Genomic DNA, 132,407 nt, shown 5'->3' on the forward strand with positions numbered 1-132,407 from the left:
ATATGCTTCGCAGTTAAACCCTATATATTCATCAGGTAGAGGATCCCCTCAGGTGTAGCATCTGTCAGCTACCCAAAGATAATAAACAGCGCATGGTCATGTTTTAGCTAATAAAATAACAAATAGCTAATTCAGATTTGAAGCCATGTGTAGGTATGAGCTATACTTACACTCATCCCCCCAAGAGCTTCGACAGCCTCCAAGGACTTTTCATGTAGCTCAATGGTCCATGTGATCCGATTCCACTTCTTTGGCTCTTCATATCCATTGCTTTCAGGATTGGATAAATCGTTTCTCTCTAGGATAAGCACTTCCTTGGGCTTTTCAGCAGATGATGAAACCATTCAATTTTTGTAACTATTAGGAGTTGGTCCTTGAGGTGCTGCCTTTTTAGACTTGTGTTCTAGTGCTTGGTGCCACAGAATGCTGAAGCTTCTTCTGTCTAGTGGCTTCAGCACATGGAAGCATGCTCCCATGTTCATACATTTGTAAAGTGCCTCTTCATCGTCACTAGAACACATAGCTGTCAACAAAAAGGAATAACCCTGGAACAGAGAGTATATGGGATAGATGAGAAATTCTTAAAATAATAGAGCTCTGAATATAAACTCTTATCAGTAAGAGGGACTTGAAGTTGATTCAGTATGCAATAATGGAGCAGATCAGAGTTTGCTGAAGTGCCTGGTGCCATATTGTTAAGATTAACCTCCACCAATACCAAATCAAGCTCCGCTTCTTTAGCAGCCCCACGTTTTACGAAATCCAGGGCCACTCCTACTGTTTGGAAGGGGAAAACTATGCAGCGATAAAGGTAATAAAATTAAAATATTTGGGAAATTCATACCACAGTGTATGTAGCACTGTTCTACAATTAATGGACACTACACTTGACAAATAGGCCCAACACATAATTTTGAATTAGACTCCTAAGCATATGATACATTCAGAAATTGAACTTAAACTGTCATACTATACAATCAAGCATATGATACATGACAAAATGTTATATTCAGAGATTGAAATCTAAAGCACCATACCATAAACCCAAACTTATGATATACGACAAACTGGAATACTCAGAAATTGGAATCAAAGTGTCATACTCTACGCCCAAACTTATGATTTATGACAAAATAGAATCCTCAGAAATTGGAATCCAATGCATCCTACTATACATTCAAACTTATTATATACAAGATAATGGAATATTCAGAAATCAGAATCTAAAGCGTTACATAGTACAACCAAACTTACAATACACGACAGAATGGAATATTCAGAGATTGGAATCTAAAGCGTCATATCATATACCTAAATTTATGATATGGAACAAATGGAATATTCAGATAACTGTAGATCGGAATCAAAGCAAGCACTCACAAATAGGAAAAGACACCAAACATCCTTGAAACATAATATGCTACAAAGGACCCTTGAATATCATATAGTAGGTGTAGATTAATTTTTAGGTCTGAGGATCTGAGTTCCTCTACTTCTTTGTCAAGAGAAGGAATCATTTAAATATTGTCAAAATAGATCTAGGTCAACATGTTTCTCCCCCATCAGCTTCAGGAATCATACAGACTGCAAATATGATACCACAGCTAACATATATAGGAATTCTTTTTTCAGGGAAAATAAAAAGAGTTAGTTCGATATACAGGTTCCTCAGTTTTATAAAAGATTTCAGATATCTTGAAATGAATATTGTGCCTATTGACTTCCTTTTTCCCTCTAGAACACACTCCATTTTTTAGAACAAAAATGCAGAAAAGGAAAAGGGGTTCCAAAATGGAATGCTTTAAGATCGACATTCACCTTTGAAGTTAAATTTTGCGAGCGTCTCAGAGATGGTCGACAAGGATGTTGGGTCACTATCCAGAACCAGCGCTGAAAGCCTTTCCATCATTCTGTCACGAAGGTATTTTGAAGGCGAACTTTTGACTATTAAGGAGTGCAATCTGCTTTCTGGTGTGAGATCTTCATGGGGCAGAGGTAGGCACTCTTTATATAATAATAAATTTAGAAAAAGACAGAATTAAAATCTGTGAAATCTCTTTATTTCAATGGTAAGTTGACCCGTATTTGGACTGGTGCACAAGAAAATCACATTAAATGAAGCCTCGGCCCTCAACCTCCATGCACAGGTGAGCAATCAGCTCACCAGCACCACACCACACTCACTCATGCCAAGAGGTACAAGAAAGGGTGAGAACACAGTGCGCACACACACACAACCCAAGCAGCAGCTATGCAGCTCTGAATATGCAGCAAACTGAACTGTTTTTTTCCATTACTAAACAAGCTGATATATACACAACTCTTAATCAACTACAGCTACACCTGCTACTGCTACAGAGTGAACTGTACACTTTAAAAGTTGCTGCTGCACAGAGTCAGTGGACTGTACACTTTAAAAGTTGCTACGCAGAAGGCCCCTTTTAAAGTGTATAGTGGAGTGTGCAGCTGCTGCAAAAGGCTGGAGAGTGCAGCAGATTATCTCACAAACACACTTCATTTTTTTAGAAAAAAATGCAGAGAAGGAAAAGGGGTTCCAAAATGGAATGCTTCAAGATCTGCATGCACCTCAGAAGCTCAACTTTGCAAGCGTCTCCGAGATGGTCGACAAGGATGCTGGGTCACCATCCAGAACCAGCGCGGAAAGCCTTTCCATCACTGTGCCAACATGGGATTTCAAAGCAAACTTGGAGTATTTGACTATTTGTTAAGGATGTACAGTCTGCTTTCTGGTGTGAGACCTTCGTAGTTGGTCAGAGGTAAGCACTCTATATAAAAAAAGAAAAAGACGAGGCATCAAAATGTGTGAAATCGCTTTATTTCAATGGTAAGTTGACCTGTATCTGGACTGGTGCACAATAAAAGTTAGTAGACAGATACAAGAGATATGGTGACTTAAGCAATACATGAGAACCCAAAGTCAAGACTGGTAGGCACTCTATGCAAAAGCTTGTATTTGAAAAGTAGTTCGTGTGTGTGTGTGGGGGGGGGGGGGGGGGGTGCGTGTGCGCGCATGTGTGTGCTCATCTCCTACCTCTAGCTGAGTGAGTGTGTGGGTGTGGAGGTGTGCTTGCTGCTCACCTGTACTGGGAGATCAACGACCAACATGCTTGGTGCCACAGAATGCTGAAACTTCTTCTGTCCAGTGGCTTCAGCACATGGAAGCATGCACCCAGGTTCATATATTTGGAAAGTGGCTCTTCATCGTCACAAGAACACATTGCTGTCAACAAGGAAGAATAACCATGGAACGGTGAGTTTGGGATAGGTGACAAAATTCTTTTTTTCCCTCAGAAACGCAGGAGAGCTGTGCTTCATTACATTAAGACCAACCGTTGGATTACAATCGCACCGGTGACACTCTAGACACTGTAACTACCGCGGAGAGGTGAGAAATTCTTAAAATAATAGAGCTCTGAATATAAACTCTTACCGGTAAGATCGACATATAAACTCTTACCGGTAAGATTGACTTGAAGTTCATTCAGTATGTAATAACTGGAACCAGCGCGAGATGCGCCTCCACCTTCTCCTTGGGGTTCCCACAGCGCCGGCAAGCGTTGGGGTCGAGCTCCTTCTGTGGGACCTTGCCGTGGTGCTTGCCATTGCCGCTGCGACTGGAGGAGCCTCACCCGGACTGCTTCTCCTTCATCCGCACCACCCACTCATCGGTCGGCAGCAACTTGCCGCTATCCGCTGTCGCAGTAGCCCCCGAGCGTTCTTCGTCCACCGCCCGCAAGCACCCAGTCAAGTCCTCAATGGTGAGGGTCGACATGTCCAGCATCGTCTCGATGGAGAGATTTAGGTGTACTTGGGCGGCACGACGCGCATGAACTTGGAACCTCCTCCTCCTCCTTGTCGATGGTGACGCTATGCGCCGCCAGCTAATTGACGATTGACTACAGCCAGAGTGAGAAATCCTCCACCACCTCCTCGCGGAACGCCGGGTTGTTGTACTCCCGCCGCAGCTGCTGCGCCTTCGCCTTCTTCGCGCAATCGGACCTCAATCTCCCTGCACAGGTGAGCAATCACTCACCAGCACCACACCACACTCACTCACGGCAAGAGTACAAGAAAGGGTGAGAACACAGTGCGCACACACACACACACAACCCGAGCAGCAGCTATGCATCTCTGAATATGCAGCAAACTGAACTGCTTTTTTCCATTACTAAACAAGCTGATGTATACACAACTCTTAATCAACTACAGCTACACCTGCTACTGCTACAGAGTGAACTCACTTTAAAAGTTGCTGCTGCACAGAGTCAGTGGACTGTACACTTCAAAAGTTGCTATGCAGTAGACCCCTTTTTAAGTGTATAGTGGAGTGTGCAGCTACTGCAAAAGGCTGGAAAGTGCACCAGGTTATCTCACAAACACACCTCATTTTTTTAGAAAAAAATGCAGAAAATGGAATGCTTCAAGATCTGCATACACCTCTAAACTCAACTAAGCAAGCGTCTCAGAGATGGTCAACAAGGATGCTGGGTAAACATCCACAACCAGCGCGGAAAGCCTTTCCATCACTGTGCCACCATGGGATTTTGAAGGCAAACTTTGAGTATTTGTTAAGGATGTACAGTCTGCTTTCTGGAGTGAGACCTTAGTTGGTCAGAGGCAGGCACTCTATATAAAAAAAAGGTTGGGGCTTCAAAATGTGTGAAATCGCTTTATTTCAATGTTAGGTTGACCTGTATTTGGACTGGTTGACAATAAGAATTAGTAGATATTCCCTCCATCCTAAATTATAAGGCTAGTCTCAATGGACAGTGTCACTGCACGGTTTCACATACCAACACGTCATCAAGATTAAAATGAAACCATATATGAAATAACCCCAGCAATGAAGCATTTCACTTTGTTGTTTCCAAGGCTAAGCAAAGCATTTAATTACTGCAAAATGATTGGATCACATGCAAGATGGTGAAACGATTTAGCCCTCAGTGGGGGATTTCATCTCGTTTCACCGCGTGGGAAACAACGCCCGCGGGGTTTCACCATGGTTAAACTACTTCCGTCTCTCTCCTCTTCGTTTCATGCAAAAAGTGCAATTTTACTGACATGGCGCTCTAATAAATGTGCATGACATCCTGGTGAAACCCCCACTGAGACTGGCCTAAGTCATTCCAAGATTCTTGGAAAGTCAAGGCATCTCAAGTTTGACTAAATTTATACGATAAGAAAATACTCCCTCCATTCCGATTTATCTGGCGTACGAGGCCATATACCAGATACCAAGGAGGCTATAGAGGCTGGAGGCACGCACACTTATTTACTGTCGTGCTTCGCTGCGCCTCGAATACCATCACACCGCCGGCAGCTAAATCGTTCTTTATTCAGGTGGAGCAATCAACAAGTGTATAGAAGGGCACGGACGTGAGAGTATACACTACCTAGCGCAGCGGTTCAGCTGCATGCATGCAGCATGCGTCGCCGGAGTAATGATCATATAACCTTGGTACTACCGCCCGCCAGGTATTGTGGCCGATTTCAAAAACGCTCGTACGCCAGATAAATCGGATCGGAGGGAGTAACATTTACGGTACCAACTATAGTATATCTATTTGATGTCATAAATCTTTGTAATTCTTTCTATAATTTTGATCAAATTTGAGATGTTTTGACTTTCCAAGACTCTTAGAATGACCTATAATTTGGTATGGAGGGAGTAGATACAAGAGATATGGTGACTTAAGCAATACATGAGAACCCAAAGTCAAGACTGGTAGGCACTCTACGCAAAAGCTTATTTGAAAAGTGGTTCGTGGAGCAGCAGAGCTGCTGTTCGTTTTTTTTTTAATAAGAGCTGTTGTTTCTTCTACCTCTAGCCGAGTGTGTGGGTATGGAGGTGTGCTTCCTGCTCACCTGTACAGGGAGATCAACAGCCAACATGCTTGGTGCCACAGAATGCTGAAGCTTCTTCTGTCCAGTGGCTTCAGCACATGGAAGCGTGCACGGTTCATATATTTGGAAAGTGACTCTTCATCGTCACAAGAACACATTGCTGTCAACAAGGAGGAATAACCCTAGAACGGTAAGTTTGGGATAGGTGAGAAATTCTTTTTTCCCCTCAAAAGCGCAAGAGAGCTAGGCTTCATTACATTAATATGAGAATAAAGGGCAAAGCCCGAAGAACACCTCACAACCACACGCGCGCACACGCGCCCCCCAACCGTTTCAAGGATTACAATCGCGCCGGTGATAGAACCACACAAGGTGACCCTACTGAGCTAGACACTCTAACTACCGAGGAGAGGTGAGAAATTCTTAAAATAACAGAGCTCTGAATATAAACTCTTACTGGTAAGATCGACTTGAAGTTCAATCAGTATATGTAATAATTTGAATCCAATGCATCCTACTGTACGTCTAATATGCTACAGAAGCCCCTTGAATATCATATAGTAAGTGTAGATTGATTTTTAGGGTAGAGGATTTGAGTTCCTCTACTTCTTTGTCAAGAGAAGGAATCCTTTAAATATTGCCAAAAATAGATCTAGGGCAACATGTTTCTCCCCCATTACCTTCAGGAATCATACAGACGGCAAATATGATACCACAACTAACATATATAGGAATTCTTTTTTCAGGGAAAATAATAAGAGTTAGTTCGATATACAGATTCCTCAGTTTTATAAAAGAATTCAGATTTCTTGAATTGAATACTGTGCCTATTGACTTCCTTTTTCTTCTAGAACACACTTCATTTTTTAGAACAAAAATGCAGAAAAGGAAAAGGGGTTCCAAAATGGAATGGTTCAAAATCTACATGCACCTTTGAAGTTAAACTTTGCAAGTGTCTCAGAGATGGTCGACAAGGACGCTGGGTATGCTGGGTCACCATCCAGAACCAGCGCTGAAAGCCTTTCCATCACTGTGCCACCATGGGATTTTGAATGCAAACTTTGAGTATTCAAGTACACTCTGCTTTCTGGTGTGAGACCTTTGTAGTTGGTCAGAGGTAGCCACTCTTTATATATATAAAAATTTAGAAAAAGACGAGACTTCAAAATGTGTGTCACACACCTGATTATGGGCTCGCGCACCGGGACAGAAGGCCAAGCGAGGCCCAGCGGAGGGTCATGGCTAGCCACGGCCTGGTCCAACACGCCACAAGGAGGGCATCTGCGTGCCAGGAGGGCCGACCTTGGCGCCATCTCTGTCTCCTTCACCCAGAAGGTTCGGAATAATTGGTAGAATTAAGAATAAATAGAAAATTAAATTAGGATCTTGGATTCAGGAATAAGATTAGATTTGTTAAGATAGGAGATTGGTTTGTTAAGGAATGGGGAGTTCACTCGATAAGGACTTCTCCCATAGCTTGCTTGGAACACAAGTCCTATAGGACTATAAATATAGGGGAGATGTAATCATTCTAGTCTTAAGCAAGAACAGAGCTATTGCTCCTTCCCCTATCTCCCTCTCTCCTCGCCATCGACCTCCCCTGTCCTGTGTTGTTGCCCAACGTTGCCCTAGCCCCCACCCCCTACCCCGGGTTGGACTAAAAGTGTGAAATCGCTTTATTTCAATGGTAAGTTGATCTGGATTTGTATTATGAAATGACTCATTAGGAATGCTGGTATTAGGAAAGGATCCAACAGGATTATGTATATTAGGATAGTGATTAATCATAGCCTAGTTGCCTTGTATTGTACCGTGACTCTGGCTATATATATCCAGCACCCCCCCCCACACACACACACACATTGGGTGTGGTGTGATTCCTATACTTCTCTACATGGTATCACGAGTCCGGGCCTAGGTCCACTCGCTCGCCCACTCTTCCCGTCGTTGCGCCACCTCCCTGGTCGCGCCCTCCCCTCCCACCCCTCGACACTAGTCCTCCTTGCCACACTGCCACCATGACAACTCCTCTTACTACCGACTTCTCCTCCTTGGCCTCAGCATCGGCCGTCTTCACCATTCCCCCCTACGCCACCATCTCAGTCAAATCCCATGTGCAAATCACCTCGAGATGAAGCGTTCACTTGCTGGTCATCCTTCCTCCTCTCCCACTGTGGCAAATTCGACCTTCTCCTGCACATCGATGGCACACAGGAGGCGCACCCTACCAACACGGCCTGGGCTGCCACCGACACCTGTGTCCGCAACTGGCTCCTCAGCACCGTCGGGGACGACGTCCTCAATCTCGCTAAGGCCCCGGATCAAACCGCTCGACAGACGTGGACGGTGATCTCCGGCATCTAACAGGCGAACAAGGCCTCTCGCGCCGTCTTCCTGAGTCACGAATTCCACTCAATGACTGAGGGTGACCTCTCTATCAACGCCTACTGCTAGAAGATGAAGACGACGGTCGATGCTTTGCGTGATGTCGGCCACACCGTCATTGAATTGCAGCTCGTCCTCAACCTGTTGCGTGGCCTCAACTCCCACTTTTCCAGCACCGACGAGGCGACGACAACACCACGGATTCCAATCCGCTGCCAGACATTGCCACTGCCCGTGAAAAGCTTGTCCTCAAGGAGCTTTGCCTTGCCAACGAGCAACGAGGGCCAGGACGCCAGGTCACCTCCCAGACCACCCTCCTCGCCGGCACTCCTCCTGCGGCTCCACCTGCCATGCGTCCAAGGGCAGTCCCTGCCTCTAGGCGACCAGTCGGGCAACACTGGCAGCAGCCAAGGCACTTGCCCCGACAATGGCGACAGCTATCGCAATCAGCAGAAGGGTCATGGTGGTGGTGGCGGCTCATCCCAGAGTGGCAGCCGCAGCCCTTCCCAGCCAGCTGGCCCCTAGATCTTCTCCCCTCAGGGTGGCCAACAGCAGCAATGGGACGGCTACCAGCAATAGTGGTGCCCCCATAGTGGCCCTAGAGTCCTAGGCATCCCCCCTCCTGGCAGGCCCACACTACATTCGCCCCAGTGCAGTACTTCAATGGCGCCGCTCGTCTGGTCCCTGGAATCAAGCTAGGCTTGCTAACGCCCTAAACCAGTTGTTACTCTAGGGTTCAAACTCCTAGGTCCTCAACATAGGCGTGTGTACACACATTTCTCCCTCGGATAGTATACTACACTCCCGCCTCCCTCACTCCCACTCTTTCATTACTGTTGGTAATGGTTGTAACATTCCTATTTCCTGCCGTGGCACTTCTACCTTGTCGGCAGCCAACACTACCTTCCACCTTAACAATGTCCTTGTTGCTCCTGCTCTAGTGCGCAATCTTCTTTTTGTCCGTCAATTCGCTCACGACAATTCATGTTCCATTGAATTTGATGCTCGCGTGATTCATCACTGCAATAGTGGCGAGGATCTCTAAACCATCACCCCCACGTCACCGCCCACCTGCAGCCTTGCCACCTCGGCCACGCTCTGGCATCATCGTCTTGGACATCCGGGTCCTTCCGCCCTCGCCATCCTATAGAACGTATGTCATCTCATGTAATAAGCAGTCGCGGTCTCTGTGCCATGCATGTCAACTTGGCAGACACTCCAGGCTCCCATTCGGTAGTTCTACGTCTGTCACTACATCTACCTTCGAGTTACTTCATAGTGATGTATGGACATCCCCTGTTTTGAGCACTTCAGGGTTCAAATATTATCTTGTATTGCTTGATGATTTTTCTCTTTTTTATATGACTTTTATGTTATGCCACAAATCTAAGGTTCATCGCCATCTTGTTGAGTTCATCGCTTTTGCTCATACACAGTTCAGCATCACCCCAAAAGCGTTTTAGGCTGATAATGGCACCGAGTTCCTCAACCAAGCCACTACAAATTTCCTCTCCAGCCGCGTCATCAGCATGCGCCTCTCCTGTCCCTATACTTCCCAACAAAATGGAAAAGCCGAACACATACTTCATACCATCAACAACACCATCGGCACTTTGCTGCTCCACACCTCCATGCCACCACCATACTAGGCTGAAGCCCTGGCCGCTGCCACATATCTGCTCAAACGGCGCCCCTCCGCCTCTGTACACCATGCCATCCCCTACCACATACCAGACTCATTAGGAATGCTTGTATTAGGAAAGGATCCATCAGGATCATGTACATTATGATAGTGATTAACCATAGCCTAATTGCCTTGTATTGTATTGTGACTCTAGCTATATATATCCAACACCCCCCCCCCCACACACACACACAACACACACACTCACATTGGGTGTGTGGTGTGATTCCTATACTTCTCTACAATTTAGACCGGTGCACGATAAAAATTAGTAGATAGATACAAGAGGTATGGTGCCTTAAGCAATACATGAGAACCCAAAGTCAAGACTATATTTTTCTATGCAAAAGCTTGTGACCATGTTGCTTTCAGGGCGTCACACTCTTTGAGGTATGAGAAATTAGTTTTAAAGAAAAACCTAGTATGAAACTGGGTAAAACATACTAACAGCTATATGCAAACCTCTACTGTTCTATTTCTCCCTCTTTGTTTCAGATTTGTAGCGTCAAATTTGACATGCTAGGTATGGATGCAATTTCAGGAACCACTGAGTATCAAACTGTGATGGCAGTAATTGCCGCAGCACCTGGTTTTGGAATGTCCTTGGGCATTTGTTGACAAAAGGACATGCAGAAAATGAAGGCAAAGGACAATAAATTCACATTAAATAAAGCCTCGGCGGATTCCGTGCAATTAGTTAGTATCATAATAATAATATAGTAGTCCCCTGGGACACAAATATATGGCATACCATATCTGTGGGCAGTCCAAAATGGCACACCATATTAACTTCAATCTTCTTTTTCCTCCCAAACCTCCATGTTTACATCTCTACGAAACCATGAGGGAAAGTAAAATGTCAGTCGTTGAGAGAAATATTTTACTAGTCCTAGAAAGATATACGCCCGAAACACCACAACCAATCTGCAATTCCTAGTTCCACTTTGATAAGAGTTTCGCGATGACATTATATAAAAAGTAACTCTGAAAAATTTTTGTTCTATTTCGTGCATTTGAGCAAATCTTGCCACAGTAATATTTTGCAGCCGGTCCCCTATGGGCTATGGTGTATAATGCAATATCCAAGCCGGCTCTCTGATTGCATATATAATACCATATATACTAGGGACCAAACCTGCATTCATCAATCCTCGCAACAGGCAAGCCTAGGGCGCCAGTAAAAGATCCCAATGCTATGTGTACTCAGTATTCCACGACCAAATTTAACGACTGGCATACAAACTCGAAATGCAAACAGTAGAAAGTACCACAAGAATCGCTAATCGAATACTGCGGCGCCGCGTAATTACAAACTAATTTGTCCACCGCAGACACTCACTGCTTGGAATGAAACTCCAATCAAAAAGAAAACGAGCAGGCCGGCGGCGCACAAACCGACAGACGGACAACGGCGGCACCGGTGACGCGACCCTGAGACCGCGACGCCTGCCTGCGGCCGGGGCGGAGGCACCCCGCGGAAGGCGCGTCGGCTTCCGCATCCGCAGCCGCGGCGTCTCTCGCCACGCCGCCCCTGCCAACCATGTGTCCGCCAGGCTGACGGAGAGAGCTTGGGATGGGCCGAAACGTGTCGGATGGCGCCGTGGGCCTTGGGAAGGAAGAAGGCCACGGGAGTGGGAGTGGGAGTGGGAGTGGGCCTGGACCGTGGGCTCAGAGTGCCGCCAGATGTCGGCACGGTGGTGGGTCGGGCGGCGCGTGGCGCTGTGGTCACCACACCACAGCACGCCCCGCCAGGGAGGAGATGCGGCGGTGGACGTTACGCGGAGACCGGGGGGACACGCCTCCGGCTTTTCGTCAGACGATGATCATTTGCATGCAGATGCAGCAAGCGGCGGCTGCTGCTGATGGATGAGGACTGGCGAGGGCTCTTCCGGTCGGCTACATGTGACGCCACGCAAAAGCGCCCATGGATTTTTTGGCTGCTCCCGCGCCGCATCCATGGTGCCTTTTGCTACACATCTTTAAAGACTTAAACCGCGTCGCGGTAAACAAAAGTTATTGAGCCACGTCATCATGACATCATCTGACAATACTGAACCGTTAGCTAGGACTCTAGAAAGTTACCGTAGGATATAGATAAATAAAAAATTACATGTACACTGTGACAGCACTTCATATCTTCTTAAAGTAATGTTAAGAGGACTCTAGAAAACTATAGTAAATTATATGTATTCCCTTTTCATCTCCAATCAAGTGTGAATTTGAAAGCTAATGTCTCCAACAAATTGTTGTAACCAACATAAACACCAGTTCAGTACAAAAATTGTTTGTGTAAACTTACAATATAATGTTTCTTCCATACCGTGCCACTTGTAAACCATACAGCAAAATAAAAAAATAAAAAATAGTGTAATTACTAACCTTTTGATATGTCTGTTTATGGATAATATATTTGTTTATATAAAGACATGACTAATAACAAAATAAAAAGCGTATTATTTCTGCAAGTGACGATTCTGAAAGGTGTAGAAAGAAAATAAAGTTGGACATGAAAGAAACACATAGTTCTATAAATTTAAATTCCACATCAAATATAAATGAACATTCTAAGAAAATAAATTTGGAAAGTACATGTTCAATTCAAAAACAAGATATAAATATACCTTCCATAAATACAAAAGAAAACAGACTGAAGCGAAAAAACAATAACATACAGAAAAAATAGTGCATCTGTCTATTCCATGTGGTATGATTTATTTATCTCCGAAGAACATACAATACCTAAAAGAATCTTATCCTAACCGTTCATATATTATGGTGAAGCTTCAAATATTTGCAAATAATGTGGAGCTATATTTTGGTTTGACGAAAAAATTAGACATAAAAGAAATAGAGACAAAAATATTATTTTTAAACACAATGTTGCAGAGAAGGAAAAACTAAAACATCCCCTTTTAAAGAGTGACCTGAACTTTTATCCACATTATTACAATATAATGAATGATGACAGTAGATCAAAATATTTTCTAGACAAAATAAGGCAATACAATAGTCTATTTTGTTTCACATCTATGGGAGGTAATGTTGACAAAAGTATCAATCAAGGTGATGGTCCTTATGTATTTCGTGTTAATGGACAAATACAACATCGTATAGGATTTTTATTACCAAAGCCAAATAACATACCAAAATTTATTGAATTATATATTTTTGATACACAAAATGAAACCTTAATTGTTTGGATCTCGGCGTGAGTGATGCTAGCTAACAGTCGGTGTCTTTAGAACTTCTAACTCTGGAAAGTTATCATTCATGCTTTTTAAGCTACGGTATTTTTATTCTTAAAAAAAATATGTTGAGAGGCCTGAAATTCTCGCTAGCCCAAAATTAATGTGCGGGCACATTCCGCGCGGCAACGCCGCGCACTGTTCTAGTCTGTCTGAGTAAATAGGGCCTGTTTAGATTGTAGATGAAAATTTTTTTATATCACATCGGATATGTTGGAAGCATGTTGGGAGAGGTTTTTAGAAACTAATAAAAAAACAAATTACATAGCTCGTCAGGAAACTGCAAGACAAATCTATTAAGTATAATTAATCTGTCATTAGCACATGTGGGTTACTGTAGCACTTAAGGCTAATTATGGAGTAACTAGGCTTAAAAGATTCGTCTCGCGATTTTTATCTAAACTGTGTAATTAGTTTATTTTTTTATCTACATTTAATGTTTCATGCATGTGTCTAAAGATTCGATGTGATGGATGAAAAATTTTTGGGCGAGAAACTAAACAGGGCCTAAATGGTTTCAATGAACCAACTTAAGCAGTGGCGGAAACTTGGGTATTCCCATTTCCACAGAGTTGAATTTATAGGCTTAAAATATAGCTAATTACACTACAAGTCAACAACTTTAAACCAAAATTTGCTTTCTAGAATATAGATTTCTAATTGAAATGTCAGTTTTTTACATGTTTTTAGCTCAAAAGTGCGAAATACTATATATTATAGCATTATATATTTATATATATATAAGTGTACCAAAATAGTTGGGTATTTCCGGAAATACAAGGGAATACCCCTAAATCCGCCCATGAACTTAAGGCCTTAAGCCAAACTATTTTATTTTTAGTTAATTTTATAGTAAAATAATAACAATATCCATAACATTAAATTGGTATTTATAAACAAATTTATAATGCATTTTATAGTACTAATTTTATGTCTTACATACTAGAGCTCTTTTCCATATGTTTAATCAAAATTTTAATATAATTTGAATTAACACGATTCTAAAAGGTTAATTTAATTGAGATGGCGAGAGTACCCCGAAATCAGTGTCTCAGTGAGCACCTACTGATATATAAATATATTTTGAGAAATTATACATATCATCTCTTATCAAATAAAGAATTTTTTGTTGCATATGGTACATATCACCTCCGATGAAATAAGATTTTTTTTTTGTTACATATAGGGCTGGATGTCAAGCCAGCTCGGTTCGTTATAGCTCGGCTAGTTATGGCTCGGCTTGTTATAGCTCGTTATACAAACGAGCTATAAAGTTGGCTCGGCTCGGCTCGTTAGTGAGCTCGAGCAGCTCGTTTGGCTCGCGAGCCAAATCATAAAAACATAGTACAAATAGACTATAAATTTATAAAAGCAATTGAGCAACAAATACATCACATGCATACTTAAAATAAACTAAACAAAGTACTTATAGCTTTAACAATTCAACAAACAAACTAGAGTTTTGTCCAACCAGCCTACTAAGATCACGAGTCACGACAGTGGCTATATGATAGTCATACTCATACAGTTTAAGCATCATCCATTGACGGATAAAGATAGGGATTTACGAATGGGCTAGGTCGAGCTACTGAGAAATATTTAGGCATGTAGCCGAGACAATTTTAGTTGCTAGCATGATAATTGACTGGCTTGGCTCGCGAGCAGCTCACGAGCTGGCTCGAGCTGACTTGTTATAAAACGAGCTAGCTCATTATAAAACGAGTCGAGCTCGAGCCGAACTATTAACGAGCGAGCTAGCGAGTTACGAGTTTTTCTTACAGCCTTAGTTACATATGGTTCATTCTTCCTTTTGAGTTACACACCCCACAAACACATATACATGCTTACCTCATGACTGTGCACATGCACACTTTATCCTTATAGTCCATTTTCCGTGCGTATTTAAGAAAAAAAGTTAGCTATGAGAGATCAAACCAGCAGATCTTAGGATCACCACAAAACGTCTCGATGCAGATAGACACATCATCTATCATTTTAAATAACCATGTTGTTAGATTCTATAATAAATTTATAAAATACAGTATGAGCACACCATGCCATCGATGCCAAGTCAAGATCCTAGGTAGCCAATTTCTACTAACTATATAATCAGCTGAGTTATGCCAACAATTCACACATGTGATTTTTATTTTCGTTGGCTGTGATATGATGTGACTTTTTTTTAGTCAACAGGGGCAGTGGTTGGATTCCAGGGCACCATATTCTTATTAGTTTTGATGAGTTTGATGAATGAAAGGTCTTAGTAGTAATCACGTAATCAATTCTTTATGAAAATAGAAAAACTTGGGTGATTGGTAGAAAAAAATTATATATATATATATATTATATTTTTATGAAAGTATTTTCAAGACAAATCTATTCATATAATTTTCACATTTGCAAACTCAACAATTTAAAAGTTATTGATGATTTATTTCTAATGTTTGACACAAATTAAACCTTGTCCAAAACAACTTCTAAATTCTATATGAAGGGAGTACCTCTTATTAGATTATATTTCTCGATTCATTCAGAAACAGTATGTGCATGCATGCCTCCGCCGTCCTGATCCATACGCTTGACGCACACATGTTGGTGAATGGTGATGATGACCTTATTGTTAAACCATAGCATGGCTTTCTCCCGAGACTAGCTAGCTATCAGTCTATCACGTAGAGTACGTCCATACTCTTCGTAGTACGCCATACTTGACCGGCCTTTGACGTGTAAAAAGTGCGACCACGAAACATGTCAATTGTCACTGAAGGCAAAAGCACTGGTGCATCAATTCATCTGCAATGTTTTTCCACAATGTTTTTTTTTATATTTAATTTCCATATGCTAGCCGGTAGGAAGAAGAACGTACCCAACAAAGTCCATCGGTCAGCTAGTAACCTTTATATAACCCTTTTATAGAAAAACTTTACATAGCAGCAAAATATACTAGTATCTCTGAAAGGTTGACGTTTCAGACAGTAATTTTAATTTGCATATTAGGATTATTTTTGTTGACAGGGACGTCACCTTTTGCTGATCTGGCCTTTTTTTTGTTTCTTCTTCCAAAAACATATGGAACACTATTACACTGTACGAAAAGGTGCAGACAAATCATAAATAATAACGTAACACAAAACTATACTATTCATCCATTGTTCATGCCTTGATGGAGCCGATGAAGCCAAGATCCTAAAGAACTGGTTTCACAGGCTCTCCCCCTATCCTGTATTTTTTTTGCTAGAGTGGAACAACACAACGAGGCAACCAATGTTTCTCCCTACACCGTGTACGAAGTGCATGCTTGACGTGCAACCATGAGACACCGTCATGGACGCCGCGCCAGCCTAATCATGCTGCCTTGTCTGATTAGTATTTAGTACTAATAACAAGGGCTCGTTTAGTTCACAAAAATTTTCAAGATTTTCCGTCACATCGAATCTTTGATCGCATGCATGAAGCATTAAATATAGATGAAAATAAAAACTAATTGCATAGTTTACCTATAATTTGTGAGATGAATCTTTTGAGTCTAGTTACTCTATGATTGGACAATGTTTGTCAAATAAAAACGAAAGTGTTACAGTAGCCAAAAACCTAAATTTTTGCGAACTAAACAAGGCACAACTCGCCGTTCTGGGCCGTCGCATGACATTTGACTGCCATGTCAGATCCATCACCCATCTGGAACCAGATACTACAATCAATCAGTCATGCGCTGCTAATCACGGTGGCCGTTGACCGAGCCGGGTGATTAGCACAGCAGCAGCTTCGTCTCTCGCTGTCACGCACGCATGCTCCCAAAGCCGATGACCCCGCGCGGTCATGCTGCTCCGGTACGGTTTCTTCCTTCGTTGCCCATTTCTACGACAGGCACCCTTCGCCTGCCTTTTTTCAGAGCAGTCGTCGACCGAATCCACCGCCCACTTTTCATTTCTTTTTTCTTAAAAAAAAAGAAATTCCACCGCTCGCCAACCTACCTACTACTGCCTCTTCCTTCCCATCATCAAATTGGATGCCTCACCCTTTGCATGCAACGCAATTTTTTTTTTGAATGGTTCATGCAAATATGCAGTTTTCAGGAACGAACTGACAGTTGAGGTCAAAGACCTCGACGGCACAAGTGGGTGAGACGAATGTTTCCTGCACATGCTGGATGTCCGAGTCATTCATCATCCGTGCAAGTTGAAAGATCCCAATGAGACGACGCGGTTCCGCAGCAGGTGCAGCCTGCAGGACCCAACGTGAGCACATGCACAGCTGGGCTACGCGATGATGCAGCTTGCCTCTTGCAGTCTTGCGTGCCCAGCACATGTACCTGCAGAAGATCTGGTCTAGCATCAGTCGAGTGGTGCAGGTGTATTGCCACTGTGTAGGGATATAAACCCTATATCCTCATGGGTCTATATGGGCCGCACTGTCAGAGGGCTCGGCCCATAGGATGAAGACGTGCGGCGCACGACTAGTCAGCGTGCACCGCAAGGCTACAAGATATTGTACCAAATAGGATACTTTGCTTGTAACTCTGTCCCTTCACGATATATAAGGAGGGGCAGAGGTCCCCTAGAGGACAGATCATACACATTGTGCTCTCAACACAAATCAATACAACCAGACGCAGGACGTAGGTATTACGCCCATACGGCGGCCGAACCTGGATAAAAACCTTGTCTGTGTCTTACGTCACCATCGAGTTCGTAGCTTGCGCATCGTCTACCGATAAACTACTACCGTGCGTATACCCCAAGGTAGACTGCCGACCAGCTTTCGTCGACAGTGGCGCGCCAGGTAGGGGGTGTGCGTACAGCTTCCCAGACGAACAAGATGGCCATCATCTCCAACTTCGCGGCCATGGCGGACGGCTTCACGTTCATCGTCGGCTTCAACAGCTTCATCGCCACGAACACGGAGGAGGCGTAGATCCGATCTGCACCAATCACTTCTTCATCGACGTCGGCCGCGGCTCCAACCACGCTGGCTACGGCTACGACTCCGACTACTCCAGCAACGTCTCCGACCACGCCGACAACGCGTCACCCGCTTCTCTGCTACAAAGGAAGGCAGATCGACGACACCGACCTGCTCGGGCTATTGACCAAGTTTTTTGGCCTACTTGCTCTGACCGTCAATCGCAATAATAATCGCCGCGAAGAACGGCGCTACGACAACCGCGACCACCGTCATGACAACAAGTCAAAAAGCTCGAGGGCCAGACAATTTTGTCGTCACCGACCAGACTTTCGTCCAAAGATAAGTACACTTCTAATATTTTATTTATTTTTGGCATTATATTTTTTATTATCCTTCAAAACAACTTTTTGTTTAGCCACACTAGTTTTTTCTCCTACACGAGTTTTCCAGAGCCGGTACTGTCTCCGACTCCTCACTACACGTGCATGAAATCCGTCCTCTGCGTTCCGGGTGGTCGACAGTAGCTCTCTGGTGAGGCTGGCAATCCCACGCGTATCTAGGTTCCGCACCTCATGCTGATTGTTGGCTAGACCAGAGCTAGTACAAGCTCTAGGATGAATTAACTACTTGTGCTAATTTTATAACAAAAAATCTAAAACTTATCTCAGTACTGATTTTTTATCTAGAGTTCATTTATACATCATGTACTACCTATTCTCTATATTTATTTTTCAAGAGTTTGGTCCAGTCGACAAGCTACGCTCGGGGACTCGTCGACTATTCTCTACGCTGTGCCCGGAGACTGCTCCGACCACCGAGCACGTTTACGTTCCCAACCACGTTCGGGGACTTGTCGACTACTCTTTACGCTGTGCTTGAAGACTGTGCCGACCACCGAGCATGTTTACGTTCCCAACCACGCTTGGGGACTTGTCTACCAGTCTCTACGCCGTGTTCGGGGACTGTGCCGACCACCGAGCACGTTTACGTTCCCAACCACGTTCGGGGACTGGCCGATCAGTCTCTATGTCGTGCTCGGGGACTGTGCTGACTACCGATCGTGCTCAGAGACTCAGGCCTTGTTTAGTTCGCAAAAATTTTCAAGATTCCATGTCACATCGAATCTTTGGTCGCATGCATGGAGCATTAAATATATACGAAAATAAAAACTAATTGCACAGTTTAACTGTAATTTGTGAGATGTATCTTTTAAGCCTAGTTACTATATGATTGGACAATGTTTGTCAAATAAAAACGAAAGTGCTACAGTGCCAAAAACGAAAAATTTTGCCAACTAAACAAGGCCTCATCAATCACTCCCTGCGCTGTGCTCCGGACTTGCTTCGATCACTCTCCGACCGCAGCTTGGGGACTGCTTTTCTCAGTTACATATGAATTGAACTAGATAATTTTAATTTTTTAGACCTTGCTACAAGGCTCATACTTCGCCTTCCAGCAAGCTCGGGGACTACATCGGTACGATGCATCTAGTGATGCATGTTAGTATCCGAAATTTTAAGATGATTTTCTTTTTACACCCTGGCACCACGTGCCTACGTCACCTACTACCAGGCTCGGGGACTAAGTGGGCACACTTCACCTTGCGGTGAATATGCTTGCTTTTTTGAGGTCTATACTTTTCAGAAAAGTAAAGTGGGCACACTTCACCAAAAAAGAAATCTTTTTTGATTTAGAGCACCATGCATTTTTCGAACAACCTGCTTCTTCGATGTCAATGTTGATCAACTGTCTTTTGAGTTGGTCAAAATACCGTTGCAACTGTTTGGGCGACATTCTTGTTTATTGAAGACGTCAAGTCTCACTGATCGAAGAAGCTCAAGACGGCGTGTTACATCACAATACATGGTGCTCGGGGACTAGCTGTAGGGGTATAAACCCCTATACCCTCATGGGCCTATATGGGCCGCACTGTCAGAGGTGGCTCGGCCCATAGGATGAAGACGTGCGGCGCACGACTAGTCAGCGTGCACCGCAAGGCTACAAGATATTATACCAAATAGGATACTTTGTTTGTAACTCTGTCCCTTCACGATATATAAGGAGGGGCAGGGGTCCTCTAGAGGACAGATCATACACATTATGCTCTCAACACAAATCAATACAATCAGACGCAGGACGTAGGTATTACGCCCACACGGCGGCCGAACCTGGATAAAAACCTTGTCTGTGTCTTGCGTCACCATCGAATCGAGTTCGTTGCTTGCGCACCGTCTACCGATAAACTACTACCGTAGATATATCCTAAGGTAGACTGCCGACCAGCTTTCGTCGACACATTGCTAGAATTTTTTTTCTTTTTCTAGCAGCTAGTAATTTCGGTAATAGCAAGCAATTCAGGCACAGCCTGCCTTTTCCAGGTTTCAGCTCCTCCAGATTTGCAGTCCACCACTGTATGCTGCGTGTGCTCCATCATCGTCATCAGTCTGAACACAGCGCATTATCAGGAGACGCTAGAAAAAGAGGGGAGGAAAAGAAAATCGTCTATCCAATCCCAACTGGTAAAATAAGATCCCGTTCCTTCCCATCACGCCCATCGTTTTCCGCTCTCCATTCCGTTCTGCATCCGTCAATCCACTCCCCCACGGCGCCGACGACTCGGGCTCCCGGCTCCCCCCCTTGGACTCGGACGGGAACAGCACGTCGGGGAAAGGAAGCAAGCGTCCGCGAGTAGGAACAGTGACGAGTGACGGCAGCAGGGGGAGGGACGGGACACGGGAGGAGGGGAGGGGACAGAGGAGGAGCTTGGGCGGTGGAGCTGGTGGACTGGTGGTATATAGCTAGGCGGGCGGGCCGTGGGCGGGCAGCCAATGCCGTCGGGCGCGCAGGGCTAGGAGGATGGGCGGAGGGGGCGCGATCGTCCACGGCTTCCGCCGCTGGTTCCACCGCCGGAACGGCTCCACCTCCGGCTCCAACCAGTCGTCCGTCGCCGGCGAGGGGGACGACGGCTCGTCCGATCTCGAGGTCATCGAGGACCCGGATCTCGTCGCACTCCGCGCCATCCGCGTGCCCAAGCGCAAGATGCCGCTGCCCGTCGAGAGCCACAGGAAGGTGAGCGACCGACTGAGTGGACCCGCTTCCGTTGCCTTTGCCTTGCCTTGCTTGCTTGCTTTGCTTCTGTGGGTGGGGCTGGGTGGGGGCGGCCGGACGTCTCTCTGCCTTCCTCGTCGCGCTCCTTGATCCGCGGACACGGGGAATTTCTTGCCAAGATCGGGTTTTTATGGGATTTTGTTGCTTCCGTGCTGTGCAATTTCTTGCCGTGTAGGAGTGAGCGCCTCGTTTCCTTCCGCGTATGCATTGGGGAGCTGTGCGGATAATGCTTTTGTATTTTCGATCTGATCCGTGCATATCGTTTTGATCGGGGCTGCTTTTATCCCGATTTCTCAACTTATATGATTATATGAAATGTTCAATTGAAGCACTGAATTATTTTGGTCCCTATATATATGCTCCTACTGTCCTAGTAGTGCGGTGCTCTCCGTCTTGCGTCGTCAAACTTCAGTTAGCTATATATATCTCGGCAATTGCTGGCCTCGTCCGCGTTATTCTGATCCGGAGGAACTCGTTTCCAAGTTGCCCACTTGTGTTTTTCATGATCTGACCAGCCGACCAGGGCACCGGGTTTCTGATAAGGTAGACTTGATCTGCACCTCTAGGCTCTAGCTCCAGTTTCCCTTTGCCTGTTGCTGTTGTGTGTTGAGGACTCCACTGGCTCAGTGAGAAAAGGTCTTTCCCTTGCATGCGTTCCTACTGAATTTACCTGACCGTGTCTTTAGTGAAAAGGTCAATTTTTAGTAGGTTGGTCATGACCCGGGTAAAAGATCCCAGCTTTATAAACTTGTAGATGCATGCCATCTGCTTTGCTCACGAATAGCTTTCAACGATACACTACTGTTCAGTTAACCATAGGTTGTTCCACTACAGGTATTTTGTAACCAGTCATTCTTTGGATGCCCAATATTCTGTATCTCTCTGGTTAACTCCAATCTGTACCTGAATTTGTGATCTTACAGAACTCGGTGGAAATGGAGTTCTTCACAGAGTACGGAGAGGCAAGCCAGTACCAGATCCAAGAAGTCATTGGTAAAGGGAGCTACGGAGTAGTTGCTGCAGCTGTAGATACCCGCACCGGTGAGCGGGTTGCTATCAAGAAGATCAATGATGTGTTTGAGCACGTCTCGGATGCCACACGCATACTGCGGGAGATCAAGCTCCTTCGGTTGCTTCGCCACCCAGACATAGTTGAGATTAAGCACATTATGCTCCCTCCTTCTCGGAGGGAGTTCCAAGACATCTATGTTGTTTTTGAGCTCATGGAGTCGGATCTCCATCAAGTGATCAAGGCAAATGATGACCTCACCCCTGAACATCACCAGTTTTTCTTGTACCAACTTCTTCGTGCTCTAAAGTACATACATGCTGGTAAGTATATTAGCTTGTACCAACTACACGGTACCTATCCCATCTCTGCCAAGACAGTTTTTTGTATTTGTCAAACTGTTGTGGGCTCATCTGCTCATGGTTATCCAGTTTATTGTTATGATAATGTGCTCTTTATGGTCTATATTGGTGCAGCTAATGTATTTCATCGCGACCTAAAGCCCAAGAATATACTGGCTAACTCGGACTGCAAACTGAAAATATGTGACTTCGGACTTGCCCGTGCATCATTTAATGATGCCCCTTCAGCTATATTTTGGACAGTAAGACTCTTGACGTTTTATGGTAGCATTCATGTTCCACTTTCCTATTTTTAATGTGCTTCTGCTTTTCTATTTGAAGGATTATGTGGCAACAAGGTGGTACCGGGCACCTGAACTTTGTGGTTCCTTTTTCTCCAAAGTAATGTCTTGAGCTCTTGAATGCAATCGTAGTTAATATTGTTAGAGCACTATGTATGCATGTTCATCTTGAAGTTTCTAATGCATGAAGTGGTCAACTGTGTAGAGCATCATATTTCCCTTTTAGTAAATCTTCTTGTAGTATACTCCTGCAATTATGTATTCTTTATATTCTTGTAGTAAACTGTGCTGGAAACTGAGGTGTAAAGTTTGTTTAGACAAGATTATGTTGCAAAATCCTTATGTTACAGCTATCGAATTCTGACATGTTTTAATTTATATGCAGTACACTCCTGCAATTGATATTTGGAGCATTGGGTGCATATTTGCTGAACTTCTCACTGGAAGGCCATTATTTCCTGGGAAGAATGTTGTGCACCAATTAGATCTTATAACGGATCTTCTTGGAACTCCATCATCTGAGACCTTATCTCGGGTACTACATCTCAATTCTTTTTGTGTCATTTTGCCCAAACCTCCTATTATATCATTAAATAGCTAGGATGTTGTCTAACAATACAGGGCCTGTTTAGATACAAGAGCTAATTACTAGCTAGCTAAAAATTACCTCTAGTGCATCCAAACAAAAGAGCTAATAGATGGGCTAATTTTTTAGCCAAGTCTTCAACTAGCTATCCAACCATAGCCAATTTGAGCTAATTTTTAGCCCCAACTAGTAACTAGCCATGTGTATCCAAACAGACTAAACAAAGGATCTATGCGAATATAATATTAAAGCTCCATTTTATCAACAAAGTCCATTGCAAGCCACTGAAATATTTCCTTCAGGCTCCATTTCTTTGTTTATTTTGTGATGTCTGCTCCTTCTAGAGATTTCACATGTGGAGAAAACATCCATAATGTTGTCTATGACACTTTGCAGATTCGAAATGAGAAGGCCAGGAGATACTTGAGCTGCATGCGGAAAAAATATCCTGTGCCCTTTACTCATAAATTTCGAAATGCTGATCCTTTGGCTCTTCGTCTTCTAGAGCGTTTACTTGCATTTGATCCTAAAGATCGGCCTACTGCAGAAGAGGTAAACTCAATAAGAACACACTTTCTTTTCCTTTGTTACATTTTCTTTAACAGTCTCCATAAAAAGATGCCATACATATATTTTGATTTTTGATACAATATATTGTTTTATCTTAATTTCAGGCTCTAGCAGATCCATACTTTGCATCCCTTGCTAATGTGGAACGTGAGCCATCAAGACATCCAATTTCTAAACTTGAGTTTGAATTTGAAAGAAGGAAGCTGGCCAAAGATGATGTTAGAGAATTGATCTATCGAGAGGTAGGGAGCACCGGAGAAATAACTTTTAATATATTTTCCTCTTCGTGTAAACAAGTATAGTCACCATGCTTGAGATTTTTTTTTAATACGCAAGCAGATTTTGGAGTATCATCCACAGATGCTGGAGGAGTACATGAAAGGTGGAGAACAGATTAGCTTCCTCTATCCAAGGTGCAGTACTACATTAGTTTTTCCTTCTAAGGTTTTACTACCATACAATGGGAATAGTTAACTTCAACATCAAACGAAGTTTACTATATACTTTGTGTTTTACTTGCATCCTAGATCCTACTCATTCTTTGTCAAGTTGCTTGTCTTTCATTATGGTCATTCGCTCAAATCTTACCTACTTTACACTTCCTCACTTTTTGCCAGGAACCTATTTCCCCACACACCAAAAAAAAAGTACAAGGATTGTTTATAGGAAACAACATCCATTTTTGTTATAATAAAAAAATCATCCATTTTATACTATTATAAGGGTGAAATGCTGTTTTTATTTCTATTGCAAGGAGTCGCTGGATTTGTTTATAGGAGTATCTAGCATTATTCTTTTATCTAGTAGGATTGGTATGGTTGTTAATACTAGTATCTTGTTGCAGTGGAGTTGATCGGTTCAAACGGCAGTTTGCACATCTTGAGGAGCATTATAGCAAAGGAGAAAGAGGTTCTCCACTGCAAAGAAAGCATGCTTCCTTACCAAGGTACATGATTCAGGAGAAAGAGGTTCTCCACTGCACTTCTCAGTCATGCTAAATCCTGCATGTCTTTGTGTATGACAGGGAAAGAGTGGTTGTATCGAAGGATGGCAATACTGAACAACATATTAATGATCAGGAGAGGAGTGCAGATTCTGTTGCCCGCACTACTGTGAGCCCTCCAAGGTCAGAAGATGCCGACATGAATGATGTGAAATCCACAAGTTTAAGCTCTCGGAGCTACCTGAAGAGCGCAAGCATAAGTGCTTCCAAGTGTGTCGTTGTCAAAAATAAACACCCAGAGGTAATGCTGAACTGCCTGAATTCAACTGGTGGCAAGTAGGCAGGGTGACACACTTGTGCACTATCAATGTCTTTTTTTGATGGTGTGCACACTGTCAATATCAATAAAGGATGTGCAAAAGGACACATTTGATTGATTTGTTGCATGCAAGCTGTACCTTTTCCTTTGTTCACTTCAGAGATTAGGTAGTGCCTCCACCACTCATGTTTGGTTTCTCTGTTAGGATGATGAAATCCCAGAGGAAATGGAAGGCGTCGTCGATGGATTGTCTGAACAGGTCTCCAGGATGCACTCCTAGGCAGGTCTGTCCACGGCGACAGCAATCTTGGTGCAAGGTTTCTATCTGGTACACTGTATGTCGACGATGATACAGAGGACAGCCTGGGAAAGCGAAACACTCTATGGTACACTGCCCACAGCTAGTACTTGGGTAGAAGAGGAATATGCCACCGTCTGATGGTTCTTTCTTCATCATCTGTATTTCCACCGTGTCATGCCAGCATGTTGTGGCGTCTCTGGAAGCCCTGCATGGATTCATGAAGAATTCCTGAGATGTAGCACTAGTTAGTCCATGGAGGGAACAGAATGAACAATGAAGTATGATCAGCCTGTCGACCATGAAGATGTTTTCTTGCAATGGAGTCTGGACCTATGTTTGAGTTTTATTACAACGGCTTCTGCCGTACGAAGTGTCAGCACTCAGCAGTGTATCATCCTTTTTTCCATTTTGAGGGGATATCACTACAGTGCACATTTTGCCTGTCAAGAAACTCATGAGTAATTTCTCCAGTCATATAACTCATAAGTACACTGAACTTCCTTGGGTAACACCTTACTTACGGATTAACTATCGAAACAGACCCTTTTTGAACAGAGGATAAACCTATGCTTATAAGAAATCAAGGTAACAGTTTACATACTGCAAAAGCAGTTTAAACCCTGGCAGAAAAGCAAGCTAGTCGAAGCAACAGACCAAGGAAATCAGATTTCAACTACATCTGATAGCATCACTGAAGTAGGCATAAAGAGCTTCATCCATTGCGAGATTGCCTCCTTCACGTTCCCGAGACGTTCTCTGTCTTACTCTTGTTGTTTAGTTTATCCAAAAATAAAAAAAAATTTTAATATTTCCTGTCACATCGAATCTTACGGCACATGCATGGAGCATTAAATATAGATGAAAACAAAAACTAATTACACAGTTTGCCTGTAAATCACGAGACGAATTTTTAAAGCCTAGTTACTTCATGATTAGACAATATTTATTAAATAAAAACGAAAGTGTTATAATGTCAAAATCCAAAAAAAAATTAGATCTAAACAAGGCATAAGAATAGACTATTTTTGCAGCAATGATAAGACAATATGCATCACGTCAGTTGGGGCTTTAGGAAGCTTTTTTTTTTCCGATGGCCATCTTGTTGTCCAAAGCGCCCAAGTAAAACCTGCAAACAAGAACATAAGAAGTCTAGCCGGTAGTGGCCCCTTACCTTGTAGTCACTCTTCAGAAAACCATTCAATGAGTTTGATATATTCGATAAGTGAAAGACTATTTTGATGATATCCCAAAGGAGTTTAGCCAAAGCACAGCAAAAGAAGACGTGATCGATGATTTATAATTCTCCACAAAGACAACATTATCTGTTCTTTTCCATCCTCTCTTTTACAAGACTCATAGGTGCCTATAATTTGTTATTGAACATTTGCCATAAGAAAATTTTGATTGTTTAGAGGAATCCTACAGTTCCAAATATACCTGGTCACCCTATTGGTGATAAATCTATACAAAGACTTAGTAGAGAACATTCTACTCTCGAGGGCAAGTTACCACTCAAGCCGATGGTGATGGCAGAGCAAAGTTGAAGTCATCGTTGAAGATGGTTGTGGGACCTAGGGAGAAGGTTTGGTTGAGCGAAGATGATGATGACAAGCCCCTAGGCTGAAGGTAGCTGGGTAAAGTTGAAGTTGACGCCGAAGTAGACAAGCAAGGATGGTGATGATGTCGATGAATTCTTGAGCAAAAAGTGATATTGAGGAATTGACAGTAACCACCAAAGGTGAGCCCCTTGTACCGAGCAAGATGGCAAGGCAGTGCGTTGATGGTGCCAAAGGTGACGATGAATCCTTGATCCGAACATGATGTCGAGGTGATGGCGAAATCATCGACAAAGTAGACTAGGGAGCCCCTTGCGTCAAGAGAGATGGTGATGTGGTGTTGTCAATGATACTAGAGGCGAGGTCGAGGAGTTGACGAAGTCATCGATGAAGTAGACTGGCAAGCCCCTTGAGTCAAGTGAGATTGTGACACGATGTTGTCGCAAAGATGCTCGAGGCGACTATGGACCCTCGATCCGAATGTGAGGTCGAGGCGTTAATGAAGTCATGGATGAAGTAGGTTGGTGAGCCCCCTGCATCAAGTGAGATGGTGATGCGATGTTGTCAATGATACCAAAGGTGCCAATGAATCCTCAACCAAGCGTGATGTCATGGTTTTGATGTAGTCATCACCGCAGCTAGCGAGCCCCTTGCACCGAGCAAGATGGCAAGGTAGTGATGTTGATGTCACCAATGTCGATGGTGGAGGCCCTTGCCAAAGTGTTGGTGAAGGTGGAGTCGGTGTCAGAGCCCTCGCTGAAGTGTTGGTGAAGTTGAAGTCAATATCGCCGAGGTCGGTGGAATAGCCCCTCGTACGAAGTCTTGGCTAAGGTGAAGTCGATGTCACCGAGGTCGATGGAGGATCCTCTCGCCAAAGTGTTGGTGAAGATGAGGTCAATGTCGCCAAGGTTAGTGGTGAAGCCCCTTGTCAAAGTGTTGATGAAGGTGAAATCAATGTGGCCAAGGTCAATGGCATAGCCCCTTGGCAAAGTGTTGGCAAAAGTGAAGTCAATGTCACCGAGGTCGATGGTGAAGCCCCTCGCCGAAGTGTTGGCGAAGGTGAAGTCGATGTCATCAACGTCGATGGCGAAGCCCCTCACCGAAGTGTTGCCGAAAATGAAGTCAATGTCACGCGAGGTAGATGGTGGAGCCCCTTGCTAAAGTGTTGGTGAAGGTGAAGTTGACACATCTGGCAAGCCCCTTGAGCCGAAAGTGATGGTGTTATTACTCATGTAGTTGAAGCTCGTGTTTTTCTTTTATTTTCCGCTGGGCAAGGAATTTCCCTTGTAGTCACAAAAATGACCTGCAAGGGAATCTTATATTGTGGTGGTGAACCATTTTAAAGTGGCTAAGATTCTCGAGAGAAGCATTCGACTTGCTTTACATTGCAAAAAGTTGCATACAAATGAGCAGCCTTGCAAAACAAAGTTGTTTGCATATTCAATTTCATCGAGGGATCTTATGTTGTAGTGAGCCCCTCACGTGGTTGTTTGTGAGAGGCTTAGTTTTTCAGAGGGCAAAGTGAGGTTTGGTGGTGGCGAACCTCGCGTGGTTGATACTGAGGGTGCTCAGTTTGTGACCTCCCTCTTTGTGCTCCTTTATTTTTGGAGGACGATGTAAGGTTTGGTTGTGCTGAACTCTTCTGTGTGGTTTGTTAGCGAGGGTGCTCAATTTGCAACCTCCCTCTTCATTCTCCTTTGTCTTTTATAGGGCGAAGTGAGGTTTGGTTGTGGTGAACGACCCGCATGGTTGTTAGTGAGAGTGTTCAATTTATGACCTCCCTCTTTGTCATTCTTTGTTTTTCGGAGAGCGAAGTGAGGTTTGGTATGCAACATGCTCATGCAATGTGATAGTATGATGAATGAATATGTTTGATGTATTTATGGGAAATACTTGCACAAAAATAAAGTGCAAAGGTGAGCCAAGCATAGTGAAAATATGATATATTTTAAGGCACAGATAAATGAGTGAGAGGCAAGACGGATGATTTGATCCCTACAAAATCAATCGAAATTGAAAAGAGGTTCATTTATTATGGATTAGCCTATATAAATATTTTAATAATTTGTAACCACATAAAAGTTATGGGGTGTTATCGAAGGTACAATAATCGTGTAAGCCAGCTTATATTGCAAAGCTTCGACACATAGGACATAAAGAAGTCCAAAGCATGAGATACGCGAAGGTATGGTCGGTTCGACGAACATGATATGATGTTGAGTTAGTATAGTAAGTTTTGTGTAGTAAACAATTCATTACCTTGAATGAATGATGTATGGAGACCTACATCGATATTGCCCTTCCAGGCATAGGTTAGCGTAGCTACTGTATGAGTAAATTGCACTGCAAGTCCTTAAACTATTGGGCGATTCCCAGATGGGTCCTTCAACTAAAAAACGTACCATCTACGTCCTGGATCTATATTTTGCAGTCACCAACAGTCCAAGACTTGCCACGATAGCCCCAACAGCCTATGTGGACAAGCCAGCCTGGCTAATGGGCATGCCCATTTTGCTAAGACCCCCTTATCAATCCTGGCTCCTATCCTCTCTCTCCTCTCCCGTCGCCTCTCTCCCTATCTCTGTCTCTGCTCTAGGACGGAGCCGCCGGCCTCCTCCCCCAAGCTTGCCGCCACCTCGGAGCTCTGCTGTGTTCCCGCACCGACGCATTGAGGGGAGTGAGGTCTGCTGGGGGTTTTGCCCCGCCGCATCCAGTGGAGTGTGGTGCGGCGCGGCACCATGGCTGGTCGGCGGCGACTGCAAGGGGAACCACCACCTGATTATGGTAAGTCCCGAGAAGACCTGCTATGTTCAATGTAGTTTGCGATAGTTGATTCTGGTGTCGTAGTACATGGATTTGATGTATAGATTGGGTTGTTAGGGAAAAGGACTAAACTTTAGGTTATTGGTGAATGTTTAGGGCTCGATGACAACGAGTTCTCTGTGGAAGTACATCATGGGGGATTTTTCTGTGGATCTGGAAAAAATCGGGTTTATCTAGATGGCAAGGTGGATTGGTTTGACCATATCAAAGTGCAGTACTGGCGTTTTTCTGGAATTGATGAGATCAAGTTGATGCTAGATTATGGATTTGAGAATGTCAATGTTCACTGGTTGTTGCCTGAGATGGATTTGGCTACTGGTTTGTGAATCGTAGACTCAGATACAGAAACACTCATCATGAAGCAAGTTGCGTATAAGGTTAAAAACTTTGTGTTGTACTTTGATCAGTACAATTCGCTTGATGACAATGCCTGGGAAGACATTGTGTTGAATCCAGTTGGTGCACTACCCAAAGTGTTAAGTCCTAGGAAGGTGGCACCTCAAAGAGATGATGATGTGGGCAGTGAAGGCAGTGACAGCGCTGGTAGTACAGATGGGGAATTTGTAGACAGTGACTATGAAGTTGATGATGGCGATGATGACCTATTTTATGACAATGTTGATGATGGGGTGCTTGATGAGGGTGCAGCCAAGGGCATTGTACTTAGCAAAGGGAAGAAGAGAAATGCACCATTTGGCAAAGAGAACATGCCAACAGATAAGGAATGGGATGAGTTGTCATCTGATGAGGATGAGTTGGAGTTACCAGATTCTGATGAAGAGGGTCAGGTTGGGAGGAATATGAAGACCTTCAGGCCAGAGGACATGCAGAACCCTATTTTCAAAATTGGAATGAAGTTTGCATCAGTAGAATTGCTCAGAAAGGCTATTACAGAGTATAGTATCAAACAAAGGGTGGAGATAAAGATGCCAAAGAATGACAGGACCAGAGTGAAAGCCCATTGTGATGCAGGTTGTCCTTGGTACTTATTTGCTTCTTTTGACTCAAGGATGAAGTGTTTCTTGATCAAGTCTTATGTTGGGGATCACCATTGTCAGAAGAAATGGGTGCTCAAGAAGTGTACTGCAGCATGGCTAGCTAACAAGTATGTGGACAAGTTTAGGGCTGATGAGAAGATGAGCCTGACAAATTTTGGTAGGACTGTTCAGTTGGAGCTAAACTTGACCCCATCTAGGATGAAGCTATGTAGGGCACGGAGGTTGGCGTGGAACATCATTTATGGAGATGAAGTGGAACAGTTCAACCAACTATGGAATTATGGTCATGAACTCAGGAAGACAAATCCAGGCAGTACCTTCTATCTGAACTTGCTTAGTGGGTACTTCAGTATGTGTCTTTGGATGCATGCAAAAGGGGTTTCCTCACTGGTTGTAGGCCTGTGATATGTCTAGATGGCTGCCACATCAAGACTAAGTTTGGGGGACAACTACTAACTGTTGTTGGCATAGACCCAAATGATTGTATCTTTCCTATAGCCATGGCAGTGGTAGAGGTAGAGTCCCTAGCATCATGGAAGTGGTTCCTAGAGACTCTAAAACAAGACCTTGGCATAGAAAATACCACTCCTTGGACCATAATGACAGATAAACAGAAAGGACTTATCCCTGCTGTTCAACAAATTTTCCCTGACTCAGAACACAGGTTCTGTGTTAGGCATTTGTACTCAAATTTCCAAGGCCACTTCAAAGGGGAGAACTTGAAGAATCAATTGTGGACTTGTGCTAGAGCAAGTACAGTAACAAGGTGGAACCAAGAGATGGAGAAAATGAAAGTGCTCAACAAGGATGCTTATGCCTGGTTAGAGAAGATGCCACCAAACACATGGGTAAGGGCTTTTTTCAGTGAATACCCCAAGTGTGATATTTTGTTGAACAACACTTGTGAAGTATTCAACAAGTACATCTTGGAAGCTAGAGAACTACCTATCTTGAGCATGCTACAGAAGATCAAGTCCCAACTAATGAGCAGACATTATAGTAAACAGAAAGAGTTGGCTGACAAATGGGGAGAAATGGTTATATGCCCAAAGATCAGGAAAAAGTTAGCTAGGCATGCAGAGATGTCCAACACATGCTATGTATTACCTAGTGGGAATGGAATTTTTGAAGTTCAGGACCGAGAATGGCAGTACATTGTTGATCTTAAGGGCAGGCATTGTGAATGCAGAAGGTGGGACTTGACTGGTATACCATGCAGCCATGCAATTTCATGTCTTAGGCATGAAAGAATCCCTGAAGACTCGGTGCTACCAGCCTGTTACTCCATTGAAGCATTCAAAAATGCATATAGCTGCAACATTTTTCCTTGTTCTGATAAGTCTTCTTGGGAAAAAGTTGGAGGTCCAGAAGTGCAGCCACCTAAATATGAGAAGAAGGTAGGAAGACCAAGAAAGGCAAGAAGGAGGGCAGCACATGAAGTTCAAGGTGCAAATGGTCCAAGGCTATCCAAACATGGAGTCACCATACACTGCAGACATTGTGGAGAACCTGGTCATAACTCAGCTACATGTGCAGCAAAGAAGGCAGGACTACCAGCTGTTAAGAAAACAAAAGGAGCAACTACAACTACAACTACAGCTGAGCCAGAGCAGCAACCAATTTATGAAGAAGAATATTCTCAGGAGGTGAGTCACCCTGAATCACATACCCTGCTGTCCCAAATGGAGAACCCCATGGTGTCACAACTACTAGATGAGGTACCCAACACAAGAACACTATATTCATTTCATTTCATTTCATTTCATTTGTGGTATACTACATAACTGATGAAACCAATTTTACTTAGGCTTCACAGAATCTGAGGCAAACTCCAAGCAGTCAACCCTTGCTAGACTCTCACTACATCATCTCCAATCTCCCACCAGCAAGGCATGCTCCACTTACAACAGCAACAAAGGCTGGAAGGACCAAGAAAGTGAAGAAGAACACTACTGGCTCTAGTAAGAAGACAGTGAAGGCCAAGAAAGGAAAGGGTCAATCTGGAGGGTAGGAAAGGCCAAGGAATGTGTTGCTGTTATTTTGTATAGGTCAAGCTTTTGTGCAGGAACTATAGTTTCCTTTTGCCCAGCAACTAGAGTTGCCTTTTGTCCAGCAAATATGAGTTGCCTTTTGTGCAGTGATCATATAGGGATAGATCATATGCAGCAACTTGCTGTTTTCTGACCAAAACTAGGTTGCAGTGACCACAAGTATGGTACTGCAATGACCAAAACTTGGATGTAGACACATACCTAGTTGGATGACCAACAAACTTGGATGTAATGACCACAACTGTGGTAATGGATGCTACTTCAGCTATGATATGTCACTAATATTGTCTCAGATATTCTTATCCATTTTCTATTGACTGAACCACATTGCAATTCACTGAAACCCATTGTCATGAAACACATTCTGCGTTAACAGAAACAGAGACAGAGAGAGACTACGGGAGAGGAGAAAGAGGATAGGGGCCAGGATTGATAGGGGGGTTTCAGAAAAATAGCCATGCCCATTAGCCAGGCTGGCTTGTCCACGTAGACTACTGGGGCACGTCTTGGACCGTTGGTGACTGCAAAACATAGATCCAGGACGTAGATGGTACATTTTTTAGTTGAAGGACCCATGTGGGAATCGCCCAATAGTTTAAGGACTTGCAGTGCAATTTACTCCTACTGTATTGTTTTTTACTTCCACATGAATGTATAGAATAGTAGTTGCTCGATTATGTGACAAAGGCAGGTGCATAGGTTTTGAGATGAAGTATGTATCCAGGAGAAATGTTGCCTTGTAAAGGATGGAAGACTGCCATCAAACATAGAGGTAGTTCGAACAAAGGGTTACTTTGAGTGGACAGGAATATACTCAACCTACATGTTAGCACGATGTAAATTTTATTTTTTCTGACAATTGAAAAATGCCCTAGGGCTTAAGATATGAGAGTTACATAGATCATGCATGGTGAATGCCTCGACATAAAATTAATAGTAGTATGCAAAAGGGGTTAGAACCCTGCATGTGTAGGCTAAATACAACAGAGTGATATTTTAGATATTAAGACTCTACTATGGTCCACGTGCGCAGGCTCCCATGACTCCGTCCGCACACCTTCTTCCTCCCACGCTCCCTGGCAGCCTCCTCACCCCGCTCGGCTCCCACGCTCCTCGACCACGGCCAACCCTAACCTAAGCTTCTCTCTAGATCCTCTCATACTCCGGTGGTGCATCGCCGCCTCCTCCACCTCTCGGGCTCTGGTGGCGTGCCGCCGCCTCTGCCACCACCACACTAACACAAGCTTCTCCCCTTCTTCTCCAATGTATGGCCCTATCGCTGGCACCGGCCAACTGACCTCTCCTGCCGTTGGCACCGCCCAGGTGGCGCTCCCACAGCCCCACCCTCTGCCTCTGTCTTCACCACCACCGCCGCTGGTCTAACGTCCTCTCTAGAAGCTTCCTTCTAAGTCTAGAGAGCATGGAAAGCCCCCAAAACCCTGAACGCTACAAGCTTCTTCTCTGGTGGTAGCGATAGCAGGTGAGTTCGTCTGAATTTTTTTTTTTGGCTTCAGTGTGTGCACGCCAAAGCGTCTCCACACGGGCGTGCGGAAAGAAGCATTTGGGTAGATATTATTCAATGGACGAGGGGTTATAAAATTGTGAGTGGATGAGAAAAAAGTTAATAAACCTGCAAATAGCATGGTTATTATATACTCGCAATCAAAGGTGTTAGTGCACAGACGTCACAAACTATATTATTTTGGACGACGGTTTTTTAAAGCAGTGACATGTGAGTAAACAAGGGTCACAAAGGTGTTTAAAACCTGTAGACAAGTGGACAACCTGAGTAATCAGGGAGCGACACACTTTCCTGACCCTCTTCTCAGAAGAAAGAATATTCCCGATCGCAGGATCCATTTCGCGTCAGATTGCATTCCCCTAATGTACATAATTTTACAGTTCCATCTGGTTACTATCGCAATCAAACTAGCAGCTTCAGAAAGGGCTTACTTTTCCAGCAAGCTTCAGCATAAACTCAGGAACAAGACGCCTTGCAACAGGCACGACAAGGTGCTGAGCAGAATTGTCTGGATCTTCACTGTGTATCACACTGGCGATCTCTTCGAGCATTTTATCTCTGCCACCCCGAAGAGGATCCTGTGCACAACATTAATTAATAACTGAAAAACAATTTTATGTTTGATGAATTGATTTACAATCACTTGGGACAAGAAAAAGGAGGGGTCTTCCACAAGACAGCTTTGTTCAAAATTATTATTGAATCAGAAAATGAAGAAAACCCAAATAGCACTTCTGGTACAATGACTACCTGAAGGAACAAATCAGTATGCGTCTTCCCTTCATACAGAAATAAATCTGCTTTTGCACCTTGCTGTTGTAAAGCGTCAATGAACGCTTGGCTGCATTTTTGGGTTAGTCATCAAATAAGCTTAGTGTTTCTACAACCTTGTGAAGAAGGTTTACATATTAAAGAAACAAGAGGTAACCAGTAAATTGTCCTCTGTCTCTACACAAATAATGTCTTTTTTATTTTCTTTAGTATCCTAACAGTACCGGGAATCATATAAAACAGCAAGAATATGGAATTACCATGCACCCTATGTTAAATATAAAATTTGTGACGCACCTTTCAACTGAAGGTATTGAATAATCACTTGTCCCATGGAAAAGGATGATACGAGGCAATAAAGGAACTGCAGACCTAGCAGATGATTGCATAATCATAACTTGTGGAGAGAATTTCTGGAGTGATTCTTCACCTTCCATAATACTGGAAAATATGATCAAAATAAAGTCACAATACACTCACAGGATCACGATTTTATATAGAAGACATGAATAAATACTAACAGTGAACCTGAGAAAGATGGACCGGTAAAGGCCACGTCTATGGAAATGATCAACCAAGTTAAGGAGGTTGTACCTGTAGAAATCATACACAAAAGTTCAAGCCCATTGCAATTGATCTATTTCCCCCCACAAATAAATGCTAAAGTACAGTGCTACTCCCTTCGTCCCTATTTCCCGAGAAGTCAAATATACTCATCATTAGATAGATCGCTGAATATATTTTCATAATAAACTTATTTAGAGATACAAATGTTGCTAAAATTTTCTACAAACCAAGTCAAACTTAAGAAAGTTTGATTAGCATGAATACCATAGTGACACATAAAAAGGGACAGAGGGTGTAAAAGGGTCCATAATTTATGCTGTTTTTCGAAACTTGATTGATACCTAAACATAGTATAGAAAGTTCTTATAAGTTCCCATCCCACTCACTACTGCAAAGGCTAAATTCATCAACTGAATCTAGAGTAGTCATATAATCTCTCCAGTCAGCAACGACATATATATTGCAGCCAGAAATTCTATCTAATTGGCAGAGCTACGAATATTAGAGATAAAAAAGTAGTGACACTATGCATAAATTCAAATGGAACAACCATATAGCTTTTTTTTCTGTAATCTATATACTATTCAAAGAGACATGAATGTTTTACCCGCCAGAAATACCAAAATAAGCTTTTAGCTGTGATACACTCCAAGAGGAAGTATCTTCTTCACCACATTCTCTAATGGCCTGATTTAAGAGAGCACAAGCAGCAATATGTGCACCAGCTGATTGGCCAACAAGATATATCCTGAATATGCAAGAGCAGAAGTACTTTAAATATGTCATCTCAGGACAGAGATCTATACTTTTTCATTTAGTTTTTTTTTATACACAGCACATTCCTTTAAGGAAGATAAATATTTTGGAAAAAACAAGTAAGAACTATTTCAGTTTTGTGATAGTAAGCAAATATGTACACAAGGGTAGGTTATAAACCTGCTAGGATCACCTCCATAACTTGCTATATTCTTGCAGACAAAAGCTATTCCTTGAGAAGCATCTTCTACCATGTCACCAATAGTCCCCTGAGGAAAGTTTCTGAAAACAAGGCATTTACATCCTCAGTGACTATGGCCTGAATGATTATGCTGCTTTGCATAGGAAATACATTCAGAGTACCTGTAATCAATGCATGCAACTATGATGCCTCTTTCTGCTAAGCGTCTGCCTAAAAGGGCTCCCCACCCTTTGTACCTGAGAAATATATAATTTGATACGCAGGGTCACTAAATCAAGGCAGAATCAAACTTTGCAATAGCAAGAATATCAAAAAATGGTTTGGGGGTGGGTGGGTTGGGGGGTGAAGATAGTACATACTTCCACTCACCCTATGATCCACGCTCCACCAGTCACAAATGCCACAACTGGCTTTAACCCTGTCGTACTAGTGGGAATATACAGGTCCAGTCTGCAATAAAACTTACCAAATGATTTATCAAGCAGAAATATTAGTTACGTGGTAGTAGAATCAAATGAAGTACCTGTTTCTTGGCTGATCTCCATATACAACACTTCTATGAACTTGGCTAGAGAAGAAATAATAATATACAACTGGAGTAGAGCAAAATCCATTAAGATAGTAGCACAGTTAGTTGCATTGTATGAGTTCAATTGAACAAGCTATATCACCCATGCTTTTTTCAAGAACAAAAATGAACCAAATACACAGATAATAAAACAATGACAAATCTCGAGCAATACCAACCTTGAATAAAACCTGGCATCAGCAAGAGGGTATAACAGCAGAGGGCTAGGAACTGCCGGATCCATCTGTAGCCTATCCTGCATAAATATATTTTACATGTTATTAACCGAACAAAAGCATGTAGTCACTCTCATAAAAGGCCGTCTGAACACACTTCCAATCAAATTATCTAGAAAATATCACTTAGATTGATGCTAAATATGGAATGTCACACAAATTGTCCATTTTTTCCATTTCCGCAGACAAATTTGCAATGTCATCGAGCACGTAGGTGTACCAGGAGAGAGCAAAGCACAAGTGAAACTGTGAAAGTCCAAGTAGAGGTCGCAGTAAACAAGCAAATAGCACATCGCACAACAAAGCAAGGTGCAATTAGCAGCCAGAGAAGCGGAGTTTATGCGTACCCGAGGTAGCGGAGGAGGATCAAAGTGAGCCTTGTGAGGAGGAAGGTCTCGGCGGCGGCCCGGCTGACTTCGCGGCGGAAGGAGCCGCTGCGCTGCGAGAACCGCCCGCACGCTGGCCGGCGCCGCACGCCCGCATCGGGGAGGAGCGGCGCATCCTCCGCCGGGGGCGACGCAGCAGAGGCTGATGGGGACGGCGGCGGGGTCTCCTCCCCCGCCTTGCTCGTCTGGGAGGTCCGCGCGGTGAGCTCCACCTTCATCGCGGCTAAGAGAGACTCCTGAGGCGGGGGCTCCTCCGTGGTGCGGATACTCTGATCGGAACCGGTACAAAGCTGGGAGAGCGACAGCTTCTTGTGGCCAGGCAGCAGCTCTGCCGGCCACCGAGTCAGAACCACGCTGCGGCCTGCGCCGAGGCCTCCGCCAGCGAGGGCACGGAGGCGTACGACGGTTCCGGTGCGGCGGTGCTCCGGCGGACGGCGGACAGGAAGAGGCGATTCTGCGACCAGAACGCTGACACGTGGGCCCTGCATGTCCTACGCCCACATGTCAGGGAGATAAATTTTTTTCCGAAAGATACCTCCCAGTCGACCTTGGTCGGTGCTTTTTGATTAACGGACCCGGCCCATATGACGTCTGGTCACCTTGCGCATCCTTGCACTAGTTGGACCTGCTATGGCATCTATGTAATTTTGTTTTCAAATTCCTGTGTTTTTCTTGTGAAATTCTATACGGCTCCTGTAAAATTACTGTTGGGCCTGCTATTCCATATCTTAATTTGAAAGCTGATTGGATAAATTTGCATCCACTGGTACAATTTGCAAGTTCGTTTTATCAGATAGACTTTGAAGTCTTGCCACCCGCCTTCATTTCAGTATGATGACTGCACCACTATTTCACGGCAAATAAGAATACACAACCCAACATCAGTTTGGAACAAATTTAATTACTTTAATATGTAAACCTTCTTCACAAGGTTGTAGAAACACAAAAGAAAAGGACACCTCCAATCCCCTTCAATCCCTTTTTGCTAGTGCTAACAACATGCAAGATCTTGTTTCACACAAAAGAAAAGAAATCTATACATAGCTTTGTTCAGTTTGGTGTTTGAACACCCCCAATCCCCTTCAATCCCTTTGAGAAGGGGATTAAGCGAACAAACACCAGATATCCAAGAGAGGGATTGTGGCTGAACGCTGACAACTCAACCCAACTGGTACTTCACCTCCCCGCCCTCCCGTGTCGATTTAGTTGTGTCCGTAAGGCTGACCAAAGATTTCACAGTGTCAGCACCGAATCTGCCTGCTAGGGCGCCTTTCTCGGCAATCACAAGTGATTTCTCCTTGACAAAGCTTTGCAGTTTCTTGGTATCCAAATCCAGGCGTTCTTGGTCTACACAAATCACAAAATGAAATAAGCAATTGTTAGCCAGTCATCTGTATTATCTCTAGGAACCGCCTGAATATAAATAGTTGGGGGAAATTGCTACACAAGTTTCCTTTTGCACAGAAAAATTTGAGGTTTCAACAGAATTTTCTTGGAATCTAACAAAAATGAAAGAAAACAGAAAAGAACCAAGTGTCAGCACAGACTTCTTTACATCTAAGCCTGTCAAACATATTCACTTTAACAGTTTTCATGCAAAAAAGCTACTGTACAAAGGAAATGCAAGAGTTACAACCGAAACATGATCTAACTGAATTTAATTTCAATATCGAAAGAAGAGGCTTTCTCGATGTATCTATTGGACCAACTCTACATCAGTAATAATTTCGAATGAACTGATTATCATGAACAAGGTTCTGGAGCATACCTTTCTCCACAACAGTGTGTGCCACATGAAATGGAACACGGGCAAAAATATCGGATCCAGGAAACATTAGCCAAGTATGTTCCTTGGGATCATGATCTCCACAAGTTGGGCATATCTCCTTTATCAGCTGCTTGCCAGAGCTTCCTTCCACCTCTTTCATTATGACCTCAAAGGGAGATGGCACACTAGTCTTGGTCGTCCTAGCTTGTTTCCGGAGGGCCGTCAGCGCCTCCCTGTTACCATTTCTTATCTTATCATTTTCCACCAACTGATAGCAACAGAGATTAACAAATCAGAAGAGTAATACTGAGACAGTCATCTGGTATGAACAAGGCAAGCCAATAACAAATTAGCACATATGAACCTGATGCCTAGCCAGAAGAACTTTTTCTGCATCAGTCTCAATATCAACCAGAGCCTCTTGAAGCTGCTTCATGTTGGGATCCATTATAGAGCTGAAAAAATAATGTTAATCTTCTTTTTTATTATGACAGTAAATTACAGTAAAAGAACACGACTATCCTCATATTGTACACTAGCAGTATGTTTATATATCTTAAAGTGTCATACAAAATCTTCAGTCTCAAGTGCAGCTATTCGTCTGCTATGATCAAAGGTAGAGAGAGGTACACAGTTCTGAAACCTGACACAGTAAGTAAAGAAATTTGCTTGCACAAAAGTAGCACACCAGGTGAGGTAGCATCAGAATTCTCCTTGTTACAATACATTGACTACATTGTTCCTGCCTCCTGGAGGGACACGTACCAGTTGTTCACCAGCTCGTCTTCCTCTTGCCAGTCCAATCCACCTGGCTCTGGCTCACCAGGAAACGAACGCCGGCACCCCAAGAAGGATGCGCGGCGGCCCGACCGCGTGGAGCGCCTCCGGCAGGCTCCGGCAGAGCGGCACGGCCGCACCCCGTCCACTGGGAGCCAATCTAGGGTTTCAGGTCTCCAAGACTAGCAGAGGGAGGGGAAATTTGCATTGGGCTGCACATGCAGCTCTCTTGGATTGGAGCAGCAGATCCCTCGACCTGCCGAGCTCGCCAGCGCCAAATGGACTGGGCCGACCTTCCCTGTATTGGGCTTTACCATCGGCCTATCTACCGCAATTCGTTCAGACGTTCACGGCCCATCCCGATTGTCCGTCCCCTCGGTCGGGCAGAGCGGCGAGGTTGGGGCGCGCCGAGACGACGGTTGGACGGCGGCAGGATTCCGGCGACCGGCTCAACGACCCGCTGCTTCCTGTTCGGAATCTGCTCCGCCAGCCGAAGCACCCGGGGTTCTCCCTCAACCTCACCATGGCGTCCACCTCCTCTCCCCACCGGAAGTTGCTCCACTCCGTAAACCTCTCTCTCCCCCGCTAACCCCCTCCCATTTCCGATCCCAATTCCAGACTACACCTCCTAACAAAATTTTCCGCGCCTCTATTTCAGCTGGTGTACTGGGCGGTGCAGCGCTGCCGGATGTCGGAGTCGCCGTGCCGGCTCACGGTCTCCCTCAAGCGCCCCGCCGAACTCGCTAGCTCCTCGCCGCTGCGCGTCTCCGGTAATGTAGCCTGCGGCGACGTTCCATCCTTAATTCCGATTATTATGTCCGGACGAGCGTCGCGCCCTCAAGTTTTAGTTTATTTACCGCTTAAACATTTGGTGAACTGTTGCAGTTTCGGACACTGGGGTGGGGAGCAAACTGGAGGAGTTCCTGGAGCTAGACGCCCTGGCGCGTGAGACTCCCGTGGAGAAATGGGGTATGATCAATGTGGTGCTCACCTGCTCTTGCAGATTGCGCTCTGATGTTTGGAAAACTATCTCTAGTTACTAGTAGGAAGTTGAGTTTGTTGGTGTGGTTGTGTGTTCAAACCACCTAGGTTAAGTCCTTCAAGCAAATTTGATCGTCTGTTTTATTCTTAATATTAATATATAATAAAGCCACCTAATTACTCCTAGATTGGTCTATTTGTTTTAATGAATAAGTAATGTCACCATTAAGTTTTCTCCACAATCAACATCTCTGTTACAATATGCTAGAGAATGGAGACCGCCTAAGAGACGTGGATGTGATTAGTGATTATGTCATTGGCATTTGTTTATAATAACGTTACATCCGGAATTAAAGATTGTCCGATGGTAAGGTGGTCAAATGTTCTTCACTGACACTTGCCTTCACGGTCATAGTTTTAAGTGAGTCTTCGATGGAGTACCAACTTTGGTGTGACAATGACTTGGGCAACAGAAATGGAATATTTCTTGTTTTTGTTCATCTTCCTCTGTCTTATGTGGTTTCTATCTGCTTGCAGATGGCACACTCTTAATCACAACTACTGGTATGTTTTCTGTTTCACTGCAATCTGCATGATATCATTTAGTGTTCTGTTTGTGTTATGAATATCAGCTGATGTGAAGGAGTGAAGGACTGTACTAGGAGTTCATTAATTTTAGCTATTCTAAATTGTTTGGTTGGTTGTGCTGGTTCTCTTCTTCTCAACAGAACAGGTTGGTATCTTGAGAATTCACCTGACCAAAAAAAAAAAAAACTGTGGAACTTGATCGCAATTGTAACAAACAGATATATGGAATCCTATAAAGATGGGAGCATTCTATGATCAGACTCTCACCATGATTCTCTGAAATTTGCTCTTACCTTGATTTCCTCACTGCTTTCATTTGTTATCCATGCTTCCTTTTTTTTTTCTCTTAATCTGTTCTCTTCCTTTGTGATGTAGTTTCCTTTACAGTTTCTCTTAATTTGCAAGTGCTAAACCCCCAAACACAAAGAATTATACAGTAGAAGAGTACATCAAAGTTTTCTGCTACCTACTTATATCTATTTAGATGACTGAATTATTAGCAGTTTAGCACGCTTTTCTTGGGTGTACAAGTTGGTACCACAATCTCTATCAATTGCATATACAATGCACGTAAAAGGCAAAAATATATCTGAGAAGGTTGTTTTTTTTTTCATTTGTGATATTATGAATACAATCATTGATAATTTCTTGCCTATATACCATTCTGTAGGAATCAATGATGAAGCCATTTATCGTTATCAAATTAATCTTCAAGAAGAGATATCAAGTGCAAGATTCAGCAAGCTGGCTACCACATACAAAAATAATGCACGATTCAGGTAGGCTGTATGTTGTTAGTTTGATGTCACCAAATGAATACCTTGATTGATTAAATCATGGATATGTTTGTCAACACAGTGGAACTGAAGTCTGCCTTTGTCTCTCAAATGATGCTGACGTTGATGATTTTATATTATGGTTGGTTGGCTTCTTCAGAAAGGTTTCCGTTTGCCATATCTATTTACCTGCTTAACCTTAGCGAAAGGCCAAAAGCATGGTCAGAATTTCCATTGTTAACTATTGAAACCAGCTTTTCTATGACTTGTATCATCTTCCATCAGGATTGGTTTGCCAAACATCTGGAAGTATCACATTGTTTCATCTTTTTGATGTGCTAATACTTAGACTAGAAATTGCATGTCTAGAGGCTTAGTAAAGATTGTTCGTTACAAATTCATATGTTAACATTGACTGAAAGAGGGAAATTAGTTTGATGCCTGTTTTCAAATTATGAGATATTATATTAGTTTTCCACTGCAAAATAATCTGTTTCCATCACCTTTCACCTAGAAGAGAAGTTACTTATTGTGTCTAAATTAGGCACTACAAAAATAAATGATGAATCTATTGAAGTTTAAGTTTATTAAAAATGATTTATGATACCATCAAGATCAACTGACACCATGAGTGGTCTCTCCCTTCTTTGAAATAGATATTACATGCAACAGTTTTTTAAACCCATGTTAAATCCTAGTTAATAACTCTTTGTACATATCCTTATCCTTCATTCCATCTACCCAGGAACAATGCTTTATATGAACTAATTTAGTTTTTAACCTTTAATCAATGAGCAGCTGTCTGAAACTGTTTTTTTTTCTTAACGTATGCAGATACAAGTCATAAGAGCAGCAGTAAGTATATCTGAACTGTTATCTTTCCTCAAGATGGAAGTGTAGTATTTTGCACTCTTTCATTTTCAATGTTCCTTTGCAGCTTAAATGGCTCATTGTCTACTCTAATGTGATCACAGATTTTACTTATTCTTAACCCCTTCAGTCTTTAGTTGTTGCATCTTTGACTCACATACTTTTCTGCTAAAAAAAGGACTAATACAGTAGCATTAACAGTGCTGTCTTATGTGTATTATCTTATGTTTTTATTTCTTATTCAAAGGGCTAAGTTAGTTTAGTTGCCTTCTAGCATATTTATCTTACTTTTTTGTATTGGTTGATCAAACAATAGTAAATTTAATGCCATCCAGACCTTAAAAGTATCAAACACACAGATTCTTTTTTTTTTTTTTTTGAAAATCAAGATTCATTATACCTATTCAGTGTTCACTTTGTGAGGCTTAGTTTTATTACAGTTCTTTATGTATTTGTACTTTTAGGTATGGTTCATTAATTTTTGGTAGTAAGTAGGATATAAAGCATAAACTTTATTGTTTTTGTACGGGTATGTCTCATTGTCTACGCTAATGTGATCTCAGATTTTACTTATTATTTTTTTGGTAGTCAGTGTTTATGATGCAATGGCAAAACAACATGATCCTAGAAGTTGAAACCTCCTAGATATGAAAGAACATGAATACATTTAGACTACAACATAGATAGTTGATCAGAAGTGCATTGGCCATGGATATATTAGTTTTAACAAGTGTCCTGGTAAACAGTAATAGACTAGTAGGTGTATATATGTCCTTGGGCTGATTAACTGAAACGAAAAAAAAAATAACAGGTCTAAAAGTGATTGTCATTTTTCAGCAGTCGGTCACATTACATTTGATGTGAGTGTGACATTTAACTTGAATTGGTTGTGGCATATTTTCAGTTTTGCTTGTTGAGTATCAAGGACGCATGTAACTTGATAATCTCTGTTTTGCCTCCTTTTTTTCTTAGGCTGACAAGTTAAGTTCCTGTTTGGCTGTTTATTTTGTCCTTAGAATTTAGCATGTGAGCTCTTTGTTGAGCAAACAGGCAATGCTGATTCCAGAAATGCCTGTCTAACACAAGATTCTGATGATGTGCATCATTCTGTTACGGCATCAAGTATTGACCAGCTAGTTTCTGGTCTTAAAGACTACACACTCTTCCATGGAAACCCTTGCGACAAGTGTGGTGCGTGCTTATTGAATAGGTAAAATAACCTTTCCATCATGACTGTCTTACATTTTTCTCGTACTACTACGCTGCTAAGATAATTTTATTCTTTCCTGGAGGCATCTAGGTAGGGGTTGTGCTAATTTTGATTAGCTTGTGTCCCTGTGCTGAGCTTACCAGTGTTCTGTTTATAATTACTTCTAGTCTTTACTCCAAAAGAAATGTTTTTAAACCACATTTGTCATTTCTGCTATCTGTCTTTATTTGACTATTTCGTCAATAGTTTATCATTATTCATTAGTATTCATTTTTTAGCTTTTTTTTCTTGAACTCACAATTTACAAAGCTAAATGATATTCCTGGAGTCTCTTCTCCATGTTCGTTGGAATTTGTTGTTGATAAATCTTGTTATTAAGCAGATCACCTTTTTTCATTTATTCTTAAATGAATTCAGTTCTTATGTTTCTTTTTCTTTCTTCAGGTCCATTGACATCGTGAGTTGTGTCTTAGGTAGAGCCCTATGAGAGAAAGCTAACGAAGAATCACTGCTAAAATATGTTAGCATTTGTTGATTGTAGCATGATTTGTGTTTAAGACATAAATGTTCACACTTGATATTACAAAACTTTTGCATCTTCATTTCCTATATTTGCTGATATGAGCCTATGAGGTTCCTTTAGTCAAACAAACAACTAAAAACCATGAGAAAAATTTTTATGGCCCCCCACATGCAACTGCATCCCATGCCTTGCTGCGTATTTGCCCATTTCCTAATTGCCCAACCCCATTCTCTCTCGGCCTTTCTAGCATGCGTGTGCTAAGCTCCTATGTCCAAACCTTTATGTAGTCTGGTCTGTTATCACTATATTCGCCCATTGTCATGCTAATAAACACTTGTGTATCATCTAATTATGGTCTTATGCATCCTCACGGCAGGTTGTTGTGCTGCCATAATATGATTAGTAAGTTTTACTTTTTCTTCCTTCTTACTTCAGAGATCTTCTAAAGATTGGAACTGGAGCAGCAAACCATGTAGACAGAAGAAAATCTAAAGGACTGCATGTTGAAGTAGTCATAGTGATTGCACACACTGCATCTGATTTGACTTGTTGTATGGTAAATTGCCCGGCCACACAGGTTTGAACCACAAAGTTTTCAGCTATACATTTTCATTTCCTGAATAGTTGTTTCTTCTAGGCCCTAGCGCTTGGCTGGGTACCAAATTCAGGTTGAAGGCGGCACATTCCCCATGCCAAGACAATCTTATTATGCTTTGACAATGGAAAATGACTTGTTCATTTGATTTATAACTTGCTTACTAACAATATAATAACTCATGAGACACATTCTTTCTTGTGTCCAGTGATATTAGAGGAGTTAAGCACAATTCAACTGAGAGCTGATAGTTTATGCCATTGTTGGTTGCAACAATTGCAGGTTTTGTACTATGAAGATTTTGTACCTTGTCAGATATCGCAGTCCTCTTTTGATATGTTGATGAGCACAGATTGGCAAAGGTATGGTTTCAAGTTAAAAGGAGGTTTGATGGGTGATGAAGGAAATGCTGTTCTTGAGTGGGATAACATGACATTTGCTCGTATTGATATTGCCATTCACACTTACCATGAATGATATCCAGTTTTCACACTGTGCACTGCATACACTTTTTGTTTTTGGACATTCACAAGTCTTTTCTTGTTTCAATGAAAGCCTCAATTTATATGTAAAAGGTGGATTTTCTGTCTATCCTTGACTTTCTCTAGTCACTGCTATGCAAGAACAGCAGGGATCTCAACAAGACAGATACCTTGTGAGGAAGGCACTCAAATCTGCTCTCTCTCACTTGAAAGCAGATCATGCAGGAGATTTTCTTAGTTGCCACGGCCAGAGGGTATGTGCCTTCTACATATTTTTTAGTTTTTCACTACTATTAACTAACTTATTTCAGTATGTTTTTTTTGGACTGAAGAAATTGTGTTGCTATTTGGGTAGAAGCTAAGGCTAAAATGCAGCATGACATGATAATAAACACCATATGTTCAATCATGAAAAGAATATCATAAGGTGTAGTACATGTTCAGATGTACGACTTCAGCAGTTTGCCTACACCTCTCCACGTTTGCATATCATAGTCTTTAATAAGGGTTTAAGCTTTGAAATTTCTCAGCAGACCCTTGCACCCCAATTCGTAACTTCGTTGTGAATTCTGTCACTTTCATTCAAACTGTCGTACTGGTTTTATCCACAGAACAAAGCATGAATTCCAGTTCTGTGCATTTTTGGACTGCCTGAGCCCTGTATTATAGAGCTGCAGCTTCCTAGGCTCAAACTACACTCTTGGAGTGTTCTCTATCGCTAGCTCAATGTTTGTATTGTTAGGTGGATTTTTTTTCTTGTTGATCCTATTCTTATGATGGCAACTAATACATCTTGCTCACTATGTCATTTCAGGTTCGTGAATACGTTCCTGACCTTGCAGAATCAATTGCTGGGCTGATCTTGTCATCCACCGATGAGGAGTTCCAAGACGAATGCATTGCACTTCTTGGGCTAGTTGGGCTAGGCTCGGAACGGGACATCTCGGAAAGAGCAGTTCAATCGTCAATCTCTGAAAAGATGATCCGTATCATAGAGATGAATGACACCAAGGAGAATGCAGAGGACAACGTGCCTTATCTGTTCGAATGCGAGAAGCTGGAAGAAGATAGCGAGCTGGACGAAGAAGATGGAGATGAAGACATGGCTTTCGGTTTCTAGTATTGTTTCAGTATAGCCCACACTCCAGTAAATCCGCTCGCTGAACTAGAGGTTGTTTAAGTAGGAGTTAACGCGGCTGCTACGTCAATATTTAGAAAATGTAAATGCAGAAATTGGATGATTAAACGGAATATAATTGCAGCCTTTGCAGAATTTTTGTATTTTAATTAAACTAATAATGTTGGTGCTTTTTTTAAGAAATTAGAGATCACGCCTGAGTAAGGTCACGGAAGTCTCTCTAAGGCCCGTTCGGTTAGGACTTTTTCCGGCAAGAATAGTTTCTGGTGAAGATCTAGCTATACAAATTGCACAGCTATCTTTGGTGGGATTGGTTCCGGGGCTTGAATCCCTAGGAACCGAACGGAGCCTAGGGAACGGAGCCTACGTTAGAAGTGAAGCTTCTTCTTTATGTTAGCTTCTTCTTTATGTTTTGATGAAGAAACCATATTATTTCATCTGTAATATTTTTTCACAATCCATTTTTTTTCCCTTCAGACTAGTGTGGTTTTCTTTTTTTTATTTGTTTGTGAAAAGCAAAAGCGTGGTTTTCGTGAAATGGAGGAAAATAAATCTGTAAACTATATAAATAATACTCCTATAAAAGATGTTTGCTGTTGAGGAGTAACAAAAAAAAATGTTATAGACTGCTGTATCTGACGTTTTTTTTTTTGAAAGTATCACAGTTTTTTTAAGAAAAAAAACGTTTTTGTGATATTTTCGCTTTTATAGCACGTGAGCTCCGGATCCGTCGGCACGTGAAAATCCTCTTCCTCTGCAGTCTGCTCGCTCGCGATTGCGATTCCCACCAGTGCCCCAGCCCCACCATTCCACCAGGCACGAAACCTAACCCACCCGGCCGAGGATCCCAAGCGGCGGCCATGGAGCCCTCCACCGTCGGCGACGGCGGCTCGGCGGAGCGGTGGCGCGCGGAGGCGGCGCGGGCGTTCCAGCACTACCTGGACCGCGCGGCTCCGCACACGGCGGGGCGGTGGGCGGGCACGCTCGTGGCCGCGGCGGTGTACGCGCTGCGGGTCTACTACGTGCGGGGCTTCTACATCGTCACCTACGGGCTGGGCATCTACCTGCTCAACCTCCTCATCGGCTTCCTCTCCCCCATGGTCGACCCGGAGCTCGAGGCGCTCGAGGCCGGGCCCGGGCTCCCCACCCGCGGCTCCGACGAGTTCAAGCCCTTCATCCGCCGCCTCCCCGAGTTCAAGTTCTGGTATGCCACTGCGGTTTCTGTCCTGACCTCATTTTGGACTATGCTTAGTTCAGAGGCACCACACTGGCCGAGCTGATTGCTAGTAACTACGTACTATTGTACTAACTAGGGATCCAATTCTATAAGGCAACCGTAGCAATTTGCTGCTTTTGCGCTAGATTCAGCTGTGCTTGCTAGCTAATCTTTGCCATCCAGGCATTCCCCAACCAACCAGATAGCCAACGTTTCTCACAGATTGTACAGTCGACCTGAAATTATCAATCGGCTCATATGATAGTTTTCCATTAGTAGTGCTCGATACTATCCAACTTAGGTTCGATTTGTAGAAGGGAATCTAGCAGCCGGAAACGTGGAGTCGTGGAACATGGCCATGTTCCTTGTTTCCGGGAACGTGGACATTCCCGATTCGGGGAACATTTATGTGGGAGGTTCCCACGTTATAAAATGCCACCCCAAGTTCCCGTTCCTGTTCCATGTTCCCATTCCCTCGTGGGAACATGGCTGCTAGATCATAAGATATGCCGAGTTTGCGTCAGTTTTCAATTGAACCAACTATACGTGGCTTGGACCATTGGTGCTTAATTAGCTCACCCTTCACTAACCAACCAGCTAAATTTGTCTCATGGTCTGTGCATCGCATCTGAAATCATTTTTTTCCTGTTATCTATTTGTTTATCAGTAATTATTCAGCTGCTGGAGAACAATTACGGGCATCCCTCATCTTCAGTTGTAGCACTTAGTATTGTTGTAGGCTTAGAGCTTTTCGTTAATTGATGTTATGTGTGTCCTACTGAGAAATATATCCTAGTGAATGCGTATGCACAGTTTATTCCTACGAAAACAACATAGTACATTATTTTTATCACTTCTTCAGAATTCTTAGTAGTTACTACTGTACATTGTAATGCACTTTCTGAGAAATATAGGCTGCATTTCCTTTTCCAACTGATGTACTTTTGTGCAAGTTTCATTATGTAAATTGTTTTTACTTTCATATTGAATATTAATTTACCTTTTGCTGTTATAGTTTTATAGTGCAATACATTTTCACCCCTTTGAAGTTATATTGTGATGTTCTTTCTTTTTGCCAGAAGTCATCTACTTTCTGTATTCACATGGAGTGATGGAATTGAACAATCTATCACCATGTTGCTTCCAGTTTGCAGATAATATAAAAGGTTTTGCGCCAATGAATGCCTGTGTGGCACTGCTTTGCCCTGGGATCTGGCAAGCTCATTTTAGAAAGACATTTGCTGTTTCATGTGAACAATTTGTTATCTTTACTATTATACTATATTAGGAAAATCATGTTACTAGCCTACTCAATGTCTCAATCAAGCTTTGGTGTTTCAGTGGCTTGTAGTTTTCTGTCCTTTTTTTTCCAGTGGAAGTGTACAGCTGAAAGTATATGTTGACCAACTGCTTCTTGTTTCAGGTATGCCATCACAAAAGCCTTTTGCATTGCTTTTGTCATGACCTTCTTCTCTGTATTCGATGTTCCTGTCTTCTGGCCAATACTTCTTTGCTATTGGATTGTGCTCTTTGTCCTGACAATGAAGCGACAGATTGTACATATGATCAAGTACAAGTATGTCCCGTTCAGCATTGGAAAGCAGGTGAAACCTCTATGTTTCTGAGCTGTCGTGTTTCCTTTTACTGCTGGAAAGTTACACTTTGTAGCAGAGTTTCTCAAAAGTTAATAACAAATGTTTCATGTCATGTGGTTTCTACTGCCAATTGTGTATACTGTCTAGGTCTAGTCAATAATAACTGGTTCAAGATCCTGCATTGCTGATTGGTAGCATGATTCCTAGGAAGCAATCTGGATTCAAAGCTGAGTTAGAGCCTTTGCATTTCATCCTTAGTTTGTTCTCGGAGCTATTGGTGTCGAAATATAGGAACTTGTATAGGAGCTTGGAAAATATTGTATTTGACCACCACCATGTGTTGGCAAGTCTTTTTCTATTTTGAGGTTAATGGTTTTGCATCATGTCCATTGACAATACATTCTCCCTAGAATTGACTGAAATTTTTTAAGTGTTGACCTGTATCGGCAATTTGGTCATCATGCATTCATGCGACAATTACTGAACTCTGCTTGCAATTCCAATGCAGAGGTATGGTGGAAAGAAGGGCCCTGGAGCCAGTGCATCAAAAGAGTAAAGACCTGAGGGTCTGGGACCTCAGGAGCAAATGCCTGTGTTATCTGTGAGGCATCCTGCTGGCATGGTGGTATTTTGAGTACCAGCTACTGATAGTGAATGCACACCATATTCACTAGTGGAGAGTGGAGACTCCAGAGAAGCTAACCAGACTTTTGCATTGGTTGATGATTCCTGTTTCACATATGTAGTTTATGTACAATGACATGGAACATAGCTTACTGATCAAATTTCCAGTTCCTCTGTTGTACTGTACTGTGACAAGTTGTGAACCTGTTGAATCTTTGCAAACGCAATACAAGCAGAGACCGAGAGGACAAAATGGAATTGTGGTGCCCGGCCGCATGGTGGTGAAACATAGCTGTTATTTTTTTATGATCTTTCTCTTTCCAACATTGTTACTTGCAAGCGATTTACCGTGCATGGATCAACCACTCGGTCTGCTGCGTGTAGCTACGGCCATTGCCTGCATACCAGTACCAGCGATTATTTGTAGCTGCTGCTGCTCTTCTCATGGCAAATCCCCAGCTACTGATCTTAACCGCATGACCAGCTCAAACGTTTCAGCCATTGTCTATTTGTAGCTAACAGGCAGTTTGCACGAGCCCAGCGTGCGGTCCAGGACGATCAGCTCTCACAGACCTCAGTTTTGACAGTGGCTCACTGGCCAGCCCTCCTTGTAAGGACCGTGGACGCTGCAGAATTTGGACCAAGAAAAGCTAAGTCTCATCGGCACCCAGCGCAGTGATCTACGAGGAAGAACCAGAGGCCAGAGGCATCCGGCAATGGCGACGAGGAGCACGGTGGCAAGGGCTGTCCCGCTGTGCCTGTGGCTCGCGCTCGGCGTGGCCACCCTGACGCTGCCCCAGGTGCGTCTCCATCTATCATCTCCATCTGTTTTGCATATGCCTCCCATTGCCACTGCTCATCACTGGCATAGTTGCATTGTTGTCCTGACATCCCTTCGTCTATGCTGTGCATCCTATTGCTGTTGCCACCACCACCCGTCATTAGCATTGCTCTTCGTTTATGCATTGGCTGTTCACAGGCACATGCAGCAGAGGCAGACGCGGACCTCACCAAGATCACGAGCAAGGTCTTCTTCGACATCCAGATCGACGGCAAGCCTGAAGGTTTGTTTGCGCATGCAAAATTGCAAATACGTGGCGGCCCTTCTGAGGCTGAGATTTGCCAGCCCTAGTTGTATCATTAGTCGTGCGTGTTGATTCCTGAAACTTCTGATGCTCCAACCTGACTAACATTGGAGTGATCATGGATTTCATAGGCCGGATTGTCATTGGACTTTTTGGGAAGACTGTTCCCAAGACAGCAGGTATCATCAACTAAATTGCTGTTTAGTGTATGTGGGTCTCAAAAATGTTAACTGTATTTGTGCATCTTTTTTTCAGAGAACTTCAGAGCACTTAGCACAGGTATGTTTCCTAACTACCACTACCATGTCCCAACCCCTTACTTACCATGCAGTACTGAAATATATTCCTACCCAGTCTAGAAATGGCAGGCTACTTTATGATGTCAAAATGGGAATGGTAAACATTTGGTTCCAGTCATTTCTTTTACTGGAGAGAGACATCCCTCCATAATAATGGTTTGACAGTACACCGCTCTCTCTGATTCCTGTCATGTATTGTAAGCACCCTCAACTTCCATGTTACACAGGGGAGAAAGGAATGGGTGCGTATGGCGAACCTCTGTGGTACAAGGGATCCACATTCCACAGGATCATCCCAGGCTTCATGATTCAAGGAGGTGATTTCGTAAACCACAACGGAACAGGCTGCGATACCATTTATGGCAAAGACGTCTTCCCTGACGAGAACTTCAAGCTCAACCACGCCGAACCTGGTGACTAACTGTGCTACATGAAATTAACCTGCTTGAAGCACTGGTCAGTGCTCAGGTCTGATCAGCTGCATTGCAGGTACCATATCCATGGCCAATTATGGGAAAGACACAAACGGATGCCAGTTTGCCATCACCACCGTAGAAGGAAGCAAGTAATCATCTTCCTCTGGTTCTTTGAGCATCATCACTAGTCTAATCACCGTAGCGCCATTTTAATTTCTACAACAAAAGATTTTCTTTGCTCCCTCTTGAGAATTAATGCTTGTCATTGACCGTTCCTTTTCTTCTTCATGCTAAGATTACCGAAGAAATTGGATGGGGTACATGTTGTGTTCGGCAAGGTGGTGAGTGGAATGGACGTGGTCCACAAGATTGAAGCTCAAGGCCAGCCGAGTGGTGTTCCCAAGGCCAAAGTCCTCATAGCTGACAGCGGAGAGCTGCCCGGATCTGATGAGCTGTGACCATCCATTTTGATGGAAACTAACATCTGTTAGCAAAGCAAGTGCGGTTGTTTTTCAGCGTGGAATTGTGACCACCGTAGTCTTGTTTGATTTGGTTGGGGGCAGTTTATGTTGACTACAATGTCTAGTTCATATATGTACTTATTATTGGGGAATTATTAGATGAACAAACAAAATCGTAGTGATCTCTTCTTTAATTTATATATTAAGAACTCCCTTGTTTAAGAGAAGATGCAGGTTAAACTGCTGGTTTATATGTTTTAAGTTTTAACAGTGAAGGAGTTGACATGAAACTAAAAAGAATACTATCCACGTGATTATGAACCAGTACCACAAACGTCACCAGAGAGAGAGAGAACCGACTAATTATCCTATACAAGAGGGAGAGGGGTCCTCCTTAGGGTCATTTGGTTCTTCAGGATTGTACCAGGAATCTTTTCAGCTGATTAAAAGGTTATATAAATTAGGCTAACAATCCGACAGTAATCGTTCCAAGGGATGGATCTCTAGCAACCGAACAAGCCCTTTAATGAAAAACATGCGGAGGATAAAAAACAATACGACTCGAACAAATACATTATACTTGTTTGGTGAAAAATATCAATATATTATTCAGAGTTCAGGGACACTGTACAAATCCGTTTCTTGTTATTATATATTATAGCCCTGTTCGTTTGGCCGATAAGTTATAGCAGAAAATATTATTCGTTGATCTGCTTAATGACTGGCAGAAGCAGAAAATATTGTTCGCTGAATGACTGACAGACATATATACATGGGAGAAAGGAACGGCCAAGTCCGGCTAGCCTCTGTGGTACAAGGGATCCACGTTCCATAGGATCTTACCGCATGACCTGCTCATCCTTGCTGTGATAACTGGCAAACGTCTTAGCCATTGTCTATTTGTAGCTAACAGGCAGTTGCAGGAGGCCATGAGCCCAATGTGCGGTCCACGACGATCAGCTCTCACAGACCCTCAGTTTTGACAGTGCGGTCCAGGACGATCAGCTCTCACAAACCCTCAGTTTTGACAGTGGCTCACCAGCAGCCAGCACTCCTCCTTGTAAGGACAGTATAGACACTGCAGAAATTGGACCAAGAAAAGCTCAGGCTCATCGGCACCCAGTGACCGACGACGAGGAGGAACCAGCGGCCGGCGAGAGGCAAACCGCAATGGCGATGAGGAGCACGACGGCGAGGGCTATCCCGCTGTGCCTATGGCTCGCGCTCGGCGTGGCCACCCTGACGCTGCCCCAGGTGCGCCTCCATCTCTGCCTCCCATTGCATTGCCACTGCTCATCACTGGCATTGTTATCCTGAGATCCCTTCGTTTATGCTATGCTATGCATCCTATAAATTGCTGCCACCACCACTTGTCATCGTTTATGCATTGGTTGTTCATAGGCACATGCAGCAGAGGCAGACGCGGACCTCACCAAGATCACCAGCAAGGTCTTCTTCGACATCCAGATCGACGGCAAGCCCGAAGGTTTGTTTCTGCGTGCAAATATGTGGCGGCCCTTCTGAGGCTGAGATTTGCCAGCCCTAGCTAGTTGTACCATTAGCCATGCGTGCTGATTCCTGAATCTTTTGACGCTCCAACCTGACTAACATTGGAGTGATCATGGATTTAAATAGGCCGGATTGTCATTGGACTCTTTGGGAAGACTGTTCCCAAGACAGCAGGTATCATCAACTTATTGCTGTTCGATCGGTTCAGCAAATGTGAACAAATGTTGGGTCTCAAATGTTAACTGTATTTGTGTATTTTTCTTTTCAGAGAACTTCAGAGCACTTAGCACAGGTATGCTTCCTAACTACCACTATCATGTCCCAACCCCTTACTTATATACCATGCAGTACTGAAACATATTCCTACCCAGTCTAGAAATGGCAGGCAACTTATGATGTCAAAATGGGAATGGTAAACATTATTAGGTGCCCTCCAGTCATTTCTTTTACAAAATTTTTTACTGGAGAGAGATCCCTCCATAATAACGGTTTAGCAGTATACCGCTCTCTCTCTCTCTCTCTCTCTCTCTCTCTCTCTCTCTCTCTCTCTCTCTCTCTGATTCCTGTCATTTATTGTAAAGCACCCTCAACTTCCATGTTACACAGGGGAGAAAGGAATAGGTGCTTATGGCGAACCTCTGTGGTACAAGGGATCCACATTCCACAGGATCATCCCAGGCTTCATGATTCAAGGAGGCGATTTCGTAAACCACAACGGAACAGGCGTTGATTCCATCTATGGCAAAGACGTCTGGCCTGACGAGAACTTCAAGCTCAACCACGCCGAAGCTGGTGACGAACTGTGCTAACGTGAAATTAATTAACCTGCTTGAAACACTGGTCGTCAGTGCTTATGTGTGATCTGCATTGCAGGTACCGTATCCATGGCCAATTACGGGAAAGATACAAACGCAGGCCAGTTTGCCATCACCACCGTAGAAGGAAGCAAGTAATCTTCTTCCTCAATGCATGGTTCTTGAGCATCATCGCTAGTCTTGAATTTGTAATCGCCGCAGCGCCATTTTAACTTCTACCTCTTGAGAATTAATGCTTGTCACTGATCGTGCTTTACTTCTTCGTGCAAAGGTTACCGAAGAAATTAGATGGGCTGCATGTTGTGTTCGGCAAGGTGGTGAGTGGAATGGATGTGGTCCACAAGATTGAAGCTCAAGGCCAGCCGAGTGGTGTGCCCAAGGCCAAAGTCCTCATAGCTGACAGCGGAGAGCTGCCCGGATCTGATGAGCTGTGACCATCCATTTTGATGGAAACTAACATCTGTTAGCAAAGCAAGTGCGGTTGTTTTTCAGCGTAGAATTGTGACCACCGTGGTCTTTTTTTTATTTGGTTGGAGCCCCAGTGTTTATGTTGAATACAAGAGCGTAGTGATCTCTTCTTTAATTTATATACGTTGAGGATTCCCTTGTTTAAGAGAAAAGATGATGCAGGTTAAACTGCTGGTTTATACTGTTTTAACAGTGAAGGAGTTGGCAGGGAAATTACTAAACAAACACTATCCACATGATTATGAACCAACACCACAACCGTCGCAAAAAAAAAAAAAAGAGAAACAACCAACTTATCATCCTATACAACATGGTAGCCAAGAGCCATCTTGCATTTGCATGCATGCTGCAGGAATTTCCACAAGAGGGAGAGGGAGAGTGCCGCCACTCGTCACTGCTTGATGGTTTTACTATCACCTGTGGATCTATTGGAAAGCTTATCGTCAAACTGTTGTAAATGAGATGGCATGGATGACATAGGGTTGAGGTTTACACAAACATGAAATTTGGTTTATTATTAGTTATATGAAACCTTGTTGTTTGTAGTAGATTATTATATATGTGCTACCATTGGAAAATTGTATAAATAGACTACCCTTAAAAAAATTTGTCTATAAACTGGAAAACAATGGCATCAAATATGAGGCTATCAAAAGTGAGGGCGCGGGCGCTCAACCGCTCATGTTGGTGAACACCACTAGTTATTTTTCACCTCAACTTGGACAAATTTTCTTCAATTTCACCATCGGTCCTTGAACTTGATCGATAGTGTCATCTTGGTCTCCGAACTTTTAAAGTAATATATGTAGGTCTCTAAAGTTGTGATCCCACTCCATGAACTTCAAGGTGATCACTGCCGGTTCCTAAGCTTGACCGATAGTGTCATGCATTCTGGTTCTTGAACTTGATTTTGAGTCTCATCTAGGTCTAAATGAGGCCTAAGCCACTCTATATGCTAACATAGTAAGTTGATGTTTAACATAGGCCCGACATGTGGAATATATCTATGTTTTAACTTAGAGGTTTAAAATTCATCATCGGTCCCTAAACTTGGCAAGCATATTGTCATCAAGGTCCACGAGGTCACAGTTGTCAAAGATGAGGAATATAGAGGAGAGGTGGACATCACATATTGGGTCGTAACATTACCGAATATAGTGTGTGGCCCCGTTTGGATTAGAGTTTATATTAGGGTCTAGAATGACACTATTGGTCAAGTGTAGAGACTGACCGTGATCACTGGAAGTTTATGGACTGTGATAACAACATTAGCCGAGTTTAGAGACCTACGAAAATCACTTTGTAAGTTCGGACACTAGGACAATGTTATTGCGTTCAAAAAAAAAAACCATTCAAATATTTCCCTGTCACTGCGGCTGCCTACTATGTGCCAGCGAATTTTGCAGTTGCTGATGCCCTTGCTTCTATTACCGGCAATCCGTGGCAGCGTCTATTTGTAGCCAACGTACAGAGTGCAACAGCCAACAGACGGGCAGTTGCATGAATCCAACGTGCCGTCTATAATTTGTAGGGCCATCGCCATTTCTGCCTGGCCCACCTGTCAGCCAGCGCCAGCCCTCCTCCTTATAAGGAATGATCGAGGACGACGCGACGCAGCAGGGAGAGCCGCAGGTTCGCCGGCGACGAGGAGGAAGGAATCAGAGGCGCCCAGGAGACCCGGCCGCGATGGCTCCGCGCAGCTCGTCGGCGACGTGCTTGTGGCTCGCTCTCGCCGCGGCCATCCTGGCGCTTGCTCAGGTACGGTGCTCGATCGCTGATCAAATGCCTCCGGCAAGCTCCTTTGCTGCGACTGTTTGTGAACTGATCACCTGGCGTTCGATTCTGACGTATATATGTCATGCCATTGTCGCTGTTCAGGCACAGGGAGGGTCATCAGCGGCGGACCTGGAGAAGGTTACGGCCAAGACCTTCTTCGATATCGAGATCGACGGCAAGCCTGCAGGTTCGTGCATGCATGGTGATGCATGCTGTCAGTTGTCAGAATTCGCGGCTGCGATTAGCCCTCCCTCTCTCCCTGCATGTTTTGCATGGTCATACTGAATTACTGATGGCCTGATGCTCTCGACGCTGTTCCTAATCGCAACTTGTATTAATTTCACATGCACACAGGCCGGATCGTGCTAGGACTTTTTGGGGACACTGTTCCTAAAACAACAGGTACTATAATTTGCTAATAATACTAGCTAGCTCACAGATCAACAAATGTTGTGTGTTAATTTCCTTATGAGTTCGTTGTTGATAGGAAGAACAATGCTAACTACTGTCCATGTGTACCTTTTCGTTTTCTTATTAATTACAGAGAATTTCCGAGCACTTTGCACAGGGGAGAAAGGAACGGCCAAGTCTGGCAAGCCTCTGTCGTACAAGGGGTCGACATTCCACAGGATCATCCCGGGATTCATGATCCAAGGAGGCGATTTCACAAACGGCAACGGGACGGGGGCTGAATCCATCTATGACAGCACGATCTTCCCTGACGAGAACTTCAAGCTCAACCACACTGAAGCCGGTACTACTTACTGACGACTAGCAAATTAAACGCTGTGCTCTGAAACCTGAAACCTCTGATGAACTCATGGACAGAACTGAATTGTGTGCGATCTTATCGATCTGCAGGTACGCTGTCCATGGCCAACTACGGGCCAGACTCCAACGGCTCCCAGTTCTTCATCACCACTGTAGAAGAAAACAAGTAATAAATCAATCCCTTTTGAATGTTCTGTGATCAGTTTTCATGCATTTCAGTTTTGACTTTTGAGATTGTTTATATTGTTGCTGATATATGGTGCCTGCTACTGAATTTGGTTAAATTTGTGCGTGCAAATTGAAGGTTGCCGAAGAAGCTGGACGGGAAACATGTTGTGTTTGGCAAGGTGGTGGAAGGGATGGACGTCGTCAAGAAGATTGAAGCTGAAGGCCAAGCGACCGGCGTGCCCAAGGCCAAGGTCGTCATAGTCAACAGCGGGCAGCTCCCATCATAGAGAACTGATGATCCATCTATCTCCATCCCATCCATCTTGTTAAGAAACCAAACATTTGCTGTGTTTTTCAGTGTGCCATTGCATGTTGTTGTTGTCACGGTGCGGAGGCTATAGACGCCGTTGTATCGCAGCTCTCACTTCTCTTTTAATGAAATACATGTAAAAAAATGTTATTTGTCACAGTGATGCTTCATTTATTTAAATTTGTTTGGTTGGAGCTGGTTAGTACTCTCCTCGTTCCAAATTAAAAAAGCAAAAACGACCACTCATAGCTTGGCATTTTTGCCAAGTTTGCTCCTTCATTTGTCAAGTTGTCCAAATTGTAAACTCCAAATACAAAACCGTTGGATACCTTTTTTTTTTTGAGCTTTTTGGTAAATTACTCAAATGCAAAACCCTTGGAGATGCTCTTATATACTACTCTCTTCATTCCAAATAAAGTTGTTTTGCTTTTTTAATACATAGTAAAGCTTTTTTTTGTGAGAATAGTAAAGCTTATGAATATATAGACAAGCCAAAAAAAACTTATGTCTCGTTTGATCCTTGGAATTGTTGAATTCATTTTAATAATCATAATTTAGACACTGATTAATTAAGTTAATATGGTTGTATATAACATATTTTTGTATATTATTGTTGGTTCTGCGAGAGAGAGATACTTATGTGTTGAAATTGTACCATAGGGTAGTAAGTTGAAGAACGTGTTATAAATTACAAAATAGAAATATAGCACTACACTAAAAAAAATAAATATAGCACGACAATAGCTTATAGAATCCTTTTTTTTTCAGAAATCGTATATAAATTTCACACGCACTTTAATAACCTAGCGAACGATATCCAGCGAACGATACATGTCGGTCGCCCACCCTCCTTCCCCCTCCTCCCACTTCTCTTTCTGCTTGACGTCATCATAAAAAAAAGCAAAATATTTATTTTAAATTACTATAACTTTTAAATGATGTATCTATTTTTAATTCCGTCTACACCGGTGTGTTCAACGTGACGAGGCCAACAAAACTAGACCTCACTTATGTATGTTTCAAAGATTTTTATTTCTAGTAGCAATTTATTTATATTAACTTATAACATGTAAGTTATATTGCTAATTTATTCTGCTAAGTTATGCTGCTAACATATTATGCTAAGTTGTATTGTATAACTTCTGTTTTGTGTATAATAACTGTGTAACTTTCTATATACACTAGCGTATTAGTTGTGTAACTTATATACATATAAGTTGTATTGTGTAAATTATGTCTCCCTCTATTTCAAATTATAAAATGTTTTGATATTTCTACATATATTGATTTTGTTATGTATATACATATATAGTTGTGTCTAGATACATAGTAAATTCAATTTAGAAAAGTCAATATGCCTTATAATTTGAAATAGTGGGAGTAAACTTTTGTACATAAATAAGTTATATAGTATAACTTTTTTTTAGAACGACTAAGTTAGCAATGTTGAGTTATTCCTCGAACTTATGTTGTCTAGAAGCACTGCTAAGTTAGTACTGTTAAGTTTATCGTGAATGTTATGCTTTTTAATTCTGTTTTATAAATTATGAGCACATGCTTCTTAAAAAGATAAAAAAAAATTAAAGAACAAATGATCTAGCAAAAGAAAGTGAAAAAAGAATCGAATGTCTTAAAAGAGAAAGAAAAACCATTATTGTTCTATCTAATCTAAAAATAAAAAGTAACATATATAATTTAAAAAAAAAGAAAATAACTGGCAGAAATTGACCGCCGCTTTCGTTTCCAACCTTCGTGAAATAGTGGTGCCATCGAGTGTCTCTGCTGTACGGGCGGGGCAGGCAAACGGAGTCGTCACACTGACATGTGGGACCCACTGATCGCATCTGTCCCACATGTCAGCTAGCAAGGGGCTTCCTCTGCTGCTCTCCTTATTTGGTGGTCTCTCTCGTGGACAGAGGCGAAGACTGCACAAGTGCAGCAAAACGATCAGATCTAGCAGAATTCTCTCGATCTCATCGGCGGCGGCGGCGGAGCAGCGTGCGGATCGGAGATGGCGCCGAGCGGGTGGAGGAGGAGCGCGGGCGCGCGGTCCCTGTGGCGCCCCGCCACGGTGTGCCTGTGGCTCGCGCTCGCCGCCGCAGCTCTGACGCTCGCCCAGGTGCTCGTCAGCCTCGTCCGTCCCTTGCCCACAAGCCCATGATTTGCTCCTCCGACCTCTCTCTAAGTGGTTTTTCCCCGATCTGATTAGAGACTGCGCAGGATTGCTCGTCGATTTGACTGTTTCTGACGTTTGCGCTAGTATCTGAGTGACTGAATCTGTCGGATCGGGATCCAAGCAACTAACCGTTGTGTTTGGTTGCTGATTTATTTAGGCTAAGAAGGACCTGACGGAGGTTACCCACAAGGTCTACTTCGATATCGAGATTGACGGCAAGCCCGCAGGTTTGTGGCGGCCCTCTCTCATTTTTTCAATTCAGATACTCAGATCATCACTATTTGGTTCCACTAGTTATGCTGCACTCTCACTCACATGGGATTGCTGTCTCTGCTCAACCACCAGTGCTTACAGACTTACAGTTCAAAGTCATTTGCTTCTGTTGCATGTCATGCCCAGTGATTACTGCTGCTAGGTTTATCGGATTTGATTTATGCCTAAATGTTGTATTCTTTGGCTGTAGTTATTAGTATCAAGGAGAAATTCCAACATGGTGTTCGTGTATGAATGTGGTTCCTCCACTTGCTAACTGATTGACTCATTGGTGCTTACTTGTTTCTGATTTGTTATAGGTCGGATTGTCATGGGGCTTTTTGGGAAGACTGTTCCTAAGACAGCAGGTATTATCAACTTAGTATTTACAATTCAATACTATTTTCTCATGATATAAGAGAAAACTAATGGCACCTACTTGTTTTCCTACAGAGAACTTCCGAGCTCTTTGCACAGGTATGTTATACGTTAAGAATGTTATTATTACCCTTCTTATAGTTTCCTAATGATTATACAGAATGTTATTATTACCCTTCTTATAGTTTCCTAATGGTTATACTCATGGTAGGTTTGGCAGTCTTAAATTGAAATGGTTTTGTCATGCAGCATAGTATAGCCTGGTTACATCTTCAGGTAGTATCCAATAAAAATTGGGAAGCTTCTCCAAACAAACAAACTAACAGATGTGCACATTCTTGATCTTATTTTGTGGGAAAAGTGAATTTGAACATCATCAATTACAATAGTGTTATTGCATTCTTCATATATAAGTACAATATTATTTTAGCCTGCCATATAATGTAAGAGGTCCCATTCCAAATAGTGAAATAGTTATATTATACATCTGTGAAATATCTTTCTAAGTGATGTCTTACTAAGGCCCTGTTTGGTTCCCCTTGCTAAATTTTAGCTAGCTAAACTTTAGTCACTTTAGTAGCTAAAGTTCCAAACACATTGACTAAAAGGAACTAAAATAGTTTAGTTCCATTAGTCACCCAAGAGTAGCTAAAATAATTTTAGCTAGCTAAAATTTAGCAAGGGGAACCAAACAGGCCCTAAATAGGCTCAAGTCACTTGTTTGGTTTTGGTTTCATGTGGCCCTCAACTTTCTTGTTATACAGGAGAGAAAGGAGTTGGCAAGAGTGGCAAAGCCCTCCACTACAAGGGAAGTGCATTCCACAGAATTATCCCCAGCTTCATGCTCCAAGGAGGTGACTTCACTCTTGGGGATGGGAGGGGTGGTGAATCTATCTATGGCTTGAAGTTTGCTGATGAGAACTTCAAGATCAAGCACACTGGACCAGGTGATCAATTATGCCATAGTTTTTTTATGTGGCCCTGAAAAGGGATCATATTTGTTACATAGAAATGATTTATTCGAGTGGTTTGTTAGGATCTTTTTACTACTTAGGCTTGTTAAATTCATAACATGTTGGTGACTTATTGTTGGGACTTGGGTCAGGCCTTCTGTCCATGGCCAATGCCGGGAGAGATACAAATGGATCTCAGTTTTTCATCACCACTGTGACAACAAGCTGGTAAGTAATATTCACAGGTCTTCGTAACAGTGACCTTATTTTCTCCAATCTTGACTGAAGGTTTTTCTTAATCTGTTGAAGATTTATGCTGACTACCTCCTGCTTCTATTTTGTGTGTGTGTTAGGTTGGACGGGAAGCATGTTGTGTTTGGCAAGGTGTTGTCTGGAATGGATGTTGTGTACAAGGTCGAAGCTGAAGGCCGGCAGAGTGGGCAACCAAAGAGCAAGGTTGTCATAACAGATAGTGGCGAGCTGCCTATGTGATGAGCTAAACTGATGTGTTCCATCTTGAAGCATAATAAGAAGTTGCTAGTGGTCGTTTGTCGTTATAGAACTGTTATTAGTGGCTGAAACTGGCCTGAGCCAGTTTGTTCTGTTTACTACAGTGACTTCCTTATTTACTTAGTTGGAAAGTTTTAAAAGGTTGAACTAATCAGTGGTCTCACGCATCATCATCTTCATCGTTATCAGTTTCATCTGCCAGAATAATCTTGTGGTTGTTGATCTACGCCATCTTCAGAAGTAAAATGTTTTATTGAATATCAAATTGAATAAACTTGGTTGAAATGCGTCTGGTGAACAATGAGCGTCTCTGCAAGCATTGATAGTACATGAGCATTTGCCATCATTACTCTGTTCGCTTGAGCTTGTGAGGGTGCACCACACACTCCATCTCGAATGCCACTTTAAAAAATCACATTTTTTTTTCAAAAGGGGATCGTAAGATACCAGCCAGACCTTAAACCTAATGATCAGCTCGCTATTCAAATCAAAAGAATTAGAACCTAGCGGAACAGCTAAATGTCATTCTGAAATCCCAGTACTCTTTTCTAGTTTACAAACGAGCTTGTGGCTCGGAGGTTGCTGAAACCAAACTGGTTGGGAGTTCGACTCCCTGAGTGTCTCACATGCATAAAATTGTGTGTAATAATTAAAAAAAGCTCCTCGTTGACAATGCCAATCCTACCTTGATCATACCTCAGCTGGTCGAATCTAAAGTTGAAGCGTTTTTGTCTATTTTCTCGTGGAAATGTTTTTCAACTGCCATGCTCATCCTATCCAATAACGAAAATAGTTCTCTCACCCAAACATGCCTTAACATGATTACATGAGAGAAGAAAAACTGAAAGCAGCCACAACGCAGCTATTACAATCATATGCCTTGGGAAAAAAGTCACATGCCACATATTTCAAGGAGAAATGAGCTAATAATCTCTCAACGCAGGCCTCTTTTCCTATCACAAATGTCACTTTCACTTTTTTCTCTTTACTTCTAATAGACAAGAATAAATATAGAGTATGGTTTCATCCACCCCCAACACGTGTTTATATGAGAGCTTCTGCCAACACTAACATATGATCTATACATGGCGTGTATACGTGGATGTTGGGGCTACAAGATAGTGTGTTGGGATGGGAAGGCCCTAAGTGTTCGAGGTAGCCTCGACACAGGCCCGGCTCCGAGGGGGGCGAGAGGCATATATGACACACACGAAATGAAATATTTTATTTAAACGCCTCTTCATATCGTATAATGAACAAACACCTAAAGAGTCATTTCTCTGATATAAAAGTCTTTTGTCTTATTCTTATGGAAATTTTCCAAACATGTCGCATTGGACATAGATTTTATCCAAAAACGGAAAGGCTTCTGTCGTCCAAATGTCCCGAAGTATATAAAAAACATACGACACATGCGAAATGAAATAATTTGTACGAACACGTCTTTTCACCTTGTATACATATAATAAATAAACATCTAAAATGTCTTTTCTCTCTTCTAACTCAAAAAAGGCTAAAATGTTTATCACAACAGTAGAGATAACGACACACACTTTCTTCTTCCTCGGCTCTCTTCTTCCTCACCAACCAACCTCGCCGCCGCTCGCCTCGACCGCTGCCCAGGTTGCTGATGACCTCACCCCACCCACTTACCACCTCGCCAGACGTACTCGTCCTTCCATAATCCCAACCTAGGAGCTCGTCGGCGACTGCTCGCCCTTACCGTCCATTGTCCATCGGGTTATCTCCTCCACTCGTTTAGCCTCATCGCCGCTGCCTTGCTCACGGTCCTCTTCAACCCGCCACCACCGCTTGGGTAGCCATCGTCCAGGCCCCTTCTTTCTAAGGTTGTCGGCCATAGATGGTCACAAAACTAGAAACCCTAACCGTCATTGCCACCTCATCCAACCCCCCCACTCACGACGACCTCGTCGATAGCCATTCCTCCCACCACTTGCCCCTGCCCCCTTCTTCTCCAATTGCGACAATGTGTGCGCCGCTTCAATTAGCAACGCGGGCGAGCATGATAAGATTTTAGGATTTTACCAATTCTAATAAGCTGTCAATGTCCAAAAGTCCTGAAATATCATTTTGGACATGGAAAAGATCAAGGGTGGCGAGCAGGTATGGCCCGCACACAAATGAAATATTTTGTGTCTCGTGCAGCGGACAATATCCAAATACCTCCGTGGAATCTGAGCCCACGTAATCGGGACCGCGCGTTCCGGATCCGACGGTCGAAGCGAGACGACTACCGCCGCGGGGAGAAAAGCCGTGTGCGGCCGCAGCCCGCAGGAGGCTAATAATTGGCGGCCCCGGTTTCGCCCTCTCCCACCCATCACCGCGAAGAACACAAACACAAGTAGGGTTAGGAAGGCGACGCGGCGGCGGCGGCGGGCTGCGAGCGGCGAGAGCGCGAGAGTAGTAGGAGGGATCGGCCATGACGGGGAAGGCGAAGCCGAAGAAGCACACGGCGAAGGAGATCGCCGCGAAGATCGACGCGGCGACGACGAACCGTGGCGGCGGCAAGGCCGGGCAGGCGGACCGGCTGGGGCAGGACAAGGGCGGGCACGCGAAGCTGGCGTGCCCGCTCTGCCGCACCCCGGCGCCCGACATCAAGTCCATGCAGATCCACCACGAGGCGCGCCACCCCAAGCTCCCCTTCGAGCCGGAGAAGCTCCTCAACCTGCACTCCTCCGCCCCAGCCGCCGCCGCCGCCGCCGCCGCCGCCGAGGCCACCACCTCCAAGCCCAAGCCCGGCGTCCGCGGCAGCCTCAAGAAGTAGCTTGCTGTCTTGCCTGCCTGCTTGGGGTAATTCCCTTCGATTTCAGTCCCATCCATCGACCCGATCTATAATCAATCAAACTACCGACCTCTGGACTCTGGTCCGGTGGCCGCTGCCGCAGTCGGCCTGCGGTGTACTATTAGTCTACTGCTGCTTTTCGTTGTTATACTGCTGGTACATGTGTTATGTGATATATGTGTCAACTATATAGCAATCTCGTCGCTGGCAACTAGGCATGTTTAACTGTGTTGCTGCTCTGGGATGCCGGCGATGGCTGCTAGTACTGTTAATGTCGATCGGGTCTCCTTGAACAATGGCGGAAATCTGTTGCTTGTTACTTTCTTCTGATGGCAAGTGAAAGTTCATGAATTGGGAGTTCTTTTGTTCGTTGTTTAATACTGTCAGCTGAGGGTTAAGGGTCATTTTCATGAGGCAGATCTTATCTTGTTATAGGTATTTGTATTGTTGGATATGCTCGGCTAGCCCAAATATTCGCCTGATTTGCTTATGCCTTGGAGTTGTGAGGAGAATTGCCTTTGTTTACGATGGGACAATTGTCAGGCCTAGTTGTTATATTGGTTTGTGTATTGTGACTAGAAATGAAAGGCAGTTGTCTAGTTTGAGTAGTGATTTCAGTTCCTCCTCATATGGTTAATTTTAATTAAGTTAATTATATGTCTTGAGTCTGTCGCTAGACTAAGTTTACTATTTTGCATGGGTGCTAGTTTCCTAGATCCCAACTTCCAAAGTCCTGGAAGGAATTCATGAGAGATGAGTAACGTAACGGATAACCAATCAACCATGCACTCCCTCCCTCCTTTTATATTTTGAGCTAACGGACATAAAAGGCGGGAGGGAGTATCTTTTGTTTAAAATGCTGGAGTAACGCCAAATTAATGACTATGCTCATTATTTGTTGTCGTCTTCCTGAGAGAGTTGGCTGCCTGGCTCGCTCGCTCGCCTGCTTGGGGTGATTCCCTTCGATTTCAATCCCATCCACTGACCCAATCTATAATCAATCAAACTCCTGGCCTCTGGTCTGGTGGTGGCAGCCACATGCGGCCTGTGGTGTACTGTTAGTCTGCTGCTGCTTTTCGTTGTTATACTGCTGGTACATGTGTCGTGTGATAGATGTGTCAACTATATATCAATAACTCTGGCATGTCTAAGTATGTGTTGCTGCTCCGTGATGCCGGCAACGGCTGCTAGTACTGTTAATGTCGATCAGGTCTCCTTGAACAATGGCAGAAATCTGTTTCTTGTTTACTTTCTTCTAATGGCAAGTAAAGTTCCTGAATTGTTTCGTCTGCTGTTGGATGTTTAATACTGTCAGGGTTAAGGGTTTCATGAGGCCCAAATCTCACCTGCTTTGCTTATGCTCTTGGACTAGTGAGAGAATTGCCTTTGTTTACCATGTGACAGTTGTTAGGCTTAATTGTTCTTGGTTCATGTATTGTGACTAGAAGAAGACTTGTCTAGTTCGAGTCATATGCGAATGCTGGAGTTCATTAGTGATTTTCAGTTCCTCTTCACATGGTTAAGTTTGTCACTAGATTAAGTTTTACTGTTTTTGCATGGGTACTGGTTTCCTAGATCCCAACTTCCAAAGTGCTGAAAGGCATTCATGAGAGATGAGTAACGTAACAGATAACAAATTAACCATGTACTCCCTCCGTCCTCCTATATTTTGAGCTAACCGACAAAAGGCGGGAGGGAGTATCTTTTGTTTAAGATGCTAGAGTAATGCCATATTAATGATTATGCTAATTATTTGTTGTCTTCCTGAGAGAATTATTTGCTCACAAGTATGACAGCACTCTTCACAATATTGCGTCACCAGACTGTCATTTGAAGTTGGTTATGCTGTTTCAGCGATGTACAGATTTTAAGGGTTTCCAAGCCTCAAGCTTACAATTACCCCCTCATTGTAGCTGAGCATTTATTCATTTCCTTGGTAACTTTAGTGCTTCCATTATCAGGATTACTTGTATTACACTACTACATGCCAGCAAGCATAACCTTCTGTAAAGTGCACCATTCAGTTTTAGGCAATAATGCAATAGTATGGTTAGTGGTGTTTGAGGCATTGGGGTATTGACAGCACTTGCCATCTTTTTCCCTTTTTTGGATGGTGTTTGCTGCTGCCTGCTAGGCATGTCTGTGTAACACATGGGTAGAGCAATTTAACTTCACCTTTTAAAGTTATGCACAGATTTAAGGTCTCCCTAGTCCCAAGCTTACAGTACCCCCTCAATGTATCATATATTCATTTGTTTGGTAACTTGACTGCTTACCGTGGTCAGGATTACTTGTACTGTTACATTACTTCATACCAGCAAACATCTTGTAAAGCGGATCATTCAAAACTAGGCAATAGTACTGTATTTTATGAGTAGTGATGTTTGATGCATTTTTGTTGTGTGCGGGTGTTTTTTTGTTTGGGGGGGGGGGGGGGCACTTGCAATCTTTTGATTTGTTGGATGTCATGAATTTGTCACTAAACACTATTTGTTGACTCGTGGTTGAAGCAATTTAAGTTATCCAGTTTTATTTGCTTTGAACACTATATTTAAACTACGTTCTTTGCTGAAAATCTGATACATGACCTTTGGATCCAGCAACCAATCGGTCTAAAATCTGATACATGGTCTTTGGAGTATCATTTTTCGTTCTTTTTTAGTGGTTCAAATTCTGTCTGCGCACTGATTTGGTGTAGTTTGCACTTCGCTTCGGTTAATTGTTTGCTCAGGAGTAAAGATTACTGCATTGATATTACTACATCACCAGAGTGGAAAGTGTGAACATTTTATCCATGTTTAGTATCCTGACTCTGACCGGGGTGACCTGTCCTACACTCGGTCCAAGTGTGCTGAAGCTCAGGTGAATTTTCCCCATCTTGGCAGGACCCAAATTGAAACAACATTGAGACGGCAAAAATAGCTGTCAGATTTGAATTTTTATTGGAGCCTAATGCCCAAAGAAGCTTTCAAATCCCCCTTGGTATAAAAGTGCAAACCTATCAAAATGTAGATCCTTTCAACCATAATATTCCTTATGATTAATAATCCCACATGATTATTAGGTTCTAATGAAGAAAAAAAAGAATTGCATGTACAACCTGTATGTTATACAAACAATTGTGACTATACGTTATACAAACAATTGTGTCAGAATTTGGTTTGGCTGTCATCCAAACAAAGTTAACCAAACATTTTTTTTTCTTTTTGCCACTGCCCATTAACTATGACACCAATTGTGGCACAAACAAAGCATACCCCTATGAGAGGATGGTGAATAATAGAGCGGTACAAGGAGGGGTTTAGCGGTGGCGGCAGCTGGTGGGTATGTGTTGACCTAGGGCGGACGTTCTTCTAGGTACGTGTTGACGCTAAAAATCAATATAGTCACCGGTGACTGATCTAATCTAAATAAATATGGCAATTTTACTTAATAGCATGTGGTGGTATGAATATCAAACCTCCGTCTTACCCCTACAGGGCCACTTGCCTCACCCACCACCAAGACCCTTCACTAAAACCCTTCCTTGTACCCTCCCACCCCACGGCATGGAGCCCCTTCCCTCCCCCCTCGCCAAAAACCCTAACCTTAAATCTGCATTGTTGTTGTTGTTGTTTTTTTTTTTTTGTCTACTGCACGACCTTGCCGCCGCCTGCTCCGCACACCCCCTGCCCCCTCCCTCCCCTGCCGCCTCCAGTAGCGATGCAAGCACGCGAAATAAAGATTGTGGCTTCCTCATCTATCCAAAAGGATTAGGTATAGTTTAATGTTGTTTTACAAACTGCAAAAGGTTCTATTACCTGGCGTAGCACTCGTGCAGCACAATCATTTAATCCTACAATCTGAATATACCTTGAATTGAATTCAATATCTGATCGTATAAAAATTTACTCAGGGGAAGCATAGACAGCATCAAGTAACTTTTATACAGAGCTGGAAGCACAGACAGGATCGGAGATATATAGAGAAGATGAACGCCCATACAACAAAAAAGGCACAGTACGAGTATACATAGTCCAATTGTTCTAAAATCTGATACATGAATATGTGAACTTTGGAGAGTTATTTTGTCTCTCCCTTGAATACAGAGAACAGGTTGGATTCCATCATCAGAGAAGAAAAATTTGTCTTGCCACGAGTATGATAGCTCTAGTGCATGGCAGCTTCACTTCTTAGGCATAAAGGATATTCTGCCAACACAAATCATAAACTCAAGTTAGAAAAAAAAATCATAGCAAAAATTTGTGCAATAAGCCAATAAGAACAGATATATGGCATACAATGTGGATGCTCCCAAATTCAGAAGACAGCCGAATGGTCGATCAATCAGAACAAGTACCTTTCATTGGTGAGGTTAATCCAACTGGAGTTGGCCTTTGACTTGTACAGACAAAGCTGTTGAAGTTGAAGGATCAATGCACCTAACCAAAGTTATCTTCTGCAAATGCTGGGAACAAAAATGCCGATTGGGATACCAGAATATCCGGACTATGTTCAGGATATGATATTTTTTCAGTACACCGTCATTCTTCCTGATAATGGAACCTTGTTTGGATGCTTGGAATGGTAGTAATTATGTGGAGGATGACTCTAGGCAAGATTGGTATTATACAACAAAGACATGAAATAAATCTGCTGCTGCTGTCCTAGAAAGACAATTGAGGCAATCCACCAGCCTCTCTGGGGTCTAAGGATCGATGGAGCCCCTGAAGGAACTTCCTTCTGCTTTGGTGGTTGGTAGATCCTCCACAAGAAGAGGTTGTAAATAACGGGTAGTCAGAACTCTCTGAGCTTCATTGTACCGAGCCCAGGTAACCAGGTAAAGACCAGCAATGATGAAGAGTCCCCCAATAACACTGAAACGAATAAAACTCAGATGTAAACAAGTTCAGAATTAAAAAGTTGCCTGATATTAGTTAGCTTCAAAGAATAATATAATATGTTGACCCATGATTCATTAGCAACTGATACTCGACAAACTCATGCTGAGCCAACAATTTAAAGGATCCAAAATCTGTGAAATCACCAAAACATAATATTGAAACAGCAATTTACAATAATTATAGAGTTGGGAGTAGGGCCAAACCTTCCAACATAAATTGGGGTTCCAAGGAAAATAGTTGAAAGCAAGGTAGAGCATGCTGGTTGGAGTGGATTATAGAGGGCCACTAGAGAGGGCCCAAGAATCTTATTTGCCCAAGTCATGATTGCATAGTTGAGACAGGACGCAACAATTCCCTGGTAGGTACAAGCAAAAAATGTGGTAACACAGCGAGGGAGGTTTCTAAATCTAAGCCTGATCATGTGAAATTCATGTACTCACAGCATATACGACGGCTATTATCTCGGTCGTTGTCAGTGCCCACTCATGGAGCCCATTGGTAGCAAATACTCCAGTAACCACCATAAACAAGGTTGCAAAAGAATAGGAGTAAGCAGTTAGGGATAAGCTTGCAGGATATTTTATCAGCACCGGGGCCTGGAGTTGTCACATCAGAAAAGGACAGCAATTATTATCTAAAAAAGATAAGGGCAGCAATTTGGATGAGGTATGAGGCCTTATTTTAGTTGAAGAGGTGAAAGGTTTCTAGGCACCATAGCATTTTTTGTTTTATTTGATAATTATTACCCAACCATGGACTAACTAGACTCAAAAGATTATCTTGCAAATTGCAGATATATAATTAGTTATTTTTTAATCTATATTTAATGTTCCATACATAAGCCGCAAACTTTGATGTGATGGGAAATCTTGAAAAGTTTTTAGGTTTTGGGTGAAGCCTGAACATAAATATACGGTAAACGTTCATATCTCAGGCACTAATATTCACAGTGAATAAAAGAAAAGAAATACCACATCAGTAAATACCGAACCCAATGCTGCCAAGTTATGCCATCAACACCGAGAGCTCAAAAGTCTGCATTTACCTGAATGACAAGGTAAGCACCCATCAGGAAGCAGTTTCCAATGAGGCAGACGACCCCGAGACTCCATGCGTCCAGACCATTTCGGAGCATGGCGGTTGCGGTCAACCACTGAGGAGAATAGGCATTGCTGCTCCAAGTGCCGGCCAGGGCAGCTGCATCGGCTGCAGTGGCGCCTCCCATCCCAATCAAAGACGGGCCTTGGTAGAAGACCATCAAGACGGCGCCAAAGACGCACACGGCTGTGCCAAGAACTTTGACAACCCCATCTTTCGTGAAGATGTTGACCACCTCGACGCTGGACAATGCGTGGAATTTACTTCGAATTCAGTTGACATTTGAGACGGCGTCCATGTCAGGATTGAGGAGATGATTATGGTTGTTATTACCCGACGATTGCGGCCAAGAGGAACGTGAACACCGGTATCGCCGGCTGGAACGCCGCCGCGTAGGAGGCGTTGGTGTAGCTGAGGCCTAGCAGGAAGAGGAGCTGGTTCCCGAAGATCCTGCGGCAAGGTTGGAGAAAGCCATTCCATTATTTTATTTCCAACAAGGGTTAGTGATGAAAACTATATAGATTTATTAATAAGAGAAAAGGAAAGTGGAGATTATATAACTAAATAAATTACCCAGTGAATCCGAGAAGAGCAAAGGACGCGAGGAGGCGAGGAGTCACCGGGCGCCGCGCGCGCACGCTTCTGCAAGGACAGATGGATACCAAAATTACGGGACGAAGCGTAAAGAAATCCCCAACCCTCCCCCAGGTAGCTGCTGGGGGCAGGCAGAGGAAACTGAAGTGAAATTCGGTGGTAGGCGAGGCGAAAGGGACGAGGACGGACCTCTCGCGCAGGAAGGCGATGGGGGCGAGGAGCGCGAGCGCGACGAGGTCGCGGTAGACGCAGAAGACGATCTGGTTCATGCCGACGTTGAGGACGGACTTGGTGAGGACGTGGTAGCCGCCGTAGGCGACCTGGACGAAGGCCATCCCGACGTGCGCCCGCCACGCCTCGTTGCCCGCCCACAGCAGATGCCCGCTGCCGCTGATGGCCCACACCGACGAGGACCACCGCTGCAGCAGCGTCGGCTTGCTGCTCTCCCAGCCGGAGCCGGCATCCTCCACCTCCACCTCCGCACCCGCTCCCCCACGCCCCATCCTCCTCCGCCCGCTGCCGAGGCCGGCGACCGCTCCCTCGTCCTCGCGCGGCGTACTCCGGGCAGGAGTCGACAGACAGGAGGTCTGCTGCTCGCCTGCTCCTGCTCTGCTTGTCGTGTGGGGGTAGGGGGCTGTGCCTGTAAGATTTTTATATTGGCCTTGTTAGTTCATTCCGAAATCCAAAAAGTTTTCAAAATTTCCTATCATATCAAATCTTACGGCACATGCATGAAACATTAAATATAAACGAAAATAAAAACTAATTATACAGTTTGACTGTAAATCACGAGACGAATCTTTTGACCATTGTTAGTCTATGATTAGACAATATTTACCATAAACAAACGAAAGTGCTACGGTTACGAAATCTAAAAATTTTTCACATCTAAACAAGACCTAGCTTCGCGTGTCGTCGTCGTGTTCCTGCTTTGTGTGGGCGTGGCACTTTTTTTTTTTTCAATTTTATACATTTTTTCTTTTTTATTTAGAAGTCACACTAGTACCTACAAGATTTAAATACAAACATAGATGATCTTGGTTAGGAATAACCTATAACGAACCAGGAATGTTTGGTTAAGGTTGTTAAAATTTAATAGATACTTTAGTATTTGGCATTAGGCAAATTAGGGCCTAATGCCAAATTTTGGCTAAAATCAACGTCTCTATATATTGAGTGTTATACTAATTCTACCACTCCCATATTTTGTATTTCCCTCAAAAATTATTGATCCCTCGCAACATCTTTCTCATGTGTTGCTGTTGCAGTGTGCGCTGTTTATGTGGTTCCACCACCAGCATCTATTCACACACTGATTTGTGTGTGTGTCTCCTTGTACGAAATTCTATGCATCTCCAAATTTTGCACGAACATGTATCTTTGCATCATATACTTATACATATTTTGGTTGATTTTTTTAGTATGTACATGATATTTGATGTATTTACAGAGGACATGTTGTCGTATTTGGGCCTTGTTTAGTTTGCGAAAAGAAAAGTTTTTTTTAGTATTGTATCATATGTGTAACTATAGCAATTAGTGTTAATCATAAACTAATTAGGTTTAAAAAATTTGTCCTGCAAAATACATGCAAATTATGTAATTAGTTATTTTTTAATCTATATTTTTTGTTTCATGTATGTGTTCAAATATTTGATATAATTAGACGAAAAGTTTTTTGTAAGGAGAGTTGGGGGGATTAAACGGGGCCAGTGAGGCAGTAGACGCGGACGCATACACATTGGCATATGCATTCCGTTTTTAGGCCATACAACTATGGGTAGGGGGGAGGGAATTAAACGGGGCCTTTATCAGTCAGGTAGACGCATATGGATCAGTATATGCGTTCCGTTTTCAGCCATACAAATTCGGAATCCAATACGATAGTGGCATATACTGTACGAGCTTGCTGGGCACGACAAATCTAATGTGTGGATGGATTGAAATGAATTGATGAAATGCACGACAGTAATCAGCTGCTTGATTACTGACAGGCTTGCACAACCAATTCTGTCGGTTTCGCAATCACCATCTGATGACGCTGTTAGGAGAACGGATAGGCCAGGATAGCTATAATTATTTATTTCTAATTGCGTTCAACCAGAAATCATACGAGCAAGTCGGGTCGTTAGCGCTTGACATACAGTGTAGCAAAATGACGGATCCAGAAAAACAAATTAGAAGCAAGAGCATCTCTAGCCGTCTTCCCAGATTTTAAAAGGTTTTGGGGGACTCCCATTACCAGTTTTCTGATTTTTAGGGGTTACTCCAATAGCTTTCTATCAAGTAGAGCCCACATGTCAGCATCGTCTCTGTCAACATTTGGGAGAGTGTTAGCACTGATCCTATCATCGGCAATGAGCAACCAGCCAAGGTATATTGGACAAGAATCACAGAACACTTCCATGCCAACAAAATCTTTGAGTCTGATAGGACTAAAAATTCACTTGAGCATAGATGGGGTACAATTCAGAAAGAGTGTCAAAAATTTCAAGGATTGTTTGAGGATGTGGAGCGTCGACACCCGAGTGGAGTTCCATACCAAGAACATGTAAGTTTGTTGTATGTGAGTCAATTGTGCAATGTACGCTTGTTGTATGTTGTCATATGCTGATTCCGGTTAACCCATTGTTCAATTTTGATTGTAGTTATTAGAAGCACAACTCGCCTACTCCGGTGGAAAGAAGAAAGGATTTCCTTTTCTTCATTGTTGGCTGAAGGTGAGAAACTCGCCCAAGTTCCAATCAATTAATCCGAGGGAGAAGAGAAAGGCTAGCAATGTCATAGGAGAAGAAGATTTGGACAGCCCACAAGCTTATGATTCTAGTCAAATAACACAAGGACAAAGGCCCATTGGAAGGAAGCGTGCAAAAGAACATCTCAAGAACAAGGGAGGGGATGGTGGACCATACAAGAATTTAATTGAGGAGTTGCTTGTTGAGAAGAAAGAGGAAAGGAAGATGAAGGATTTGAGGTGGCAAGAGGCCAAGACAATGCAAGAGCGTAGGATATCAGTTGAGGAGAGACGGTTGATGTGGGAACAAGAGCAAAAGATTATGTTCTGTGATGTTAACACTTTAGATAGTATAGAGCAGAAGAATTATGTGTTGACAATGAGAGCACAAATCACAGCACAGAAGATGGCAGAGTTCTCCCAAAGCCTTGGTGGTTCTAGTGGTGGTAGCCATGCTGCAGAAGATGATAGTCTTGGTGGCCACACATCTATTTGAGCATTGTTTAATTATGTTCCAATTGTTGAACTTTATTTATCTATGTTTGAACCTTGTATCCTCCTTTGATTAATTATGCTCGAACTATGATGTTTGAACCTTGTAGTATCCTCCTTTGATTAATTATGTTCGAACTATGAGCTTTATTTAGTGGTTTAAATATTTTTGCTTGAATTGTACCGAAGAAATTGAGATGATAGAGGTGTAACATAAATGTGTGAAAAAAATAGGTAGTCTGTTTTAGGTAGTGCTGCTGGAGACGGGAACAAGAAAATAAGTAGTCTGACAAAACGGTGCTACCTAAATAGAGAAGTAGAGGGTCTGTTTTAGGTAATCCTGCTGGAGATGCTCTAATGCTCCCATGCCCTCCCTTAAAAAATCATCAAATTTGCATGAAAATTGAATAAAAATCATTAATGGATAGATGATGTAAAGAGACATGTGCTCAAATTTTGAGGTAGAAGGAGAAACCAAAAAGAGAAAATCAGGCCTTGTTTAGATTTTTTTTTTTGATTTTGACACTGTAGCACTTTCGTATTTATTTTATAAATATTGTCCAATCGTAGAGTAACTAGGTTTAAAAGATTTGTCTCGCGATTTACAGATAAACTGTGTAATTAGTTTTTTGTTTTCGTCTATATTTAATGCTCCATGCGTGTGCCGTAAGATTCGATGTGATGGTAAATCTTGAAAAAATTTTGTTCTTTGGGTGAACTAAACAAGGCCTCAACATGTAATGACATCGATTGGCATGCTGACTTGTCTTTTCTTGAATCTGCTTGCACTTTTTTTTTGTTCATCCTCAAATTCTTTAATTTCCATTTTTACGTCGTCTAAATTTCTACATTTTTTTGTTGGACTTTTAGTGCATATTTTAATAGATTTGTTCGAGGTGGGAACCTGGGAGGCTTGGAGCATGCGAGGGGTGGGAGGAGAGAAGATGTTATCGTATCCATTAATCTGCACGCCGTTTAATTGGAGTCAGGAAGACGACCATGCAGACGATACATAGGTGCATAATCAAGCGAAGCCTTAATTATTCGTGCATATTTTGTTAGTTGCGTTCCATTTTCAGGCATCACAATCGCAATTATTCAGAATACAATAATATGGATATGGATGTAGCATTACATTAGCAAAACACCACTATCAAAATCACCTACGATAAAAAAATAAACACTTTTGAAAGTTACTATTAAGGATAACAACCGGATTTATATGTAAGGACAAGGGCTGCAATTTTTTTAGAAAAAAAATTTAATATCCTAGCTTCTGCATCGATCAATGCATATGACTTTTTCTTATTACAAGTGATACCAAAACATTCCAAAGAATTTAAAAAATAAAGTTTTACGCCACAAAAGAAATAAGATCGAAACCACGACTAAAAAGCAAGTCTATTTTTAAAACCCCAGACATGTCTTGCAAATAATTCTATCATAACCGTTTCATTGGTCTTGCACCCTATCCTCACTAAATGACGATCCTCCTACCTCTGGAGGGACTATTGTTTAGTTCCTAAAAAATTTCAAAATTTCCCGTCACATCGAATCTTGCGGCACATGCATGGATTATTAAAGTTAGACGAAAACAAAAATTAATTATATAGTTTGTCTGTAAATCGCGAGATGAATCTTTTGACCCTAATTAGTCTATGATTAAACAATATTTGTCACAAACAAACGAAAGTGACAGTACCTAAAATCTAAAATTTTTGCCAACTAAACAAGGCCAAAAGACCCTTCTTTTCATTCTAGACAGGACACTTGTAGGAAAGTCTTAAAGCTGAGTTAATTTTGGGCCATCGTTGAGAATAGCGATGGTGGGCCTATTTTTAGGCTCAAATAGCCTTGAAACTCGTTTTGATTAGACTTTTCCATAGGCCACAAGTCCCGATCAATCTGATACGACCCATCCAAGCTTCACTGCTGAAGCACACGCTCATGTGCCGCCGACCATCCCCCTCCCCGTTCCCTGCCACATCTGATGTGCTCCACATGGCAACAGAACTCCTGATTCAGCTCTAGTTGCTGTGATTTAGCTCCACATATATAGCAATCGGTTTGGGTAAGAGTTGAGATTGCATATTTTTGTAGTAGTAAGTACATTCGGTGTTAGTTCCTATGATGCAGCGACGAAGTTAGCAGTGGGGCTGGGGGGGCTCCAGCCCCTACTACCGCTGCTGGCCCAGTGGAATCCCTAGTGCTCTTCTTCTAATTTTAGACACAAATTTATAAGGTAGGGTGGGCTGATAACTTTATTTTTAGATATATTTTATGAATTTTATTATTAATGTATATTTACGATGGGTAATAGTAGAGCTAAGTCGATATAGAACTTTTGCTTAGCCCCCTCTAATTTTTTTCCTAGCTTTGTCCCTGTATGAACGTCGTAATGTTAAAATCCCAAATTGTTTGGCTTTGGCATACGTAGAAACTAGAAAGTGGATGAAGGCATATATCGTCGCATCTCAATGGTGGTGATACTATAGCACGTGCTGAGTATATACATTCCTAATATATTTTTGCTCTCCGAACGTCATATTCTTCTTCTTGTTTGCTACGGGTTTTTTTATTATATAAAATGAACTAGTCTCTGTAAAATTCATATATGGTTCATGTGTTGGAATACATATATCATGAAATAATTTTATGTGCATCTACTCGTGTACCGGTTGGGAGCTGGAGGCCACGAGCCGAATCTATCTATCCCGGACCCTTTCATCACTTTCGCGTCCCAGAGAATGCCTGAACAATACTGACGTCGTTGAAACCGCAAACCGTCTCCAACCTAACCTGGCCCTTGAGAAGCTGAAACACCACCATTTGCCCCGTTACCTACTAGTACCCCCACATTCTTCAAAGTTGACACGTGCACGGTGCACATCATAGCGTACCTAGAGCACTCCCAATGCAAGACTCTATCACAAAGTCCAAGACAATTAATTACATATCATTTATGGTATTTTGCTGATGTGGCAGCATATTTATTGAAGAAAGAGGTAGAAAAAATAAGACTCCAAGTCTTAGAGCAAGTTTAATAATACAGCCTACCTGCTGGCTGTAAGGTTTCTTACAGCCTTCTTACAGTCCACTCATACAATAATGAGCTATTCACTATTAATATGTGGCCCACTTGTCTCTCTCACAAAGTTTCTTGGTTCCTGTGCCTAAGCTGGCTGTAAGGTTACAACCTGCTTCTCCTCTCTCTCCTCCCTTCTCTCCTCCGCCTCAGCATTTAGCCAACTTACAGCCCACTATAATACTTGCTCTTATTTAGACTCCAAGTCCACATTGTTCGAGGTAATAAATAACTTTAGACTCCATGATAGAGTCTGCATTGTGAGTGCCCTTACTAGTATTGTAGTACGCTGCAAAATTTAATGTGATAAAAAATATTAAAAATTTTTGGAAAGTAAACAACGCCATATATGTAGTACTAGTAAAGAATCACGACACCTTTCGAGGGAGGGACGACGAAAGAGTGGTGCAGGTGAGTATGCAGAGTTGTCAGTCTTGTACTACTCCTTTTGTGCCCATCCTGCACAGCGTGCCGCAGGCGCCACCAGTGCCCAAGCATGAGGATCCGATCGGATGACACGGTGACTAGTTTTGGACGGACGCACGAAAGGGACCGGCACCGGCACCGGCAAGACCCGATCTCGAGAAAAAAAAAACATGATCATTCAGATCTGGTGGTGGTTCCACTACTGGTGGACTGGTAGGTTAGGTGTGTCCGCGCGCGCGCTGTATTGTTTCAGCACGTGTCTAGTCTAGCCTTTTGCAGCGAAATGTGCTTGTCGTTATATATAGGGGCCACTGATATTATATTTATTTTTATATTTATGGTTAGATATGGAGATAGTGTCAACTATATGATTAGAACCTGTTTAGTTACAGGTGGTAAATTTTACTGTCCTTACATCAAATATTTAAATACATGCATAAAGTACTAAATATAAATTTTACGAAATTAATAGTTAAAGAGTAATTTGCGAGGTGAATTTTTTGAGCCTAGTTAGTTCATAATTGGACACTAATGTCAAATAAAACAAAAATAATATAGTACTCCCTCCGTCCCAAATTATAAGTCATTCCAAGAATCTTGGAGAGTCAAAGTTTTTCAAGTTTGACCAAATTTATATAGCAAAATAATAACATTTTTGGTACCAACCAAGTATCATTAGATTCTTTGTTAGCTATATTTTCATAGTGTACCTATTTTATGACATAAATCTTTATATTTATCTCTATATTTTTGGTCAAACTTAAAAATGCTTTGACTCTCCAAGATTCTTGGAATGACTTATAATTTGGAACGGAGGGAGTACATGTTAAATTTTAATATCTCTAACAAACACTTCATTACTCTGCTCTGGAGTGGCAGGAAAACGTGGTTCATGTGCGGCACTGTCTGTTCTTGTCACCTCACCGGTTTGATTGTGCTACAAGTGGCATGTTCTGCCATTTAATTTCTGGGCCATTTCGAGCACATGGATCTCGTAGGAACCTCATACGCGTGAGTTTGGTAGGGGATTACATCAGCTCTGCAGGGGAGGGGGGTGGTTCTACTTTCTACTGCATGAAACGGGGTCTGCTGCAGTAGAGTACTCTACTACAGTAGTATATACAAACGGGGTTAAAAGGCAGTCGTGCTTGCACGTCTTTGTTGGCAGCAGCAGATCCAATGCCAACAGCCGCCGGCCGGGGGAACCAAAGATTCCATTCCAATCCATCGCCCGCAGCAGCTTTTTGTCTCTGGTCTGTTTCCAGTTTCCATTTCAGGGAATGGGAGAAGATCTGAAGATGTAACTAGAACTGCCTTTTACAGCAGCTTCAACCCATGGTGTGCTAATCCTATTTCTTGGGTTTGGGGGTTAAGACGCAGATGCAGAGCACTCCACTGGCAACGATCTCAGATCAATGCTACCAGTACCAGGAGCTGAGCCGCGTGAGTGCGAAGAACGAAGCATCATATCCGATGCGATGCCTGCCGATGCGTGCATTCCTGTCGCCTCGCCACCGGGCGTAGCGCAGAGAAATGGTAGTGCTAGCAGTTTTGGACCGGCCGGGAGCGGGAGGGACCCCTGATCCCATCTGCTGGCTGGTGCTTCTGTTTCTGTCTGTGTGGTCTCCGGAGCTGCTACGTGTGTTGTAAGAGTAAAAATTGTCTCAGCACATGTCTAGACTTGCAGCAAAATGTGCCTTACGCTGGATTAACAAAGTTTGATTGACTGCACAAAGATGCATCGTATCAAATTGAAATAATAAATAAGTACTCTATTCGATTCTAAATTATAAGTTAGTTTAAATTTTTTTTGTTTATTCATTTTGTTATGCATCTATAAATATTATTATATCTAAACGTATAACAAATTAGATATACCCACAAAAAATCGAAATAACTCATAATTTAGAACGAATAGAGTACTAAGATAGTATTTATTTTATTTGAATCAATTGCACACGGGTTAATTTTACCATGTTAAGTGTTAATCTACTTTAAAATATAGCAATATACCTTAAAGCTTGCTAATTATTGTTAACACCAAATTTATATAAAAAAATAATAACATTTATAATATGAAATAAATATCATTAGATTTTTCATTAATTATATTTTATAGTGTACTTATTTGATGTCATAAATTTTTGTTATTTTCTTTAGAATTTTGATCAAACTAGAGATACTTTGACTCTTTAAGAAAGTTGGAATGACTTCTAATTTAAAATAGAGGAAGTACTGTACAATGCTATGCTGCCTTCAAATAGAAAACAACTCACTTTTCAAAACAAAAAAAAAAAGACAACTTGTAGAAAAGAAAAACAAAGACTTGTTCAATCCTCTGCAGCCGTGCTTGCACGCCTTGTCCGATCCAAAGCCAACAGACAGCCGCCAGGGCAACCATAGATTCCATTCCAATCCATTGGAGCTTCGTCTCTGCTCTCTTTTCATAATACAAGGAAGCAAATGTCATTACAATTTCCTTTCACAGCACCTAGAATCAACCATTTGCTAATTGCTATGGGTAACTTCAAAACAACTGCGCCATTAAGATGCAGATGCAGAGCACTCCACTGCCAATGATCTGGCCCAGACCAATACCAGAAGCTGTTTTCCACGGTGGTGTAGCCAAGCACACGGTTTTGGTAATCAAGTACTTCTGAGATTCCTTTGTATTGCCACCTGATCTATTGTTGCTGACACCGCTGTCAAGAAAGCAGCTTACCAACCGTAATCAGCAGTGTTCAGGGGGTTTTGCCCTTCGGAGGTCGCTGTCGCAACCAACGCACTGAGAAAATTGGGACGACAGGAGCTCACAGAGTCCGAAAGCCATCTTGTTTTTGACTGGAAATTGCTCCTAATCCCAGCGTCCTCAGTGAAAAAGACGCACAAAGCTACTGTATTGAGATTGCTTCTGATTTTCTCCCATCCTGGACTCCTGGTATTAGAAACTCGCGATGCCAAAGATTGCTTCTTTATTCATTTCCTTCGTCACCATATATCACAAATTCCAATGCCAAGCTGCCACATTTCCAAAGATAAGATTTTTTTTTCTCTCCCTCACTTGGAAATGGAAAGCAGTATAACTGACAAGGAAGAAAAGATAATATCTTTTTTTTCCTCTCCCTCACCTGGAAATGGAATGAAGTAGAACTGACAAGGACAAAAGAGTTTGGGGGTTCTTCTTCCTCCTCCAAAAGACGAGAGAAAGAATCACAAAAAGTCAAATCTGAATTGGGAGAGAATACAGATACAGAAACTCATCAATGCCAAAGATTGCTTATTTATTCATTTTATTCGTGACCATATCACAAATTCCAGTGTCAAGCTACCACAGATAAGATTTTCTTTTTCTCCCTCACTTGGAAATGGAACACAGCAGAACTGACAAGGAAGAAAGAGTACGGGAACGAACCCCTCTCAACAAAGTCAAATCTGAATTGGGGGGTGAAGAATACAGATACAGACTGGTACAATGTCGATCATGACATGAGCAGCAAGCACGGTGGTTACTTGCGGACGTTGGAGGAGGAGACATTGGGGGCGTGCGGCGACCCCTCGAAGAGCTGCTTCCGGAGCACGTCGTGGAGGCCGTCGAAGAGCTTCTTCTTGACGGAGTCCATGGCCCACTCGACGCGGTTGAGCAGCTCGGTGGAGTTCTTGTTGTACATGAAGAGCCCGTTGTAGAGGTCGAAGCTGTCGCTGCAGGTGTTGTCGACCAGGCGGAGCAGCGTCTCGTACCCCTTGGTGTTGATGGGCGTGGAGCGGAGCTCCAGCATGGCGAGCATCCTCCCGACGGTGTGCGTCAGGAACTGGGTCTCGGCGGCGTGCGCGTCGTGCTCGGCGCACGACATCTCCACCATCCGGCACCCTTCCCGCTCGAAGATGTTGAGGAACGCCTCGGCGCGGGCGCGGCGGGCCGGGCAGTCGCCCACGCGCACCTTGTCGAACACGAAGGGAAGGCCGTCCCAGCCGTCGCGCGCCGACTCCGGCCCGAACATGGGGTGGGTGCAGATGACGTCGAAGTCGGGCGGTAACGAGCTGAGCAGCAGGTTCCTGGGGAACTCCTTGACGGAGAGCACGTCGACGAAGAGCGTGTTGCGGCGGAGACGGTGGACGGGCAGCGAGCGGAGCACGGCCTCCGCGGAGAGGATGGAGGTGGCGAGGAGCACCACGTCCGGGTGGCACTCGCACAGGTCGTGCGGGTCGGTGAAGAAGGAGGCCCCCAGCGTGGACGCCAGCGCGGAGTGGTCGGTGCGGGAGTGGGCGAGCAGCGTGTGCCCCTGCCGCGCGAAGGTGCGCGCCAGGAACTGCCCGAAGTTGCCGAACCCGACGATGGCGATCTTCAGGCGCTGACGCTCCTCCAGCAGCCCCGCCGCGCGGGACTCGAAGTCGAACGGCTGGGCGGCGTCCAGCGCGCGGATGCGCTGGGCCCGTGCGCGGAGCGCCGGCGGGGACGACGCCCCCGGGGCGTGGCCGCGCCACCGCCGCGGGGAGGCTAGGTGGGTGGCGCCCCCGGCGGCCGGGGCCGGCGGGTGGTGGCGGTGGGGACGGGTTGGTTGGTGGAGGCGGAGGGTGGAGGTGGAAGACGACAGCATCTTTGCTTGGGGGTGTTGGGTTGGGCGCTCTCGCTCGGCTGCCGGCCTGCCGCTGCCGCTGCCGCTGCTGCTCTCCTCTCCTCTGGCGTTTCCTTCAGGCTTTGGGCTTTTGGGTGTGGTTGCTGGAGAATTTGATGGGAGCGTGTGTGTCAGTGTGGGTCACATCACATCAAACGACCCAAGTAGTAGGTGACAGATGCCAGGATCATTAGCATTGATTCCAGACTCGGACTTTTATATAGCAGTAAAAGTTTCTAAAAAAATAATAGCAGTAAAAAATTTGGAGAATGAAAAATGGGTAAGGCCTGGTTTAGTTCACCCAAAAAACCAAAAACTTTTCAAAATTTCCTGTCACATCGAATCTTGCGGCACATGCATAGAACACTAAATATAGATGAAAATAAAAAATATTTGCACATTTTACCTGTAAATCGCGAGATTAATCTTTTAAGTCTAGTTACTCTATAATCGAACAATGTTTGTCAAATAAAAACGAAAGTACTACAGTCCTAAAAATCAAAAAAAATTCGGAACTAAATAAGGCCTAAATATTGCACAATGGTAATTTTGGGGGAAAAAGAGGGGAATCAAGGACCACTTCCCACTATTGTAAATGTATTAAAGTACAATCAGTCTACGATGTTTTTTCTCTCAAAACAAATAAGACTTACCAGCCAAACGAACAAGTCGAACTTGAGTCAAGGGAAAAGTTTGATGACCAACCAAGCACCTTAGTTTTGTTTTAAATCAAATCTTCTAATTTTTTCTCAGATTCAGAGAAAAGTATAATAGAATCTATGGTATCAAATAAATATAATGTTAAATGCTTGTTTGAATAAACCTAACTAAGTTTAGCTAGCTAAAATTTTAAGTAAAACTTTAGCCAACTAAAAGTTTTTTTTAAGCAAAGCCAACTAAAAGTTTTCTAGCTAAACTTTTATCTAGAGTGTTTGGATTCTCCAGCTAGACCCAACTAAATTTTAGTTGGCTTTATAGCTAGGTTGAAAGAGCTAAGGGGTTGTTTGAATGAACTATGACTAACAACCAGTCCTATTAACTCCTATGAGTAAACCAGTGAACTAACAACTAGTCCATAACTGGACTAAGAATTAGTCTGCTTCTTTAGATACTTAGGGACTAAATATTAGTCAACTACTTGTTAGTTCTATAAATCTAAATAGGGTCTAAACTTAGCTAAACTTTAGGTGGTCTTTTAGTTGGAGCTGTTTGGATGCCTAAAAGCTAAATTTAGCCAACTAATATTTAGCTAGTGCATCCAAACAGACCTGAAAGAGGTATGTTATTGTGAATTTAATCGAACAAGATTGATTATGTACTCGATCCATTTTTTGAAACTTATTTAATTAGACAAATTGTGTCTTATACTAGAACAAAACTACTAATACATCTAGCATTTTTTTTGGTATAAATGGAGTAAATGGCTAACTTTTTAGGTAAAATATTCATAGCTTAGAGCAAAGCCATAAATTATGGTAAAAGCAACATATATTATGTAAGCAATGCTTTAGAAAAAAACCATATACTCCCTTTGTTCATTTCACGGCCAGTTTTTAATCTTCTCTCTTCCGTGCACTCTTAAAAATGTTATTTTAATAGTCACAGTGTCAAGGAGTAATTTTCATAATTGAAGAATATCTTCTAACAAAAACAACGTTAAGTAGTGTCCATCAATATCGAAACACCAATATCGAAAAGTATTCCACAACAAATTTAGCCGATTTTTAATGGGTGTATGTCAATATCATCATTTTTCTAATCATTCTTGTACTAGTTGCAGAGGTAAATCAACCAAGTGGAGATGAATTCATCACAAATAATTATTGATAGTTCTATATGGACAGAAAAAGCACTTTTTTTCATAACCATTCTTGTAGTAGTTGTAGAAGGTTCTGTGGTCAGAAAGCATTTTTCTAACCATTCTTGTAGTAGTTGTAGGAGGTAAATCAACCAAGTGGAGATGAATTCATCACAATTAATGATTGCTAGTCCTATATGGACAGAAAAAGCATTTTTTCTAACCATTCTTGTAGTAGTTGTAGGAGGTAAATCAACAAACGGAGATGAAATTCATCACAATTAATGCTTGATGATAGTCCGATATGGACAATAAACTGGCATTCATGTCTACCACAATTGGTTGCCCATATCAATTTATTAACTCTAAATGCTACACGTTCTCCAGTCTCCACGTTACCGAACTCTTCTTTTTACGAGGACGTTACCGAACGTGTCAGTCGCGGTACCCAGCTATACTTGTCTCATTACCAGAATTACGTGCAAGAACATACAGTATAACAAGAGAAAGGAAAAAAAAAGAGAGAGAGGTGATTTTGACTAGCATTTGGAGGCCAAAGTGGTTGGTAGTGCCACTGGGAGTAGGTAAACAAATCCCAGGTTCTCAAAATGGTTAAGTCCTGGCATTTGGGAAGCACTCTTTCAGATAAGTGTTACACATTTCACAAGAAGCTTATAATGAGTCCACAGTAGACCAGAAGGCTAGTTCAGGCAATAAACTAAACAGCACGTAACATTCCGGGCCCTACCAAGTTCTACAACAACACAACTGTTTTAAGACCCAAACAACCGTTCTCCCAGTATGAAGAAACTCAGTTACACCGTGTATATTACTGTAATAACATCACAAAGCCCTGAGACCAAGCCACCAGCCACCAGACTCCAAGTGGATTCTGGTGATCTTCAGAAAGGGGCCAGGTACCCTTAATGCCGTCACATCCAGGGGGATCCCCAGATATATACTGCATTACTTCTGATAGGGCAGTTTACCTATACACTGCCAGTTCATTTTCTCCTATGATGATGGCGATGTTTATTGTGCCGATCAAAGTCTGAGTAATCAGAGGCACTAGAATCAGGGTAGTGCTGTTTCTCCCGAGATCTCCTTGAATGTCTACTGGTTTCGTAATGGCTGCATTCAGTATAGTCTTGCTTACCACTTAATCTCTTTGAATGCCTGTTGGTATGACGTGGACTTGTATCAGAATGGCGCTGTTTCTCCACTGATCTCCTTGAGCGCCTGATGGCATCAGGAGAATTTGACTCTCTATCATGTCTCTTCTCCCTCGATCTCCTTGAGTGTCGATGGCTCAGATCAGAACTCGAGTCACTGTAATATTGTTTCTCCTTGTGCCGTAGAGAATGCCTGCCTCTCTCAGAAGAACTCGATGAATAGCTGTAGCGGCGCTTCTCCCTTGAACGCCTTGAATGCCTCTTGCTTTCTGTGTCTCCTTGATCCTTAGAGAAGGACAATGGTGACACATCTCTTTTCTCCTTCACGTGTTCTCTCTTCAGATGCCGCCTTGTATCTTCACGGACCTCAAATTCTGAATCAGAAGAAGACTCTAACTGGTATTTCTTTTTATGCCTATGCTTTGACTTACTCTTGCCTTTTCTAGCATCTATCTCAGAATCAGAATATGACGAATCAGAACAGTTTGTTTTCTTTCTCTTGCTTCTTGATGCTTTGTTTCTCTTCTCATTTTCAGAGTCTGACGATAGATGGTAACTGCTTTCATGTCTACCAGAATCCTCATGAACAGCAGACTTAGCCTGCTTATGCTTGCTTTTCTTCTTAGAACGTTTCTTGGATTTGCTAGCAGAAAAACTGGAAATGAGAGCTGGAATGTCACAGTTCAGAAAACCTGAAATACAAGGCAGCAAAAATATTAAATCGCAGAAGTCATACATAGATGTTTGTTCATGTTTCAGACTACTAATATACCTCCATATTCATCAAAGATGTCTTCTGCCACAATCTGCTGATTAGGATCATCTGGGTCAAATCCACCACGAGGAGGGCTCATGCCTGGCTTTTGCTTAAGTTCCCACTTCAAAGGCTGTCAAATTCCTCACATTAAAATTGACGTTTAAACAAGTAATGAGCAAACTTATGTTCTTATTGTCAATATTGGTTGGACATGTATCATGTACGGATCAAATATTGCTACCAATACCATGGATAACTATATATCACAGACTGTTCAAAATGTTCAGGTCTCTGCTACATTTCAACGCCCAACATGGTTTCAAGAATAGTGATGGAAGAAACAGACAATACTGACAAGGACGTCATGCTATCATTGGTAAGTTAAGTAATATGTCATGGGCGCCAGCCGGCTAGGGTAAAATTCAAATATATGCATGCTCTAAAACTGGGACACATATATTTCCATATTTTTTATATGGCTTGCAATTGCAACAGAAATATACTTCAAAGAGGGGAAAAAAATCTAACCTCACTTGAATCAGTCTGCGCCATTATAGTTGTAAGTGGATCATCTCTTTTCAACCGACTCTCCTCATTAGGCATGATCACATCCTTCAAGGGACATTCCCGGTCACCACTTTGATGACCATAGTTTCCACACCTTAGACATCTAACATTACGAACTTCAACTCCAAATGGTTTGATCCTTGCAGGAGCACCGGTGTCTAACCTGAGAATAAGAGGGAAATGTGTAGTGAATGTTAAATATGGAATAGAGAAATGGACCTCCTGTTTTGTTCAGCCACTCAAATTTCAAAAAAACAGGCAAGGAGTAATTCATGTTTCGTGTCGCATGGTTGCTTAACAGATCATCAGTAAAAAGGAGTTCAATCTACCTTGGAGCATTCTTGAGAACCTCAAATTCTTGTTCTGTTGCCAATGGCCGACCAAAAACATCTTTTGGCCTATTTTTCTTATCTGTGCCTGATTGAGTCTTTTCAGGTCCCTTGTCAGGTCTGGAAAAAAATATAACCATGATGAAATGTGGAAGAAGCAGTCTGGAGTTACGAGGACAAAAGAAAATGCGCACCCAGGCTGAAAGCTCCACATAAGGTGGGGTCTGGGGAAAGGAATTGCAATAAAATTCGAAATCTAAAAATTACAGTTGCATGCTAATAGCCTCCAAACCTTTATTAAAACTGAGACAGTTGAAGAAAAGTCAAAAGTTCTAACTCCCCCAAAATGAAAAAAAAGCACAGCAATATGTGGAAGCAAAATAATAGATATCACTTACATTGAAGAGGTGGTTGCAGATGCAGTACCTTGAGCCATGTCACTTGGATCTGACCTCTTCTTCTCATCTTCAATTTCAGCAGCTTTTGCACTCTCTGCATTGTAGCCAGGTGGGCGCACGTACATAAAACTCACAGCTTTCATTACCTCCATCTGAACTTACAAAACAAATTGGATACTGATGACATCAATTCTTAGTGAGTGGAAACAGTAGGATGAGCATTGAAACATAACTATAGTTGTTTATTCAGCTTAAATACAACAAAAGAAGTTTACATTTCTTGAAACGTAAGAATAGCTAGCACGTTCCACATTATTAGTGAGACCGAGGGACTGACAGTCGTCATTTCAAGAACGAAGAAAAAAAATTCCCCATTTATTGTTTAACTAACTGAATTTATTCTTTGGCAACATTTTTTTTGGAAACCTTAGTTGGAGAGTAAGTGAGCTGGGCAGCTGGCATTTTTTATTTTGGTAGAAACCTAATAAGATGGACCATTTATCTGCAGGATACAAATTGTAGAATACCATACCCTTGGTGCTGCTGTCAACGAGCAAATGGACTTTGAATCTGAGGAGAAATTAACAGCATGAGGTAGATAAAGTTTCTATAAGGTTGGTTTGCACATGAGTGTCCATTATTGTGTGGAGTGCATTATGACTATACAACAAATACAAGACAACATCCACTCATCCAGTCATCCACATTATGGTTCTCTATAATAAATACATCAATAAGGTGTTTCTGCTAGGTTCTGAACACAGAATTGTGAGTGGTGATTGGAACTATTTCATCAGTAAGGCTTCATTAAGGCAATTGTTTACTAAATTGTCAGCATCATAGCACAATTATACTAGTACAAAAACGTGAAACCAGACCCATGACATTATTTCACTTATATAGGCATATAGCTCTTATGCTAAATTGAATGTGACTGCAATAGACAGCATCGCTACCAGGCAACGACAACACAGGATTCAGATAAGCAGCTCCTTAAGCTAATGGCAACGAGCAATGGATGCAAGGGACGAACAGAAGAGGATATTATACCTTCTCCTTGTCCTTCTTGGAGAAGAGCGCGGTCTGCCGGAAGAACTCCTGCTCCTGTGCGAACTCCCGCTGCACCTCCTCCTGGCGGCGCGCGCGGTTGGCGTGCACCTGCTCGGCGATCCACTTGCGGCGCTGGTTCGGGTACGAGAGCGGGTGCCACGGCTTCTGGTTGAGGTACGAGTGGCTCCACGCCGTCCCCGATTTCTCCTTCAGCTCCACCTCCCCCGCAGCCATCTTCCGCCCAATCCCCCCGCCGCTTCCCGTCACCTCCTCCTCCATCGCTCTCGCCGGCCTCCGCCTCTCCCGATCGCCGCCGGTCGAATCCCTCCTCTCCCGACTCGCAAAAATTACCGAAAGACCCCTACCCCTAGCAGCGGCGATTTGGATCGAATAATTTACGGGCCGGAACTCCACATGGGCCAATGCCATTCTGGCCCAGTTAGAAACTGAGCTTTCGGCCCAGTCAACGATCGATTGCAATCTCACCCTACCAACCTCCCCTCCAGAAGCAAGCGAAGCAGCGTCCAGCACCTCCATGGCATGGCCACGATCCCGGCCGCCGTCCATGCCCTCATCGCCGGCGCCTCCACCGGGCGCCACCTCCAGCTGATCCACGCCCACCTCATCACCTCAGGCCGCCTCGCTTCCCTCGGCCCCACCCTCCTGCGCCGCCTCATTTCGCTACACCCACACCACCACCTCGCTGCCGCCCACCGCCTTCTCCTCTCCATCCCATCCCCGCCGCTCGACCTCTTCAACCTCCTCCTGCCGCCACTCGCCTCCTCGCCCGATCCCGCTGTCGCGGCCGGACTCTACGTCCACCTCCGCCGCGGGGGCCTTAGCCCGGATGCCCACACGCTCCCGCACGTCCTCAAGGCGCTCGCGCGCCTCGCGCCGGGTTGCCTCCCGCTTGTCGCCTGCACCCACGCGGAGGCCGTTAAGACTGGCCTTGCGCGCGCCGTGGTGTACGTGCCGAACGCTCTCATGGCTGCGTACTCTGCCTGTGGCCACTTTGGGCACGCCATGCAGGTGTTCGACGAAATGCTGCGCCGGACCGTGGTGTCGTGGAACACAGCGCTCACCACCTGCGCGGACAATGGCCGCCACGACCGGTGCGCCAGGATGTTCGCGGACATGGTAGAGGCTGGGTCCGTGCCTGATCAGACGACGTTCGTGGTCATGCTCACCACTGCGGCTGAGCTGGGGAACTTGGCGCTCGGCAAGTGGGCGCATGGGCAGGTCCTTGCCCGGCGGCTTGACATGACGCTTCAGCTTGGCACAGCTGCGGTGAATATGTACGCAAAGTGCGGCGAGGTGAGTTATGCGTCACGCTTGTTTGAGAGGATGGCAGCACGGAACGTCTGGACGTGGAGCGTTATGATCATGGGGTATTCACAACACGGGATGGCACAGGCGGCACTGGAGCTTTTCAACAGGATGAAGGATGCATCTGTTGCGCCCAACTATGTCACATTTCTTGGACTCCTCTGCGGATGCAGCCATGCTGGTCTGGTCACCGAGGGCCGTAAATTCTTCCATGAAATGCAGCATGTCTATGGCATCAAGCCAATGATGACACACTATAGTGCCATGGTCGATGTCCTGGGACGCAACGGCCACCTCCAGGAAGCTTTTGACTTTGTTGTGGATATGCCTGTCGAAGCCGACTCGGTTGTATGGAGGACATTGTTGAGCGCCTGCCAGCTGCACAGCTCCAAGGACTGCATTGGCATCGTTGACAAGGTGCAGAAGAGGTTGCTGAAGCTGGAGCCCCGCCGAAGCGGTAACCACGTCATGGTCGCAAACATCTACTCTGACATTGGGTTGTGGGACAAGGCAGCCATGATGAGGAGGGTGATGAGGGAAGGGGGGTTGAAGAAGATGGCAGGGGAGAGCTGTGTCGAGGTAGGAGGGCGAATTCAGCGGTTCATCTCTGGGGATGAATCTTGTCCTGGATTGGATGGGGTTTACAGGGTTCTTCATGAGTTGAACATCAACATGAGAAAATGGGAACCTGTGGACAAAATCTTGCTTGTTGATTCTGACCTGTGAGTACCATGTTCTCTGACCAAAACTGTTTATGCTGTTCATGTCAGTCCTCTTTTTCTCAGGCAAAAGCTTAGAAACTTTACTCTTGTATGTAGACATGATAGCACATTTGATCATCGAACATTTTTAGTGTTTAGTTCTAAAAAAATACAAAATGCAAAATGCGAACTATTTTGGAACGATGAAATATAAAATGCCAAAATTTCAGGGTCATATTTAGTTCTATCTAAAATCCAGAATTTATTGTTCTCACGAGGGCCTCATGAGGCTCTTTGAGACCAAAATCCAAAATAGAGAACTAAACACCTCCTAAGATTATGAGTCCAAACTAAGATGCACTTCTATTGTTGTCAAATACCCGTCATTATTTTTTTTCTAGTTTTAACACCCATCCCTTACTCGTTTATTTGCTGGTTTTTAGGGTTTATTAAAAGGTATGAATAGAGGCCAGGTATAGTGCCCCAGTTTTCCTTGCTTTTATATAGTGGCCTGACTTAGCAATTCGGCCGGCCCGGCCCATTTAGGATTGTGCTTCCGAAACCTAAGGAGTGGTCAGTGTAGTGGGTCAACCTTATACAGCCGCCGTCTCTTCTTTTTCTTCGCCGCCGTCATCTCGCCGGCACTTTAGTCAGAGCGAAGAAAACGCAGCAGTATATTCTGCCGCTCACCCAAGATCATGGCGTCATCTTCCTGCGTCCGCCTCCATCACCTGCCGTCCACCTCTCGCCGGGCGACCGCTCCAACCAACCTTCAGTTCCGCGCGGCGAGCTGCCGGTGGCGGCGGCTTTCCATTCCCGTTCCCGGCGTGTCCCCTCCTCCCCTCCGCCTCCGCGCCACGGGTGCCTCGCAGCCGCTTGGTACTGACAGCAACGAGGAGGTCGAGAAGGTGGAGGAGCAGCCTCAGCCTCCGCCGCGGCTCAAGATCGCCGTGGTCGGGTTCGGCACCTTCGGACAGTTCCTGGCGCGCACGCTGGTGGCGCAGGGGCACACGGTGCTGGCGCACTCCCGGTCCGACCACTCCGCCGCGGCGGCGTCCATGGGCGCGCTCTTCTTCTCGGACCCGCACGACCTGTGCGAGTGCCACCCGGACGTGGTGCTCCTGGCCACCTCCATCCTGTCCGCGGAGTCCGTGGTCCGGTCGCTCCCGCTGCACCGCCTCCGCCGCGACACCCTCTTCGCCGACGTGCTCTCCGTGAAGGAGTTCCCCAAGAGGCTCCTCCTGGGCTTGCTCCCGGAGGAGATGGACATCCTCTGCACGCACCCGATGTTCGGGCCGGAGTCGGCGCGCGCCGGCTGGGCGGGCCTCCCCTTCATGTTCGACAAGGTGCGCGTCCGGGACACCGTCCCGGCGCGCCGCGCCCGCGCCGAGGCGTTCCTGGACGTGTTCGCGCAGGAAGGGTGCCGGATGGTGGAGATGTCGTGCGCCGAGCACGACGCGCACGCCGCCGAGACGCAGTTCCTGACGCACACCGTCGGTAGGATGCTGGCGGCGCTGGAGCTCCGGGCGACGCCGATCGACACGAGAGGGTACGAGACGCTGCTCCGGCTGGTGGAGAACACGTGCAGCGACAGCTTCGACCTCTACAACGGCCTGTTCATGTACAACAACAACTCCACCGAGCTGCTCAACCGCCTCGACTGGGCCATGGACGCCGTCAAGAGGAGGCTCTTCGACGGCCTCCACGACGTGCTCCGGAGGCAGTTGTTCCACGTCGGGGAGGTGGAGGGGGAGGCGGAGCGCATGGAGGAGCTGGCGGTGGTGCCGGGTGGTGGTCCGGACACCGATGACGACGGGTGCGCGACGGCGACGGCGACGAGCATCAAGTCGGGAGAGGAGAATAATTGATGCCACGGCAGGGCGCGGCGGTGTGGCATAAAGGCACGACGTCGATCTGTCGCGGCGTGCGGCTTGCCTTGCGTTGCATGTTGGTTGGATCTTGCTGTCTTCCTTGTTAATCGTTGATGTGGAGTGTCGATCTTTCGCTTTACTCCGTTTCCATTTCAGTGCGATAAATAATAAACTGTGACATGACAACTGTATCAGTGAGAGTGAAGTGATCGATCATCTACAGTACAGATGAATTCTGGGTTGCACTGCACCGCGTCATTCATTTCAAGTTAGATGAATTCTCTATATTTTCGTCCTGTTCTTCGGCATTACTTCAGGATTACATAACACACCAGCAAAGTACTAGTGACAAGAAGTGCTGTTCGTCGGGGTCCCGTTCCCAAACGAAGCAAGAACAACAGGGAAGACGTATTCCCAGGAAAATCACGTGCCTGCCGGTGGTTGGTCCAAGTGCCCACCAACCCGACAGCGTCACAAATCTCGGCGCACCTCGCCGGCAACGCTGCACCGGCGTAAACTCGTTTTTCTTTTTTCTTTTAGCCCATCCTGCCATCCGGTGTACTTTTGTGACTGCTTGAATTGCAGGCAACCACGCACTGTATGTAGCGCCTACGTGGATTCAAGGAATGTTCTTTTTGAGCACTCGAGTGATTCAAGACTCTTTCCTCTCACCTAATATTTTCTGCACGATCCAAAGATCGATGTTGCATTGTCTTCTTTCTCAACTCCACCAAGGTACCATCCAAAGATGTCGCTCAACTCCAATAGGATTAGAGTTAGGGTTCTGTCGGGCTTAAAGGGATCATCGGAGGAGAAGGCCTACCCGCTGGTGGTAGCGGGCAGCCGGGCACAAGGGGTTGCGTCGGGCGAGGCGGTGGTGGCGGTACTGGCAGAGCAGTGAGGAAAGACGGTTGGGCAGGGCAACTGCAGGTACATCACACTAATAGACGGTGATCCTACCTTACCCGAAGCAAGGTGAAAAATATGATAGGGAGTTGGAGCTTTCATCAACCTGGATCTAGAGATAGATGGTCCGGTTCACCGGTGTTGGTTTGAGGTATGGTTAGTTCACCGGGAGGACCTACTTTTATCGATCAATACTGCTTTCCAAATCACCTGGGAAGCAAATCTAACAATTTCAAAAGTTGTAGAAAATTAGAAAACCAGTTTTCTCATTAGAAGGAGGTGACCTGAATTCGACCATAGTTGGGAGGTCAAATAGGCTTTTCTTGTTTTTTTCCTTCGTTTTTTAAGGAAGAAGAAATAGCAAGCAACGATCATGGCCCAACTAAAAAAGCAAGACAGGCCTCCTATCACACTAATGACGTCTAGGCCCAGTAAGATGATTGCGACTACAGATCCCTGGCCCACGGGCCGGACTCGAGATTCGGCCCACCCACGTGTTCTGGTGGATCACGCGTCTTCTCCTCCAACCGCACCGATATCTTCCTCTCCCGTAGGGCAAGGGCGGTGGGGCGATCCGTCGGCGGCGTCGGTGGTGGTGGAGGAGGATGGCCGACGTGCAGGGAGACAAGGAGGCAGGCCTGGAGGACGACGATTTTCCCGACGACGGGCCTTTGGTGCCGGAGGATCCAGGTGAAGGAGGAGAACCCCGCAGCGGAGGCGACGAGGAAGAGGAGGACGACGTCGACGGCCTCGCCAGCTTCCTCGAGTCGGAGATCCTCTCCGGATCCAACGACGAGGATCCTATTGATGTGAGCGCTCTCTGTCTCTTCTCTCCCTTCGAATCGAATCTTTTTCATGGCTGGGAATCGGGTTTGTGACAGCAGTCGAATTGGTTGCTGCAGCAGGAGCAGCGGAAGCAGGAGGAGGACGGTGGTGCCGCGAAGAATAAGCGGAAGCAGGGCTCGGGATCGGACGGGCATGGCTGCAGCGGCAGCGGCAGTGAGGGGGAGCAGACCAAGAGGGCGAGGAGGGAGGAGATGAGGAGGCAGGCGAAAGGGAAGGCCGTGGCGCCTCAGATCGACACGGGCATGTTCAGCAACATCCCCCCTGAGCTGTTCCTGCAGATCTTCAAGTTCCTCTCCTCCGAGGACCTCATCTCCTGCGCTCTGGTCTGCCGCTTCATGAACGCTGCTGCGTCCGATGAGACCCTCTGGCGCCGCTTGTAAGTTGGCTGAGTGCTCTGCGCTGTCGATTTGATTCCAAATTTGGCGCAATTCGATTCGAGACTTACATGTTCTGTGCTTTTCCAATTTTTTTCCAGGTACTGCATGAGGTGGGGACTGGCATCCAATGCCAAATTCAGGGAGTGCGCTTGGAAGAACCTCTACATACAGGTAAATTCGTCAGTTCATCAGCGCTGCTTCTAATTCGAGGTAGTCAGGGACATTAAAAATGGCATTTTTATTTAGTTTTAGTGCTCAGGCGATTAGGATACTAGGTCTAGTTACATTCTGTAAATGTAAACCAATGATTTAGGCTCTAGGTGCATTTTGTTGAAGTGCAAAGTTTTCATTTTTACGCCATACTCAGCTGAACAAAATAATATTCCTGTCAGTATTGCTGCACAATATATTTGTTTGATGCTACTGTTGTATTGATGAACTTTTGCTAATGTTGTTTTTATGTTTTGGTTTAATCCCCAGAGAGATAGAGAGGATATGGTTGAATTTGTGAGGAATACCCCTACAGAGTTCAAGGAGTACTATATTCAGATGCAGGCTGCAAAAAGGAGTCAAACTCCCCATCCGTCAGAAGTAATTACTAAATTCAGACTCTTGTTTAATCTCTGTCACATGTCCATCTTGTAGTTTCCCTTCACTCCAACTAAATTGTTTTGTGTTGACAAAACTTCAAGTGCTCTTTATCTGGATTTTGAAGGTCAACGACGACAAGGTTATGCTTGATAAGACAGTAGCTGATCAAGTATCTAGTTGGAAAAACAGCCGGGGGCTTACTGATGAAGCTGTCAAGGGGCACTCTTGTTCTGGAAATACATGCTCGTACACCCAGATTGGCGATGCTTACATTTGTGAGAAGACTGGTCGTGTCCATGGTAATCCATATTTCCTCTCCATATCCTTTTTCCACCACGATTCCCTCTATCGGTTGATGTGTAATTAGATCATGCCTGAAATGTTTTGGTTTCTTCTGATTTCAGTTTGTGATGACGCTTGTCGTGAATTTGTCTTGGACCAATCTAGTGGGCTGCTTCTTTGTACAATATCTGGCCACTGCTTTGAGAGGTGGCTGTGTCCTGATGATGAATGGGAAGCTGATGATAATGTAAGTCCTCCACAAATTAACTTGCTTTTCTTTTTACCGTACACGGTTTCAAGTTGAATCTCTGCCAGGGAAAAAACCATCCATAGCCTGCACTATGCACTCCATTATCATTTCACTAGTTTAATAGCAAATGCTACCGGGTTTCTGTGTCTGGTTTGCCCTCGTGACTAACATTTGGTTATTTGGAAGTTTCAGGATCTGCAACAAGCTGGTGTAGTGGATGAAGCAGAGCCATTCATGGGATCTGGACGCTACGGTGAGTCGAGTTTTCTTGTTTGAAATTGAGAAAAATATTTCTTCATTTGTTTTGTTTTTAACCTAGCCTCATAGGAGTAATTAAAAATTATGGATAAAGGGGTTGTTGGCTTGAGGAATAAGGTAACCAATTACCAATCTTATGCCTCACATTCTTGTTTGTTTTGAGGAATGGAATGGGTTGACCATCATCAACCTCATTCCTCATATGCACATGATTAATATAAAGGATGGAATAGTCCCACCAAAAAATCATGGCCTTGTAGGATGAGTTCATCCATCAAACGAACACCCCCAAAGCAGTCCTTTACTCTTTTTGCATCTTATGTAGTATATATTGTCTATTGATATCATGATGCCAACAAGTTAGAACTTTAAATTCCTTATTTCTGAATTTTCAAGTTGAAAGTGAGGATAGAAGTAGGAGGTGGGTCACTGCTTGGTCCTGTCTTCTTTTAGAACGTTCTTATGCAAGTAACTGCCTTGCACTATGCAACCTTCTGCATTGTGGTTTTCTTTTCTTTGAACATTGCTCTTCTGGTAATGCAATGTAATAGAAGTCTAGATATTAGTAATTTTGTTCAGTGTTTCATTACGCTGAGTTACTGACCTTGATCATGCTTTTGATACAATGAACAGCGCGAGCAATTATGTTGGGTTACAACTGCACCGATGAGAAGGAACTTGAGGATGCCTTGGGTCTCTGTTGATGTGTTTCTGTCGATATGTCCTTCACTCTTGCTACATGATCGAGTTTCTACTTGTGAAGATGAAACAAGCAGAATGCAGGATGTATAGCCCTGTGCTATGTTTTACCATATTTCACCCTCCAGGATGTACCTAAGAATAGAACTTACTTTTGAGGTAGATCGCTGATATGTTTTGATCAGCTGAGGGAGTTTGTTATGTTGTCGTATGGTTTCCTAAATTATCGAGATGTATGCCTGTAATAAAATGCTTTTTTACATAATGAGTTTTTTTTGTTTGTATGATATGATACGATGTTGGCACTTCGGTAGATGCATGTAATAAAAGTGCTAAGATGTAGCATGCGGAGCACCAAAGGCTTCATTTTGCAGGTCAGATCTACGTCTTCTGCATGCTCGGTTTCTTTTTAAACTATGAATCTAGATATTTTTGTTTTTTTATTATTTTTAGAGATTATTTCTTGACCAAGGACACACTCAAAATTAAGCTTCAATTTGAAATTAAATTTAAAGTCATGGCACTTGTTTTGTACGATTTAAATTTAAATTCAAATGAAAACTTAACTTTGAGCATGTTCTTTGTTAAAAAGCTTTAGATTTCACCAAAGCACATATACAAAGAAACCACATGAAAAAAATACTACTTTCCGAATGATGAATTTAAATGATAATTATTTGAAGTTTTTTAGAGACTGTTTAGCAGCTAAATAGTTTAGTGAATATTTTCCTATTGAGATACCTCTAAAAGTTACTAGTATTCAACAAGTAGCACATCCCATGCAAATCTAGATATTAAGTTCATACAGTGAAATTTTTCAAAGTAGCTTTATTTGGTGGATGTAAAAAGTGTGAACATACCTTCCTATTCAGTTGTCTGAAGAGGACGCACCTGAAGTTTACCAGCTTTTAAACATTCATCTGAAGGCCAACAAGTTCAACATCAATAAATATGATGACACGATATCTGGCTATAAAAATGAGCATACATACTCTAACCCCAAACAAATTAGTTAACAGAAGAGACAAGTTATCTGATAATCAGTTTTATCAATGATAAGCCACGATGTAAGTTGGGATAAGCTTACAGCGTCCATGTGTGCTCAAGCTACAATCAACAAGAAATTGAGCTTAAGGCTAATCAAACATATAGCTTGATTTAGAGTGTAAGGACAAGGTTGTGAGTATGTTTGCTTATCTCAAAAGCCATGACTGAAAGAATTTTAATTTAAAAACTACAAAATCAATGACGCTAGATCCAAGCAAATGGGATACGTTTGATTTTTAGCAAGTCTTAAAGATCCCTAGATATAGCATGCAACTACCATTTGATAATGCCACATTGGTTTCTAATTCATTAACTAATTTATCCTCTCTTTTGATATGTGATGAGACCAAAATACCCCATGTTTGTACCATAATCGATTCCCCCTTAGAGCAACTTCAGCAGGTCCTCAACCAGGTCTCTAAATTAAAACTCGAGGGCTTAGGTAAAAGAAATATAGGTCCAATAAAACCTCTACTCACCCCAAATTAGGAAGGCACTCAAATCACCCATCCCTGGTCCTCACAGTCCTCATTTGTGAGGACTCTCCCCATAGCCCATACTCAGTTCATTGAAGCAATCAAAGCTCGGTCTGACTTCCTCACGTGTACCTCCTGACCGCAATACCATTTTCCACCACCCTCTTCCTCTGATGCATGCAACCATCCATAGTGGGTGCCCCTACCCGCTGCCCCTAGGGATGAAAACGAAAACGATAATCTCCAATTTTCAGAAATTGTTTTCATGTTTTTTTTTTATTTTTAGGTCTAAATAAAAATGATAACGGTAAAAAAAAACAAAAAGGATTACCTAAAAATAATCGAAAACGGAAGCGAAAATGATTTTGCCTTTTTCCGATCGTTTTCGAAGGTTCTCGTATTTAACTGGTAATTTATCGTTCATAATTACCGATTCAAAGGTCTTTAATTAATGACATGCCTGACATTCATCTTTAGAAAGCCTACACGCTACAACCTCCAAGAGGAACTCTAATAATTCATGTTTTGATCACTACGCTATGTCGAATTAACTTGGAACATGATCGTTTATATTGTGTCTTTTCAAGAATTGTCGTACTGCTGCGTGGTTTGCTACTATTTGAGACCTAAGTTGGTGTGAACTGTGTGATTTCAACTTTCATGTTTTGATCACTATGCTATGTCGAATTAACTTGGAACATGATCGTTTATATTGTGTCTTTGTCAAGAATTATTGTACTGTTGCGTGGTTTGCTACTGTTTGAGACCTAAGATGGTGTGTACTGTGTGGTTTCAGCTTATGATCTTGTCAACTGTGAATTTATTTATCATTGTCACGTGAGACAGGTCGAGTTGTATAAATTTTTTCATGTTCGACGGTTTGGCGTGTTTATCATTTTTAGGATATTGTTCTCATGGATTTCGATTGTTATCGATATTCCGATCGACTATTATCGTTTTCAAAATTACCGAATATCGGCGATGTATTCGTTTCCGACAATATCGTACTGATTTCGTTTTCGAGAAAAAATGAAATAAAAGTGATTTGGCCTCCTATTAATTGTTTCCGATCGTTTTCATCCCTAGCTGCCCCTTACTCCCTAGCGCTAGCAGCCATCTTATTGCGAGCAATCATCTTAGGACAGTGTGGCATCCCACCCCACCGTCTATTTCTCTTTCCCATCATGTTTCTCTTTCTCATTATGCATTTAGATTCTATGTCATGTTTGTTTGTGTAAATAGTTTATAGACAGCGGATGAAATAATAAAGATATACATTGGAACAAGTTTTGCCTCAAAATGCATTATCAAAATAGAACATGTTCATCGTTTTGACAATACTAGGTGCATGTGCCATCTCTTGAAGGAACAATGGAAATAGGTATATCCATTTGTACCATGACTTTTAAAAGTGATGTACCACGTTCACATTCCATATCCCCAATCCTTGAACCCAACATTTCATAAACCTGACTGCTAAGTGCTAAGGTTTGGCCCTTCTCAGTTTCACCTACACAAACATGGTTCCAAAGAACGACAAGGAGGAAGGTACGTAGGCCTGCTTGTGGTGGCGAGTAGGATTCGGCGAGGAGATGTTGAAGCTAAATGTACCAACAAAATATAGGAGCACATCAATGTAGGCTCTAGCGAAGACCATCATTACACTCACTAATGAGAGTGAGCTCAAGTTTAAGGAGAGACGACTGCAGGGGCCTGTATAGGCCCTTGCTAGTTGTTAGATCCACCGGTGATATAAGGGATGGGTGTTGATGAAGGGTGGGTTGGGCTTGATTTTCCAATGGATTAGGCTAGGTCAAGTGCCCCACAACATGGCAACACATGCTCTCTGTGGAGGCGACAACGAAGAGAGACGAGTGAGAGAATGAGAGGCTGTCAGGGTAGGCAGGTGATGACTCTCTGATCATGAAAATGATCAAACATTTTATAAATTTAGGGAATTCATTTTAGAGTCTCTACTATGTTTCATAATTCTATTTCGGGAGAATAATAGTCGTAGGAAAGCCACGTCTCATCACAATTACTTCCTAATTTGTTAGAGAGTATCATTATATTAAGAAGAAAAATGATAGACCCGTACAACTTGCACACTTACAACACCACTCCCTTAAAAACATAGCTTAGATTTCTAAAGAGAAACCTAAACTTGACCAGGGAATTAACCCAACTAAACAACTTCTTGTGACAGAGCAACTAGGAAGGAAACAGTTAGCCCCAAAGGCTCATCTCATCAATAATAAACAAGTTGTGTTGCAATATTATGTGATGCCCAATCAAAGACACAATTATTCTGGTGATTCCAAATGTAACTTGCATCGAGAATTATGACAGACCTTGCCTCCTTTGTCCATCTAGCATATCACTTACTCTAGACCATAGTCCATTAAAGAAAGCTTTCTTTCCTAAGGGTTTTCCCCAACACACGATCCTAGAATGTTGCCCTAGACTATTCATCCATAGCATCCCTCCATGTCATGGTAAACTATAGCCTCGTAGGGTGTCAGAGTCTCTAGTAGAGAAGGAGCAACAACTTAATCTGACAAAAGTTGTAGGCAACAATCGGAGAACGCATTGCGGGGTTAGGAAGATAGTGTGAAGAGCAAGTTTATAGAGGATCATCATAGGCATGTGAAGAGCATCATTGTAGCAGGAGATGGAGTGGAATTTGGAAGTATGCGTTGAGAGACTAGGAGCCCTAGCCCTTTCATGTCTATGTGTACTGCTACTATAGGTTTAAGATTTTATATGTATTTCCTTTGTGGTACTCATTCAAGTACCTTAAATATGTAATGTTGCACGATATTATTGATGAGTTTACTTTTATTAGGGCTCGATCATTTATAGAGAGTGACTCTATCATAAAATCCTAGAAGCAAAATTGCCCATTTTTTGTCGGGGCTTGATCATTTATAGAGAATGACGTACTTTGTCGTAAAACCTAGATGTGAAATTGTCTATTTTTGTTGGTGCTTCATCATTTATAGATGATGTTGAATGACGTACTCTGTCATAAAAGCGTAGAAGAGAAATTGTCATTTTTTGTCGGGACTTGATCATTTATGGAGAATGACGTACTCTGTTGTAAAACCCTAGAAGCGAAATTGTCTCTTTTTGTCGGGATGACATAGTTATAGCTTTAGTGTTATCTTGCAAGTCACGACACCCAAAGATGACGCTATCACAAGATCCTATAGGTTAGGTTATATAATGCATGCAGAATATTATGTTGCCAACAACCCGACAACTTATATTAAATAGTAGTGACGTTTTAAGATCCTAAAAATTAGGTTATATTGTGCGCACAAGATGTTACGTTACAAATAACCCGACAACTTGTTTAGGAATGGTGACGCCATGATTAGATCCTATAAAGTTAGGCCGTTATGTAGTGCGCACAAGATGTTACATTACAAATAATATGTCACTTCTATTTGAGAATGATAATATATACTATCATGAACAAAACCAAAGTAAAAGTGAAAAATGTTTCCTATATCTTCCCTTGTGTCCCCTAAGTTTAGCATATACAGTTTACTGTATGTTTCTTTAATAGGGGTTATTTGTGAGTCTCCGCATATTCTTCATAGTTGGTATCTGCAAGCCATTGCATATTTGCATTGACTCACGATTTCTATTGAAGTATTTACCTAAGACTTGTATTCCTTTCTAGATGTTGCAATCGATCTCATTCTTCCATGGCTTATGTGGTATTCTTAATGGCTATTAGGTTTAAGTGTTGACAGCCCAGTCCGTTTCAGAAGTTCTGTATGTTTGCTCTAGTTTCTTTTGTTATGTGTAGCGTCGGTGTGCATATCAGTTGGCAACATATATACATTGTACTCTTAATTCCTAAACCTCATTTAATTTGGTCCCAATGGTACTGTCTCATGGTGTCTCTAGCACTAGTAGAGTTCTCAACTCTGTACCCTGAAAATCAGAACAACCAGGACGATCACCTGAACAGCAAATCGATGGGAGACTGTGCCTGAAAAACTGAAGGCAACACCGCAACACCAACAGGAAATTGCTTGGCCTGAGCACGGCACACCTGTCTTAGTTCCTGGTTTTAAACCAAAATGTCATTTTATCATTCTCTCGGGCAGTCGGGCTAGGACATTATTTCGTCCAAAACAGCTATAGTGGCAGCACAGCCAGAGATTTATATATATAGAACCTTGTTTTAAACACTATTTCAACAGCAATTAATGGTACTTATAGGTTTCTTTCCGCTGGAGCAAAGATCGTATCATAAGACAACAAGATGACATATAGCGCACGTCGTTGCTGTGATTCATTAGGTAGAGAATGAGCACCAATCTTAGCTTCAGAATGTATTATTACACCAGAAAGAAACATTGGCAGATCTTACAGACAACTCATGCACACTCGAAATCGACGAGAAACTAATGATCACAATAATACTAGTACTCCATGAAATCTGCGCAAATTTCTTTCTAGTGAACGAAGCAGACACACACACTATGTGAGCCTTGAGATCTCTGCTGCCCTCAAGGCATGCACGCTCTCCCAAGAACCCACCGGCCGCGTCACGGGGACCCGAGGCGGCGGCCGCCGTCCATGGCGCGGGTGCGGCGGCGGCCGCCCGACTGCGCCGCCGCCGACGGCTTCTCGTGGTTCACCTCGGAGTTCCTCTTGTTGGACGGCCCGGACGTAGGGATAGGGATGAGGACCCGCTTGCTCACCGCCACCGCCGCGGACAACGGTTGCGGAAGCTGGGTGGTGATTAAAACCTCCGGCGCTGGAGGAGCAGCAGCAGCTGCTGCTCCAATGGCCGGGCCCCCGCCGCCGGCTGGCCCTCCATGGCCCTGATCCTGGCTAGCCAGCACCAGGAAGGCCAGGCCGGCGACGAGGACGAGCTTGCCAAGCGAGGCCATGAGAGCTAGCTATCACTTTGCACGGGATCGAGCTGCAGGCTGCAGCTAGCCGCGTGCAGGAGACGACGACGACGAAGCACTAGCCAGCTAGAGAAGGCAGTGATGAACTGACTGACGACGCGGCTAGGCTTCCAGCAGCGAACCCCTTATAAGGAGGACGCGGCAGCCATAGCATTTACTCCGATTTCTCCTGGGAGAGACGATCTGAGATCGAAGGCTCAGCTCCATAACCATCTATCGCCACCAGATCGAGCACAGCTGCATGGTCAAATAGGTTTCAGGACAGGACGAAACGTATGGCGCTGTCAGCAGTTGACTGACGCCATGCAAGGCCGGCATCAAATTTAAGCACTCTCAACTCTCGATCAAGGTCAGCAGTTGAGCAATGGAGATGAACCACACATTGATTGCGGTAGTGACTGACAGCCGGGGCAGATGTTAGCTAGATAGTATATATGCAACAAGAGATGATCATGTGATGTTTGGCTGCTTGTATTGCTTGCATAAGCATAAGCGTATCATCATCAAAATTGAATTGAATTGGATCATTAATTCATGGAGGGTCGAGCGAGAGGATGGCTGTTGAACCAGTAGAGATTAATTGTTGACGATATATAGCATTCAATTGCAACAAACTCGTTGCTTTGGCAGCTACTGCATATTTTTCCTGAGCATCTTTTCAAAATATACTGCAAAGGTTTCAGTCAAAAAAAAAATACTGCAAAGGAACTTTGACCTGGCGTAGCTTTGAAAACATTTGACGTGGTGTAGGTTTGAAAAAAAAAAACTAACTTTGACCTCAGCAGAAGATCGAATGAGGTAATCTAAACTAAATGAGTACTAAACTTTAAGAGTTTCTCCCCTGCAATCTATAGCTCGGTCCCCTGTTTTAGATATATATCATATGTTACTGTTGACCCTTTTGGTCATACTTTGACGGACAATACATATTCAACTTCTTAGTTCAGTATAAATACATCTGTCATAAAAACATACTTATTTATTAGAAAAAGATTATTAGACCAAAAAAATATTAGAAAAAGATGAATGGTCAAAATATGAGAAAAGTCAATGACGTCGTATGTTTTTACATATGTTGCTTGCTTATACTATGTATCTAGACATAATGTGCATAGCAAAAGATACATATCTAGAAAGTCAAAATGTCTTATAATTTAGAATGGAGAGAGTAGCATAAGCTGGTTATCAAAGTGCATTGCATCATTCATGGGGTGTCAAGGATTGTTGAACCAGTGCTGATTTTTGGCAGTTTGGCAGTAGCATTCAATTCAATTGGTTTCCTTGGTCTGGCTATTTTTCTTGGTACCTTTTCAAAATATAAAGGCACCAACATTATTTGACACTGTGTAGTTTTGAAACTAACTTTGATGTTTGATCCTAAAAGAAGAAAAGAGATAAACTAAAATTCAACAGTTTCTCCCTAGCAACATATATATAGCCACTATTTTAAATATATGTCACCATTGCCCAGACTTTGACTGACAATATTAGATCTGTCATAAAGATATTACTTACACACATTTTTTAAAAAAAAAACTCATAGTCAACTGCATTAAAAAGGTAAATAAAAGTTGTGTTTTTAGTTTTAAAAATGGAGGGAGTATAGACATCCCATAAAGCAGCTCATCTTGCATTGGATTATTCGTTCACGGAGGGCAGTTGAACTTGAACCAGTAGAGATTATTGACACTGGCATTCAATTGCAACAATATTTGTCGTGGCAGTTATTGCAATTTCCCCAAGACTTGGTTCCTTAGCTTGGCTATTTTCCTTGGTCAAAATATAAGGCGTCATTTGATGACAATGGTGTACTTCCTGAAACTAACCTTCATCTTAGCAAAATAAAAGATAAACTAGACTCTTTAGCAGTTTATTCGCTGCAATCTATAGCTCCTAAATATAATCCCTCTATATTTAATATGTTACCACTGACTCTCCATCCGTTCCAAATTATAAGTCATTCCAAGAATCTTGAAGAGTCAAAGCATTTTCAAGTTTGACCAAAAATATAGAGAAAAAATATAAAGATTTATGTCATAAAATTGGTACACTATGAAATATAACTAACAAAGTATCTAATGATACTTAGTTGGTTCCAAAAATGTTATTATTTTGCTTTATAAATTTGGTCAAATATGAAAAACTTTGACTCTCTAAGATTTTTGGAATAACTTATAATTTAGGACGGAGGGAGTAGTATCTATTGAATTCCTTAGCTAATTAAGTATCATGCTTGAATGTTTGTCTGTTTGTACAGATATTTTTAGAAAAGACAAATAGTCACACCAATGAAAAAAGTCAATGGTGTCATAAGGGACGAATCCAGGCTAGATGATCACCAATTATACATTTAAAAATAGGTGGGGTCATTAAAAACTATTCACTTCATCCAAAAAAATATAAATATCGTCTCTCTTAAAGTTAAAGAATCTCAAGTTTAACTATATTTATTAAAAATATAATATATTTAATATATTTATTATAAAAATATATATTTCATGCTTAGTCTATAATACTTAATAGGTTAATAAATATTATTATTTTTATATATTTGTTCAAACTTGATATTATTTGACTTATTAGGAAGCTACAGCTGCATTCTTTTTAGGGGTGAGGAAATATTAGCACTGTACTCCCTCCGTCCCAAAAAGAGTGACGTTTTTTACTTTTAGAAATCATGTTTGACCGTTCGTCTTATTCAAAAATTTTATGTAAATTATAAAATAAATAAATCATTAGTAAAGTATCTCTAATGATAAATAGATCTTAACAAAATATATAATATTTATGTAAAAATTTTGAATAAGACTTATGATTAAACAAGATGTAACTCCGTCAGCTGACCAAATTTCAAACTCCGTCATGAGCTTATCAGTCGAATATGTCAGCCATTCAGTAGTGTTTTTCTCTCACAACAAATAAGCCATCAGCCAAACGAACAAAGCTGGCCACCTAACATCATGGGATAACCAACTTTCTATTTTACAAAACAAGATAGCACATCTTTTGAAATTTATGTTTTGCTATACAGATTCTAAAATAGCCTAAAAATAAAAATAGTCAAGCTATTGAGGTTGCTTACCCTATGTTTGGATATCATTAGAGCATTCCAACAGTTTGCCATCCAGCTTTTCCATCTTTATTTTTTTGGCAAAATAAGAAAAAACCATGCATCTCCAATATTGTTTGGCATCTTTCTTCCTCATCTTTTCTAACCTCGCAAAAATTTATCCCAAGCACGCATGAGTTTCTCGGCCTGTCTAGTAAGCAGGAAGAAAGAAAGGGTTTCAGATGAGAAAAATGAAAAAGAGAAAGATCTAGTGGAAGATCTTAAACGCATACTGAAACAAATTCAGGTTCCTGATACAAAACATGAGACCAAGTCATGAAAAAAAGCGCCGAGAAAAAAACCTTTTAAGATAAAAATAATGGAAATTATTAGAGATGACTTCTTTTTTTTCCTCATCATACTAATTTAAGAGTTGATAAACACCATATTTTGGAGAAACAAAAATATGAAAATCGACACATATTCTGAAGAAATTATATGCCATATTCCTCCAAGCCGTTCCCTTTAATAAAAATTTTTGAAAAAACAAATGAATTAATGGCCCCTGATCCAAGGATAGCTGGCTAGCATACGTTGGAGACAATACAATCAAACACAAGATTTTCTTGGTTACACTGATGCTGCTGTAGTGCAAGACGACAGGAGATGATGTCACAAAAACTGAGAGAGGTATTTTTCTTTCTGAATTCTAATGCATGCCTTTGTTCTTATCAAGAATACAAAACTCTGAATTGAAGATGATGCAGATGGAGGAGATCATGCAATCCACGAACCACGATTGATGGTGCCACTAAAAGCATGTACGTGTACGAACAAGTATATATAAAGCTGAAAGCATAGTACGTGTACGAACGAGTATATAAAAGACTAAATTATAAGATAGCCCACAGCAAGTCAGGTAACATGCACGCCTATCGGCTTTGCAGGTGTGAGCAAGGCCTTGTTTAGTTCCGAAAAGTGAAAACTTTTCGGTACTGTAGCACTTTCGTTTGTTTGTGACAAATATTATCCAATCATAGACTAACTAGGATCAAAAGATTCGTCTCGTGATTTACAACTGAACTCTATAATTAGTTTTTGTTTTCGTCTATATTTAATGTTTCATGCATTTGTCACAAGATTCAATGTGACGGGGAATCTTGAAAACTTTTTGGTTTTCAGAGTGAACTAAACAAGGCCCAAAAGGCAAATATCTGAATCCTCGTAGCTGAAAAGACAGATCAGATCGCAATGTGCAGAAGACATAAGCACAAGAAATAGACCACGACATTGCGCCACATAGTGCAACACACCTTAACTTGTTCTCAAGTCCAAAGTGAAAATGATGTTTCACCCTTCGTTTCTAGTTGCTCCCCCTCCCCTAAAAAAACAAACTATGAGTCATATTTTAGGTTTTCTAGATGTATGTTGTTTGCTATGTATCTAGACATATATGCACGCTATGTCAAGATGCATAGCAAAAATTATGTATTTAGAAAAGCCAAGATGCCTACAATTCATTATTATACTAATAATGTTATGTGTAACATTTTTTGTGTACAGGCCATCAAAGTTTTAAAGCTTGATCGCACGAATTTATGCTAAATCAAGGTTCGCCTAAGAACAAAGAGAATATTTATGATTTGAAAGCTTTTAAAGTTTTGTAATACTCATCACTGATTGTATAACAAAATCTATTTTTAAATGGAGAGAATATTTGATAGCATATGTACTTGATGAACTGCTCTGGCCTATATATCTATATGCTACGCTAGGTCGCTAGTTCATCAGCTAGCATGCACAGACAGATATGTGTATGCAGCAGAATTAAAGCAGCTTTACATGAAAACAGCAATCTAATCAGCTTTGTTTTGCCACACACTAAACCTGTATTATATTTATATTTCCTAATGCAAGCTAATGGTGATATTACTTCACTCAATTGCCGAACAATATAAAATATGGCTGCTTAGCCGCATGCTACATTTGGGAAACAGTATTGCCTAGCACTAGTTGCTGCTGGTCAAGTTTTGGAAACGACAAGGCTTTCTTTATTGTAAAGGAGATGCATTGCAGCATTAGGGCTGAGATGCTGAGTCAGCTATGTGTACGTGCAGATGCTCTACTGTGTTTTTGTCGGCTTGACCTCAGACTCTCACTCACCAAACAGCTGTGTGGAGTGACGGTGAAAATATATCGTTGCTGATTGTAGAGGGTTAAATAATGTAAGTTCACCATTCTTTCTTGCTGCAAACAAGTCAGTTCATCAGCTGCTCAATGTTGGCGAGTTGTTGATTACATGCGCATGTTATCAAGTACACCCCTCCATCCCAAAAAGAGTCCAAATTCATAGCTAAGTGACACTCTTTTTGCTGTCCAATTTCATACCTAGAGTGACACTCTTTTTAAACGGAGGTTGCATGCTTGATCATTTAAGATACTCTCTAAATTCCAAATTGTAAGTAGTTTTGGTTTTTTGAAGTATATATTTTTTGTTATGCAACTAGATACACACTAAGTCTAGATGCATAATAAAAAATATTGTGTATTTAGAAAAGTCAAAACGGAGGGAAGTAGATAGTAATGTCTACAAAACATAATTTGTTACTGGATTTCTAACATAAGTTGATTACTGGATTTCTAACAAACATATATTGGAAGTATTTTCTAACACGAAATCTATTGACCATGTAGTCACGTAAACACATACTACTCATATATACGCTTCTATAAATTCATAACGATTTATTCATTATTAAGCTAAAAAGGTGTAACTGAACATACATTTTAGGAAAACACTTAGTTTATTATAGAAATTAATGTAATTCCTCTTCCTCCTCGTACAATGCATACGGTGCTCATCAAAATATTGCATGAAGCTTTGCTCTAGTAACGCCATAGTTTCTCGAAAATGCATACTGAAAAGGACATATATGAAATGACATAATATGTGTGGCATTGTTATTCTTTTTGTTAGGCATAAAATTCCTAGCAAATCTTAGAGCATTTCATGCAGCTTTTAAAGAAAAGCCTCATAATTTAGAGCCTCACATAAGCTATACACCAAATCAAATTGATTGCCCTAAATTAATGAAGTCACTAACCTTGTGTCACACCTTACCTTCTCATATACTCAAGAACTTAAGGATGGTCATCCCCATACTTTACCATCATCTTACAACATTGCACACTACTCAACATTTCCCTTTTGTTATTACATGGCTGAACACACTTAATGGAGATTCCTATCTCAAGAAAACATTAAATAACCAAGGAGATGTGTTAAAAATAACCTATCGCGACTCCCACATGCCTTAATTTGGAAGTATCTTTTCTCAATCACTACGTGTTGCTGGTCAATTTTTAGAAACAACTAGGTTTACTTTTTCTGAAAAAGGAGATGCATGCATTAACGTGCATGATGATGAGCGCAAATGCTAACCTAGGACAGTGCTATTTGTTTGTTGTAAACCGGGACCAAATGGTGGCTGGTGTCTAGTGTTTAGTGTAGTGGTGGTGTGTGCGCCTCTTGGTACTTTATTTCTTATAATATATCATCTATCATATTACAATGCACTCCGACCGCATGCTTTTGCTTTATTTGGCCCCAATAGATGTTACATCGTGGTACGGATAATCACTGGACAGCTCGTCGTTCAGGAGATTCATAAACACTATACGCTCTTTTATGCACATCTTTTGTTTTGTGACTATGATGACCTTTTGAGCTGTTGTTTTTGCATTCTTGTTCATAGGTACTCCCTTTAATCAAGAAAGGATGACTGTTTTTTTAAATATATGACACTTAGGAAAAGCTAATTAATTAGTTTAGAGGAGGGATTGAAGTAGCAATCATCGAAATCCTTTAAATTGAATTTAATTCCTTTTAGTGGAAAATTAATTTTGAACGACATCGTACTTCATTAATTACCATGTGTAGTATTCGTTCAAAAAGAAATGCAACAAAAAAGCAGCTACGGATATAAACCTAACACTTCTTTTCTTTTCCTAGGCTTACAACAAGATTTTTGCATAGAGATATCGCTATCTTACTTTGGAGAACATGCCAGATGGCACTGGCGGAGGCTGCTCGGGCTCCTCGGCAAAGCGCAAAGGAAAAAAAAAATTGTATTGTAGAGAAATATTGCCCAAGAATCATTCGGGCTCTAAGAAGTTTCTGGCTCCACCAGCATAAGACAATCATGTATAGACATTAGCTCCACATTATGACGTGTGGGACAGGGTGTGATAAGAAAGTATGACACAATGTAGCTGTGGCAGCGAACCAAACAGCTGCTAGAAAAACTGTGGCATGACCAACCTGCGGCATGGCACGTTTTGGTCATGAATCAAATAAGCCCTAAGTTAGGCTCCACGTTTGTAAGAAGGGGGAAAAGAAGACTACCATTCATCCATACATGCATAGTTTCTCATGTCTCGTCGCCTTGCAACCGTGGAGGAAAGAGGGCATGCATGCAACACTTTTTCTCTTTTCTCTTTCTCCCAAGGCACAATTCTCTCTGTCAAAATGCATTCTTGAGTGTTTTCTTCTACTATGTGTTAGGTATGGGCACTGTACTATGACCATTTGTGAGACCAGCAAACTGAGTGACATGGAATTTCGATGCAGAGGCGGAGGTTGGGGCAGCACGCCAACATGGCATGCTGGGGAAGCCCTGAAACGTGCAAGCAGATGCAACAAAGGACGAAGACATGACATTGCATATATAGATAAGGAAAAGGCATGCAGAACAGAACTGTAATTATTCTAGGTGTTTAGATCAAATTGCACACACACAAAAACAAGCAAAGCTATTTCATCTTGTAGGAAAACTTTAAACAAGATCAGGTTACAGTTGTACACCTCCTCAAGTTTACAGCATCGAGTAACAGCTTACAGTTACAAAAGAGACACGGCTACACATCCTCATGTTTAGTAAGTCTTTCACACAAGAGTGGAAAAATAAACCATGAAAGCATGCATGCATGCTCAGGTGTTACTGGTGGTGGATCTAAAAGGAAAAGAAACAAAAACTCAGGTTGCCTCCATGGCATCCCTTATGCCTTTCAAGTTTAAACAAAACCATAGGATCTCAAGGAAACACCACATAAGCTTGAGATAATCGGGGTACATATATTCCAGATACAGATGACTTCATGCAGAGAGCATTTCAATTCGGAGGACTATTATGGCCAATGCTGGGGCTATGACCTGGAGTGGTAGACTCGGTCTGAGTAGCAGTCTCCTGCAGAACACTCCTTGGGGTGCATGGAGGACGCATGCTGCGGATAGGCACCCTCATCACTTCCAGCTTCCTCGCATGAGCTGGCGCAGAGAGCTGCACCAAGAAAATAGCACTGAGAAGCAACATGAACACAACACTGGTTTTCGACAAAATGGCCATGAAGTTTACAAGGAAAAATATGGTGGTTGCTAGCTTGGAGTGGGATTAGGGGGCTGAGAACTCGGTAGACAAGTTACTTGCAGCTACTCACAGCTAAGACTGCCTCACTTCTTGAGCCAGCTCCCTTCTTTATATACACAGGTTGTAAGTTGTATCACTAATTTAGTTCAAAAGGTGTACTTCAAAAGGAGATGACTAATGGGAGGACCACAGCAATCGCCAGCCAATTGTTTAGCATTTGGATACCAGTACCTTTTCTTTTTTACAAATCCTAGGAACACCTTTTCCTAATACGGTTTTATTCTAAGAAATATATCTAAGCTTCACCTGCCTGAATATATGCTTTATACAGTGATATTTATAATATCAAATAGAAACCGCTGGAATATGCCTCTAGTATGGGTGAACCAAGTGACAGCCTGACAGGTAAGCTGTCATGTTAGTTTGTTTATAGTTTTCTCCGCCAATATTAATCAATCAACCAAACTACTAGCAGTTCTAAAAAGGTACCAAGGAAAGGATTACCGAGGACTGAGGACACAGTTTTGGATAATCTGCTTAACATGATAATCAGTTATTCTACTGAAACATCTGCTAACCACACTACCTGAACCACTTGTACTAAAATTAGAAGTGACACCCCATGGTCCACATTTTGTCTGCACCAACTCGCAAGTAAATTATATCATGGAAGTCTCATTTGCAAGTTGCAAAATGAAGCATGCACCTATGCAAGTTGCTAACTAGAAATACACAAGTGTAACACTTTCATGCTCAAATTTGTACTAAAACTAGCAAATACTACCGTCCACATTTCAGCAGCACAAAGTTAATAAGGATAAGGACTAAATGTATCATCGAAGCCAAATTAAGAATGCAAGTTGGAAACTTTAAGTATCAATATTTCCCATGTTCCGATTAAATTCATGAGACCATGACCTATCAGAACTTATCATGGGTGGAGGAAGCAACAAGTTGGGGCTTCTAGTTTTGTTGCTCCTCACTGCATATGGAAAAGTATGCAGTAGCTAATGTTCAAAGCTAAAAACAACTATATGCAAGGCATTGTGCCACCAAAAATTGTCCCATCGCTGTGGGAGGATATTTTTCTAGGATTCCTGGAACTTTGATTTTGATTTGGAAAGGCACTTCAAGGTCTTTTTTTGTTTTGGAACGTTTCCTCCCATTGGTTGGCTAGAACTCATCAATATATTTTATTTGAGGTTCCATCATCCTTTATGGCACAAGCACAATAGAACGTATCTGCATTTATTCATGTCCTTCATTCAATGACCCCAAGAAAAAAGTGCTGTAAACTTGACCAAAGGTCATAAAGCATGAAGTTTCCATCATTCTGCCACAACACTCTTGTTCCTCAGTGATTTTCCTTTGGGAAAGGCAAATGCTAAATACCAAGTCATGTTAGACAAAGGTGCCACGCGATATTCAAGAATGCATCGGTGTATCCAACTAGAAAACATCAAAATATTGAATGGTTAGAGAACTTGTAAATAAGTACTTAAGATCAGAAACATACCTCAAAAGAAAGCGTTTGACACCCACATACACCAGATATGTGTGGACGCTTGGTTTGAATGTAGTTGTAAAACTGGAGCATCAATAGTAGTAGTAGTAGTAATAGTTCCTCATCGAACTGTTAAAAATGATAATACATAGTACACAATCTAGGTTCCTTGATCTTATTTATTGTAAGAACGTCAGCGCAGGAATGCTTCATAATATTGTCTTGATCTTGAATAAATAAAGTCACAAATTTATCACTTAATACATGACAAAGGTTACATATGCACTAAGATTATGTGCTTCAGTTCATCCACAAGCTAGCTGCAGCACAAGAAATAAACCTCATGTGATACCATCAGACAAGGAACCTCCATTCATCAAATATAGTATGGATCACCATCATATTGACAAGGTTTAACTGGGGCAAGTGCCTAAATAACAATAACAGCCTACCAAAGAGGGATAATGTACGAACATTTCTATATCACCAAATATGGGGATGAGAAAAAGGGAAAGGTATGGTTGCTCGCTTCAAATCTGTTCATAATACAGAACAGAAGACATCAATATGGGCATTTCTTTCTATCAAAAACCAATTAACCAGTCAGTTTTTCCTTTCCATAGTAGTGAAAGTCTCTTCAAAAGCACCCATACTAAAAACAAAACTGAAATAAGCTTGCTCAAGAGAATATCAGTATTGATTGCATTACATCGAGCTACACATACAGGACGATACTCAATGTAGTGTGGTTGTGCCTAACTGAAACTCCCTAGCCATACATGAGTACATGGGAAATCTGTATCTCCACACTTCCCAGTTAATTACTGCAAGAACACAACCTGAGGCATTGCACAGCAACAGAACAGACCAATCACTTATATACAAACACTCTTATTTCAGGCATGGCTGCCTCATTTGCTGGTATTGAGCCTGGAAAGTAGGTAGAGGCAAACTGAACATAGGAAAATCGATCCAGCAAAGCATAAGAGATCAGTACAGGATGTAATGGTCACCCTCTTGCTCTTCTCGAATATGCCAACCAGTAGAACCAGGACAATGACATGACCCAGCTTTGTCTTGAGATCATCTAACGACTTGATTTCAACCCACTTGGGCCGATCCTACAGACAGAAACAGAGATGTCAAGAAACTGCGATTGACTGCAATTCTTTGCTGCCTCAGGAGTATCACTGATAGGGATGTGCATGTGAACCAACCGGAAGGCTGAAAAGGCCGAAGAGGTTGGACCCATAAGAGGAGTCTATGGTGCTGATGAAGAGCTCGTACAAGCCAATCCCCAAGACAAACGTGACCGTTCCAATGAGAAACATTTCTGGATGTGAAACAGGCAATGCACAACAGAAAGCCATTAGGCCCATCGTTAACAGATTTGAGCATGCGGCAATGATATCATAGTAGAATTGTACATTTGTGGCATGAAGTTAAGGGTTACAGTGATTAGCCACATAACAGTGGTTATTTGAGATATGGAACAAGCATCAGGTGAGTGGATTTGGTTACCAATGGCTTAGAATTGTACATTATGGCATGAAGTTAAGGGTTACAGTAGATAACCACATAACAGTGCTTATTTGAGGTATGGAACAAGCATCAGGTGAGTGGATTTGGTTACCAATGGCTTCCAGCAGCATGAGTATGAGCTTCCCTCCGCCGTGCAGGTAGTAGTCGACGAAGGCATTCATCACATGAACGCTTCCCTGCAGAATCCGAAGCTTCAGTTCATCACAAATTAAGGGGAGATAAAGCCCGTACGCTCGAATCAATCAATGAAGCGAGAGAACACCTTGAGGAAACAAGGGACGGAGCCGAGGAGCAAGCCACCGATGCCGAGGAAGGTCATGAAGCGGCAGGCGAAGATGACCCTCTCGATCCGCGCCTCCACCTCCGACCCGTACCCCGTCCCGGGCAGCTCCACCGGGCGGAGCAGCACCACGCTGTCGCCGCGGCGGTGGTGCTCCGAGTGCACCGCTCCCGCCGCCGCCGCCGAGTTGGGAGAGTTGGAGCACTTGGGCGACACCCCTGGTGACCTCCCGCCCCCGCGCGGCCTCGGCCTCCACGCCCATCCAGCGCACCCCGCCGCCGCCGCCGCTGCCGGGCCGCAACCGTAATCTAGAGGCCTGGGCTTCATTGCTGTGGCTGGAACGGAGAGTCGAACCGCCGTCTCCCGACTCCGCTCGCTGCCGGGGCGGTTAAGTAGACGGCGCCGGAGAGCGCGACAAGTGGTGCGCCACGTTCGCTGCACCGCGCTGGCGGGCGCGGACACTCCCGTCGTCGTTCTCGTTCGTCGCGTTGCGGGGCGGGGCTGGCAGCGAGTCCACGTCGGCGGAGGCGCCCGCTCATCAGCCCCCGTCGCCCAGTGGTGAGTGGTGGTTGGCGACGGAGATAATTCCATCCTCGGATGGCTGGTCGATGCATGATTGAGGCTGATCTGGGCTCCCGCCGGCCAGCCATTCCTCCCGCGAACTCCGCCGCCACACACCCGCACCGGAACACGACGGTCGACGGCTCGTCCGCTCGTGCCGTGTCTCGTCGTGTGTGTGTGAGTGGGACTGCCCGATTGGTTTGGTTGACCGTTGACTGGCCCCAGTAGCTGTGTTATCATTACTGGGCTTTATGTATCGGCCCATGGCATCCGATATGTTGTTGTCCATAGAAGCCAGGCCCAACGGAAACTTCGTGAAAAAAAAAGGTGAAAAACAGAGCGAGATGTAAATCAGATTACATAATCCTCTCAGAATTTGATTTCAAATTGCAGTAAATCAGTAATGCTCACGAAATTATGTATTTACATCTTAGCATCACAATTCACAAGTTGGTGCAGCACCGAAGTGAACTAATTCGTTCAACAATTAATAACAATAGGACGAAAACTGAAGTGTACTTATACATAATAATGATAAGATTATACGAAATGTGTGTTCCTGCACAGTAGGAGTATCTATCAATCTATGTACTGTACCATACCAGCATTATTTTTGTTTTGGTCTGTACAAGAATGGCGCATTGACATAAGCATCTGTCGAATTTGTGTTGGTTGCTGAGGGAATGAACAAATGAATGGCAGAACAGAGGGCAGAGGCTGCAGGTGAATAATGGCTGGAGCCTGCCTGGAGGCCGGAACAGAGAGGGGACGCTACGGCGACTTGGAGCGGCAATCGATGGGCATGGCGGTGCCGTTGCCGGGGTAGTTGAAGAGGAATCGGCAGTTGATGCGCGTCCAGAACTGGAGCGAGGCGAAGATGCCGACTTTCCAGGTGGTGCGCGCCTTGCCGAAGAGGTCGAGCGGCACGACGGCGGCCCGGAGCGCGCCGGCCATGGCCTCCATCCCTTCAGGGCTGAGCTGCCGCCCCGCCGACACCACCTGGTACCGGAGCGGCAAGAAGCTGCGGCGCGGCACGGCGAAGGTTCCGGCCCGCAGCAGCGCCACCTCGGCGCCGCGGAAGCCGACGGCGAGGTTGACGCGGGAGAAGGTGGCGTCGGTCTTGGAGTTGGAGTTCTCCGCCAGCACCGTGAGCGCCAGCTGCAGGTCCCGGATGGTGCCCGACTGGTCGTACACCAGCCTCTCCAGCCGCGCGTCGGAGACCAGCAGGTACGGCGTCTTGGGCTTGTACAGCAGGTACACGGCGAACACGGTGACGCCCGTCACGATCACGCCGATGGCCAGCACCGTGCACAGGATCACCAGCGCCCACACCAGCCCGGAGCTCCGGCGCCGCTCCTCCTGCCGGATCCGCTGCACGTCGTGCCGCCGCTTGTGGTGCCCGCTGTGGCCGTTGTGCTGCGCCGGCGCCTCGACGCCGACGCCGCCGGTGGGAGTGGCGGCGGCAGTGGCATAATGGGGACCGTGGCCTGGCTCTGTGTTGCTGGACATTGCTGCTAGCTCACTCCGGCGCCGCTGTGCCGTGCCGTGCCGGCGGGGCCGGGATGGAAGGGATTAATACTGGAGGAGTGGCATGGGGGGCAAAGCAGAGGGAAGCATGGTTAAGGTTGGGGAAGGGAAGGGTTTGGTATCTCCGCTTCATTCCTTGCTCTCTTCCCCAGCTTCCTTTTCCGGAGCTAATCCTAATCTGCAAGCTCAAGGTGCCTCCTTGCTCGCCTCGCTTGCTTGCTTTAGAGCTTCAGTCTTGCGCTACTTATTAGTTTTAAATTTAAATCATCAGACACATCAGATCTGGGCCCCTGCTGCCTTTCAGTGTGTCCGGGCCGGGTTGCAGGAAGAACGAGGACACATCATCAGTGAACACCCATGGCCAGCAATGGGCTTTCTCAGTTTCTCGCATCTGGGCCCAGCAGCTGGTCACTGACAGTCTGACATTACCAGTTAAGCCCCATGAAGTGATGATTACGTACACACCCTTACCTTCACGAATACTCCCTCCATTTCACATCACATATCCGGCACACGGACCTACTCCCTCTCTCCCACAAATAATTGCATTTCTTTGATTCATGTTTGACCGTTCGTCTTATTCAAAAAATAATAATAAATATTATTTATTTATTTATGACTTATTTTATTGTTAGATATATTTTTATAATGATAATTTATTTTATTATTTGCACAAAAAATTTAAATAAGACGAATAGTCAAACACGAATCGAAGGAGTCAAAAAAATACATTTATTTGTGGGGCGGAGGGAGTATATGCTTAATGAAATGAAATCCAAACAAGTGTTTTATGATACAATAATTAGGGTCTTATTTGGCACAGCTCAACTTCACTAGTGAAGTTATTCTTTTAGAAAAAAACTTCGTGAGCAACTTTTTAGATAAAGGTGAGCTATTTTGAAAAAGTTGTTTGACAAAATAGCTTCATCAACAACTTCATACATGAGTGAAGAAAGAAAATAGAGGAGAGAGGTAGAATAAACTATTTTTTTCAACTTCATCTCAATATATGTCTTTGTGAGAGAAGAAAAAAAATAACTTCACATATGAATCTGTTTTAGAAAAGGCTCACGATAGCTTCACTATGCCAAACAGACCCTAATACCCCTCGGTCATTTTGGCTTTTATAGATAACTATAGATGTAGCGTGTGCATAGCAAAATTATCTAGAATGGAGGAAGTAATACTAGCTAGTTATTACATATCCAAGAGGGGATACAAAAAGAACCATTCAATTTGGAAAAAGAAAAGAAAAGAAAAATGCATAGATAGATTTTATACATGTTACGTTGTACAGTAATTAACAAAATAGTGGGCTTCAATTACAATGGGTAATAAAGTGATTAAAAATTCAGAGTTATTTGATCACAGGATATTTGTATACCCGAAACAGAGAGAACCTGTCGTCGGGGGAAGAAAAAAAGAAGTAGATCACTGTCTAGGAAATATAAATGGGCTTTTGTGGGCCAGACTCTACTTTATGATGCGAGAATCCTGGCCCAGAAACGATGTAAGAGCTAGTGGGCCGTGGGCTGTGGAAAAGGAAAAGACCGTGGGCCGTGGAAAGTCAGCTAGCAGCAGCGAAGGCGTCCAAGTCTCCAACGGGGGATTGGTCGATACTCGCAGGCGCCGGCGGACAATCAACAGGTGGTGGTCAGGCCGTCACCCGTCAGGATCAAACCAAACGGTCAGACTCTCGTCGTGTACCTACCACTACAGACTTGTTTACTTGCTGTAAATTTTATAAAATATTCAAGATTTCTGGTTATGTCGAATTTTAAGTTATATATATGAAATACTAATTATAAATTAAAAATAGTTAATTATATAGTTCGTCTATAATTTATAGACGATTTTTTAAACATAATTAGTTTGTAATTAAATAATATTTATTAAATATAAACAAAAATAACATAGTGTTTATTTTATAAAAAAATTTATAACTAAACAAAGCCTACTCCTACGTGACACTCTGAGACACCAGCCAAAGATGAGCATGATGAGCTCAGCACCATGCAATAAGGCCTTGTTTAGTTCGTAAAAATTTTTAACTTTGGCTACCAGAGAACTTTCGTTTGTATTTTATAATTATTATTTAATTATAGACTAACTAAGTTTAAAACATTAGTCTCGTAAATTACAGATAAAATATGTAATTAGTTATTTTTTATATATATTTAATGTTCTATACAAAGATTTGATATGACGAAAAATTTTTAAATATTTTGAAAACTAGTAGGCCTAAATGCCGACGACGGAGAGATGGAGCCGCAGTGACCTCTCCAATCCGGCGGCGGGCGGTCCAGTCCCGGCCCCCGGCGACGAACCATGGCCCGCATGCAGTGGCCGAGTGGGCTCTCGTGCATGCGCCATCGCCATCGCCACCTCGTCGGAGTCGATCGGATTGCTTCTGATACATGACGAGAGTCGAGGTCGTCGAAGTCTCAGTCGTCCAGCCGCCGTTGCCGGTCGGATATTCACCACGACGACGAGCTATATATCTTGCAGTATTGCACATTGGTGCTTTCTCTCCCTCTCCGACCCACCCACCCGGCCGCCGCAACGTGTGGACGTGTGGTGCCCCCGCAAAACTTGAGTGCCGGCAACATTAAAAGGACGGCGCCACGGCGGCGGCCAATTGATGTCAGCTGTCCTGCACTTGCACTCGTTTCATTTCGCCGGTGACCGGCCGGCCGGCCGGTCATCAGGTCAACCTGCCTGCCTGCCCAGGAACATTAAAAGTTGATGCATGCATGGTTACTTCACATATGCTGATTCGTCAATACGGACCGCCGGCCATACACGCGTGAATTGCTACCTAGTGCCTAGTGAGAGAGTCTCCGGCCGGCCTCTCCGCCGTCTCCGGTGAGTGGCGAGACAGTCGTCGTGCGTGCGCACTCAGCTCGTGCCGTCCAGTCCCATCGACGACGTCGAGCCGGAGTGCCGGACGACGCACTTGCCCATCGAGCGGCCGGACCGGAAAACGTGAAGCAAGCACACATACACGACCAATACAATGGATCGATCAAACTTGTTTTTCATGCAGGCTCGTTACTCGTCTTTGTAATAAATTGTAATGCAAATAATCAACGTCGACCTGGTGATTTGGGCATGTTTTTTTTTTCTTGGCCGTGCAGTGTATACCGATACCATCCATGCGTTCGTTAGGGCACTAACAATACATAAACTACTTTGTCCTAAGACACCGCATGTAGAAATCATTATGTAACACACTAAACTTCAAATTTCTGAAAATTATAATTATAATTAATTTGAATTAGTTGACTTAATCTGATTATTTGCAGTTATTTTCTAGGGGGAGAAGCTGTGAAGATGGGTTGTGCCAAACATACACTTAGTATTAAATCTTTAAAGACACACCAAATTTGGGCCCTTGCTTTATGTGTGTTTGGGATGTGCACAGGAACGACGACGGACGACACATCCCTTATTCCTAACCGGATTCCTTATGTAATAATTTGTATAACCATTGTTGAACTGGAATGATTCCTGGGCACAATCCAGAGTAACCGAACAAGGCCTTAGTGATCACCCATGGCCAGCAATGGGCTTTCTTAGTTTCTCGCATCTGAGCCTAGCTGCTGGTCACTGGAAGTTTGACATTACCAGTTAACCCCTAGCAAGCGTCGTTAGTGTGGACCGCGTCCGCAGCTCATCCTTATCATTGCCCAACGCGTGCCAGTCCATAGAGGCTCAAGCACGGGTGACTGTAGGCTCTCAGCGCCGCTTCTTCGCTCATGATGCCGACAGCTGGCAAAAGGTGCTCGTTTCTAGTTGGTTCGGCGGAATGGAGGCCAGCTCTAGCGTACCCGAAACGGCGGGGGATGGTGCGCGAGGCGCATTACGGAGGACTTGCGCGACAAGTGCTTCAACTGCCGCTCCTCATCGCATCGAGCAGCAACCTGCAAGTTGCCCCCACGGTGCCTGCATTGTCGGCGCCTCGGGCACCTTGTCTATCATTGCAACTAACCATGCCATGCCAGCTCGGTACCCAGGGGCAATGGTGATCATCAAGCCTGTCGCTCTATTTATGTTGCAGATGATGTCGTTGTGGGTGCAGCTCGGCCTATGACCCATGGCGATTCTTTAGACTCTGGTTGTGTTTGTGGTCGGAGGCATCAAAAAAAAAGGGCAAGCAAAAGCATAAGCTTCATGTTGTGCAAGTGGCTAACACTACCGCCATGGCTACGTCACCTGCCAACCACGATGAGCCACGTCGTGTTGGGATGCCCAGTGGGATCCTTTCCGATGTTAATCCATTGATGTTATCTCTGCGCTTCAATGTTGGACAAGCCAGTCAGGATGTTGCGGATGATCCAATACTGGTGGATCTCATCGTGTCACTCCATATCATCCGGATAGCTACAACTCCACCATTGGTGGTCGCGTCTCCTGGGCATGTTGATGATGCTTCCTCAGAGGATGAAGCCCCCTGACCATTGTCTTCACTCAAGCATAGTTGTGGGTCGATGGCATGTGGATGGGTTGCCATCGGGTAGCTTCTGGAATGGCCCAATAAGCATTGTGCAGTCTTTCATCGAAGCCTTCAAGCGGCCACTCCAGCAGCCGCTGATTGTGTCTCACCTAGGTTGCACATCACCAAAGATCCCAAGGTTGCTGATGATAGCGATTTTGTCCCCAAGCGCAGCCCCCGTTTAGCTGCTAAGAGTAAGTTCAAAGCAGTGAAGTCGGACGCCTAGGCAAGAAAGGTGCTCATGAAAAAACTCGGGCCTGAGGTCGAGATTGATAAGCCTGATGAGGCATCTTTTGAGGAGTTTCAGCAGGTTGTCGCCACAACACTGCTCCATGTAAAGTAGGAAGCCATGGAGGCTCTCTTTTTGGGGAGATGCCATATTCGTGGTCTGGTGAGGGACGTCGAATAGGCTAAGATTTTATGCTCTGCCTTGTCTAGTTGTACCCACGATTGCAATTTATAGTGTCGTACAGTCCTTAGAATGTGTTGTAATTGCTAGACTCTTGCTCTATCTTGTCGGTGTTCTTGGTTGGTCCCGTACGCTAGTGTCTTGTCAGCGAATGTGGAACAGTCAGAGCTCGTCGATGTCGTGTAACTTTTAAACTTTCCTGTCCTCTTAATGAAAAATAGGTTACGACCTATTCGCAAAAAAATTACGTACACACCCTGACCTTCAGGGAGACTCCATTTCATATGTTCCATACGGCACACATATCCACTTACTGAAATTAACTCCATGTAAAATTTATATTTTCAGCTCGGAACTAAAGTATTTATGTCAGTGTGGTAAAGAATAAAGGGATTGGTCATCGCAGTAGGGCTTTGAATCTGGAAGGATGGAGGATGTTTGAGGCAAAAGATGTCGACGAAATGGTGAACACCGGAGAAGATACGACTGGCGCCATAATTGGGCTCTCTGCGGGCTAGACTCTCATAACAGGTCCAGAAATATTCATAACTTTGAGATCGGTTGCAGCCATCACCCTGCAGTTTGCTGCATTGTAAGACTAATTTTTCCTCCTCCTTTTTTAGATTATATTATATACTAATAAGTATGTCACTATATTATAACGGAACTTATATCTTGTGTCATACATTCTAATATGTTTCTGGAAATCATTATAATACGTTTTGGAATTAGACTTGATAACATCGTTAGAGGTGGGCTATTCAAACTCGTATAAACATGTGTTGTAACTTTAGATTACCAAAGGAACATAAACCAATCAAAACTCTAATTTCTAATTCATCACCGTCGTAAGTTCAAGTCACTGGACACACGAATTATTACTCTTATTAGTGAAACTAGGTATAACTCTTATGCTCTAGAGAGTGCATGGAGACAGGATGATGAGAAGAGAGTATAATGGACGGAAAATAAAAACAGATGATAAATTTCCAAATCACACACACTGAGGAATTTTTTCGTCGTATTAGGTGAAAATCGTGTGATGGCTGGTCGAAGACACGTGTTGCCGAGGTGTCTGACGGTTTTCGTCACAGGTGTGTCAGGGACACGCATTGCGGAGACCGAAGGCGCTAAAGAATCGGCAGGTGGTTGGAGCTCACTCCTCCCACACGCACTGAATTATGTAAACATGTAATGTTTCTGGTTGCTATCAGCTTTATGCTGCTAATATAAGGCCTTGTTTTTCCAAAATATTTTGCAAAATTTTTCATATTTCCCGTCACATCGAATTTTGCGGCACATGCATGGAACACTAAATATAGATAAAAGAAATAACTAGTTACACAGTCTGTAATTTGTGAGACGAATCTTCTGAGTCTAGTTAGCCCATAATTGGACAATATTTATCAAATACAAACGAAAACACTACTATTTATATTTTGCAAAAAAAATTGAAAGTAAACAAGCAAGGTCAGTGTCAAAGCACGGCGAACTTTCAAAAAAAAAAATAACGCAAACGGCAAACGGTCAGCCTCTTGGTCGTGCACCTACCACTACCATGCCAATACATACCAGCCCGTGAGCTGCGCACCCACGTGTTTTGTGTGACACTGCTGCGCACCCATAGAAAAACATTTTAAGCTTAATTAAAATTATAGAAAAAACTATAAAAATTTATAATATTGAATAGGTATACCATAAAAATATAATTAATAAAGAATCCAATAATATTTAGTCAGTATTATAAATATTATTGTTGTATCATATAAGTTTGGTTAAATTTAAAAATTTTTAATTCTTAAAAATTCTTGAAATATCTTATGGTTTGAGGAGGGAGGAAGTAGCTTTCTTCCTTCCTTGCGTTGGTGCCTTTCTCTCTCTGACGATGACCCCCACCCGGAACGGTGCAAACCTGAGTGCCGGCAACATTGATGAAGGGACGGCGATGGCCAATTGTTTATTGTTGTCACTAATTGTCAGCTGTCCTGCACTCGCTTCTCTGCCGGTCAGGTCAACACGCCTGCCTGCCAATACATTCCCACGACTTTCGAATATGATCGTCAATAGGACCGCCAGACACGCGACGTCGAGCTGGACGGACGAGACCCACGTGTCCATCGAGCGCAGCGCAAAACGTGAAGCTAAGGACCCGTTTTGCAGGTTTCTCTCTCTGCCTCTGGCCCCAGCTCATGCAGAAAAGCCCTCTCAAAAAGTTTAGTAACAGAAGCTGTTTACAGTAGTGAAAACAGGAGGAGCCCCTAAAGACAAGCGCTATCGAATAAGACCTACGTGTACGTATACACGACCAAAGGATTAAACTTGTTTTTCATGCAGACTCTGCTTCACCCTTTGTTACGGCATCATGCATACCGTTAATAAATTTGCATTTCATTAAAAAAAGAACGTCGACCCGGGGACGTGTACAATTGGGATCAGCCATGTTCTTGAAACAATGGTAGAGGCAAATCTGTCAGTCATTTAGCAGTGTTTTTCTCTCGTAATAAATCAGCCCTATGTCTCCATATTTGTTGTGGCAACTCTCATCGCTCCACGCTGGAGCAGGGCCACCAAATGGCAGCAGCATGCTCCTCGACAGCCCATGCTGCATGGTTTGCTCAACGGTAGCCCGTGCGGCACTACGTGCTTCTCCTAGGCGGCAACGAGGTCCTTGATAGCCCTTGCAGTGACAATGAGCTCCTTGGCAGTGTCAACCTCCATGTCGTGCTTTGCAGGGGCCAAGGTACTATGGAAGAGGGAAAGAGTATAAATGTCCATGTAGCCTGTGGCACGACGATACGACACGATGCCTACACAAGCACGACCCAGTCCAGTGGTGTTGTAACACCCAAAAATTTGCTCTTTTCAAAATAGATAAAAATTTATTCAGTTTTGTATTTTGTGCTCATAAAAATATAAGGAAAATAATATTTTTCATTAAATTAAAAGTTATCATAAGCCTTAGCAATATTGTTGTGCATACATGCTGGTGCATATGTTTTGATGTGATGTTGGCTTGTTGCTCCTTTATGTGTTGAGTGAGCAAAGTTTTTTAAAATGCGTTTAGTAGATCGATCTTCCTTGACCAGTACGTCTTTATCTTTATCTATAACCAAATTCCTTGTTTCTCCGCTCAACTTTTTATTTGAAGCTTCCTAAAATATTTTCTCTACAACCCAAATCACTCCTTTCAGTTCCTCATCCGTCAAACAATCTCTATAAACTTCTCGGAAATTTTTCTAGCCTTTTCTATGAGCATAAATCTAATTTTTAGATGCCCCAAATTATCTTGTCATGAGGTCCAAATACATTATTTGAGTTCCTCATATTCCATAATGTCTCTGAAAATTTTCTCCAAATTTTCAGAGCTTTTAGAATATTTTTCATAGTTTAAATAATACTTCTAGACTTCTCTAGAATTATTTTATCCATGAAAATAATTAATTCCAAAAATAATAAATCTATTACTATTTTCCAACGTCAAAACCCAGTTACAATAATCATAATAAATCCCAAGACCATATTTTTATTTACTAATGGGCTTTAATAATTAATTAGGCCTATTAGTAAAGATGAAGGTTGCAAATCAATTAGTACCATACCGCTAGTTAACATGTAGGTGAGGAGTTTCTCTCCCTATATATATGTACCAACTCCTTAGACAAAGCACACCAAAAACTACCATATGAAAAGCCTTTAATTTGGAAATTCCTAAGATAGTAAAATAAAATTATGTTTTCTCTTTCTCTACAATGTGATCTCCATCAACCAGCGTTACATCGCCCAAGCCCTAGCTGCCGCTGACGATGTTTGCAGGAAGCGCCGCCGTCATCTTAAGCCACCAGTTGTTCACTGTCCGCCCCCATCATCATCTTTGACCTAGGTGAGTTCACCGATCGTCCTTGTGTCCATAGATTAAACCCTTTTTTAATTCAGTTTCCATAATTAAGTCATGCTAGCTTCATTCTGATTGTACCATAATTCAGCAACTTCTTTTTTCTTTGAGCTTCTCTGAAATTTACGTACATTATTCAGATAAACTCTTCTCTGTTTCTAAACGCTGCCGAACACCAAATTTGCTGGCGATGGAGCCTCTCCGTGTGGGCTCCGATGGCTAATTAGCATGATGAGATCACGATGACATCACCATGATGTCAATCCAGCATTATTGCCGTTTTCCCTTTAGAAAAATAAATCTAGAGATACAAACAAAATACACCAGTTTGTTTAGGCCATATCTTCTCCGTTTTAGCTCCGTTTTTCGTGATCTTTACGTTCGTGTGATCGTAGCGATGCGTATAATCATTTTATAAACTTTTCATACTGTTTTTATATGATTGGTGTACTGTTCTAATTGTAGCCTTGTTTGCTTCGTGTATGTTTTCTTTGTTTGTTTGTGTGATCGATGATCGAGTTTAGTCGGTAAACAATTCGTGGTGATCAAGAGTGCTTCAGTGATCGAGATCAGAGCCTTGGACAACTAGTAAGACCAGCAGAATCATCAAGAGCAATTGGATTAAGGCAAGTATAGTATTTGGGTTTTATTTCTATGACTATGATCTTGTGACTAGATTAATGTTAAGTAATAAATGATAAAAATGACTTTTTAGCCATTTGATGTTTTATCTGTAAGTGATAACCGGGACAACAGTGCAACCATGAGGGCTATAATGGCTCTGGCTTTAGCTCAGTATGAAGACCTTTTCTAGCTTGTTAGAGGTTACCCGAAAGGGCGGAGGGGCTGAACCGACACGGGTATAGTGCGAGCCCCTGTCTCTATGTGTATAGGATGCGTGTCATTGTGCCATTCGGAATGGGGTATCTATATCTGCTCGCAAAGGAAACCTTGCGGCCCTAACATGTTAGACGAACTTTTGAAAGGCTTTATAGTGATCCCTGCCGACCTCCCTAGGAAGGGGGTTAAGAGATTAGCTACCTCGGGCGAAAGGGTAAATCATGACTCATGGGTAAAGATGTACAACCTCTGCAGAGTGTAAAACTGGTATACTAGCCGTGCTCACGGTCATAAGCGGCCTTGGGGATTCTTGCATCGACGGTGATGATTCTTGTGTGTTAAATATGCTCATTATTTATTATTTAATGCTCTACATTATTTATGTCACATTGATCATGAGATTGTGGGATATATACAATCTAGTTGCTATACTTGTGGAGTTCGACATGGACTCACTCTTGCTATTTCCCCCAAACCTCAGGAGAAGTTTAGGCTTGTGATCAACCAGTCAGTTGGATCCTATAGAGTGAAGTTAATACCCGAAGGTTGGAGTTGTCTATCCGCTGTTTGCTATCTAAGGTTATCTCTTTTATACTAAGTACGTTATATATTTATGTATTGTCTTTTGATATTACCCCTTATTTGTAGCTATATGTGAGATTTGACTTATAAAACTCATATATAGTGCATATCTGGTTTTATCTTTAAAATCAGGTATTACAGGTGTGTGGGCCCGGGCTGGCACTGCCCGGAGTAACAAGCCGTGCTTGGGCCACATCCAGGCACGTTGGGTAGCACAGCATGGCCCGACATTTAGAGGCCGGCTCGGTGGTGGCCTGGTGGCAGGTGCAGCCTACTAGAATTTCCCACGCCCCCACCCTAGTCCAATGCCCAACCTCCTCCTAAAACTCCTTGGCCCGACGGCCCCTAAACGCACCCCGCACTTGCACTCTCGCAAAGCGCCACACGACCACACGTGTTCCTGCGTCTCCTTCCTCCGCCAACCGCCGGACACAGCCCGACACGCCCTAACAGGCTACAGGTCGTGCCCGTGCCGTGCCGAATCGGGCCGGCCCGATGGCCAACTATAGGAAAGAGGGGGGTGTTGATACTATCAATAGATGCTACATTGCATGTATAGGTGTTTCAATTATAATACTAGTCTATATAAGGAGATACCTAGGGAAGCAATACAATTGGAACTTGTACTACCGTGGCCTAGGGTGAAGGTGTTGTATGTATGCAACTGATCAGGCACGACCTAAAAAGCCGCAGGGCGTGCCCGTGTCGCGTGCCGAATCGGATTGGCCTGATAGCCAAATATAGGAAAGAGGGGGTGCTGATACTATCGACAGATGCTACATTGCATGTATAAGTGCTTCGATTATAGTACTAGTGTGTATAAGGAGATACCTAGGGAACCAATACAATTGGAACTTGTACTACCATGTCCTAAGGTGAAGGTATGCTACATTGCATGTATAAGTGCTTCGATTATAGTACTAGTGTGTATAAGGAGATACCTAGGGAACCAATACAATTGGAACTTGTACTACCATGTCCTAAGGTGAAGGTGTTGTACGTAGGCAACTGATCAAACCCTATGTAGTTCATGTGCGAGCATGTGTTTGCAGTGTATATGTCTAATATTTTTGAGTATTTTAAACCTTTTTAAGATTATCTCCAACAACTCATGCGAATGGTGAGGCAAACCAAAAATAGGTCACTCATAGTGTTTTTGCAGGAGAAAACACTCTCCAACAGAATGTGCAAACACAATACTCATTTGCCTATTCGCCGAATCGGAACGCTTATTTGTGTCCTCTCTCTCTCTCTCTCTCTCCTAGATGCAAATCTCCTCCGCTGGTCCTCGTTGTCCTCGTAGCTAGTGGCGCAGGTGTTGGCGAGGAGCGACCAGACGAAGTACATGGACATGGCGGTGAAGGCTCCGCAGCCGAAGCCAAAGAGGAGGTTGGAGACGACGACGAGGATGTCCTTGGCACAGTTTACTCAGATTAGGCGGCAACCTCCAACTCAAAGATGAGGAGGGCCATGGGCGACGGATCTAGTGGGGGGCAAGGCAGATCTGTTGTGGTCCAAGTGATAGACGTGGAGGTGACAATGTTGGTGACCATGGTGGAGCCCGTGGTGGCCAGGAGGAGGAGCTTTGCCTACGGTGGCCATGGCGGGTGCCGAGGTAGTAGCTGCGGAGCTCTTGCACGCCCACCCAAGAGGAAGAGTAACTCCGGCTAGGAGCTAGGGGGGTCCGCGGCTGGGCGACGCGGCGTCAACGACGAGGGGCCAGAGCGGCACGGCATGCCCAATGCAAGGGGCCGGAGCGCCGCGGCTAGCGGTAGTTTTTGGTGGGCTGCTTGCAGTAGCTGTTGAAGAAGAAGAGGTTTAGGGTGTTATCCATTTCACGGTGCGTGACCTATACCAAAGAATGTGTATTTATTTTAGGTTGCTGCTCTTGTAGATAGTCTAAGAACCTATATATTACGACCATGTGTATCGCACGTTAAGTGCAAGGTCATAATAAAACACCCACAAATAAAACACACTTGTCACTTGTCAGCTTGTGATACACAAAGCTAAGGGAGCATCATATATACCTTATTGTCATATTCCCTACTAGAGCGCACATCCACTGCGTTGTCGTCGACTATATGTGATCAATTTATTGAGGGAAAATATTTTGTCCACGTGTACAATGCGCTACTACGATCTCGATCGGCTACGGTCAATTAATTGACGCCGGCCTGTTTAGCGCGTAGCTAGTCAGCCGCTTCGTTAAAGAGCGACGATGACTAATTCAAACCCCTGGCCTCAGACATGCATCCGGCTAATAAATCCGGCGTGCAAAACGAATGATGTTTCGCAAGGGCGGCAAATGCACGAGACTACAGTAGTACACGAGAGGCGATGGAACGTCAACGAGACAAGAAAAGTCCCCTCTTACGTACTTGATGGCCTGCTGACTTGGCTTGTGCCATTGTGAGTGCTCGTGCCAAACCTACTCTCTCCACTTTGTCTCCCAGCTGGCATCCATGCATTGGGCTCGATCTGCCAACGTTGAACTGTTGACTTGCATTGGATGAGGATGATGACTTGGCCATGCTAGCTCTATCTCCAATTCTCCGTGCATGCCTGCCTGCCTGCCACGACCATGGTTGGCTGGCACTAACCAACCCGCGTCTTATAATTAGTTATCAATATACTGTTATTGTTGTCCTAAACTGGGGAAAAAAGTAAACAAAAAAAATAGATTTCGACCCTTGTTTCAATTACAATAAACTGTTATTTGCTAACGAAGCAATATCACCTAGAGGCACTTTAAATACAAATATATTGATGTGCATTTATACCCTAACCATGTTGCATAAAATTTGACTAGTTATTGACCATAGTTTCTACACCCTCTGCCTAGTGTCTACCTGCTTCGTTCCAAACGCGTGGCGTTATCAGCTCCGGCTAAAGGGCCTGCAGTTCTTGCCCTGTAACTGTAACACTGTCGATTTGATGGCATACACAGCTATAGTTAGTTCCGGCATTGGAATTAGGGGTGCAAATGAGTGATTAGGTGCATCTCTAAACCTCTTTAGTTCAAATATTTATACTACTTCTCTAAAAAAATTAAAAAGTAGTACAAATATTTGAACTAAGGAGGTTTGGAGGTGCACCTAAAGATTACCCCTTTGCACCCCTAATTGAAATATACTCTCTTGGCTCTAAAATATATCATTTTTTTGGTACTATAAGTTAAAAGAGACCTAGTTTATATAAAAATATAAGAATAATTGTAATACCAAACAGATACCGTATCAAAATATATTTTATCGAAGATTTTGTAATAAAAAACACACCCCAACTTAGGAAGAGCTAGCTAGGTGGTTTTTCATTAATAAGAGAAAATAATAAGCACCCAAATTTAAACCGAGACGTGCTTTAAACCTAGGTTGTTTGGTGCATGACCTTTACACCTAACCGGTTCAGCTAGATGCAGTGGCGAAGCGTAGACGAAGTATGTAGC

At 43.1% G+C, this 132,407-nt stretch overlaps 21 protein-coding genes across 61 annotated transcripts in view; 12 read left to right on the forward strand and 9 right to left on the reverse strand.

Moving 5' to 3' along the window:
• LOC110431236 overlaps window positions 1-11,526 on the reverse strand; it is a 37,955-nt gene extending 26,429 nt beyond the window's left edge. For 3 of the 33 annotated variants that reach the window (XM_021450072.1, XM_021450073.1, XM_021450069.1), the window contains exons 1-8: window positions 11,274-11,526; window positions 10,686-10,765; window positions 9,842-9,970; window positions 3,479-7,187; window positions 3,100-3,241; window positions 1,819-2,786; window positions 171-545; window positions 1-68 (exon numbers count right to left, since the gene is read on the reverse strand). The exon at window positions 1-68 is cut by the window's left edge. Coding sequence is in view for 25 of the 33 variants with exons in the window: in XM_021450061.1 (XP_021305736.1) it covers window positions 1,819-1,909 (91 nt within the window). In the remaining 8 variants the exon portion in view is untranslated. Of the gene's footprint in view, window positions 69-170; window positions 546-1,818; window positions 3,242-3,478; window positions 7,188-9,841; window positions 9,971-10,685; window positions 10,766-11,273 lie in introns of all 33 variants that reach the window. The other 30 variants (XM_021450079.1, XM_021450061.1, XM_021450059.1 and 27 more) reach the window with 30 other exon arrangements.
• LOC8065598 (mitogen-activated protein kinase 12) lies at window positions 20,471-26,059 on the forward strand. Of its 3 annotated transcripts, none has more exons than XM_021449496.1 (11): window positions 20,471-20,603; window positions 22,116-22,524; window positions 22,678-22,805; window positions 22,885-22,944; window positions 23,230-23,379; window positions 23,827-23,982; window positions 24,105-24,242; window positions 24,340-24,413; window positions 24,845-24,946; window positions 25,025-25,244; window positions 25,468-26,059. In XM_021449496.1, exons 2-11 carry the CDS (start codon window positions 22,128-22,130, stop codon window positions 25,540-25,542), a joined length of 1,500 nt encoding a protein of 499 aa, XP_021305171.1. In that variant the 5' UTR covers window positions 20,471-20,603; window positions 22,116-22,127; the 3' UTR covers window positions 25,543-26,059. The 3 variants fall into 3 exon arrangements, with proteins under 3 accessions (XP_021305171.1, XP_002437560.1, XP_021305170.1); XM_002437515.2 differs by having other exon boundaries at window positions 20,554-21,153; XM_021449495.1 differs by lacking the exon at window positions 20,471-20,603 and adding an exon at window positions 21,790-22,026.
• On the reverse strand, window positions 26,545-38,744 carry LOC8064960 (probable isoprenylcysteine alpha-carbonyl methylesterase ICMEL1). 3 transcript variants are annotated; one of them, XM_021449497.1, is made up of 12 exons: window positions 37,961-38,735; window positions 37,557-37,633; window positions 37,333-37,402; window positions 37,179-37,259; window positions 36,971-37,045; window positions 36,788-36,889; window positions 36,459-36,599; window positions 35,813-35,878; window positions 35,582-35,725; window positions 35,264-35,354; window positions 34,945-35,091; window positions 26,545-26,689 (listed from the first exon to the last, which is right to left on the reverse strand). In XM_021449497.1, exons 1-12 carry the CDS (start codon window positions 38,485-38,487, stop codon window positions 26,615-26,617), a joined length of 1,596 nt encoding a protein of 531 aa, XP_021305172.1. In that variant the 5' UTR covers window positions 38,488-38,735; the 3' UTR covers window positions 26,545-26,614. The 3 variants fall into 3 exon arrangements, 2 of the variants coding, with proteins under 2 accessions (XP_021305172.1, XP_021305173.1); XM_021449498.1 differs by lacking the exon at window positions 26,545-26,689 and having other exon boundaries at window positions 34,661-35,091; window positions 37,961-38,721; XR_002448478.1 differs by lacking the exons at window positions 26,545-26,689; window positions 34,945-35,091 and having other exon boundaries at window positions 35,806-35,878; window positions 37,961-38,744.
• Window positions 30,573-32,951, forward strand: LOC8064959. The gene is made up of 3 exons (XM_021449208.1): window positions 30,573-31,289; window positions 32,477-32,586; window positions 32,748-32,951. The coding sequence occupies exons 1-3, from the start codon at window positions 30,650-30,652 to the stop codon at window positions 32,949-32,951; spliced, it is 954 nt and encodes a 317-aa protein (XP_021304883.1). The 5' UTR covers window positions 30,573-30,649.
• On the reverse strand, window positions 38,863-40,764 carry LOC8065599. Its single transcript, XM_002438943.2, has 4 exons — window positions 40,533-40,764; window positions 40,132-40,222; window positions 39,768-40,035; window positions 38,863-39,346 (listed from the first exon to the last, which is right to left on the reverse strand). The coding sequence occupies exons 2-4, from the start codon at window positions 40,213-40,215 to the stop codon at window positions 39,159-39,161; spliced, it is 540 nt and encodes a 179-aa protein (XP_002438988.1). The 5' UTR covers window positions 40,216-40,222; window positions 40,533-40,764; the 3' UTR covers window positions 38,863-39,158.
• On the forward strand, window positions 40,895-47,890 carry LOC8065600 (type 2 DNA topoisomerase 6 subunit B-like). Of its 3 annotated transcripts, none has more exons than XR_002448114.1 (12): window positions 40,895-41,109; window positions 41,203-41,314; window positions 41,430-41,513; window positions 42,063-42,089; window positions 42,784-42,892; window positions 42,972-43,053; window positions 43,724-43,744; window positions 44,776-44,969; window positions 45,928-46,069; window positions 46,370-46,449; window positions 46,716-46,823; window positions 47,384-47,523. XR_002448114.1 is itself a non-coding variant. In XM_021448656.1 (12 exons), the coding sequence occupies exons 1-12, from the start codon at window positions 41,068-41,070 to the stop codon at window positions 47,687-47,689; spliced, it is 1,437 nt and encodes a 478-aa protein (XP_021304331.1). In that variant the 5' UTR covers window positions 40,895-41,067; the 3' UTR covers window positions 47,690-47,890. The 3 variants fall into 3 exon arrangements, 2 of the variants coding, with proteins under 2 accessions (XP_021304331.1, XP_021304332.1); XM_021448656.1 differs by having other exon boundaries at window positions 46,370-46,563; window positions 46,700-46,823; window positions 47,384-47,890; XM_021448657.1 differs by having other exon boundaries at window positions 46,696-46,823.
• Window positions 48,447-51,400, forward strand: LOC8064961 (protein RER1A). The gene is made up of 3 exons (XM_002437518.2): window positions 48,447-48,911; window positions 50,347-50,527; window positions 51,027-51,400. The coding sequence occupies exons 1-3, from the start codon at window positions 48,568-48,570 to the stop codon at window positions 51,072-51,074; spliced, it is 573 nt and encodes a 190-aa protein (XP_002437563.1). The 5' UTR covers window positions 48,447-48,567; the 3' UTR covers window positions 51,075-51,400.
• LOC8064962 (peptidyl-prolyl cis-trans isomerase CYP19-4) lies at window positions 51,567-53,678 on the forward strand. The gene is made up of 7 exons (XM_002437519.2): window positions 51,567-51,942; window positions 52,122-52,206; window positions 52,359-52,406; window positions 52,483-52,506; window positions 52,754-52,939; window positions 53,016-53,091; window positions 53,238-53,678. Exons 1-7 carry the CDS (start codon window positions 51,859-51,861, stop codon window positions 53,398-53,400), a joined length of 666 nt encoding a protein of 221 aa, XP_002437564.1. The 5' UTR covers window positions 51,567-51,858; the 3' UTR covers window positions 53,401-53,678.
• On the forward strand, window positions 54,314-56,314 carry LOC8064963 (peptidyl-prolyl cis-trans isomerase CYP19-4). Its single transcript, XM_002437520.2, has 7 exons — window positions 54,314-54,657; window positions 54,805-54,889; window positions 55,039-55,086; window positions 55,181-55,204; window positions 55,519-55,704; window positions 55,786-55,861; window positions 55,999-56,314. The coding sequence occupies exons 1-7, from the start codon at window positions 54,574-54,576 to the stop codon at window positions 56,159-56,161; spliced, it is 666 nt and encodes a 221-aa protein (XP_002437565.1). The 5' UTR covers window positions 54,314-54,573; the 3' UTR covers window positions 56,162-56,314.
• LOC8064964 (peptidyl-prolyl cis-trans isomerase 7) lies at window positions 57,748-59,414 on the forward strand. The gene is made up of 6 exons (XM_002437521.2): window positions 57,748-57,953; window positions 58,074-58,158; window positions 58,326-58,373; window positions 58,516-58,725; window positions 58,833-58,908; window positions 59,047-59,414. The coding sequence occupies exons 1-6, from the start codon at window positions 57,789-57,791 to the stop codon at window positions 59,195-59,197; spliced, it is 735 nt and encodes a 244-aa protein (XP_002437566.1). The 5' UTR covers window positions 57,748-57,788; the 3' UTR covers window positions 59,198-59,414.
• LOC8064965 (peptidyl-prolyl cis-trans isomerase CYP20-1) lies at window positions 61,073-63,774 on the forward strand. Of its 2 annotated transcripts, none has more exons than XM_002437522.2 (7): window positions 61,073-61,339; window positions 61,554-61,623; window positions 61,969-62,016; window positions 62,102-62,125; window positions 62,791-62,973; window positions 63,132-63,207; window positions 63,333-63,774. In XM_002437522.2, exons 1-7 carry the CDS (start codon window positions 61,232-61,234, stop codon window positions 63,469-63,471), a joined length of 648 nt encoding a protein of 215 aa, XP_002437567.1. In that variant the 5' UTR covers window positions 61,073-61,231; the 3' UTR covers window positions 63,472-63,774. The 2 variants fall into 2 exon arrangements, with proteins under 2 accessions (XP_002437567.1, XP_021304672.1); XM_021448997.1 differs by having other exon boundaries at window positions 61,132-61,354.
• Window positions 65,793-66,654, forward strand: LOC8064966. The gene has a single exon (XM_002437523.2). It carries the CDS (start codon window positions 65,930-65,932, stop codon window positions 66,272-66,274), a length of 345 nt encoding a protein of 114 aa, XP_002437568.1. The 5' UTR covers window positions 65,793-65,929; the 3' UTR covers window positions 66,275-66,654.
• LOC110431227 (WAT1-related protein At3g45870-like) lies at window positions 70,151-73,485 on the reverse strand. The gene is made up of 8 exons (XM_021450015.1): window positions 73,057-73,485; window positions 72,847-72,915; window positions 72,607-72,723; window positions 72,221-72,515; window positions 71,616-71,771; window positions 71,379-71,530; window positions 70,632-71,148; window positions 70,151-70,482 (listed from the first exon to the last, which is right to left on the reverse strand). Exons 1-7 carry the CDS (start codon window positions 73,368-73,370, stop codon window positions 70,980-70,982), a joined length of 1,272 nt encoding a protein of 423 aa, XP_021305690.1. The 5' UTR covers window positions 73,371-73,485; the 3' UTR covers window positions 70,151-70,482; window positions 70,632-70,979.
• On the reverse strand, window positions 82,857-84,364 carry LOC8064968 (arogenate dehydrogenase 2, chloroplastic). Its single transcript, XM_002438944.2, has one exon. It carries the CDS (start codon window positions 84,197-84,199, stop codon window positions 83,111-83,113), a length of 1,089 nt encoding a protein of 362 aa, XP_002438989.1. The 5' UTR covers window positions 84,200-84,364; the 3' UTR covers window positions 82,857-83,110.
• LOC8065601 (uncharacterized zinc finger CCHC domain-containing protein At4g19190) lies at window positions 86,597-90,888 on the reverse strand. The gene is made up of 6 exons (XM_021449500.1): window positions 90,289-90,888; window positions 89,239-89,390; window positions 88,841-88,960; window positions 88,473-88,674; window positions 87,960-88,074; window positions 86,597-87,879 (listed from the first exon to the last, which is right to left on the reverse strand). Exons 1-6 carry the CDS (start codon window positions 90,853-90,855, stop codon window positions 87,020-87,022), a joined length of 2,016 nt encoding a protein of 671 aa, XP_021305175.1. The 5' UTR covers window positions 90,856-90,888; the 3' UTR covers window positions 86,597-87,019.
• On the forward strand, window positions 90,817-92,417 carry LOC8065602 (pentatricopeptide repeat-containing protein At2g36730). Its single transcript, XM_002437525.2, has one exon. The coding sequence runs from the start codon at window positions 90,829-90,831 to the stop codon at window positions 92,338-92,340; it is 1,512 nt and encodes a 503-aa protein (XP_002437570.1). The 5' UTR covers window positions 90,817-90,828; the 3' UTR covers window positions 92,341-92,417.
• Window positions 92,608-94,431, forward strand: LOC8064969 (arogenate dehydrogenase 2, chloroplastic). The gene has a single exon (XM_002437526.2). The coding sequence runs from the start codon at window positions 93,014-93,016 to the stop codon at window positions 94,181-94,183; it is 1,170 nt and encodes a 389-aa protein (XP_002437571.1). The 5' UTR covers window positions 92,608-93,013; the 3' UTR covers window positions 94,184-94,431.
• Window positions 95,626-98,773, forward strand: LOC110431307 (F-box protein SKIP31). 2 transcript variants are annotated; one of them, XM_021450293.1, is made up of 8 exons: window positions 95,626-95,901; window positions 95,995-96,314; window positions 96,414-96,486; window positions 96,796-96,906; window positions 97,031-97,205; window positions 97,311-97,435; window positions 97,625-97,691; window positions 98,330-98,773. In XM_021450293.1, exons 1-8 carry the CDS (start codon window positions 95,698-95,700, stop codon window positions 98,398-98,400), a joined length of 1,146 nt encoding a protein of 381 aa, XP_021305968.1. In that variant the 5' UTR covers window positions 95,626-95,697; the 3' UTR covers window positions 98,401-98,773. The 2 variants fall into 2 exon arrangements, with proteins under 2 accessions (XP_021305968.1, XP_021305969.1); XM_021450294.1 differs by having other exon boundaries at window positions 95,627-95,901; window positions 97,631-97,691.
• Window positions 104,253-104,936, reverse strand: LOC110430725. Its single transcript, XM_021448583.1, has one exon. The coding sequence runs from the start codon at window positions 104,829-104,831 to the stop codon at window positions 104,484-104,486; it is 348 nt and encodes a 115-aa protein (XP_021304258.1). The 5' UTR covers window positions 104,832-104,936; the 3' UTR covers window positions 104,253-104,483.
• LOC8064970 lies at window positions 115,485-117,138 on the reverse strand. Its single transcript, XM_002438946.2, has 4 exons — window positions 116,636-117,138; window positions 116,465-116,549; window positions 116,049-116,164; window positions 115,485-115,952 (listed from the first exon to the last, which is right to left on the reverse strand). The coding sequence occupies exons 1-4, from the start codon at window positions 116,978-116,980 to the stop codon at window positions 115,743-115,745; spliced, it is 756 nt and encodes a 251-aa protein (XP_002438991.1). The 5' UTR covers window positions 116,981-117,138; the 3' UTR covers window positions 115,485-115,742.
• Window positions 117,986-118,723, reverse strand: LOC8065603. Its single transcript, XM_002438947.2, has one exon. It carries the CDS (start codon window positions 118,721-118,723, stop codon window positions 117,986-117,988), a length of 738 nt encoding a protein of 245 aa, XP_002438992.1.

This window comes from Sorghum bicolor, chromosome 10 (genome assembly GCF_000003195.3).
Source record: "Sorghum bicolor cultivar BTx623 chromosome 10, Sorghum_bicolor_NCBIv3, whole genome shotgun sequence".
Classification (NCBI taxonomy): domain Eukaryota; kingdom Viridiplantae; phylum Streptophyta; class Magnoliopsida; order Poales; family Poaceae; genus Sorghum; species Sorghum bicolor.

Bases quoted from the DNA above. Each gene is read 5' to 3' on its own strand.
- LOC8065599 (XM_002438943.2), bottom strand. From the start codon at position 40,215: ATGGATCCCAACATGAAGCAGCTTCAAGAGGCTCTGGTTGATATTGAG. The intron at 40,036-40,131 runs GTTCATATGTGC...TGTTGCTATCAG, and splicing joins TTCTTCTGGCTAGGCATCAG to TTGGTGGAAAATGATAAGAT. The intron at 39,347-39,767 runs GTATGCTCCAGA...TGATTTGTGTAG, and splicing joins ACACACTGTTGTGGAGAAAG to ACCAAGAACGCCTGGATTTG.
- LOC8064960 (XM_021449497.1), bottom strand. From the start codon at position 38,487: ATGCAGGGCCCACGTGTCAGCGTTCTGGTCGCAGAATCGCCTCTTCCT. The intron at 37,046-37,178 runs GTGAGTGGAAGT...TATATTTCTCAG, and splicing joins GGTGGAGCGTGGATCATAGG to GTACAAAGGGTGGGGAGCCC. The intron at 35,726-35,812 runs GTTCACTGTTAG...CATATTTTCCAG, and splicing joins TACCGGTCCATCTTTCTCAG to TATTATGGAAGGTGAAGAAT.
- LOC8065602 (XM_002437525.2), top strand. From the start codon at position 90,829: ATGGCCACGATCCCGGCCGCCGTCCATGCCCTCATCGCCGGCGCCTCC.
- LOC8064969 (XM_002437526.2), top strand. From the start codon at position 93,014: ATGGCGTCATCTTCCTGCGTCCGCCTCCATCACCTGCCGTCCACCTCT.
- LOC8065603 (XM_002438947.2), bottom strand. From the start codon at position 118,723: ATGTCCAGCAACACAGAGCCAGGCCACGGTCCCCATTATGCCACTGCC.
- LOC110431307 (XM_021450293.1), top strand. From the start codon at position 95,698: ATGGCCGACGTGCAGGGAGACAAGGAGGCAGGCCTGGAGGACGACGAT. The intron at 95,902-95,994 runs GTGAGCGCTCTC...TGGTTGCTGCAG, and splicing joins ACGACGAGGATCCTATTGAT to CAGGAGCAGCGGAAGCAGGA. The intron at 97,436-97,624 runs GTAAGTCCTCCA...GTTATTTGGAAG, and splicing joins AATGGGAAGCTGATGATAAT to TTTCAGGATCTGCAACAAGC.
- LOC8064963 (XM_002437520.2), top strand. From the start codon at position 54,574: ATGGCGATGAGGAGCACGACGGCGAGGGCTATCCCGCTGTGCCTATGG. The intron at 54,890-55,038 runs GTTTGTTTCTGC...GGATTTAAATAG, and splicing joins GATCGACGGCAAGCCCGAAG to GCCGGATTGTCATTGGACTC. The intron at 55,705-55,785 runs GTGACGAACTGT...TCTGCATTGCAG, and splicing joins GCTCAACCACGCCGAAGCTG to GTACCGTATCCATGGCCAAT.
- LOC8064970 (XM_002438946.2), bottom strand. From the start codon at position 116,980: ATGAAGCCCAGGCCTCTAGATTACGGTTGCGGCCCGGCAGCGGCGGCG. The intron at 116,165-116,464 runs GTAACCAAATCC...TTTCACATCCAG, and splicing joins CATGCTGCTGGAAGCCATTG to AAATGTTTCTCATTGGAACG. The intron at 115,953-116,048 runs GTTGGTTCACAT...TTCTGTCTGTAG, and splicing joins TCGGCCTTTTCAGCCTTCCG to GATCGGCCCAAGTGGGTTGA.
- LOC8064968 (XM_002438944.2), bottom strand. From the start codon at position 84,199: ATGCTGTCGTCTTCCACCTCCACCCTCCGCCTCCACCAACCAACCCGT.
- LOC110431227 (XM_021450015.1), bottom strand. From the start codon at position 73,370: ATGGGGCGTGGGGGAGCGGGTGCGGAGGTGGAGGTGGAGGATGCCGGC. The intron at 72,916-73,056 runs GTCCGTCCTCGT...CTGTCCTTGCAG, and splicing joins ATCGCCTTCCTGCGCGAGAG to AAGCGTGCGCGCGCGGCGCC. The intron at 72,516-72,606 runs GTAATAACAACC...CGCATTGTCCAG, and splicing joins CTCTTGGCCGCAATCGTCGG to CGTCGAGGTGGTCAACATCT.
- LOC8065598 (XM_002437515.2), top strand. From the start codon at position 20,941: ATGGGCGGAGGGGGCGCGATCGTCCACGGCTTCCGCCGCTGGTTCCAC. The intron at 22,525-22,677 runs GTAAGTATATTA...ATATTGGTGCAG, and splicing joins TCTAAAGTACATACATGCTG to CTAATGTATTTCATCGCGAC. The intron at 22,945-23,229 runs GTAATGTCTTGA...ATTTATATGCAG, and splicing joins GTGGTTCCTTTTTCTCCAAA to TACACTCCTGCAATTGATAT.
- LOC8065601 (XM_021449500.1), bottom strand. From the start codon at position 90,855: ATGGACGGCGGCCGGGATCGTGGCCATGCCATGGAGGTGCTGGACGCT. The intron at 88,961-89,238 runs GTAAGTGATATC...ATTTTTTTCCAG, and splicing joins TCTGCAACCACCTCTTCAAT to ACCTGACAAGGGACCTGAAA. The intron at 88,675-88,840 runs GTAGATTGAACT...TCTTATTCTCAG, and splicing joins GTTCTCAAGAATGCTCCAAG to GTTAGACACCGGTGCTCCTG.
- LOC8065600 (XM_021448656.1), top strand. From the start codon at position 41,068: ATGGCGTCCACCTCCTCTCCCCACCGGAAGTTGCTCCACTCC. The intron at 41,514-42,062 runs GTATGATCAATG...ATCTGCTTGCAG, and splicing joins GACTCCCGTGGAGAAATGGG to ATGGCACACTCTTAATCACA. The intron at 43,745-44,775 runs GTAAGTATATCT...TTTTGTCCTTAG, and splicing joins TACAAGTCATAAGAGCAGCA to AATTTAGCATGTGAGCTCTT.
- LOC8064959 (XM_021449208.1), top strand. From the start codon at position 30,650: ATGCCAACAGATAAGGAATGGGATGAGTTGTCATCTGATGAGGATGAG. The intron at 31,290-32,476 runs GTATGTGTCTTT...CTACATGTGCAG, and splicing joins CTTGCTTAGTGGGTACTTCA to CAAAGAAGGCAGGACTACCA. The intron at 32,587-32,747 runs GTGAGTCACCCT...AATTTTACTTAG, and splicing joins AAGAAGAATATTCTCAGGAG to GCTTCACAGAATCTGAGGCA.
- LOC8064964 (XM_002437521.2), top strand. From the start codon at position 57,789: ATGATCGAGGACGACGCGACGCAGCAGGGAGAGCCGCAGGTTCGCCGG. The intron at 58,159-58,325 runs GTTCGTGCATGC...ACATGCACACAG, and splicing joins GATCGACGGCAAGCCTGCAG to GCCGGATCGTGCTAGGACTT. The intron at 58,909-59,046 runs GTAATAAATCAA...TGCAAATTGAAG, and splicing joins ACCACTGTAGAAGAAAACAA to GTTGCCGAAGAAGCTGGACG.
- LOC8064961 (XM_002437518.2), top strand. From the start codon at position 48,568: ATGGAGCCCTCCACCGTCGGCGACGGCGGCTCGGCGGAGCGGTGGCGC. The intron at 48,912-50,346 runs GTATGCCACTGC...TTCTTGTTTCAG, and splicing joins CTCCCCGAGTTCAAGTTCTG to GTATGCCATCACAAAAGCCT. The intron at 50,528-51,026 runs GTGAAACCTCTA...ATTCCAATGCAG, and splicing joins CGTTCAGCATTGGAAAGCAG to AGGTATGGTGGAAAGAAGGG.
- LOC8064965 (XM_021448997.1), top strand. From the start codon at position 61,232: ATGGCGCCGAGCGGGTGGAGGAGGAGCGCGGGCGCGCGGTCCCTGTGG. The intron at 62,017-62,101 runs GTATTATCAACT...GTTTTCCTACAG, and splicing joins GACTGTTCCTAAGACAGCAG to AGAACTTCCGAGCTCTTTGC. The intron at 62,126-62,790 runs GTATGTTATACG...CTTGTTATACAG, and splicing joins CTTCCGAGCTCTTTGCACAG to GAGAGAAAGGAGTTGGCAAG.
- LOC8064966 (XM_002437523.2), top strand. From the start codon at position 65,930: ATGACGGGGAAGGCGAAGCCGAAGAAGCACACGGCGAAGGAGATCGCC.
- LOC110430725 (XM_021448583.1), bottom strand. From the start codon at position 104,831: ATGGCCTCGCTTGGCAAGCTCGTCCTCGTCGCCGGCCTGGCCTTCCTG.
- LOC8064962 (XM_002437519.2), top strand. From the start codon at position 51,859: ATGGCGACGAGGAGCACGGTGGCAAGGGCTGTCCCGCTGTGCCTGTGG. The intron at 52,507-52,753 runs GTATGTTTCCTA...CATGTTACACAG, and splicing joins CTTCAGAGCACTTAGCACAG to GGGAGAAAGGAATGGGTGCG. The intron at 53,092-53,237 runs GTAATCATCTTC...CTTCATGCTAAG, and splicing joins ACCACCGTAGAAGGAAGCAA to ATTACCGAAGAAATTGGATG.